The 131139-nt window shown below is 40.2% G+C and overlaps 2 protein-coding genes and 1 long non-coding RNA gene across 6 annotated transcripts; 2 read left to right on the forward strand and 1 right to left on the reverse strand.

Annotated features, from left to right (window-relative positions):
• Positions 1–10962: 10962 nt before the first annotated feature.
• LOC311078093 (uncharacterized protein) lies at positions 10963–19920 on the reverse strand. Its single transcript, XM_084106778.1, has 3 exons — positions 19883–19920; positions 17818–17898; positions 10963–12552 (listed from the first exon to the last, which is right to left on the reverse strand). The coding sequence occupies exon 3, from the start codon at positions 12545–12547 to the stop codon at positions 11426–11428; it is 1122 nt and encodes a 373-aa protein (XP_083962904.1). The 5' UTR covers positions 12548–12552; positions 17818–17898; positions 19883–19920; the 3' UTR covers positions 10963–11425.
• A 101-nt stretch (positions 19921–20021) lies between these two features.
• Positions 20022–25079, forward strand: LOC311078234. 3 transcript variants are annotated; one of them, XR_014605082.1, is made up of 6 exons: positions 20022–20221; positions 20373–20429; positions 20711–20802; positions 21487–21583; positions 22470–22589; positions 24979–25079. It is a non-coding gene; the product is annotated as an uncharacterized lncRNA (long non-coding RNA). The 3 variants fall into 3 exon arrangements; XR_014605081.1 differs by having other exon boundaries at positions 20022–20429; XR_014605083.1 differs by lacking the exon at positions 20373–20429.
• Positions 25080–46587: 21508 nt separating this feature from the next.
• LOC311077832 (sucrase-isomaltase, intestinal-like) lies at positions 46588–114855 on the forward strand. Of its 2 annotated transcripts, none has more exons than XM_084106470.1 (48): positions 46588–46622; positions 46707–46788; positions 51313–51392; positions 51473–51593; positions 51727–51836; positions 51918–52069; positions 53464–53635; positions 54389–54488; positions 54676–54788; positions 55544–55669; positions 56289–56420; positions 56564–56680; positions 56895–57008; positions 57172–57256; positions 57351–57468; positions 59892–60063; positions 60278–60394; positions 60604–60758; positions 60865–60949; positions 64537–64593; positions 69417–69541; positions 70260–70348; positions 70768–70817; positions 70954–71127; positions 73256–73405; positions 73513–73716; positions 74345–74499; positions 75230–75398; positions 75731–75827; positions 77718–77830; positions 77968–78093; positions 78178–78309; positions 78492–78611; positions 79138–79200; positions 79762–79878; positions 80246–80336; positions 81123–81261; positions 81351–81484; positions 81605–81639; positions 81814–81930; positions 82181–82329; positions 83358–83442; positions 83711–83767; positions 83870–83994; positions 84915–85003; positions 85119–85168; positions 85760–85921; positions 114691–114855. In XM_084106470.1, exons 2-48 carry the CDS (start codon positions 46731–46733, stop codon positions 114769–114771), a joined length of 5382 nt encoding a protein of 1793 aa, XP_083962596.1. In that variant the 5' UTR covers positions 46588–46622; positions 46707–46730; the 3' UTR covers positions 114772–114855. The 2 variants fall into 2 exon arrangements, with proteins under 2 accessions (XP_083962596.1, XP_083962597.1); XM_084106471.1 differs by lacking the exon at positions 114691–114855 and adding an exon at positions 86786–86953.
• The last annotated feature ends 16284 nt before the right edge of the window (positions 114856–131139 follow it).

A 131139-nucleotide genomic window follows, 5' to 3' on the forward strand; every position in this document is an offset into this window, starting at 1 on the left:
AGGCTCGTGTTGTTTGGGTTCACCCAGTTTTTGGTGGTGTCACAGGTATGTAGAGGTCTTTTGAAAATGTTGTACTGTTGCTGGTTTGCTTGGGGTTTATGTGGGATTCTGATTTTCCATAGAATTCCTTGCTTTGTTGTAGCTACCCCGTTTTCCATCGGATTGAATGGAATAACGTGTTACTTTTGACTCGCGCACTGCGCATTGCCTGCAAGATTCGTGTGTCAGCGCGCTGTTGCTCAGGTAAGCTGTTTTCCAATTGGGCTATGTGGTTGCCTTAATTGGGTGGTAGCTTAATAGAACTATTATTATGTGTTTTATGCTACCATAGCAAGGAAGCGTTTGCGGCCTGCCTAGGGGCAACTGCTGCTTTGCTTTGTGCTGTTAATGCACTCCCCTATGTGCTGAACTTTGTTTCGCCGAGTCCAAGTTAATGGACTGAGTTAATCTTTTAAAGAAACTGCATCATAGGCCACTTGTGTGGCCGACTGAGTATCTGTCCTCAGATTCAGTTATCCACGGATGAATGTGTTTGTTACGTGATTCAATTGTGATCGTTTGAGTGGGATGTGCGTCTTTGTTTCTTAAAGTTATTTCATTTGCCTTTTTGTTTATTTCATTTACTAGTATTGTTGTTTTGCAACGTTATTTCATTTGTTTCGTTTGTTTGTTTATTTCATTTATCAGAATTACTGTTGTTTTGTAAAGTTATTTCATTTGCCTTTTTGTTTATTTCATTTACCAGTAGTATGGTTGTTGTGCAACGTTATTTCATTTGCCTTTTTGTTTATTTAATTTATTAGCATTATTGTTGTTTTGCAATGTTATTTTATTGTCCTTTTGTCTATTTCATTGATTAGCATTACTGTTGTTTTGTAACATTATTTCATTAGGGACCAAGTACCGAAGGTGCGGAGGCACCTATTGTATCTGTCCCCGTCTTATTATTATTCTTCCGCCATGGGAGTCTATGGCAGCTCATAGAACCGGTTGCGGGAAAGTTGTAATGGTTTGACATTCTGATAGAGGACAGTCCCAACATTAAATACACCAATTTTGGTGTGTCTAAGTCATTCCCTCTAGCGCCACCACCTGTCCAAAGTTTCACTCATATTTTGCTAATAACTTTTGAACCGTAAGGCCAATCAACAAAATATTTTTTTCCTCTGATTCCTGAGCTCATGATGATTCGATTGCACCCTATGTCGTCATTTTCCGTCATAAAAATATGGCCGCCATTGTAACGACTGGGCTATTGAATCATTCGTTCGTTTGGTCTGAATTAACAAATTCGGACTCTGTGTTTTCTAAGCACATCTCTTCCAAACACATTCTCTGCAAAGCTTACTAAAGCTTTTAACCTCCTGACTCCCAAATATAAATCACACGCCGGCTCCAGCTAGTCTGCAACAAATGGTCTTTCGCGACACTTTATGGGCCATGTACTGTCAAATCTTGGACGAGAACCTCCTTCCCTCAGCCAGAACACTGAAGATGGGTCGTGGATGGGTCTTCCAGCATGACAATGACCCAAAACACACAGCTAAGGCAACAAAGGAGTGGCTCAAGAAGAAGCACATTAAGGTCTTGGAGTGGCCTAGCCAGTCTCCTGAGACCCGCAGTGACGGATTAATTGACAGCTGCTCTCTACGAATCGCTTGAATATTCAAAGGCAGGTGTGCTGAAGCAGGTTTGAACTAAACTCTGCAGGACAGTGGTCCTCCAGGAGCAGGATTGAAGACCTCTGCTCTACATACAGGGGGATGCAGTCATTCAAAGTACTGATCTCTGTTGCCCCGAATGGTGTCATTCATTTTTGCAGTCAACTCTTTCCAGGCTCTGCGTCTGACAAGTTCATTGTGCAGCAGTCTGGCATTCTGGCGCACCTAGTTGCTGGTGATCTCATACTGGCAGATAAGGGGTTCCTGATCTCTGACATTTTGCCTGCAGGTGTCATACCACCCTTCCTCAATAAGGAAATGTTCACAGAGAGTGAAGTGAAGGCAACAAAGGACATTGCCAAGAACCACATCCATGTCGAGAGGGCGAATGCCAGGCTGAAGGAGTTCAGGATTCTGGACCTGATTCCTGCGCACTTCCGGAACTCTGCCAATGTGCTGGTGCAACTCTGTTTTGCCTTGGTAAATTTGCAAAATCCACTCATTAAGGAAATTGCCAGCACCCTTGTTGTTGATTAGCCGATCTGTTCTTGTTCTAATTCCAATCATCAGTAAAATGTATAATAACTAAAAAATCATCTGTGCAATGTCTACTTTGTATGTATGATTTTCTTTCATAAATGTTGTAATTCATAATTGTTGTGTTCATAATGTTCTGTTTAAAAATGAGTAAGTTTATTAAAATCCTAATATGGTTAAGGCAAAGATTTGAAATTTGTAATAGATCATTAGCTTCCCTGTTTTTTAACAGGTACTGACAGGAAACGCGACAGGAACTCTGATCCAGTGTCTCCTAAAGAACTTGGAACTTGTTAAAAAAAAACTGATTCTATAAAAAATCTACTATTTACACATTTACATATTTACATGTCCTCCTCTCTACTGGCCAACACTGGGAGCATGTATTGGGTGTAGAAGTTCTCCAGGAGGGGGAGATTTCCACACCAGGCAGGGTCTTTGAGGATGGACAGGATGATTGCTTCCTTTGTGGTCCATACCACAAAGTAACATAACTCACAGCCAGTGATGTAGAGCTGTCCTTGGACCTGGTGCCAGTATGGGTGGTCCTCTTTCAAGACGTATGATCCACCCTCCATACGTAGACAGAAAGATGATGACTGGACTGCCTCTGTGATGGTCATTTTCTTCTGGCTGTGTGGACATTTAACTTCCAGCAGGGTAGATGGCTCCACAAGTCCATCAGGTGATGCTCCCAGGATACCTGACTCATTCACAAAGAGACCAGACTCGAGCACCTCCAGCTGACAGGCCTGCTCAAAACCTCTCACCCTTTCAGCCTCGTTCACTACACCCCAGTTGACAGCCATCACTCCATCCAGGTTGTTCCCCCCCAAAGCACCCTTTTCATGAGGGATGGGCATGGAGTCGATGAGCGCCGTGACAACAGCACAGCACCAAAATTGCTGGCTGTCAGTCTACCCTGCCTGTGCAACTGCCACTGGGGATTTCGCCAATATCCCACGGTGGCTGTCTGGATGGCAGCTTGCTGGTCCTTTGTCAGTCGCATTGAAGCAAGAATTGCCTCAAGCCCCCGACCCCCATGCTCCTTCACCAGCTCCGCACAGTGAGATTGACCTGATATTGAGTCCGTGGCTCTGGCTCAGGTGACAACAACCATGCCATGCCACACTGTGTGCCCCTCAATGCAGTCCTGAACCAGTCCACATCCTCAGAGGTGATGTCTCTGGCCAGGGGGTTGTATGTTGCCTCACGCTGTGGGTAAAGCTCAGACACCGGCTGGATGATTTTGGAAGATCGAGGCTTCTTCCACTGGCACTCCACATTGGTTGAACTGATCTCCCACATGACGAAAATGACCAATGCTGCAGCATGGCTACATTTTAAACTCTCCCCGTGCACAATCACAGGCAGAGCTAATAATAGTGCCGTCATCTCCCATACAGACCTGTAAAAATAAAATAGCATACCATTTCTTAGAATGCTGTAATATATTTAATTAGCAGCAAAACAAGAATGGGCAGGATACTGTATATGTACCAATTAGTGTTAGTGATGTTTGTGTATCAGCTGTCTCTGAACAGCAAATGATACACCATTTAACATTAACCCTCTGGGGTTGGCAATCAAATAAGTTTTTGTTTGCTCATATGTTAAATATATAGTATGGGATGTTTTGTCAAAAATAAAGTAGGTATATTGAATTATCAACTAAGATGTTATTATAGTGTTTGTTCCAATACTCAAACTAATGAATCCTTACCTTTGAAATACGATGATAAAATGTATACTTTTTACAAAGAAAGATTACACTTGAAATATTGTTAAAATTGTAATTGTTGTTGTAAATGTAACCTTTTTAATAAAATAGAAAAAATATATTTACAAGATAGATGTAAACAAAATCTTAATATGTCAATATACGCCTTCTCATTAAATTATTTTGATTGTGTTTTATTAGTGACAAATTTCGGGAGAGGATATATTCCAAAACTTTCTGAAAATACAGTATGGAAATTAACTTCACAATTACTAGAATGATTAGGCATGATGATTTTCACAACATTTTGAAGCAAAACGCCTTGTGGACATATATTTAGTATGTGTTTTGTGGCCTTATTTCAGAATCTTTAGTTAAGCGTTTTAGTTTTTTCAATAACCATGCATAAACAATATTCTCTCAAAAATACAAACATGTACATACATGTTACTCACATATTATGGTAGCCCTGTTTGTGCTAAATAGAGTGTAATGACAACTTTGTCATTAATATGTTTATAAGCAACTGAAAAAAGCAAAAATGTCAGGGCATGTCAAAACATCTCAAGGAAACCAGAAACATCTCCCTTAACTCATAATTTGAGCATTAGCCTATCACTTAGCGTTAGCGTTATAGCTGACATTAACGTTACACCCGTTTAACACTCACCGAAACCTTGTACCGCCGGTCCCGCATACTGGCTCTTACGAAACCGACTAAGTCTCCTTTTGCATAGCTGCAGCTCTCAACATGACCCGACTTGTAGTGATTTTCACCCCTTTTAATTATTTTTTCCTCGTTCTGGAAGAACAAGATGAAACACGTTAAGGTGACAGCCATGTTGGTGACGTACATAGTGCGAGACGAGAGATGTAGTTCATTGAGTGATTTTCACATAAAACTAAATGTTACTCTTCTGTTTTATGACAAACTGCGACTTTCTTGACTTTCATAATTCTATTCTAAATATCTTTTAAATTGACAAACATCATATGTGTAATTCAGGGCACAGTTCAGACGGAATAAAAAGATAAGTTGTCTCTCGCCATTGACTACCATTTTTTTTATGAAATAAGGTCCCATGAGCCGTAAGCGGAGGGGAGGGACTTAGGCTCTCTATAATGGGCAAATGTCCCATTGACCCCCACTGACCTCTCATGTGATCATAAAACCTTTAGAGTGAAAAGAGTAGAAATAAAAATGCAGCACAAGTATCGCTGTGCCCAATGAAAACAATAAAGAAATGAGTCGGCCGCTTAATCAAATTATATAAAGTGTGTTTGATGGTTGTGTAAATATAAGAAATACCGTGAACTGCTCACCTCAAGACTCTGCGAGCGAGCGGTGATGTCAATGGTAGATGATCAAGGCAAGACAAGTTTATTTATATAGCACATTTCATACACAATGGCAATTCAAAGTGCTTTACATAGAAGAAATTAAAATAATACAAAGAAATAAGAATAATTAAAACAGTTTAGAAAAATAAAATAAAATACAGTACAGTACAAACAGTCGGACGAACAGTGGCACAGTGCTCATTCATTAAATGCATAGCTAAACAGAAGTGTTTTGAGTCTGGATTTGAATGTGACTACTGTAGGAGCACATCTGATCTCCTCTGGAAGCTGGTTCCAGCTGTGGCTGGCATAATAGCTAAAAGCGGACTCGCCATGCTTAGAGTGAACCCTTGGTATTTCTAGCTGATATGATCCTAGTGATCTGAGTGATCTGTTGGGTTTATATTCAGTGAGCATATCTGCAATGTATTGAGGTCCTAGGCCATTGAATGATTTATATACCAGTAATAATACTTTAAAATCAATCCTAAATTTAACTGGGAGCCAGTGTAAAGACCTGAGGACTGGTGTGATATGTTCATATTTTCTGGTTCTGCTCAGAATCCTGGCGGCAGCGTTCTGTATGAGCTGCAACTGTCTTATGGTCTTTTTGGGAAGGCCAGTGAGGAGTCCATTACAATAATCCACCCTGCTGGTGATGAAAGCATGATCAAGTTTCTCTAAGTCTTGTCTGGAAACAAAGCATCTAATTCTTGCAATATTTTTCAGATGATAGTATGCTGATTTAGTTATTGCTTTGACATGACTACTGAAACTAAGGTCTGACTCTAGTGTCACACCAAGATTCCTGACTTGATGTTTAGTTGTTTGACCCCTAGAGTGAAGGTATGCGTTCACCTTGAGAACTTCATCTTTGTTTCCAAATGTAATGACTTCAGTTTTGTCTTTGTTTAACTGAAAAAAGTTTTGACACATCCAACTGTTGACTTCATCAATGCATTGGCACAGGGAGTCAATGGGGCTGTACCAGTGTTAATTTTGGCAGCCATTTTTGATTTAGTCTTAGTCTTCATCTTCAGACGAAAATGCATTTTACACATGCACACATTTTAGTCATTTTGTCTTTTATAGTTTTAGTCTGGTTTTAGTTGACGAAAAGTCATTGCATTTTTTGTCAAGTTTTAGTCAAACTGCAGTTACCGACATTAATTTTGGTAGCTATTTATATGTAGTCTTTAGACAAAAAATGTCATAATTTTTCTCTCTAGGCCAATTCAATTAAGCTTATGAGAAAATTAAATTAAGGTACCAGGCTGTATTGACTTTTTTTTTTTAAGTTTATTTTAATAGGGATTGTATGTAATTGTATGTAATGTTACATAAACTCATGTTACATACTACAACATTTTAGCCGAAGCTAATTCTCAATGTTCGTCCCTAATGGGCCTTTACATAAAATTAAACAATACATTGGCAAAATAAACATAACATTGCACTCTTTAGCAGTAGCACTTGTGCATTTCTACCCATTTTCCTTAGTTCAGTAGTTTTTAGAGTGCCGTACCCCTCTCTTCCACTTAGAAGTCACACCTTTTCCATTAAGGGACAGTATTTGCCCCCTTTAATCGATTTTTCCAGTTCAATTTTTACCTTTATAAGTACCTTTATGAAATAAATAATGCTTTAAATTAAACAATGTTCAATAAATATGCAATGATGGTAAAAACGAAGGGATCCTTTTATGGAGTTATTCATTCATTCAGTAACAAAGCAAGTTGCTATTGTAGAAGAAAATACAAGGCACTCTTCTTCAGAAATGTATAAAAAGCCTTTATTTGATTGGCTATTTCATGATAGAAAATTTAAAAAACATGGGGGAAAAACAACCCCATTTTTTCCCCCATGTTTTTTAAATTTTCTATCATGAAATAGTCAATCAAATAAAGGCTTTTTATACATTTCTGAAGAAGAGTGCCTTGGATTTTCTTCTACAGTGAGGAAAATAAGTATTTGAACACCCTGCTATTTTGCAAGTTCTCCCACTTAGAAATCATGGAGGGGTCTGAAATTGTCATCGTAGGTGCATGTCCACTGTGAGAGACAATCAAAAAAAAATTATAATACAGAAATCACAATGTATGATTTTTTAACTATTTATTTGTATGATACAGCTGCAAGTATTTGAACACCTGAGAAAATCAATGTTAATATTTGGTACAGTAGCCTTTGTTTGCAATTACAGAGGTCAAACGTTTCCTGTAGTTTTTCACCAGGTTTGCACACACTGCAGGAGGGATTTTGGCCCACTCCTCCACACAGATCTTCTCTAGATCAGTCAGGTTTCTGGGCTGTCGCTGAGAAACACAGAGTTTGAGCTCCCTCCAAAGATTCTCTATTGGGTTTAGGTCTGGGGACTGGCTAGGCCACGCCAGAACCTTGATATGCTTCTTACAGAGCCACTCCTTGGTTATCCTGGCTGTGTGCTTCGGGTCATTGTCATGTTGGAAGACCCAGCCTCGACCCATCTTCAATGCTCTAACTGAGGGAAGGAGGTTGTTTCCCAAAATCTCGCAATACATGGCCCCGGTCATCCTCTCCTTAATACTGTGCAGTCGCCCTGTCCCATGTACAGAACCCCCCCCCCCCAAAGCATGATGCTACCACCCCCATGCTTCACAGTAGGGATGGTGTTCTTGGGATGGTACTCATCATTCTTCTTCCTCCAAACACGTTTAGTGGAATTATGACCAAAAAGTTCTATTTTGGTCTCATCTGACCACATGACTTTCTCCCATGACTCCTCTGGATCATCCAAATGGTCATTGGCAAACTTAAGACGGGCCTTGACATGTGTTGGTTTAAGCAGGGGAACCTTCCGTGCCATGCATGATTTCAAACCATGACGTCTTAGTGTATTACCAACAGTAACCTTGGAAACGGTGGTCCCAGCTCTTTTCAGGTCATTGACCAGCTCCTCCCGTGTAGTTCTGGGCTGATTTCTCACCTTTCTTAGGATCATTGAGACCCCACGAGGTGAGATCTTGCATGGAGCCCCAGTCCGAGGGAGATTGACAGTCATGTTTAGCTTCTTCCATTTTCTAATGATTGCTCCAACAGTGGACCTTTTTTCACCAAGCTGCTTGGCAATTTCCCCGTAGCCCTTTCCAGCCTTGTGGAGGTGTACAATTTTGTCTCTAGTGTCTTTGGACAGCTCTTTGGTCTTGGCCATGTTAGTAGTTGGATTCTTACTGATTGTATGGGGTGGACAGGTGTCTTTATGCAGCTAACGACCTCAAACAGGTGCATCTAATTTAGGTTAATAAATGGAGTGGAGGTGGACATTTTAAAGGCAGACTAACAGGTCTTTGAGGGTCAGAATTCTAGCTGATAGACAGGTGTTCAAATACTTATTTGCAGCTGTATCATACAAATAAATAGTTAAAAAATTATATATTGTGATTTCTGGATTTTTTTTTTTTTAGATTATGTCTCTCACAGTGGACATGCACCTATGATGACAATTTCAGACCCCTCCATGATTTCCAAGTGGGAGAACTTGCAAAATAGCAGGGTGTTCAAATACTTATTTTCCTCACTGTATATTTCATTGAATTCCCGACCCCAAAGAGCACCTTCAAAAAACTTTTTTGAACTCCCTGAACACCCTGGACATTTTTCTCTTTCTAAGCAAGTTGCTATATTTATGAACGGGTCATTGAATCTCACGATTCGTTCAAAGCCACAGATTCGTTCATGAATCACCGCCGTGTGCTACAGTTCTTTTATGGCTTTCGTTGTAAAATAGAGCAATAAGCCTACTGACAGTAGGCTATACTGTTTTAAATGTAGGCTACATCACTTAATACCCTTTTGTTTGTTGAACTGTTGTATAAAATCTTCAGCAGTGAGTGTAGATGGAGAGCGCGCGAGCGCATGGTTGCCAGGTACTATTGAAAAGACCGGGTAGAAAACGTGTTCTTTTAACAGAAAAGCTCTGACTGGGGATTTAAATGATTAAAATCTGGCAACCATATGCCTAAACGCTCGTAAAAACAGTCAATGTGTTGTCGTCTCCTTTATTTGACTCAAACAAGTGGTTTTGGTCAAGTTTAAAATTGTTTTAAACACATTTCAGTCTCGTCTTTTTTCGTCAATGATAATGCATGTGTTGATATAGTCACAGTTATCGTTTAATGACGTGGGTGTCGTCTCTCATCGTCTCGTCTTAGTCAGGGAAAAAAGGTTGTCAACGAACATTTTTCGTCATAGTTTTCGTTAACGAAATTAACACTGGGCTGTAATCGTTAGGCGATAGGGCTATGCAAATCTGTGTGTCGTCTGCATTAGCTGTGGTAAGCAATTTGGTTCTTTCTCATTATTTGGCTGATTGGGAGCATATACAGGTTGAACAGGAGTGGCACAAAAATTGAGCCTTGAGGGACTCACTATCAGAGTCCTGGGCTCGGCTGCGCTCTGAGCTGAGTGCCGCTGTCTGCTCGACCTTGAGCGCCAGTTAGCATCAGTGTTAGCTACTGGCCCATTCAGTCTGTATTCGATCACATTCATCACATTTGGGGATTCCTCATTTACATTCATTAGTACTTCAAATCTGTTCTCAAGATGTATAGGCGGTGGTAGGAGACCAGTGTTTGCAATCCTTGTCAGAGCTGTATCTGGGGTAGAGGATGCTACTGCGGCAATATGTGATGCTCGTGACAATCTGATGTCTCGAGTGCCTTTGGGTCTCGCTCCCTGTTTGTGCCATCGATTTGTAAGTCGATCGGCTTGTTTCTCTACCTGTCGAGGAGCACTAGTTTCATGGGACTCACCGGCTGTATGCTGAGGCTGTCCATGACGAAGCTCAGTTGTGTGCTCCGTCTGGTTTGGTAGTCCAGTAAGTAACTTTGTTTCAAGAACTGCAATCCTTTGTAAAAGTCTGTGGCAGTTGGTGCAGCAAGTAGATTCTTGAACCAGAATAGGCATTTTCTCTCTTATCCTTATGAGTGTAGGCAGTTGTGTTTTCCTTTCCCGGAATGTAAGCTGGTCAGGTAAAATAATTCTGAATAATCCAAACTTTGTCATTTGAGCACTGTGCTGATTTACTGAAGTTAAAATTAGGTGATAAAATATAAAAATATAGGAGATAAAATGTAAAAGCGATAGAGCAAAGGGTGGAGCAGTAAGCAAGAGCGTCCGAACAGTAGCTGAGCAGGAAGTGTATCAAAGACGCTCCAAATACTGTTCATAACAACAAAAACATCTTTAAACATCAACATAATCACACAAAAATAAAAAATAACTTCTCTTTATTCGAGCTGCTCTCTTTTCTGCTGGTTGTGTAAAGCTGTGGTGAGATGATGATCATTTCAGTTTATTTTGTAAAAACTGTGTTGTTTAAAGTTCATAGCAATTGTTTTGGCTTCATGAAGCCTCATGATGTCTCATGATGTGAATGAAACATCAAACTGACTAGAACAAACTCTTTGAAATGTATATATGATACTGGATATCAAGGGTGAAAATGTTAATAATGTAGACAGACAGCAATCTCAATCAATGTCAGTCATGTGTGCAGTGAAATATAATTTATTAGGCATTTAAAAGCATATTGAGAAAATTAAAACATTGAAAGCAAAATAAGCAAAAAATGCTTCATGGCTTTCAGAACTAAAATTATTCTTGATTCAAACAGTATCAGCAGAAAATAAAAATGGACAATACAATTTTGATAAAATGAGTAAACATTTTATTCAATAATTACATGAAGCAATTACAAACATTAAGTAAAAGTGAAGGAGAATGAGACAAATCTCTCTCTTTACTGACTTATAAGAGCCAAAGCACTCAAGAGAAGAAGAGAAGAAAAGAGTCCAGTTTCAAAGATACATAAAAGCATATATTGAGTTTGCATTGAAGAGTAGAAGTGGAAGAGAAACTAGATGTTCTGATGAAAAACAATGAAGAACAAGTTAAAAATTAATATCAGATTCCTGTTTCTCTTAAAAGTGTTATGGCCTTTTCTCCAGTGTGAATTTTCTGGCACTCTTTCAGTTCATCATCTGTAGTAAAGGACTTCTGCACTGAAACTCACACAGCCGTGTCTTTTCTGCTGTAATATTACTAATGAATCTTCTCGTTTGTGTGAATCTTCAGGTGTTTCTTCAGGACTGACACCCAATGAAACTGTTTACCGCACTGATCACAGTTAAATGGTCTTTCTTCCAGTGTGAACTCTCATGTGAAGCTTAAGAGATGATTTGTGTCTGAAACTAGTTCTGCAGTGAACACACATGTGTGGCTTTTCTCCAGTGTGGATCCTCTCATGTCTTTTCAGATTTGCTGACTGATTGAATCTCTTGTCACAGTGTGAACACTTGTAAGGCTTTTCTCCAGTGTGGGTCCTCTCATGTGTTTTCAGATCTGTTGACCGACTGAATCTCTTGTCACAGTGTGAACACTTGTAAGGCTTTTCTCCTGTGTGGATTCTCTCATGTGTTTTCAGATGTTCTGATTGACTGAATCTCTTGTCGCAGTGTGAACACTTGTAAGGTTTTTCTCCAGTGTGAATTCTCTGGTGCAGTTTTAAACAGTTTGCTGTAGTAAAAGTCTTCTCACACTCAAAGCACACGTACTCTCTCACACCAGTATGTATTTTCTGATGTGCATGTAAATATGGCAGCACTGAAAAACTCTTTCCACACACAGAACATGAATGTGGCTTCTCCTTCATATGAACTATCAGGTGTTTCTTCAGGAGTGATGCACTAAAAAAAGTTTTGCGGCATTGATCACATGTGAACGGCTTCTCTCCGGTGTGGATCATCATATGACGCAAAAGACTATGTTTGGTTGTGAAACTGTTTCCACACTGAACACACATATGTGACTTTTCTCCAGTGTGGATCCTCTTGTGTTTGGTCAGATGTTGTTTTCCTGTCAAACTCGTCCCGCATTGATCACATGTGAACGGCTTCTCTCCAGTGTGAACTCTCATGTGAATATCAAGACTTCGTTTGGTTGTGAAACTCTTCCCACACTGATCACATGTGAACGGTTTCTCTCCAGTGTGAACTCTCATGTGAATGTCAAGATTATGTTTGGCTGTGTAACTCTTTCCACACTGAGTGCAGGTGAAAGATTTCTTGGCTCTTCTTTTCTTTAAAAATGTCTTTTTAGTCTTTGAGCGACTCAAAGGTTTTCCTCCAGGTTTGACATGATGTTCCTCCTCCACTTCACTCAGTTCTTCACTCTCCTCCTTCACTTCACTCAGTTCTTCACTCTCCTCCTCCACTTCACTCAGTTCTTCTCTCTCCTCCTTCACTTCCATCAGGTCTGAAATCAAAGAGAAAGGTTTAATTTAATTTTCAGCAAAATAATTTGAAGAGAGAAATATGAAAGTGAGCCCTGATGTAATAGCAGAAAGTACTAGTAGACAACTGCTATAAAATATCATAATGCTGGTGTTTTCATAAATTAATTGCATGAATGAGGTACATTGATCTTTCAATTATTATTTTCAAGGCATTATAAGCACAAATCACGTTTCCGAAGTGAGAACTATGAAATATTTGATTAATGACATAAATATCTAATGTAATATTAACATTTATACAATAGTGCCTAGGGGTTAGGGCTGGGCAAAAAAAAATATATTTTTCGATTAATCGTTTTTTAAAATGTGGTTGATTCAAAATCGATTCTCAAACGCCACGAATCGATTTTTTTTTTTTTTCATATTTATTTATCTATTACCCAAAAGCCAGTATTAGTTTTCCTCCACTGTTCATGGGCTTGCAAACTCCATTTTATAGCTAATGATTTTTTTGTTTTAAAAAGATTTGTTTGTTTTATCTTAATCATAAAATAACCTCAACTAGTGCTGCATGATGAATCATATCGCAATCGCGCTGTCAAGCCTACGCAATTATATGACGCAAAGTGCTGCGTTTTTTTATGAAATAAACAAATTTGGGCTTTTAACGCACTGCAGCATAGTTAATTTTTGTCATCCTTTGGCTAGTGTTACATAATCCCACTCTTATTCATGCAAATGTTTTTAAACCATTCATGCACGACAAGACAAAAAAAGAGCTCGCTGCCTGTGAATGTCGTGACTGTGACACACAAAGACTCACGCTGATATCGTGCGTGTGCACAAAACAGCCCAGAATAGAGTTGTCTTTCGCGCTTGAACGAACAATAACACACAATTATGCCAAAATGTCTTTTCGTCGAGTATCTTCATAACATAAGAGCAGTCTTATGATGAATGTGAAGAGCTGTGAGTGTGACTCGTGAGAGAATGAGGCGCGTGTGAGATCCGCGTCTCTGACAGCAGCGGCTGGTCTTAAAGGGACAGTACACCATAGCCACTAATTATATCTGTCGTTACAGTTAATCAAAGAAAAAAGAGAACAGAGAAAAACACTCACTGCTCTTGACTAAATAACTTTTGTAACTTTAATAAGGAGTAGTCTATATATAATTTATAATTAATGCAGCGCAGACTGTTTGATAACTTTATTCAATTTCTGAATATGTCCTACCTGTTAGACAGGAAGGGCACAGGTAAATATGATTCTGTTTTAATGTACCCAAGTGTACCTAAAATAAAAAGTTTAATATACAGGTTTGTAGCTCTTCATTTCTTTTTATTAATTAACCACTTGTAAACTTGTGTTCACTTTTCTTTTCTTTCTTTCTTTTTAATAAATCTAGGATTTGTGTTAAATATATATTCATTGAGTCGAATCAAAATCGAATTTAGAATCAAAAATCGAATCGAGAATCGAAATCGAATCGAGAATCGAAATCGAATTTAGAATCGAAATCGAAAATCAAATCGAGAATCAAAATCGAATCGAAAGTTTGCGAATCGGAATCGAAAATCAAATCGAGAATCAAAATCGAATCGAAAGTTTGCGAATCGAAATCGAATTGTAACATCTGAATCGATACCCAGCCCTACTAGGGGTGTGCAATATTGACAAAAAAAATATATTGTTATTTGTTAGATAACAAAAATTAAACAATATTTAGCTGAGTCTGTTTTGTTTGGTACCGGCCTGTCATGGATAAATAAATATGAAAATAAAACCACCAGTAGGTGGCAGCAAGTCCATGTCTAAATGAGTGATTAATTGAATCATTCATTCAAATGATATGTTCATAATGACTGATTCATTTAGAAATGAAGCAAGTGGAATATGGAGGCAAATCAATCTCATTAATTATTCACGCAGCAAACATGATTCATACATGCATAGACAATTTCACATGCATGAAACCTAATTTACATACCCCCCCAAAAAAATGCACATGCGCAAAATAAAATTATATATTCGTAAAATATATTTCACAAAGGCAAAAAACACAATTCATAGAAATACAACTGTGCACAAAAACCTTTGAATGTTTAAAATGTACGAGTTGATCCTTCAATGTGAATGTGCAAATCGTCATTCACGTGTGTGAATCGCCTTGGGTGTGTGTGTGTTTTTTTTAGACTTTCCTGGCAGCACAATCCTCCTTGACAGGTGAGTCATACTCTTTAGCCAATCAGATTTAAGCTTATCAATCGACCAATCAGTATCACGTGAGGGTGGGCCTACCTCCATGTTGCGTCATTAGCTTTCGACCAGTTCATGGCTAAGCAGAGGTATGTGCAGTTGAACGGTTCATTTCTGTGTTTACTGAAGTTAAAGAAGTTAGAGATCAGTTTATGCAATAGTTTATGAACTATTTACTGATATAAGCAAGTGTTGTGGTAATCAGAAATCCCATATCGTATCAAAAATGAAGAATGATACTTGTTTTGTTGCATTTTAGCTGCAGGTACAGACAGCTCTCACATCTACAACAATCACGCTAATGAGTGCAAAACAATCATCTGTGGTCAATACCCACCCTAGCTCTCTTAGCACAGGCCAAGAGCCGATCAGCCCTATACACACACTACGCAAGCTGCGTAGGGCCCCACAAATTTCTCAAGGCCCCGCCTCCCCCTTGTGTCAAAGCGCGTCAATCAAAGTTTACAACATCGATGAGAAGATTAAGTGGAACTATCCTTCTGGTCACAAAGAGAGAAAGAGAAAAAAAACACCATGAGAGTGAATTGTGGGAACAGCAATCAGGCAGACTTGTGTTCTCTCCTCTCCAAGTTTGATGTTAGCAAAGAACAGTAAATTTAAGTTGATGTGCATCTGTCTGTCTGTCTTGTTAACCTGGGCAGTGCGTCTTTTGGTCTGTTTCGCCCAACAACAACAAAAGTGAGAGTGAAATACAACTATTTATTACATTTGATAAACGACAAAGGGCAACGAACGGTCTCTGTTTATAAATTTCAGCTCGGAAAAGATAACCGCGTCGCGCGTTGACATGCGTTCATATGCGTGTACACGAAATGAAACGCACACTTTCCATTATAGGCGCATATTTAAAACAAGACAATGAGTCTCCAAGTCAGTTTAGTCATAACTCTGCAATAAAGCAAGATGGAAAGCAATGTATTGACATTGGCTATTGATTTATAAGCTATATTGCATTTAAAATGTTGATTGGCTGGACATATTCAATTCAATTCAAATTTATTTGTATAGCGCTTTTCACAATACATATTGTCTCAAAGCAGCTTTACAGAAAGTGCATTTCAGAAATGTACATAGACAAATACAGTTAGTTAATCATGTATTAATTTAGGGCATAACATATCACCAGCGTTGAGTCGTCTCTTCACGGGTGTTGGGGCATCTGAAGGTTCCATGTGAGGCTGGATACAAACTGGAACTGACGACATACTGGTCAATATGAATACACGTCCCTCAGTAAATAATATCAAGTATTGCTTTTATCATTTAAAACACAGTGACATGCTATGACAAGCCATTTTAGCTTTTATGCATTCACAGGATGCATTTTTGATATCAATAATTAAATTTGTACTATTTAAAATGTGAAGCCTTGATATCAAGAATGTACTTTTTCTAGCACCAATGTCTATTTCTGATATCCGGAATTACATTTTCATTAGTACTAGTTGAAAGAGGGAGGATTGTAGTGGGACTGGGAGCACTGGGGTGTCAGGTGTGGCAATGGCAAATGGTTTCCATGGCTCATGGGTCAGGTAGGAGGGCCTGCACTGGTCTCATCGAGATTGTTCTTTAAATAGTGAATAGACCTATTTTAATGAGCACCCAGTGTTAATTTGCCATTTGTGTATGTTGTTAAAATTATTAAACACTTGTTGTTTCCCTGCATTTTTCAGGATTACTCACCTTTGGCATGACATCTGGATAGCAGTCACAAACATCTTAATTCATGTTGTTTCTTTATTCTCTTTTATACTATACTTACACTTTACAATAACATTTCATTAGTTAACATGAACTAATAATGAACTGCATGTATACATTATTTATTATTTTTTGTTAATGTTAATTTCAATACTTCAATTTACTAATTTATTAATACTTCATTAGCATCTTGTTAACATTAGTTAATGCACTGTGAACTAACAATGAACATGGTTATGAAACCCATACTGATTATTCATTCACAAGACTTTTGAAAATTGTATCACATAGCCTAGAATATTTGCTCCAAAACTATGTGAAAATCACCCTGACTGCTCATTCAGATAAAACAATATATTGATTTAAAATTTGTAAGACATGTTTTGTGTGTGAGAAAGCTTTATGCGAGGAAGCGTGAACATCCTGAATATTTATGTATTTCACACCTGAGAAAGACAAAGACCCTCCCCTAACGGCCTTATTAGGAGCTATCAGGCCCTGTCATTCTGAGCAACCTTGCACAAAGAATGAGGAGATTTAAAAAAGAATGGCTGTTTGATTGTTTGGATTTATTTACAACACAACATAATCCAAAGATACACAACAAATGACAAAAAAGCACATTATTTAACACGCTGATCTAAAGACAAAGACTTGAACAGTCACACACCTTTGTGCCAAATATATCCAAATAGAAAACAATTATTTTAAATTTTACAAATATTTCACAATATTACTGTTTCTACGAAATTGTATCCACGGTACAATTATCACATTAACGATAATGATATTTTGCTGAGCCAGGAGAAACTGTACATCTCTTTAGTTTCATACAGATTACATATTACGAGAATATTTGTTTTAATTTCCAAAAAATATAAATATAAACTAAATTGATAAATGTCCAACATTTTGGTAACATTTACAATCATCTGATTTTGACAATCAATATGAAAGTTTCTCAAACCCTTTACTGACCATTTGTTGAAAACAAAAAATTAATAACAATAATAATAATAAAAACTATAACCATTTTAAAAAAGTGATGAAGTTCTTGAATGTGTCTAACATGAATTTTCTTCAGCATCATGAATGAATGAAGAATAAACACCAACCTCTTTGGGATCTTCAGTGTGTTTCATTCTGCAGGGTTCTGGATCACTCATGTTCTCTCTGTCCTCTTTAATAAACTCAGTCTTTGCAGATTTCAGCTCTTCCTGATGCTCATCTTCACTTGTAGCTGATGGGAATTTACAGCATTTATTGGAGAATTGCTGTGGGAGGAGCTTTACTGATGATGACTTACAGTGGGAGGAGCTTCGCTGATGATGAATTACAGTGGGAGGAGCTTCACTGATGATGTAACTAGTGGGAGGAGCTGATCTGCCTAAATAAAAAAATGATCAGTTACTGAGTTTGGTTTTATACCAATTGATAACAGAACATAAAAAATGTAAATTCTTCCAATTATAAATAATGGTAAAAAATAAATAAATAACAGAAACATTGGGGGGGAGCGGGGCACAACCTAATGAGGGGCTAGTTGAAACACCCTTGTTTTAAATACTTCCACACATGCTAACATTTTGAAACTTAGTGTATTTACTAGTTGCTATTTCAACACGAGAAAAAAATTGCGCCAAAATTCAGAAATCCTTGGAAGATTTCACTGAACATTTATTAAACCATAGCTAAAATAAATTTCTTATGTTATTTTTTCACCTCTATTTTTGGTGTTTATTTTAAATTAGACAAATCTGATATTATTTTAATCCCCAATATGTTATTTAATATTTGATAAGGTTATTTAATGCTTTGCTAACTCAGTTGTGCAGGCGGGGCATGTTATATAAGTGAACACAGGGCTACAAACTCTCACGCATTCACCCTGAGACTCACCGTGAGACCGCAATTGACACTTTTCACACGCTCTCACGCCACACATCCATTTTCTCACGCACAGAAAAATCACGAAGCAAAGAGGACACGGAGACCGACAGACTGGACAGAGCAGGTTACTTTTGATATAAAAAAAAATCTCAGCTCTCAGATTCTCTCAATTTTATTACGAAATTCAAACAATAAATACCGTTTTGGCGCTTGTAAATGTGACGTGACAGATCCCTAGCGCGCGTGAACACATCATCTCTACTAGCTAATAGTAAATAAACACGAATGAACAATGTTGAAAGATACAGTACAACTTACTGAAATGTATATTCCTCATACATAATATCTTATATTATTAGAATTAATGACCATAATATAGGCTATAGCACGTTAGTTGGCTAGAAAAAAAGAGCTATAGAGAGTATTTTGCTAAACATGTATTATATTTTTTACTTAAATCATTAAATAAAGTTGTTATTATAAAAAAAAAAAAATGCATCATATTTAATTTGAGTTATTTTTAACCTTAAATAATACTACCAGCTGATAGGGCTCTCTGTATGTTTACAGCATTAGGTGAGATTTTAAGAATATTTTATTATTATTATTATTTTCAATAAAAAAACCATTATTTAATGTCATTCACCATTATTTTGAGGCTCTCTTTTTTAAAGTATCGGTTCAGGCACCGTTTAGGCAACGGCACCGTTTTAAAAGTATTGATTTGGCACCAGTATTGGAAAAAACCCAAACGATACCCAACCCTACTGCTGTGTTCATCTGATAAACCTTGAACCGCTCTTTAACAGACATCTTGGAGATGTTACGCTATCTGTGATATTAATTGCAATAAAGTAATTAGATCAATAACATATTTTAGTTTTGTATGTTCAGAAACTGAAGATCACCATAAAACTTAAAAAAGAGGGAAGCAACATTAGTTAACATGTCCAGTTTCAAGCTTATAATATTCAACCTTATGATATTTCAAACTTATGATATTGTATTATAATTATATATATATCTCATGATATATATATATATATATATATATATATATATATATATATATATATATAATACAATTGTATTATATTTAACTGTTTATCATTTATATATAGATTTGTACTTTCCCATGTTCATTACTATATATTTAAATTTTAGTAATATAATCAGCAAAAAAATAAATGTCAACAAAGAAATATAAAGGTAGGCAACAGGCAACAGCAAACTTGAGATCGTTTCCCATCAATTCCTCTCACAGATTTCAAACTTTAACTCTTGACTTGACATTCAGTAACAGTTCTCACACAAACATCGAGACAATCACACAAACGAACACAAAAACGCTCAGGTCTGAATGAACTCAACATATTCTCGCACAAGTATCGCTGTGATCGATGAAAACAATACAGAAATGAGTCTGTCCTTAATCAAACTGTATAAAGTGTGTGTGATGGTTGTGTAAAGATGAGAAATACCTTGAACTGCTCTCTCCTTACCTTCTTCTTCTTCTCCTTCTTCTTCTTCTGATATTTGCGGCAGACTATACCCAGATAGCACACGTACGTCGGGCCGACGTTGGCCCAACATCGAGCGTCGGCCTTCCTCCCTAACATCGCAAAGGCGTCGGCCTGGTGTAGACAGATCTCTTGTCAGTCAGTGCTCTATTTCCCAGCTCCGTTACGTCGGCTTTAGGTCGGCCCACTATACGGGAGGCCGATGTCGCGTTGTGCGCGTGAACTTTCAAGTCCCTTTCAAACACTGGAGCGGCCGCGGCGCAGAGTTGCCATGGAAACGCCGCGGGACCACTGCGACTGGTAAGCAGGAAATCTCCCTCTCTCTCGCTGTTGTTTTCACTGCTTTCAGGTGATATTAATCTCTAATATCACACGGATAATACACACAACTGTTCTTGACACTTCTCTTACTTGTAATTGATACGCTTATGTTGAATAATTACTTTTATAGACATGGTTTTGTGTCTTCGGAAAAAGTCCGTTAGCATCTCAACCGTTTTCAGAAGAGGTAAGTTAGCAGCTACGTTAAGTTAAGCTAAGTTAAGCTAAGTTAATGTTAACTCGGTTGAGCTTTTGTTTATGAAAGTTTGGGCTTTTAATCGCCTATTATGTGTATATGAGAGGTTTTTGTAAAGGTTTTACCTGGAAGTGAGCTAATTTATTTTACACAAACGTAAACATAAACGTATAGGCCTAATCGGTGACGTCACTTACATGGAGTGAGGAAATTGGTTGAAACTAGCTCAATGGTAAACAAATATTGATAAAAAAAATGTTCTGTGATTTCAGCAGCAACAAAATAACCTATAACAGAGGGAATTAAAGCTCCACGACTTCAACATTTCTGAAGAAAGCTGCTGCCGGAGAAGTAGGAAATACAGGTAGGAAATCCAAAACTAAAGAATTAATTATTGATTTTAGGAAACAGAGCCCCCCTTTTCCCCTCACTATCATTGATGGCCAACCTATTGAGATACAAGAATACAAGTACCTTGGCACAATAATTGATAGTAAGCTATGTTTTGAATCACACACTGATGCTGTTTGTGCCAAAGCCCAGCAGCAAATGCATTTTTACCGTAGACAGGAATTTTAACATTGACCCCACTTTGATGAGAATGTTTTATTCTTGTTTTATTGAGTCTGTTTTAACCTTCTGTTTTATCTGCTGGTTTGGTTCCTTGTCTACAAAAAAACAAAAAATCGATTAGAGAGTATTGTTAGGACGTGTAGCAAGATTGCAGGCAATCTTTCCCCCTCTCTCACACATTTACTCCAACAGAGTGGCAAAGAGGGCAGCTGACCCTAGTCATCCTTTGTCCTGCCAGTTCAAGCTACTTCCCTCAGGCCATAGGTACTCCATGCCCAGATGCAGGTCAAATAGATTCAGAAACTCATCTCAGAAAAGCATTTCACTTCTGCTGTAGCTTATATATAATATAGCTTAATATAATATAATATAATATATAATAATATAGCTTAGCTATAGCTTCTTACTTGTAATAAACCTGGCATTATATAATAATATTGTTGGCTCTGTGACAAATGGTTTGTTGTGTTTCTAGATCCTTCAATGTTGATGCCCTGGCCTCCACCGTAGCAGAGTTGGGCGGATCATCATCTCGGATCATCATCTCTAAGGCGCTATGAACCATATGATTAGTAAGTAAAACTTCAAACATACACTAATGTCAAACATACACTAATTGTGTTGGTAAAAAAAAATTTGTTTTGAAAGAAGTCTCTTATGTTCACCAAGACAGCATTCAAAACAATAATTTTGTGAAATAATATAACAAATTTTAAATAACTGTTTTCTATGTGAATATATTGTAAAATGTAATTAATTCCTGTGATCAAAACTGAATTTTCAGTATCACAGCTTCATATGATCCTTCAGAAATCATTCTAATATGATGATTTGACGCTCAAGAAACATTTATGATTATTACCGGCTTTCATTTTCTCAAAGGCGTAGCAGGATACCCAGGGCTTGGTTTACACCTATCACAATTTCTAGCCACTGGGGGACCATAGGCAGGCTAGGGGAACTCATATTAATGTTAAAAAACCTCATAAAGTGGTTTTCTACCAGTTTTCTATGTGAGGAAAACGCTTAACTGTACATAGTAGTCTATTTTTAATTATTATGGTTTTACAGAATTATCATTTATTTATTTTAATATCACTGTCTATGCGTTAAGTCACGTTCTGCGAGTGCAAATCTCTAAATTCAACTTTGGACTTGTATTTTACAGGGGACAAGTTCTCAAATTCACATCTTTATGCTCTCGAGTTTTGCTACTCTTTTACTTTCATAAATAACCTTCCTGATAATGTTCGGGGCTCAGACACACTCTCCCAATTTAAATCTAGACTAAAGACACAACTCTTTAGCCAAGCATTCAATTAACACATCTCATAATCTTGTTTTACAGTTAATATGTGATGAAATAGTAAAAAGTGCACATGATCATCTTTTGCCTGAAATAATATGAACTGCAGCTATGCTAATCTTTCTCCTGTTGCTTCCCTGTTTCTATCTCAGGATGCTCAGCAAGTTCACTAGAGATTACAGCGAGATCCAGTGTGGATCCAGCCTCACTTGTGAAGACTTCAGATGATGGCAACTATAGATGGACACAAAACTGCCAGATATTAAGATGGGGTAAGCGATATTTCAAAAACGCTGTTGGACATAGTTGATATTTGGAATGAACCCAAACAAACACACCCCTCTCTTCAATGCTCCACCTCCAAAACTCACCAGATTGCCCAGCATCCGCATTACATTATTGGTGTAAATAACTAATTTGTTATTGCATGACCTGCTCAATAAAAGCGCAACACTAAGAACGTTTCAGGAAACACGTTATTAATTATGATAATGGCTGGATTTCCCGAAACCCTCATAACGCTACGTCGTTCCTAAGTTATACCTTAAGCTGTACCTTATCGTTAATACGTGTTTCCCGAAACGTTCTTAGTTAATTGTACCTTCTGTAAGTCATACGTTCGGATATTTCCCCACCAGGTAGTCAAAGTGTGACAACACCGGTAATACCATAATAGAAGTGACGCGCATGCGATGCAGCGTGCTCGTTTTTCCACAGCGAGATGAAAACATCTCAACTTTTCAGAATGCCACAAGCGCACCGCAGGTCATGTGACAAAAACTAACCGATCAGCTTTGGCCTTTCCGTAACAACATGGAAAACTCGGCTGAACAGCTGATCATAGCTGTACAGGGCGAGTTTTTATTTCCCATCTCCATAAATATATCTAGTAGTATATTTAGTAGTAGTAGTAAGCTAATGCAAGGGCTAGAAATCAATTAATCCTTTGCTGATACTTCCTCGTCATCATGGAGAGCGCAGTTCATGGTTGCATAGCAACGACAGACGCCACGGGAGCGCAAGTGCTTGTAGAAAGGAGAGAGCACTTTCCACACATTTTTAGACGCGATATGTGAACGGCCCCTAATTCAGGATAAACAGAATCTATTTGGTTTAAAATCGTTTTTGTTTTGTTTAAAATGGAGATCACGATAACATACATCAGAATAACATGTTCCAGTCTATTAAAAAAAAATATACTCAATTGAATCATTAATTTAAACACTTTTAAAACCAATTAATTCAGTGTCTCATTCATAAACACCTGGGCTGGGTTTCCCGATAACGTTGTCTCTTAGCGTGCTACGAAGACTCTTAAAGGGATAGTTCACTTTGAAATTAAATTTTGGTATGTTTTAGCTTACCTGAAGGGCATCCAAGATGTAGGTGTCTTTTTTTCCGCAGTAGTTTTAATTTTGATATTTTTAGGTCCAACCGTTCTTGTCTGTCAGTCATTTCATGCAGGTTTATGGATCTTTTCTCAAAGAGCATCCACAAAGTCCAAATTAAAACAATTCCCCATCGTCCAAATTAAACAATTCCCCATCGTAAGTACACTTTGATGGCCTAAGACACGAAACGAGCGGTTTGTGTGAGAAAACGAACAGTATTTATATTGTTGTTACCTCTTGAACAAAGCCGCGTCCAACTGATCTGACGGCGCGGGCGGGTATAGATATATACACTGATGTCGCCTTGGCTACGGTTTCGTTCCAATGAACTGCAATAGCGAAGGCAACATCTAGTGTATAGATACCGCTCGTTTCGTGTCTTAGGCCATCAGAGTGTACTTACGATGGGGAATTGTTTCATTTGGACGATGGGGAATTGTTTTAATTTGGACTTTGTGCATGCTCTTTGAGAAAGGATCCATAAACCTGCATGAAATGACTGACAGACAAGAACGGTTGGACCTAAAAATATCAAAATTAAAACTACTGCGGAAAAAAAGACACCTACATCTTGGATGCCCTTCAGGTAAGCTAAAACATACCAAAATTTAATTTCAAAGTGAACTATCCCTTTAAGGTATAACTTAACTAAAGGTATAACATTTATAGGCGTGTTCCCCGAACCATACCTTAGAAAGCTGCTAAAGATATTCCTTCTTACGTGTGACGTTACCCAGTGCTGCCCGTGGCGATGCTGCTGAATCTGCTGATATCGATGGCTCGAGAATCAATTATTCACTCGTGCAGGGGCTGCTTCACTGCGTTATGTGAGAAAGAGGTGTTCTTTATAAAAGAAATGAAGAAATGTATGCGGGTTGGGTGAGAAAAAACACTGACATTATGGATTCGGATGGCAATAAAATCACAGACTTACCCCTGTAAATGTTTAAAATACCATACGAACCCATGAGAAACAGTTAGCATCTACTTACAACTTAACTGAAAGTATGCTTTCACTGGCCTTTGAAAGCACTCCGCGGACGGCGCCGTCTTTTAGAACAACTATTCGCTGTATCGCTGCCATAGTTTGAGCAAACTCCCCACCACAATCATTCCCTTTAAATAGACTATTAAACCTATTAAACTATTAAATGGTTTGCCAGCTGATGTACCTTTGATTGTTAGATTTTTAATTATATTATCCAGTGTAATGACAATTCTTAGCTTTAGTCCTAACTGCTTTTTCTCAATATTTTTCACTCTGTTACAGGTTGCCAGGAAGAATCCTTCTCTACATTGTTGCTGAGGAACCCTTTTGATCCCTTTTCTCCTGGAGTTCTTTCTGGTGTCATTAAAATGTCTTAACTTGAATTGTGTCTGTTCATTATACTAGAGACAGTTATTGATATTTTTCAATGTCAGTAGAGCCTACTTTTTTCATATTGGATAGTCAAGTAACTCCAGGGCTGTATATATGTTCATAGACATTGAGGGGGACAAGTCCTACACTGCAAAAAAATGCTTTTCTTACTTAGTATTTTTGTGTTGTTTCCAGTCCAAATATCTAAAAATTCTTAAATCAAGAAGCATTTACTAGAGAAGTAAAATGACATAAGAAATTCTATTTTGTTTTCAGATAAACAGAAAGTAATTTAAGTAATTTTTGCTTAAAACAATCTAAATTATTTGCCAGTGGGGTATGAAAAATAATCTATATTCTATTGGAAAACAAGATTATTTTTCTTACCCCACTGGCAGATAATTTAGCTTTAGAAACAACACAAAAATACTAAGTAAGAAAAACATTTTTTGCAGTGTATAATTATACGTCAATAATAACAATAGTATGTCAATAGTTAGAAATGGCCAAACTGGAAATTCAATATTGGAAATTCTTGCTCTGCTCTGTTTTTAGGATGGCAAAAAGGTTTAAAAGTTACATTTTAGGCTGGTCTACCTTACAGCGACCATCCAAATAGATAGCCAATCAAATCATAGAAGGCGGTGTTTACTGTTCACAGAAGCAGAGCATGTATTCCAGCAGTTTAACGTTGAAAGAGTGCGAGGTAAGATGGAAGTGTAAAACTACTCCACTTTTTTTCTTGAATATGGCCATTAAGAGGGATGAAAGTTGCATGTTCAGTATCAAAGCTATTTTATCAATTTAAGTCTCGGGGCAATGTTGACTACAGTTTATGTGCTGCTGAGTGAGTGTTGCAGAGCGATCTCCGCTCTGTATGTGTGTGTGTCCGTGTGCATGCATGCGTGTGTTCGTAAGTGTGTGCGTCAATGAAAGCAGCGCATGGTGTCTAATGTAAGGAGTAGCCCGAAAGGTCCGACCTATATAAATAAAGGTCCTATAAAACCCATGCAGAGCTGGCAAAAGATTTACAGCTTTGCATCGTTCAAACATCGGCCGGAGATCATTTGCGATCAAAGGCCGACGTCGAGGCGACATATTGCCGATGAGCAAACGATCTCTGAGCGACATCGTGCCGATGGAACTTTGTGCATCGGGCCAACGTCGGCCCGACGTACGTGTGCTATCTGGGTAGTCGCTACAATGGCGTATTGGTGCCCTCCTCAGTTCATTTGAGGAATTAATAGATTTAACAGATTATGGTCCAGTCCGGTGCAAAAAAGTTGAGAACAAGTTTTTTTTTTTTTTTTTTGTCTCATAGTCCTTAGTACAAAGTAATGATTTTAGTAAATAACTTAAAATTATATACAGCTCTGAGTTCATGAGATTTCTTTCTGTACGATGAGATAAACAGTCCATTAGTTCAGGCTCACAGTTTCTACTTCTTCACATATGCTTGTTTTCCAACCATCCTTCCTAATAATAATATGGCTTTGAGGTTTTCTGTGCACTGAAATTATGCATGTTAGGTGATCACATGTGCTGATTTAATGTATTTAGCTTCGTAGAATAAGTTTCAAGGCAATTTAGAGAGCAGACGGCTCTCTTTTAAATTACTCTCAGCGCTGCTTCAAGTCGAACAAGCCCTATCAGTTACTGTGTTCGTTTTTATACTAAATATCACATCTAAGCTTTAATGTCTGTCTACTAGTAACTGATGCCCATACACAACTTATTTTATTGCTAATGTAACAGAGTTAGAATTGTATTTAGTTTTATTGTGAATCCTCCTGAATTCAACAGTAGTTATTCATTTCATGTTAAAGTAGTGCCCTCATGTGGTTTGTTTGGGAGCTGCAGACAAAAATGCGTGGTTTGACGGAATATAGCGTAACACAGCAGTTGCTACGGGGAATGCGTGCTGTTGGTGCGTATGGTCATGCTCTGTCTCATTTTGGCAATATTTGTGTGATTATAACGCAAAATGACTAGCAATTTCAAGTATTTTGTGTTTGTGATTTGGTTTAGCCAATGTTTAAACCATTTAATCCGAGCAGTAACATATATTTGATTAGTTATGGCCTTTTGTAAACTTCCGTCTGATAGTGCTCTCGTTAGAAAGGCCACGAGGTTGCTAATTATATCATATATTTTATTTAGATGTGTAATGTCTGCAGCAAAACACCACTGAGAGGATGTTTTATTTCACTTTTCAGGTATGTTTTTATGTATATTTTTGTGTTTATTATTGCTTTTGCTTTTATTATTGCGTCATGTTTCATACGAAATGTGGTCATGTGTCGTGTGTTCTATTATTGGTTATATACTGTTGTAGCGTAACACAGCAGTTGCTACGGGGAATGCGTGCTGTTGATGTGTAATGTCTGCAGCAAAACACCACTGAGAGGATGTTTTATTTCACTTTTCAGTAAATACAGATCAACAGAAATGATGTGTCCTTGCATTTATTGGGGAATTGAGCCCACTGACTCCTGTGTATCAGAGTGCACGAAGGACGTGTGAACGAATCACAACGCAGAATACGGGGAAAGAGACCAGATCCAGTTACAAAAGCGACGAGATCCGTCACATTGGTGCCGTGACCTGTTGGATCACCTGATCATCTCGAAGAGGATCGCCGTGAGGTTGCTGTTGCTATCTGTGGTCAATGTGGTATGATGTTGATTTTTCAACAAAACATTTTTTTTGTTTTTTTTTTAATAGACTCTTTTTGTATTAAAACTTCTTTTTGACTGCCAAATGTTTTTTTGTTTTGTTTTTGAATGGACTCTTTTTGGATGAAGTCTTTTTGGATGCAGACTTTTTGAATGTAGACTTTTTCCAAACAGACCTTTTGGTTGAAGACATCTTGTATTGGTCCGTCACTTCTATTTTGGGACTGTTAGAGATAACAAGTTATGTACTGCTGAGTGACTTTTGTAGTCATATTGTTTCATTACTTTCATTCATGGGTGAAAAATTTGTTCAACGATTTGATGTTAGCAGTCCTGTGAGCCCTTTTATTCCACGTGGAAGGGGTGTCATGACCAACAGCCTTTATGCTGGCGAACCTACACCTAATGTCAGGAGGGAAAGTCCTTTATGCATGGCGTTCGATAATACACAGGGTGTTGGACGTGGTCTGCTTTTTCGAGACCCGCCTGTGGAGCACCATGTTGGAAATACGTCTACCCCACATAGTGCGAATTGTGATAATCAAATATTGGATTGTCTAGCTGATATGTTTGGACGGCTGGGTGAACAAATTAGTGATGCTGTCGCTGCCAAAATAATTGAAAATGGAACAATGACTGCAAGCCGCGAGTCTCATGTCAGCGGAGGGGTAAATTCTGACAGTTGCGCCAAACAAGATGTTTCTCAAGTGACCGTACATGTCACTACCGACAGAGAACCTGTGATTTTCAGAGGTGACGGTAGAGATAAATTTCCGGTACACGAATGGATTGAGATGACCAGGACTCTTCTGTCAAAACAGAAGTGTGCTGTTGAAAATCAAGCAGATGAGATAATGTCGCGATTGATGGGCAAAGCGGGGGATATTGTGAGAATTAGTCTAAGAAGTGACTCGTCTCTTGATGTCAAGAATGACCCTGACATAATTTACTCTATTCTCCTGAAATATTTCAGTGTTGCACCATCGTGCCTTCCGTTGGCTGACTTTTATTCAACTCTGCCTAAGCCCAGTGAGGCCGCAGTAGATTACTGGATCAGAATCAATAAGGCAGCAGATCTAGCAGATGAAGGCCTGCGTAGACAAGGGCGGGCCATGGCTAATATCAGTGAAGAGGTGGCTCACATGTTTGTAAAATATTGCCCTGATCCTGTTCTGTCTGGTCTCTTTAAGCACAAGCCGATCAGTGAATGGACTGCTAGAGAAGTCCAGGGGAGGTTGGATGAGTATCAGAGAGAGCGACGCTCCTCTCTGGCTTCTGCCAGCTCTCTCGGTGTGAGAAATGTTGATGTGGCACGTAGTGATAACCATTTGCCAATATCTCACTTTCAGGGAACTGGTGCTAGCTTTGCAAACTATGTGAATCCCACTCCTGCGCCCGGTGGCGTACACGACCCTTTGCGCAATGCTTGCTGTTCTGATCAAACTGTTCCTAAGTCCCAGGATATTGGAAAATCAGATGAGAATGTCCTGAACCGTATGATGGGCATGTTGGAGCAGGTGATGGAAAGAGTACAGCAGGGTAACAATAGCCAGCCTGAGAAGAATGTGAATTTCAGATACAGAGGCAGAGCAAGAGGCTGCGGCGTTTGTGGTAATACTGCACATTCCACTAAGACTCACTGTCTTAAGGACAGGTTGTGTTTTGGTTGTTTTTCTCCGGGACATGCTCATTCAGCCTGTCCACAGCCTCAGTCGGGAAACTAACCGACCTGTATATGGTGGGAGGTTGTACAGGTTTGGATAGCAACTCCCAAACTGATGTCGATATTGCAAATGCTGAAAACATGTTCATGTCTGCTAAACAATCTTGTTGTGGTGAGAATGTTGTGTTCCAGAACACGAGTGTCGTCTGCAGAAATGACAGTCTGTTCTACACTCCCGTCATGGTGGCTAATAAAGTGGTCCTGGATGGAATGCTCGACAGTGGATCCATGGCATGTACCATGAGTGAGAGTGCAGAACAGAAATTGTTAGATGCTGGAATAATCAGCGATCAGTGTAGAGGCAGCCCAGATGTTACGCTAATTGGCTGCGGAGGCAGCCGGGTAAAACCAAAATGTACTGTCACACTTGAGCTGGAGGTTTATGGATGCAAAATGTTGGTACCTACATTGATTGTCAGTGGGCAGCATGATGAATTCATTGTTGGTACGAATGTTATCAAACACATCATAAGATGTTCTAAGCAATGTGATTTGTTTTGGAAGACAGTTTCGACTCCTAATGTGTGTAATGATCCTATGTCTGAGGCTTTCCTGTCTATGCTTGCAGGCTTGAATCGCTGGAGGGGTGATGGGGTGCCTGACAAAATTGGCACCGTGAGATGTAATTCTGCAATCTGTCTGGAGCCTGGTTGTGAATACCTTGTGTGGGGTAGATTGCCTAAACATACGGAGGTGTCTCCAGGTAGTGCTGTGCTGACAGAGCCAACAAATTCTCGGTCAGCGCCTAAAGGCATTCTTGTGGCCAGGCTCGTTACTCACCTATGGGGGGACAGGTGGGTTCCATTGAAGTTAATCAATACCTGGAACAAACCTGTTATGCTGAAGCGTAATGCCAAGATAGCTGATTTGTTTCCAGGTATTGCGCTTGAAGACATGGATGATGGGAACCAGATTTCTCAGATGCAGCAAAATCAGGAAGGGGGTACTAATTCAACTGATCTGAGGTCCGTTGCTGAGAAGCTAAAGTCAGTTGGTCTGGAAGGGCTTGATCTGGATTCCTGTGATGCGTCTGAGCATTGTAGACAGAAATTGGCCGATACAATCATGCAGTACAATGATGTCTTTTCACGCCATCATTTGGATTGTGGCAATGCTACTGAATTTGTCCATAGGATCCATCTTTCAGACACAAAACCGTTCCGACTTCCGTACCGACGTGTGGCGCCCAGTCAGTATCAAGTGTTGCGTCGTGTTTTGAATGAAATGGAGGAAAAGGAGATTATTCGCAAATCGACTAGCGAGTTTGCGTCTCCTTTGGTCCTTGTTTGGAAAAAGAATGGTGATTTACGCGTGTGTACAGATTTCCGGTGGTTAAACAAAAGGACGTTTAAAGATGCTCATCCGTTGCCTCACCAGGCCGATTGTTTGGCTGCGTTAGGCGGAAATTCACTATTCAGCACAATGGACTTGACCTCCGGCTTTTACAATATGCCTTTACATGAGGATGACCGAAAGTACTCAGCCTTTACAACGCCTATGGGCCTATATGAGTACAATCGGCTTCCTCAAGGGCTTTGTAATAGTCCGGGCAGTTTTATGCGCATGATGACAAGTATTTTTGGGGACCAAAACTTCCTAAGTTTGTTGTGCTATTTAGATGACTTGATTGTTTTTGGACCCGACGAGACGACAGCATTGAGACGTCTTGAGATGGTATTCGGTCGGTTGAGAACGCACAATCTGAAACTTGCCCCCAAGAAATGTCATTTCCTTAGGAAATCTGTGCAATTTCTTGGACATGTGATTGATGAGTCTGGTGTATCCACAGATCCAAGTAAGGTTGAGAGTATATCCAAAATGACCAGCTTGGATCTGATGGAGGCTGATGGAATTACACCGTCCCAGAAGCGCATAAGATCTTTCCTTGGTATGGTTAACTATTATCAGCATTTTGTACCCAACTACTCAACCGTGGCCAAACCCCTTTTCGATCTATTGAAAGGTCAGATAAAAAGAGCCAAAAGGGGTCGCGCAAATAAAAGGAACTGTGCATTAAGGAAATTGAGTGTAGCTGATTGGACACCTGAGGCGCAGCTGACATTTGAGAATCTTAAGACGGCCATGGTAGAAGCAGTTGTCTTGGCCCATCCGGATTTTAGCCGCCCTTTTGTCCTTTCGACCGATGCTTCTTTAGACGGCATTGGAGCTGTGCTGTCTCAAGTTCAGGCAGGTGACACTAGAGCTAGACCTATAGCATTTGCCAGTAAGTCGCTTTCTCCATCTCAGCGAAATTACCCGGCACATCGCTTAGAGTTTTTAGCGTTAAAATGGGCAGTTTGCGAGAAGTTCAGCCACTGGCTGAAAGGTCACGTATTTACGGTGTGGACCGATAACAACCCGCTCACCCACATTTTGTCCAAACCTAAGCTTGATTGTTGTGAGCAGCGGTGGGTGGCCAAACTTGCGGCGTACAATTTTGACATCAAGTATGTACCGGGTGCGCAGAATGTTGTGGCTGACGCTTTGAGTAGGGTTCCATTCGTGAATACTAGCATCGGCTCTAGACTGTTATGTGAGAAATATGACAAACTTTTGTCTGGAGTAAAGGAGGTTTCTGCCGGCTCAGTTCAGGATGCTTTTCGGTGGTCTTGTGGGTCTGAGGGAAAGCAGGGTGTTTCTAGCAGCGGTCCTTTGCACAGTAATTCGGTGAATGTTGCACGAACTTCCTTGGATAAGGAGGATGTAGTGGCCATGCTTGACTCACAAATGGCATGGGAAGACGGTGCAAGACTTCGTGCTTTGTCTGTTTTGGATCATCTTCCTCAGATGGTTCCCGACTCAGAGATGCAGCCTACATATTCCGAACGTGACCTGCGTGAAAAGCAGCTTTCTGATAGTGTGCTGTCAAGGGTTATTCATTATGTGGAAAGACATCGCAGACCTAGCAGGCGTGAAAGAGCAAAGGAATCTGTTGGGGTCCTTAGATACATTAAGCATTGGGAGAAATTTGTTGTGAGAAATGGGATTCTCTACCGGATCTCCCATGATCGTTTGTCTAAGGGTAAGCGTTTCCAGTATGTTGTCCCTGAGTCACTTCAGTTGGAGGTTTTGAGGGGTATTCACGATCATGCGGGTCATCAGGGACAGTCCAGGAGTTTGGGACTGGTGAGACGTCGTTTCTTTTGGCTGAGCCTTGACAGAGACGTTAGAGAGTATGTACGACACTGTCAAAGGTGTGTTATCGGTAAAACTGCTGAGCCTGAGGGTCGAGCACCCCTAGAAAATATTGTGACCAGTAGACCATTGCAGTTGGTATGCATTGATTTTTGGTCCGCTGAAGATCATAAAAACAAGTCGGTCGATGTCTTAGTGATCACCGATCACTTTACCAGGTTGGCACATGCGTTTCAATGCAAAGATCAGTCTGCTAAACAGGTGGCACGGGTCTTGTGGGACAAATACTTTTGTGTGTTTGGGTTTCCTGAACGCATTCACAGTGACCAGGGGGCGAGCTTCGAGGGCCAGTTGATTTGTGAGCTTCTTCGGGTGTCTGGGGTACAAAAATCACATACAACTCCCTACCATCCTATGGGGAATGGTAGTGTGGAGCGATTTAATAGGACCCTGGGGAGCATGATCCGTACATTGGCTCCTGATGCAAAGCGTAATTGGCCGAGACAACTGCAATCTTTGACTTTCTTGTACAACTGTACTGTTCATGAGACGACGGGCTATGCTCCATTTTATCTCATGTTCGGTAGAGTTCCTCGCCTTCCGGTAGACATCATTTTCCGTTCTGTATTGGAGGATCACACTGTGACTTGCTACGACAAGTATGTGGCTTCTCTTTTGAAAGATTTGGAGGAGGCCTTGTCATTAGCTCAGGCGCATGCTTCAAAGGAACAGAGTAGGCACGCAGTGCTCTACAACAGGAGAGTCAAAGGTCAGGACATTGATGTTGGTGATCGTGTTCTTCTAGCGAACAAGGCTGGAAGAGGTAAGCGAAAGCTAGCTGACAGGTGGATGTCTGCCGTCTTTGTTGTGGTGGATAGAAATGTCGACACTCACATTTTCAAGATTAGGGATGCAAGCACTGGTCAGGAAAAGGTTGTGCATCGCAACCTTTTGCTACCTGTGAACTTTTTGCCGTTAGACAAAGCAGAGTGTACAGTATCCGACACAGTTCCATCTTCGTCTGTGCCTGATTCATGCGACAAAAACAATGTTTCTGAGTCTTTGGCAAGTATGGGTGTTGACAGTTTGAAATCTGGGACGAGTGTCAGAGATGGTGGGTTGGCAAAGATGCATGAGGATTCAGTGTCTGTTAAACCTGATGATGGTTTGTCTCTTGATGCTAATGTCTCATGTGCTACAACTGACAGTCATGCCAGAACATCTGACTGGGTTTCTGGGTTGCCTGATGAATGTTCACAGCTGGGATCAGTTGTGTCTTTGAGCAATATGTCAGTGAGTGCACAAAACGAACAGTTTGATAGTTCGAGTGTCACTAGGAGTTTGAATTCTGAGGTGGAATCTGTGAGTATTGCATGTTCTGTGATTGCAAATCTTTCAGCAGATGTTTCCAAAGTTGATGCTGAAGATGTGGCAGTTTCTGACACTGGGACTTTTATCGTGGCCAGGTCTCGTTTTGGGCGTTTCCTCAAGCCTGTGAATAGACTGTTGTACACTATGTCTAGGCAAGATGTTGTGTCACTGCCTGGTTGCAGAATTCAGACTGTTTGAATGTTTATTTGTTTTAGTACTGAGTTGTTCAACATGTTTGTAAACAAATATGATTTAGGATGTACAAATGAGAAGACACAAGTTATAACATTTTTATTTTGTTTTTATTCAATGTTTTTTTTCTTTTTGTGACATACCTTGATATGTGTGTTACATTTGCTTACATTTGCTTACTATATACCTTGACATAGAGTTTTGTGAGATGTATATGGGCATCTTACTGCCAGATGTTGGTCTGAGAGTTTTGCGCTCCTCTCTTTCCACTTCATCTTTTCAGATAACCTAGAGTTTGGCTTACCAGTAGGTATCTCTGTGTGTGTACGGCAATGTGAATGTATTGAAGGGTGTTTTATTTTTGTACTACTGCTGCCTTAATTCAGTAGAATTCAGTGGGGGTGAATGTAACAGAGTTAGAATTGTATTTAGTTTTATTGTGAATCCTCCTGAATTCAACAGTAGTTATTCATTTCATGTTAAAGTAGTGCCCTCATGTGGTTTGTTTGGGAGCTGCAGACAAAAATGCGTGGTTTGACGGAATATAGCGTAACACAGCAGTTGCTACGGGGAATGCGTGCTGTTGGTGCGTATGGTCATGCTCTGTCTCATTTTGGCAATATTTGTGTGATTATAACGCAAAATGACTAGCAATTTCAAGTATTTTGTGTTTGTGATTTGGTTTAGCCAATGTTTAAACCATTTAATCCGAGCAGTAACATATATTTGATTAGTTATGGCCTTTTGTAAACTTCCGTCTGATAGTGCTCTCGTTAGAAAGGCCACGAGGTTGCTAATTATATCATATATTTTATTTAGATGTGTAATGTCTGCAGCAAAACACCACTGAGAGGATGTTTTATTTCACTTTTCAGGTATGTTTTTATGTATATTTTTGTGTTTATTATTGCTTTTGCTTTTATTATTGCGTCATGTTTCATACGAAATGTGGTCATGTGTCGTGTGTTCTATTATTGGTTATATACTGTTGTAGCGTAACACAGCAGTTGCTACGGGGAATGCGTGCTGTTGATGTGTAATGTCTGCAGCAAAACACCACTGAGAGGATGTTTTATTTCACTTTTCAGTAAATACAGATCAACAGAAATGATGTGTCCTTGCATTTATTGGGGAATTGAGCCCACTGACTCCTGTTTATCTGAGTGCACGAAGGACGTGTGAACGAATCACAACGCAGAATACGGGGAAAGAGACCAGATCCAGTTACAAAAGCGACGAGATCCGTCACACTAACCTGAACATTATCTTGCCTCTTCATTAAAATATAGGCAAAAGGAATGTAATGTAAAAAAAAATAACAAAAAGAATGTAATTGTAATTTAATGTAAATTCTCCCAAATATTAATAATGGTAAGAAAAACAGTTGGAAGCATAAAAACATAAATAAATGTACATATTTGTAGCCAAAAAAATACCCTCAGTCTGCTGACACCAATGAAATTAGCTTAAAGTGTCAATTTACAGGAGATCTGAAGACATCAGCATAATAAATGAGGTGAAAACAGGCACTATTGACGTGAAATATGGGTATAACTAGCCTATTTACTGCCCTAGTACAGCCGTTGTCACTTTAAAAGTACGCATGTGAATTAAATGAGGGTCAACGGCCTCATCATCACAGTATGCTAATGCTGTGAATCTGATGCGAGGGATCGTCATTTTGCAGATTGAGGACTGATGTGTCTCTTACACCTCTAACACGCATCTGTGCCATTTGCTTCACAGGACAAACACACTTCTTCCCACTACAAACTATTGATCTACTAATGTGTCCTAACATGTTTGGTCTCATCTGACAGCTTATAAGCTGAACAGAATTGTGTTAATAGAGATATTAAAGTATCGTAATGTACAGTCTAGGCACAGCTGCTGAAACATGCACTGAGGAGAATATGTTAATGTACTTCTTCTCTTGATCACCAGATCACTTCAGGTTGATAGTCTTTAGGTTTTGGTGTTGATGTTACGATCATGTTTGACAATCCCCTGTCTCTGATTTTGGTGGCTCTGTTAAGGCAGCGTGACATATTTAGTTTCTTTATAGATGGGAGGGATGTTCTGATGATTTTATCTGCTGTCCTCACCACACCAAACATGAAACAAATATGTGTTGGACTGAAGGAAAAGCAAATTCATGCCTGTACAATAGAGGGCGCTACATGCACTGCACATCATTAAAGAAATAAATAAAATGAAGAAAGTTCCATATCACTTTTTTTTCTTGACCTGCAACTGTGTAAATCAGCATGATCTTCAGAGTCATGAATGAATGAATGAATGAGGAATCAAGAATAAACACCAACCTCTTTATTCTTCATGATGTTTCATTCTGCAGGTTCTGGATCACTGGCATTCTCTCCATCCTTCCAGATGCTTTCTGCTAGTTCTGCTAAAAACGTGTCACTTCTAATAGGCATGATGTGAGATTTCAGTTTATCACAGCTTTCCCCAGACACTGTCCAGATGCTGTGTTGTTTACTCTGGCTTGAGATGTGTTTTCCCATTGCATAACTTACATTTAAAGGCTATATTCTTATCTGTAAAGAAAGTCATATGATGTTAGTTTTTCCATTTTGCTTAAATGCTTGAATGTCCTGAGAGTGAAACTTATCAACACTTGTATAACTTCCTTTAATGACTGGCTATAAACACGAGCAGCTTCAAACATTTTCCATCCCGCTAAAAATAAGTGGATAACATCAAAAGCCTATTTAACAAACACTTCACCCATTTGCATCAAGCCTTGTATCTTTAGAAACCCAGTCATATTTTTGAATGGTCGTGCATTATTCCCTCATTTTCCCCTTAGACGGGGAGAAATATGGATTTCATTGTTGCAGTTCCTGCTTATAATGATGTAAAAATCCCATATATTTGTAGAGGGGTTGAGACTAAAAAACACTTGTTCCTCATTTTCCCAGGGGGTGGGACCCGCTCACGCTACAGAACTATTACAGATCAGTGGGTGGGACTTCACTTGCTGAAACTAAAAGCAATATCCGCCATCAGGCGCTGTGGATGTGAAGTTACGAACGCTGTCCTGGTTTAGTGGGACTGGCTTGCGGAGCTGTGCAATGTGGTGCATTGTGGGAGTTGTTGTCTTTCATACTAATGTGCCCTAAAGTTACTTACTGTCTTTTTTCGGTCAAGAAGGCACCAAATTCGAAATTTATTTTATATTTCGACTACATATATGACCCACTTTCAATAAATTGCTCCTTTAACAAACACTCTCTCAACTGTTCATGAGCTCCAGTCCCTAAAATATGTATGCAACGTGTAGCGGACAGTGACACTCGTGAAAATCTCGTGTTCTTTACAAAAATAATATGATTTCCTGAATGTACATATATGCACATTAACCTTATGAGAAAGCTGTTTTTCTTAACATTATTATTCTTCTTTCAGGAGTTTTCACGAGAATGAGAGTTGTGAAGCTTAGGGGGTGTTGATGGACTCGATCTACTCCATCTGTGTTTTGATCATCGTTCTGAATCCAGGAACATAGTAGTATACTTAAAGTGCCAAAAAAATAAATACATAAATAGTAAACTATAAGTATGATGTTATGTTCACTTAAAGAAAACTTACAGTATTTTTGCAGGATAAAACTTCTAAACTAGTTTACTGAGAGTATACTTCAAAGTGCACTTTCATAAACTAAAATAATGTATTACTTGTATTAAAGGTGCTGTATGTAACTTCTTCATAGTAAATATTAAAGCATTAATTGTTGGAGATTTTAACATACACGTAGATAACACAAATGATGCGTTAGGGGCTGCATTTACAGATTTATTAAACTCCTTTGGGGTCAAGCAAAATGTCACTGGTCCCACTCATCGTCTTAATCATACGCTAAATTTAATTATATCACATGGAACCAATCCAACCGATATAGATATTATACCGCAAAGTGATGAAGTCACTGATCATTACATGGTCACTTGCATACTACGTACTGCTGAAATTTGTCACGTTGCGCCAAGGTATCGACCAGGCAGAACAATCATTCAAACTACTATAGATTCTCAAATAGCTTACCTGATCTAACTCAGCTGATTAGTGAACCCAAACAAACAGATGAACTAGAGGAAATGACTAGCACTATGAGCACCATTTTCTCTAGAACATTAAACATTGTTGCACCAATTAGATTAAAAAAGGTTAGAGAGAAAACTAAAGCACCATGGTATAACAATACTACGCAGGTTATCAAGAGAGAAACTCGTAATTTAGAGCGTAAATGGAAACAAACTAATTTAGAGGTCTTTAGAATCGTGAGCAAAGACAGTATGTCACGTTATAAAAAGGCCCTAAAAGCAGCCAGGGCTGAGCATCTCCGCAAACTAATAGAAAATAACCAAAATAATCCAAGGTTTTTATTTAACTCCGTGGCTAGACTAACAAATAAACAGACGTCACCTGAGCAAAATATTCCGTTACAGTTTAGCAGTAATGATTTTATGAATTTCTTCACTGAGAAAATAGAAAGCATCAGAAACACAATTGTAAATGTACAATCTTTAATGGTGTCTTATGATTCAGCCTCAATTATCGCCCCTCAAGAAAAACTACAGTGCTTTACAACTATAGGACAGGAAGAGCTAAATAAACTTATCATTGCATCTAAACCAACAACATGTTTATTAGATCCAATACCAACTAAACTACTGAAAGAAGTGTTACCTGTAGTGGAAGAGCCTCTCCTCAATATTATTAACTCATCTTTATCTTTAGGTCATGTTCCAAGAATATTCAAGTTGGCAGTTATAAAACCTCTTATTAAGAAACCACAATTAGATCATAATAATCTAGCAAATTACAGACCCATTTCAAATCTACCATTTATGTCTAAAATACTAGAAAAAGTTGTGTCCGCTCAATTGTGCTCTTTCTTGCAAGAAAATGATATCTATGAACAATTTCAGTCAGGATTCAGGCCACATCATAGCACTGAAACTGCGCTCGTTAAAATCACAAATGATTTACTTTTAGCTTCTGACCAAGGCTGTATCTCAATACTAGTTTTACTTGATCTTAGTGCTGCGTTCGACACTATAGATCACAAAATACTCTTAGATAGACTACAAAACTACACTGGTGTTCATGGACAGGCATTAAGCTGGTTTAGATCGTACGTCAGTAAACTATGGAGTGCCGCAAGAATCTGTGTTAGGCCCTCTGCTATTCTCAATATATATGCTGCCACTTGGTAATATTATAAGAAAACATGGAATTAATTTCCACTGTTATGCTGATGACACTCAATTATATATTTCATCACGACCAGATGAAAACAATAAATTATCTAAATTGACAGAGTGTGTTAAAGATATAAAATACTGGATGACGTGTAATTTTCTGCTATTAAATTCAGATAAAACGGAGCTATTACTTATTGGTCAAAAAAACCGCCCACAAAACCTCTTACAATACAACTGTCAGGATTCCATCTCCACCACCACGCTCGTCTTCACCTCCGCCCACTCTTTCACTCTCTCCACCCAGTCATCAAGTCACCCGTTCACTATCCCCTGATTATTGATCATCGTCACCTGTGTCCCATCACCAGCACTCCCCATATAAACCGCAGTCACCCTTCACTCAGTGTCTGGTCTCGTCATTACTTGACCCACAGACTCCAGAACACTTACCTGATCACCTACCTGCTGACTATCCTCTCCAGTCCGTTCTGCCTGCATTCATGTTCTGCCTTCAACCTATCTTCACCTGCAAAGAGAACGAAAGAGAAAGACTTTACAAACCAGCTAAGCATTCACTGTTATTCTGTGTTGCTATTACTCACCATCTGTCTGCATCTCTGCTTTACCTGCAAATAAACCAATAACCTTACCATCTTGTCTGAATCCTCTGTGATCCCTGACAAAAACTTTAATTTAGAAGGATGTCCTGTTACCTTATCCACTACAGTAAAAGACCTGGGTGTTATATTAGACCGCAACTTGTCTTTTGAAAATCATATTTCATATGTTACAAGAACAGCCTTTTTCCACCTTAGAAACATTGCTAAGCTACGTAACATGCTATCTGTTTCTGATGCAGAAAAGTTAGTTCATGCATTCATGACCTCGAGACTAGATTACTGTAATGCTTTATTAGCTGGTTGTCCTGCATCCTCAATAAACAAGCTACAGTTAGTCCAAAATGCAGCTGCTAGAGTTCTTACTAGGTCAAGGAAATATGATCATATAACACCAATTCTATCATCTCTACATTGGTTACCTATAAAGTTCCGTATCAATTACAAAGTATTACTAATGACCTATAAAGCCCTAAATGGTTTAGCTCCTGGGTATTTAACGGAACTTCTATCGCCCTACAATCCATTGCGCTCTTTAAGATCACTAAATTCGAGGCTTCTGGTCATTCCTAGGATATCTAAGTCCACTAAAGGAGGGAGGGCGTTTTCACATTTAGCTCCTAAACTCTGGAATGGCCTTCCTGATATTGTTCGAGGCTCAGACTCGCTGTCCCAGTTTAAAACTAGATTAAAGACGCATCTCTTTAGCCAAGCATTCACGTAATACTTACCTTTTATACTACAGTTGAATCAGATTGAATGCATTATTGTTATGAACAGCAGCTACGCTAATTATTTCCCATCTGCTTTTCTGTTGTTATATCGGGACGCTAGTCCCGAGGTAAATACAGATTGTCAGCTCCAGTTTGTTTCCAGCCTCCCATGGAAACTACAGATGCCCCAACACCCATGCAGAGACGACTCGACGCCTGTGAAGAGACGACTCGACGCTGGCGATATGTTTATGCCCTAAATCAATACATGATTAACTAACTGTATTTTTCTATGTACATTTCTGAAATGCACTTTCTGTAAAGTTGCTTTGAAACAATATGTATTGTGAAAAGCTCTATACAAATAAATTTGAATTGAATTGAATTGAATTAAATCATAGAAATATCATAATATGCTTGCAGATATTTAGGAAACATGCTGAGTTCACACACTCGTTTCTCTGAAAAATACTTCTACTGCCAGTTATTTACTTATTATTAATATTCAGTCTGTTTTTGTTTTGGTCTGTGTGACTCCGCCCACTGTCAGTTCAGCCAATAGTATTCCCACACCCGGGGATGCCAGATATCAGGAAAACACAGCGTATCGCAGCCATCAAACAAACTGGGTCAGAGATCGCAGATTCTACACAACCTAAAAAGCCTCGGTATCCATCTAAACATCTCTATGAACAAGAGCTTATTAAAACACGGATAAATCAACTCATCAACTTACACTGTGTAAGTCTCCTTGACTTTCATCGCTCGTTCTGTTGCGTGTCCTGGCGACTGAGTGTCGAGTCTGAGGAGGCGGGGAAACAACGATTTCCAATATTTTGAATTTGGACTGCAGTGCCTATTCCCACGACTAGATGTTATTCTTACAGACTGCACCTTTCAAATAGTAAATTACTTGTATACTGGTGTTAACTTGTAGTACAGATGCAGTACAAATGAGAAACATAGTTGTGAACAAGTTGTGCACTTAAAGTTTACTATTGTTAACAGTGCAGTACTACACTTAAACATGTACTTTTTATATAGTAAAAATGGGTCAGTTTAGTCCCAAGCAGTATTTAAATAGTACACTTACAAGTTTACTACTAGTAGATTGACATTAGTATACTTAAAATATACTTGAACATTACTTCATAAAATGAACTATAGTCCTTATAAGTATAAAAAACATATTTTTCGTTAGTGATGCTGTCGGAGCAGTCCAGTGCGCTTCACTAAACGACAGACTCGCAAGCAGTGAACGCATGCAAAAACACAGAGCAAACAGAAAAGAATCGCGTGCAGACAAAGATAAGAAAAGTCACAGATGCAGGTTTGCCACGCACCATTCAAATGAAGGCAAAGGAAAGACAGAAAAATGGCTGTATTTTAAAAACAAAACAAAAATCTTACACTTTGCAATGACTTGTAGAAAAAAAAGAAGCAGATCAGAAAATGGATTGGAGAGACAAGCCATGATTTAAAGAGAAACTCATAGGAACTGTGCATGAGTCCGATTCGGATGATTCAGAGGAGTTTGTGTACTCCATAGACTGATTAAGAGACTGTAAGACTGCAAAGCCATATAATCAAAATGATAGTGGATACAGGCAGCAGAAAAAATGTCATCAGTGAGCAACGGTACGAGACTATCTTCCCACAGAAAGGCATCACTCTGTGCTAGACGAACATAAGATTTTTTGCAGATACTCCCTTTAAATACATAGTTTCCTTTGATGCTAGTTTAAAAAACAAAGACAGAACCATATAATACACCATCTATGTGATTAAAGTACAGTAAAACCACTGCTGGGGAGGAATGCATGTCTTAAGCTGGGAGTTTAACAGGTGTTGTCTGTCAACAAAGTGGAAAATTCCCCAGGCCGGTTCAGCAAACTGGCCAAAGAGTCACTGCTGTTCAAAACACTGCAACAAGTGTCAGGATATTTTCACTGAGTCACTGTCGATGAGAAAATATCAGCTGTGGCACAAGGACTAAGATGAGTCCCATATCACATGACTGTAGCTGTCAATCAAGAGCTTGATAAGAGGACTGAAGAAGGAACTATTGAGGAGGTCAATGAAGGTGTATAATGGACCTCTAACCTCTTACTGATACCAAAGAAAGACACGACAGAGGTGAGACTGTGTGTTGATTTAAGAGAGGTCAATAAAGCAGTCAATCGTGAAAGACATCCAGTCCCTACAGGTATTGGTATCCTTCAAGTGATGCAAGATTCAAAAGTATTTGCTAAATTGGATGCCAGGAAAGGATTTTGACAGGTTGATTCAGCAGATTAGTCAAGAAATCAGACAAACTTCATCACACACAGAGGGTGCTACCGTTTCCAAAAAGTTAATTTTGGCCTTTCTAGTGCACCAGAGGTGTATCAAAGAGCAACAGACTCCATACTTTGTGGATCACCAGGGGTAGATTGGTACAAGGATGATGCAGTAGTGTGTGTTGACACTGACAGTAAGCTGGAGGAAAGATTGAGAGCAGTGTTTTAAAGATTCAAAGAAAGAGTGAACAAAGATAAGTGTTCCTTCACACTAGCTAAACCTGATCCCAGGAAAGTGGAGGCTGTGTGTGGAGAACCCAGGACACAAAATATAAGTCAGTTGAGATCGTATCTGGGTACATCTGGATATCTAATGACATTTATTCCTAAATTGGCAAGCATACAGTCACCCAACAGCATGGAAGAAGCTCGGACAAGTGAACCTTGTCTTGCCTATTTTCAACTTAATGCACCAACACATGTGATGAGCGATGCTAGCCCTGTTGGCCTCGGGGCTTTACTGCCTTAAAGGCAAGAAGATGGACACAACAAACCAGTCGCTTATGCAAGTCATTCCCTAACTCCCACAGAGAGACGATATCCCCAAAAGAGTGTGAAGCTCTCGGCTGTGTTTGGGCTGTTGAACATTTCAGAACAAATCTGAGGGGAGGAAAATTTACATTACAGACTGATCATAAACCTCTCATTCACACGTTCAGTCCTGAAAAGGCAACACTCCTCTTCCATCACGTTGTTGCTGATTCTCTATCCAGGCTTCCCTTGCCAAAGACTGAAACGACTGAAGATGTGGAGGATTACTGAAGAAAGTATTGCTGGTGCAGACACATGACTTACAGGCACAAACAATTGATGTGATTAAACTACTTCTTCAGCATCTGATTCAAGCAGTTCACACAAACCAGTGGCCAAGTCCAGTTCCAGAAGTGTCAGTTCTGTATCAGCGTTGTGCAAATGAATTGTCACTATATGATGGACTTGTAGAAGGTAGAACTGTGCTTCCCTGTTCTTTAGTTGGGACTCGCTCATGAGACACACCATGGCGTAGTAAGAAGAAAGCAGTTCCTGAAGTGTAAGCTTTACTGGCCCAACATGGACTTGGGTGTTGAAAGAATAGTCAAGTCAAGTCAAGTCATCTTCATTTATGGCGCTTTTAACAATATAATTAGTTTCAAAGCAGCTTCACAGTGATAATCGTAAATTAAAGTAACAGAGATTGTTTTGACTTTACAGCAGCTCTAGAATAAAGTCATTGTCCAGCTAAAGTTAGTCTTGATTGATTCACTTCGGTTGCAACGATCATTAGTTATTAACTTAGGAACCGCTAACACGACACCGCTCTAACAGAAAACCCTTAACTCGCTCCGGCCTGCTCATCCGCACAACAGCAGTGTCTGGTGCTCGAGAACGCAAACCTTGAAATAGGTTTAAAGGAGAACTCCAGTCAATTTTAACATTGAGCTCATTTTTTTGTAAATTTGGAGTGCTGTCAATACAGAGAACAACGACAAAAATCGGTGTTGCCTACACCATGTTATCCTCTTTTTAAAATTTGCACCCTGTTGACTTCAGTGGGGCAAGTTTTAAACCTGCTTTTAGCCTCTTAACATCCTTGATGTGTCATTACAAGTGCACAGCCAATGTGAGTGATTCCTTCAGAGTGAACATGGGTGAATCTGACTGCAGTAGATGTGAAAGATATGAATAAAAATGATGTTATTTCAGCCAGCGCACATACCTGTATTTACATCCTGTTTTCGGTCGAAGTCCATAGTAATCGATTGTCGAGTTCACGCGCGTGATCATAGGTAACTAAACCTCATCAGACATATAAGGAGAAAATTAAAGACTATAAAGATAAAACAAACAGAGCAAAGGATCATTCCTTCAAAGAGGAAGATGTAGTCTATGTCGCAAATATAGAGCAAGGAAAGTTAGACTCAGGGTTTAAAAGTGCTAGGTGAGTCCTTCTGAGCAAAACGTCAGACAGCTCATTTGAACTTGTGAATGCAGAAGATGGATCTTTGATCAAAAGTAATGTCAAACACATGAGACATGCAAACTTGTCTGTGGATTCAGCTATACCTGAGCTTGAGAAGGAGAGCATAAGCTCACATCTGCAAAGAGACCAAGTGCAATGTGAGCAAGAAAGACGTGTCTACAAACGAAGAGAAGTTGCCAGAGAATGTTCCTGTAGAGAAACCATTCACAATTAGAAGTGGTTGTTTTGTGAAGAAACCAGCTAAGTTCAAAGATAGCCATACAAGATAGGGGCTCAAAAATAGCTATATAATAGTAAAATATATTTACATAAAGAAACTATTTATAATTTAAAAATGATATAATATTGTATAGATATTGTATAGATTTTTATGTCCTGTAACTGAAAGGTACAACGGAAGCTTTGCATATGGCAAATAAATTATCAATTTAAAAAAAAAAAAAATCTGTTTTTACATAATTTATAAAGATCTGTAAATGAAAGAAAAAGAAAAGAAAAATCAAAAATGAAATCTCTTTAACATCTCAGATGTCTTTCCTAAACAAAAATGAAGTTGCTTTAACATCAAATGGAGACTTTAACTTAAAAATCTCTAACACTCACATTTGTCTCATTTAAAGTTTAGAAGACATGTTGGACTCTTTTCTCTGTGTCTCAGTTGTGTCTACTTTTATCTCTCCTAAGGAATCTTAGGAGAAACATCTGATACACTGTTACTAAAATGATATATATTTGAGAATTACAGTGTCCTGAGCTTTAAAAGAGCAACCTCCGAGCAATAAAATATGAATATAATGAAGACTTGAAAGAGATTACAGCCAGACAAAATGTTATATGTTCCTTCCACCACATTCTCAGCTATGACTCGTTTTCTGATTTATGAGAATCACAACTAAGTCTCTTGAGCTTAGGAAAAATAAATAAAATAAATATAAGTTTCCTCTGAATCCTCCATGTGACTCTCATATTCAAGGTAATGTTGATTACCCTGCTCGCATGCTGTTTACACAATGCTATCACATTTGTAAAAATGCTTATACAGCAGGTTAGTGTCACAGAAATTTAAACTTTAAACGTTTAAACGCTTTAAACGTAACAGTTGTGTTTATTTAATTACAATTAAATTACAATTAAGTTGTAATAAATTCTTTCAAATTTAATACAACATTTTCATTGCGATATTATATTATCCACATAAAACTGACTGAAAATAAAATAGAAAAATCATGGCTGGGTCAAATGGGTTTTCCCACTTTTCTTGCAATGACAGCAAAGTGCGTGAACTCCAGAAGTTTGTATAAAACTGATGATCATGTTCTCCAGCATGATTTGAGATGATCCGAAGAGCATCTTATGAAGAGTGTGAGAAATATATGAACCATGCACATAAAACATGTACACTGACGCAATTACAAAATTACACTACTGAATAGATTAAAAATATCTTTACACACCGAGAACACACATAAAACAGGATTAATTCACATGTGAGATGTGAGAACATGAGCAGGTGCTGATAAACAAACTCCCCTCCAGTATATAAAGATAAACCAGAGCTCCACAGCGCAATATCCAGACATTCACATTGATCTACTGAACTGGTTCGTGTCACAAAATTACATAATTGAACCATGTAAACCTTGAAACAATTATCTATGTATAATTATGTCTTAAATTCTATGCAGAGTTTCAGTGTTCATTGAGAAACAATGGCGGTCTGGACTGTCTACCTGTCTCTCTGTCTTCTCATAGCTTTGAGTGCTTCAGGTAAGAGCATTATTCCATATTTCACATCATAACTGTTATTTTATGATGATGTGATGGTCTAATACACTAATGATCTAATACACTATGTGCACTAAAGTAAACCTGAGTTTGTCTCTTAGTTATTATGATAATATTAAGACAACAACAATTATATCATTATATCAGCTAAAGTTATTGATTCTTATGAATGTATTATATTATTATTTTACAACAAAATACATCAACAAATATGCGTTTTAATCTGTAGTATACATTTATTATTAGTAGTAGTAGTAGTAGTATGTATGTATGTATGTATGTATGTATGTATGAACATTTGAGGCTGATGTTAGTTCTTCAGAATTTGTTGTGTACCATATGTACATTACCTATGCAAATGTGATTTATGCAAAGCTGACCAATATGACTATATCTATAATAATAAAAAACTCCACTTCAGTGATGACGAGCAGAAGTTCACGTAAATTTGGCTCGGGATTTATCTTTTGTGCTGCGCGTCCTCTTTATTCACTTATTTAGTTGACATGAATAGTTACCCGGAAATACCCATTATACTACTTTCAGGGTGTCATACGATGGTGTCCATCGCTTTTACATTGCCGGATTCCTTCGGGAAGAAAAAGTGGTTTGCAATGAGCAATTCGATAATGAGTTCCAGATGGTGGTTCAACGCACCAAAAAGAAAGGTTACACCATCCTATACATGATGTTGTAGGTCTCCAGCATGTCCAGCACCATCTGGTGGCTCATCCTAGCATTCACTTGGTTCCTCGAGGCTGGGGTGAAATGGGGTTACGAGGTCATTGATGCAAATTCGCAATATTTATCAAAGAATTTGTACTGGTACTGGTTGTTGATAAAGTCCTAATTGTTAGTGATTTTAATATACATGTAGATAATGAAAAAGATGCATTGGGATTGGCATTTAAAGACATTCTGAACTGGAGTTAGACAACACGTGTCAGGATCTACTCATTGTCGTAATCATACTCTAGATCTAATATTATCACACGGATTTCAAAATTCTGCAGCAGAGCGAAGACATCTCAGATCATTATCTAGGCTCATGTAAATTACATTTAGCCAAGGCTGCAAAGCCGACTCCGTGTTATAAATATGTCTATGAAAAAAAGAAGCGTGAAGTCCACACACTGAAAATAGCTGCTTCAAATGAATTTATTAATAGCACAACGTTTCGACCATCAGGTCTTCATCAGGCACAATGAACCATAACTTCTGCCACTAAATATTGCTTTATAAATAATATACCTGATCAGTTTCATCTGCTCAGCATCCCAGATAGCTTAGAAGAACTATTTATAACTCTCTTTTCCAGCACTTTAGACACAGTTGCTCCTTTGCACTTAAAGAAGATGAAAGAAAATAGTCCAACGCTGTGGTACAATGAGCACACTCGGGCCCTTAAGAGAGCAGCCAGAAAAATGGAGTATAGCTGGAAGAAAACAAAACTAGCCATACTTGCATACAGAAAGGCTTTAAAAAGCTGCTAGATCTGCTTATTTCTCGACTCTCTTAGAAGAAAACAAACACAACCCTAGGTATTTATTTGGTACATTGGCAAAATTAACAAGAAGTAAAGTTTCTACTTCTGAAGTTTCCAAAGAACATAGCAGTAATGACTTTATGAACTACTTCACTTATAAGATTGATAATATTAGGGAGAAAATTATAACTATGCAACCGTCTACTACAGTATCAGGCAGTGCATTGTAGTCTCCCTGAGGAAAAATTTGATTCATTTATTGCTATAGGAGAGGAAGAATTTACTAAACTCGTTAAATCATCTAAATCGACAACATGTATGTTAGACCCTATACCGACTAAGCTACTGAAAGAGATGCTTCCAGAGGTCACAGACCCTCTTCTTAATATCATTAATTCATCTTTGTCACTAGGATATGTACCGAAAACTTTTAACCTGGCTATGATTAAACCGCTTGATTATTAAAATCGCAACTTGATCCTACAGGATTAGTCAATTACAGGCCGATTTCGAATCTACCATTTTGTCAAGGAAAAGGCAGTATCCTCACAAGTCACAACTGTGTTCCTTTTTAGAAAGAAATGATATCTGCGAGGATTTCCAGTCAGGATTTAGACCGTACCATAGTACTGAGACAGCTCTCATTAGAGTTACAAATGATTTGCTCTTATCATCCGATCTCTATTAGTGTTACTCGATCTTAATGCTGCATTTGATACTATTGACCACAACATTCTTTTAAATAGACTCAAAAATTATGTTGGCATTAGTGGAATTGCACTAGCATGGTTTAAATCATACTTATCTGACCGTTATCAGTTTGTAGAAGTAAACGAAGAGATCTCAAATAAAGTATGTATGGTGCCCTGGTGGCCTGTATACAGTAGCCAGCACAAATGCCAAACGGGATTTATCATTTATATTAGATAGTGTTACATTAAGCACCATTTTTCACCAGAATTATATTTGAAACTAGACTTCTCTAGCCTGGGTTTCCCCAAGCTGCCTTGAGCGCAGCGCGATTTTATTCCTCACTGCTAGGCAGCCTGGATACCATGGACCAGATTTTCCCCTCAAAAAGGGAACCAATCACAGAACGGCGAGGGAGCAGCAAGACGATGACGACGTCTATGTGACACACCGAAGCAGTTTGTTTATATCTATGGATTCAACATGGCATCAGACGCAAAGTTACCTTTCGATGCAGCCTTAGATAGTGTTCTAAGTAGTTTAGAACGCAAGTTTATTTCGTCTTCTTCCTCGACGAATTTCTGTCGCTCTACATACGTCATCTGGTATAATTGAAAGGACTGGCTATGAGCTACATACAGGCGCATTTGACAGACATTCGTAGAGCCCAATAAACCACGCCTCAAATACGAGAAAATGAACGTGGTTCCCAGACCATGTCTCAATGAGAAGAGGTCTGACGTTAGCCAGGCTAAGACTTCTCAGTAATTCTGAAAATATTACTATAAACTACAGCAACACCTCCCCCTTTGCCTTTCAGACGAGGCTCATGTTTATAACAGTAATCTTGGGGGGTGGACTCATTTAAAGTAATATAATTGTCTGGTTTTAGCCAGGTTTCTGTCAAACACAGCACATCTAGGTTATAGTCTGTAATCATATCATTAACAATAAGTGCTTTTGAAGTAAGGGATCTAATATTCAGCTACCCAAGCTTTAGCATTTGCTCATCTGTATTATATCTGTTTTTTATTTGTTGAACATCAATTAAATTTTTTCCCTTAAATGGGTTTGGGAGTTTTTTATATATCCTGGTTTGGGGAACAGACACAGTCCCTATATGATGATAGCTAGGTGAAAGAGGCTCTGTGTGATGGGATTTATCTGACCTTGGTGACGTGAGACAGCTAGCAGACGGTCGGTTTATCCAGTCTGTCTGCTTCCTGACCTGAGGTCCAGATTGTCATGTTTGAGCTCTAAGACTATGAACCAAATTACTAGAGAGAAGAGCAGCACCATCCCAGGAGGGATGAATACCTTCTCTTTTCAACAGGTCAGGTCTGCCCCAAAAAGTTTTCCAATTGTCTATGAACCCATTAGCCAGCAGTTTTAAATTTGCTTTGATGTCTGGCGCTCTGGCTCCCGGCAAACATGTGACTATGGTGTCTGGTGTCTCTTTTTTCACGTTCTGTGTAATGAATCGCCAATAACTAGGGCACAATCAACAGGATTCTCAGTGGGTGTTTCACTGAGTGGGGAGAATCTGTTTAATGTTTTAATCGGAACGGAAGAGCGCCTCACCGTCACCCAGTTGCCCTGCTGCACGGGCTCTACATCAGCCCTAAAGCCCTTGCACTCTTACTATCCTCGATTAAAGTTTGGATGCGTGTCTCTAGTTCTGAAATCTCCCTGCATTTATCACATGTGAAGCCCTCAGTGCTGACAGAGAAGGCTATATAAGTGACAATAACAGGACAAGATGACAAGACCCACTGTGTTTGTTGACTGATCCTACTCACCACAGTTGTTTGATGGACTCATAAAAGGCGCGAGTGCGCGCGAGAAAAAAAGATGGCAGGCACGGATGGCGCGTTAATAGGCTAGCGAAATACTAGCGGGTTGTGCTAGTGATAACAATTTAGATAAAAGCTAGTGATGTCAGAGTAATGTGTGGTGATGAGTAATTTAATGTGTGGTGATAAGTAAGTTATATTTAGCAATATAAACAACAAGGAATGATAGTAAATCTAGATTCAAAACAGAAAGCTATACGGGGCTTAAAGATGCAAACCACTCAGGAGCAAGCAGACAGGAGCAATCGATCCGAAAGCGAAGAGATTGTGAGTTTAATATTGTATACAATATATTAGGAATGACCTGTTTAATGTTTAACAGAGATAGTAGACACAAATTATTAACTAAAAAAAAATGTAATTGGTTAACCAAGGGCAAACATATTGTCCTGTGGGGCAGCAGTTCTCGAGGAATAGTTCATTTTACAGCGATAAATGTGAATCTTTGATCTTCCACTAAAGTGCCTCGATCCACAGATCGAAACATTGTTCCAGAATGTCCCAACATCCCACAGGGCGAGAGAGTGGACTGTTTCCCAGAACCCGACGCTTCCGAGGTAAACTGCAAATGGATATGGCCTACATTCCACACAAACTCCCAGCATGCTTTGCAAAATTTTTACTGTGTGTCCTACAGCAAAAGTGTTTGGAAAGAGCTTGCTGTTGGAGCCCCGCGAGTGAGGCTAACGTCCCCTGGTGCTTCTTTTCCAAAAACCACGGCTACAGCGTGGTCAGCGAAAGCAGGCCTGACAGCACACGTGAGTTCAACTTGAAACAAGATGTTGTGCAAATCTGCTTTCCATTTAGCTTTGAAAAGTTTGTGTTTGAACATGCAGCAAGTAGAGTAAACGATTTGCCAAGACCTGATGGAAAATGTTTGTTTTGCTGTAGATATTGAGGCCCAGCTGACTCGAATGGATGCTCCGTCTCTATTTGGAGCTGATATTAAAGAGTTGACCTTCTACGCTGAAATGCAGACAGAAAACCGTCTTCGATTTAAGGTCTGTTTAAAAACTGACGTAAGGCACTGTGTCAATGTAAAGACGTCTATAATGGCGTGCACTGTTCTCTTTGTCTACCAGATCACTGATGCAAAGCAAGCCAGGTTTGAGGTTCCTCACGAGCATGTTCAAGCGCCTTCCACCCCTCCCACCGGACCCCTAAAATATAGACTGGAGCTGATCCAGAAGCCCTTTGGACTGAAAGTTTGGAGAACATCTCCTGAGAAACTCCTGTGAGTAGGGAGCTTTTCACCTTTTCACACACAGATCAGACACTCTGGGAGGTTTAGGCATTGCTAAGAATCCAGCACAGAATCATTTTAGAGTGTTTCTTTGACTAAACGAGGGGCAATCACAGCACCAAAAAGACAGAAAGACAGGGAATCCAGCCTGAAGCAATGCAATCAAGCTTTTTGCCTCGATATTGATATTGATGGAAACTGCTTTGTTTCATTTTGTTATTGTCTGCCGTCATGTCACAGGCAGGTAAAAAATAAGTCCTGATTCCTAGTTCTTAGACGAGTTCAAATCTAGTTTGATCATGTTTAAGTCACAATCACTATCAGGCCTGCTTCATGCATGTTGCATCTGTCACATAAGCAATGCGGTGGCCTTTTTAAAGAGATATTAAAGAGAGCAGTGCACCGCTGCATATTAGAAGCATATGCAACAGTTTGCATCAATCTTTCTCTAACAAAATTATGTTCAACCAACAAACTACCGCCCAAAAAAAAGACCTAAAGTAACTTTTAATTTTAACATTTATTCTTCTTATCCAGTCCTATGTAAAGCATACTGGGAACGAGAAATCCACAGACCAATATTCAAAAAGTTTAAGTTACTAAAACTCAATTTAAAAAATCCATTTACGCAAAATTTTGAGTTTAAATTACACACAATAAATGATCAATATTATTACATCAACAGAAACCCAGTGTTTTAAACAAAGACATCTATGTAAACGTTTATGACTATTAAGTAAATTAATTACCATTTATAATGTGTTATTCTTTATCAACAAACTGTTAACCTTTTAATAATTTATGGCCATTATCAAAATAAATACCCAATATAGGAAGCTATAAACCTAGAGTGACCTGTGTACCTGTGTGATGTCTGTTGCAATGCTCAAGATGTGTGAAACAGACCTTACACTGTACGTACATCAAAGATACAGATAATAATCTGAATTTGACGTTGATTTCTCATGAATGTTGTTTGTATTAAAACAGCTTTTAATAGCAGGATTACCCAGTGAGAAATAGGCCTTATTTCCAAAGAATACAACGGTTTGCCATATTTTTATGAAAATGCTGTTTTTACTGTTTTAGAGTTTTAGATAAGAGGATGGAGATGTTACAGAATGATTCTTAGCTATCAGTTTAGCTGTGGTTTCAAGAATAGGAAGTTGTTTTCTTTTGGTTACAGAAGATTATCTTTTTGATGACCTATCTATCAGTATTTGTCATTTATTCTAGTGTTTTCATGTGGCATGGGTGTGCATGTGTTCATGTGGTATCAATGGTGAATCGTTTGGTCAATGGATATGTTCTTGACATCTTTCATGACATTTACCCACAAACTGAACTGTGATTAAACTTCCTCTCTTCCCCTCTTGCTCTGTCAGGTTTGACACAACCATTGGGCCGCTGGTTTTTGATGATCAGTACCTTCAGCTCTCTGCTAAACTCCCTTCTCACAACATCTATGGACTCGGAGAGCATGTCCATCAGACCTTCCGCCATGACACAAACTGGAGGACCTGGCCTATCTTCACAAGAGATGCTTTTCCCAACGGCGTGAGTCAGAACATTTAGATCATTCGCACAAACATTTTCACTATTCCAAACCAGTACGTCTTAGATTCTTCAGTGAAATACAAAGTTTTAGGTACGTTTTTGGAGAATCTCCTGGCCAATCTGAAGGACTGAGGATGTCAAGCTTCAAAAAAGGATACAAAAGCATCATAAAAGAAGTTCATACAACTCATGCACCGTATTCCAAACCTCCTGAAGTCATTTGATTGATATTAAAATCAAAAGTCAGTCAAGAACTGGATCAGTCTAATTAATGAAGTAATCATTTAGAACAACTCACTACTTAGCACTAATTATTAGAGAAGGTCTAGGGTGGATTTCAAGATTTTCAGTGAATAACTTAAAATTTAAATTATACAGTATATATATATATATATATATATATATATATATATATATATATATATATATTTATTTATATGACAGAGTTGTCATTTTTGGTGAACGTTTCCTTTCATTCTAACTAATCTTTTTTGTTGTTGTTGGTATAACCATATGTAATCAGGTTGATTTAGTCATATTAACTAGTTTTCAATATGATTTAACCAATTAATTTAAACATTTCACATGAAGAGCAAAACATTTTTTTACAGTGCAGAGCAGTTACTTCTTGTGTAGGATTACCCTGCAATTTGTGTTTGAAGATCATGACACATAAATGTCCTAAACTGTCAAATTAACTGATTAGAAGTCTGAAATTTGCCATTACAAACTTTAATGTCTTTCATCCTCCAGGACACACACAACCTGTATGGCCACTACCCCTATTTCACGTGTCTGGAAGATGCCAGCGGCCAATCCATGGGTGTTTTCCTCATGAACAGCAATGCTATGGGTAAACCAAGTCTCTCTCCAGTAGTTTTATTGTGTCATTGTGATGGTTTTACCATGGACTAAAGTCATAATTGTTAATAACATGATTTGAGGTGATATAGTGCATGTATAGTGCGTTTGGATGTGTTTGAGTGTTTGGAATGAGGTTGGTAAATGAGTTTCAGTTGTTTATGTCTGTCTGTATGCAGAGGTGACAATCCAGCCGGCTCCGGCCGTAACCTACCGGACTATTGGAGGGGTTTTGGACTTTTACATCCTGCTTGGAGACACACCAGAGGCACTGGTGGACGAGTTCACACAGGTAAGTGTAGATGAGAACACCAGTGACCAGTGTAAACACCAGTGTAAAGACACAGCGTGCTGGATGGTGGCAAGAATAAATAGAGTGATTTCCTGGTTATTTCTCCAGTTTCCAATCGGATTAAAAGCAAAAAGAGATTGATAGTTTGTATCAGATTGATAGTTTGTATATTAATAAATTGTACAGATTGTTTATTCTTTCACATTTTTATGTTTCGGTACATATTTTGCTCTGGAAATATTTTTAACTAAATATTAGAATATATTGTAGACTACAAAAATACTTGGTTCTTATTGGTCAGTCATAGTATTCTGCAGTTAAATAATTTTATGTATATATTAACTGCTAAAAATATTCTATTGTGAATTATAGACATTTATAATATGAGCAACCACCCATCTGACATTTCCAGTTATTTTCATTTTAGTAGGTTTTTTTACGTCTAAATAGTTAGAAATTTTTTTTTTAGCTGAAATAAAAAATATTTTTACATTTTTAAATGTTAATAAAAACTCAAATAATATATCAGTGATACTAAAATAACACTGGTCCATTGATGTATTTATTTATTTATTTATTGGCAAATAGCACTAATAAGCAGTCAGATGGTCATTATTGTAAAATAAACCCTGATTGGATCACGCCATGAACCTCTTACCAAAATTTGCCAAATGACTTTAGCTCGTGACGAGAGTTGATACGTGACGCCCCACACTGATGTTCAAAGTGTTTAACATGGCTTTATGTCTCTCTAGCTGATCGGCAGGCCTTTCATCCCTCCGTACTGGTCTCTGGGCTTCCAGCTCTCTCGCTGGGACTACGGCAGCCTGGACGAGATCAAGAGAGTCGTGGAGAGAAATCGACAGGCCGGCCTTCCGTATGTAAGTGCCAGGAAACAGAAGGAGGCTCCTCGCTTTCTTCTGCAAAACTTGATTCCACCCAGTACCTCAAAGCCACAATCGAGAGAACGGATTCATAATAATGTGCTTTTCACCTGAAAACATGCATTTAGAAGCATTTAGCACCTGATGGTGGGGCTCTGATTTTGGGGCTCGAAAGATGCACTGCACTCAATGTTTGATGTCATTCGAACAAAGAAGACACCGAATATTCGCAATATTAGAAAATTACCTGCAGGAGAATCTCACCATCAGCTGAAGGAAGTCAAGCCTTCCAGAAAAATCCAAACAGACAACAGTGAATCTACAAATTTTGCCTTGCACCATTTCTGGTTCCCCAAAGAACCTTGTTAAAAGAAACATTTGTTTCTTAGTGTAAAGAACATTTTAATAGTCTAAAGAACCTTTTCCACAATAAAGACTCTTTTGTGCGATGGAAAGATTGCATGTATTCTTCACGGAATAATCAATGCCAATAAAAAACTTTTATGTTTAAGAGTGCAACTTCCACAGGTAGACGTTGAAGTGAAACAGGATATTCAGTGAGAGAAGGAAACTCTACTGAGACTCAAAGCTGAATCATCATTATTTTGTGTTCTAGGACGTCCAGTACACTGATATTGACTACATGGAGGACAAAAAGATCTTCACTTATGATACGGTGAAGTTTGCGGAGCTGCCTCAGTTTGCTGACTACATGCATGAGAAAGGGCAGAAATACATCATCATATTGGTGAGCCATATATTTTATAGGTTGGCACGTTAGTTCTGGGTTTTGGACAGTGGGCAAAAACAAGTTTAGAGTTATACATTTCAACATCTGACTGAATTGGATTATGTCCAGTTGAACACCTCAGAACATGTTCTTCTTGGTAGGATCCTGCCGTGTCCACCAGTCAAAGGATAAACGGAGCTTATGAAGCCCTTGACAGGGGTCATGTAGCTAAAGCTTGGGTCACTGAAGCGGACGGGCAAACGCCTCTACTGGGAGAGGTATGATTCTCCAAACATACTCCTGGTTGGATAATCCTTAGTAGGGTTTGGGATTGAGAACTGGTTCTTTATAAAAATATCTGAACTTCAATGATTTCCATGATGTTTGGTTTTAGTAATTGTTGTTGTTCATCTGCATTCATTCATTCATTCATTCCAACATTATTTATATTTATATGAATCCCATTCTCCTCCCCTCTCTCTCCCGTCACAGGTCTGGCCAGGGGAAACCTTGTTCCCTGACTACACCAACCCGTCCTGCATTGATTGGTGGGTTGATGAAATTTCACGTTTCCACAAAGAAGTCAAGCATGACGCTCTCTGGATTGTAAGTAACCTGCCCGAAGAGATCCTTACCTGTCACCAAATATTGAACCTGATCATTTTACAACCTGGTGGAAAGGTCATGACAAATGTTCTGATTCCTATCTCCAACTGAGTTGCCTGAATTAGGAATGGCTGAACTAATTGCTGTTTTTTTTTTTTCTAAGGACATGAATGAGGTGGCCAATTTCGTAAAGGGAAGCATCAAAGGCTGCGCTGAAAACAAACTCAACTATCCTCCATTCACCCCACGTGAGTCTGAAATGCATCTACCGCTAGATTTCATATCAGCATTTCCTCACCATCTGTAAACCTCCATCCTCTTGATTTCCATTGGATTCTGAAGGTATCCTTGATAACCTGATGTTCAGTAAGACCTTATGTATGGATGCTAAACACAACTGGGGGAATCACTATGATGTCCACAGTCTCTATGGATACTCTATGGTCCTGGCCACTGAGAAGTAAGTGCTGGTTTTTTACACACTGTATGCAAATAATCTCTGTTATGATTGACTGATGCTGCTTTACAGTCTTGTCAGAATGATTAATACAGATTGTGGTTAGCTACAGTATATATTAATGTGCTCATGGTTGTGACATCACAACCTTGACAATTTCTGAATTATGTTTATGAATCATTTCATAAATGGTTTGGGTGTTCGTAGGAGGGAGAATAATGTTTTCAGTCTTCTGAAAACATTATTCATTATTCAGTCTTCTTTTCAGTCCTCTTCAGTCTTCATGTCTTCTTTCGTTCCTCTACACCCCCTCCATTATTCAGCCTAGCTCCTGCCTGCGTGTTTGTCATATGCTTTCCTAGGCCATCCTACTTGGCATTGTGTCTTTCCGATACCCTCCTTGATGTCATTTGACTGTGGTACCAGCGCTCCCTATACCTCCAATCAGTGCCGGTCATCCTTTACACAAAGTGCGATAGATGCGTGTGGCCCCCGAACCACCAGGGATATCTTGCTATCAAAGATGATTTAATGACTAGGGCTGACTAATAGAATTTCAGTTTCGTTTTTTTAATTTTGGCTGCCAACTACAGCAAAAACACAATGCTGAATTCCATTCCTTTCCTTTAAAGGGGTGGTATAATGCCATTTTCACAAGATCTCTGAGTCTCTGATGTCCCCAGAGTGTGTATGTGAAGTTTTAGATCAAAATACTCCACAGATATTTTTATATAACATCATGTTAAAATTGTCACTTTTTTGAGGGTGGGAAAAAACACAACGTTTTGTGTCTGTTCCTTTAAATGCAAATGAGCTGCTGCTCCCAGCACAGGGGGCGGAGCTTCAACAGCTTGAGTGGTTTTACCTCACACACACATGCACTGAAAATTTCAAAAACCTTTAGCCTTTTATGTTCAAACCGGAGTCAGAAAGATGGAGAGACTCTAGAAGAAGTGACAACATGCTGAAGCAACAGGACATTTCTGAATGGTTAGCTGATGAATTTATTAGCATTGTGTAGTTATCTTCTAGTCATTGATTAGCATATTCTGTCTTGATCATCTATAAATCGTGTTCCAGGGGCGGGATTTATGTAAATTTTAGGGTTGGTGATGTCACTAACCCGGGAGGAATGTTGTGTAGTCCCTACCAGCCATTTGTTGTAGTCCTTAAAGGGATAGTTCACCCAAAAATGAAAATTCTGTCATCATTTACTCACCCTCAAGTTGTTCCAAACCTGTATGAGTTTCTTTGTTCTGCTGAACACAAAGGAAGATATTTGGAAGAATGTTTGTAACCAAACAGATCTCGGTCCCCATTGACTACCATAGTATATATTTTTTCCTACTATGGAAGTCAATGGGGACCGAGATCTGTTTGATTCTGTCATTCTTCCAAATATCTTCCTTTGTGTTCAGCAGAACAAAGAAACTCATACAGGTTTGGAACAACTTGAGGGTGAGTAAATGATGACAGAATTTTCATTTTTGGGTGAACTATCCCTTTAAGAAGTGATTTCTTTAAAAGCAAATATCTCACTTTGCTTGTAGCATTGTAACTTTTGCAGATGTTGTTTATGCTCAAACAGCAACATTACACACTAACTAAAGTTAGAAAAGTGAAATGATAATCAACCACCCCTTTAAAGCGGAGCGCTGTCACCCTTCCTACGTAACATCCAAATCAGTCAAATCATGTAACGTGTCAGTCATAATATACAGTCTCCTGCTGGACATGTTTAAGCGCATGTTTAAGCGCATTGAGCTGCACAAGATACGCTGTTGCCCAGGTGTCTTTCTGTGTGTGCGTTCCGAGACGGAGGGAAGTATTGGCTTCTTTGGGCTTCAAGTGTGCGCTTAAACAGGCAAATACACACAAAAATATGTCAAAGTTCAAGTTTCACTTACACGCAGTCAGTTATGTCTAAAGTGAACATATACAGTTGGGAAAGTAATCAAATGCTTGTTAGTGTATAAGAGCTGTGCATTTGGTCTTAAAGTGACAGCAGCCTAATAAACCTGCTGCTGTCTGACATTTAATATTAATCAAAAACAAAATCATCCACTTCTCTTTGCTGAATAACTTTGGTAACTATAATGAGAATCAATGTAGACCTATATTTAATTAATACGGTAAAGAATATGCAGTGTTTTCCTTTAACGCTATTAGTAGTAGGTATTTTTTTATTTCATTTGTATCTTTTTTTTCTATTGTATTTGTACTTTTGTTTGTAATTTTATTCTTTTTTATTGTATATTTTAACTCAATGTTGTTTGTTGACAGTGAAATTGCTCTGAAAGAATAGATTAAGGGGTTGTGGGTCATTTTGGAGGTTTTATGAGCAGCGGCCCCTGGACAAAGTTTCGCTTAGGGCCCCCAGAAGTCTAGGATCGGCACTGACTCTAATATTGTGTTTCTGCTTCCAGGGCAGCGAGAGCAGTGTTTGGGAATAACCGTTCCATGGTTTTCACCCGCTCCTCCTTCCCTGGGGTGGGCAAGTACGCTGGGCACTGGTTGGGTGACAATGCCGCCACCTGGAATGACATTAAGTGGGCGAATACCGGCATGCTGGAGTTTAACCTCTTTGGAATCCCTTACGTAAGTGGTTTGACTCCAAATGAAACGTTTTTTCCAAGACATTTTTGATCTCCTCTGATACTCTACGCAGACATTTGTCAGATTGCTGGTGTCTTTTTCATATATAAAACACTGGAATCTCCATTTGAGCTCCATTTAATTGCATAGTTTTTTGGAGAAACACTTGAGATAATAAATAGTGATTTTTCCTGAATCTAATGATGTTCTTCTGCAGGTCGGTGCAGACATCTGTGGGTTCTTCGATGACTCGTCGGAAGAGCTTTGCAGACGCTGGATGCAAGTCGGCGCATTTTACCCCTTCAGCCGTAACCACAACGCTCAAGGGTTCAAAGTGTGTGCTGCTCTTTAAACTAACCAGAAACATTCAATCTCATCCTCTGGAGTGAGAGTTTGAGAGGGCAAATGAGGATGAATGTAAAATGATATTCTTGGTGAAATTAGATGAATAAGATTTCACCTTTTAGTCAGAGAATTATCAGGATCCACATGTCCATTTCTCTCTTGGCTCTTCTTGACTAGTTTTCTGTCCCTTTCTAACAGGACCAAGACCCTGCATCATACGGCGCTGACTCTCTCTTGGTGAACACCTCTAGGCATTACCTGGAGATCCGCTACACCCTCCTGCCATACCTCTACACTCTGTTCTACAAGGCCCACGTCAGTGGAGAGACTGTAGTGCGGCCCATGATGCATGAGTGAGTTTATAAGCATGTGCAAACAGCAGAACAGTTCCAGTGTTGCTTTTGTGTATATGAATATGCATATGAATTTGTGTATGAATATGCTTTTGTGTATCTGCAGGTTCTATTCCGACAGTGAAACCTGGGCAGTGCACAAACAGTTCATGTGGGGAGCACATCTTCTCATCACACCTGTGCTGGATCCTGTGAGTGAACACACACACACACGTTTCACAAACACAGAAATTATTCACAGCGCTTCACTCTTTCCACATTTTGTTGTTACAGCCTTATTCCAAAATGGATTCAATTAATTATTTTCCTCAAAATTCCACAAACAATACCTTATAATGACAACGTGAAAGAACTTTGTTCGAAATCTATTCAATAAAAAACAAAACAAAAATCACATGTAAATAAGTATTCACAGCCTTTGCTCAATACTTTGTTGCACCTTTGGCACCAATCACAGCCTCAAGTCTTTTTGAGTTTGATGCTACATTCTTGTAGCCTGGTAATACCAAACTCTGCTACTTCGCTTTGCTTTGTAGACAGAGTCTGGCTTGGCACAATTGAAAAGCGTTTTCTTTCTCGCAGGGGGGGGGGGCGCTTGTCTGAAGTTTAAAATCATTGGTTACCCGTAAGCCAATCACATGACATTTGGTTATAGCGTGTGTTATGCGCATGCTCAGCCGCATCTAACTTCCACTGTAAACACATGTATGATGCGAAAACAAAACCATCGAGCGAAATACCGGAGTAAACATGGCTGTGAACGACTTTTGCAGATTATGTGAAGTAAATCCACGCATCCACGGTACAATCAGCATCTACGTCACGGCTCTCAGCCCGCCCTCTGTTCGTTGATTGGCCCGGCCGTCCGAAGGCCGCTGGAAAACTGAAAGATAGGCTGCTATCTCAGACTGACTACAGAAGCGAAATGAAATTGAGCGGAAGTAGGAAGTCTGACGTAGTCAGGCTAACATTCTTGGCTATTTTTGGGCAGTTTCTCCCATTCTTCTTTGCTGAACCTCTCAATCTCCATGAGGTTGGATGGTTTCTTGGTAACAGACCTGCGAGTTGATAACCGAAGTCGATGGAGGGGTTTAAGATTTCCTAACTACAGATAAGATGAGATTTTGTAGTTTGATTTTGTCGGTGCACAGCCATTTTCAGATCTCTCCAGAGATGTTCAATCTGGGGTCTGGCTGGGCCACTCAAGGACATTCACGGAGTTGTCCCGTAGCCACTCCTTTGTTATCTTGGCTGTGTGCTTAGGGTTGTTGTCCTGTTGGAAGATGAACCGTTGCCCCAGTCTGAGGTCCAGAGCGCTCTGGAGCAGGTTTTCATCACGGATGTCTCTGTACATTGCTGCATTCATCTTTCCCTCGACCCTGAATAGTCTCCCAGTTCCTCCCGCTGAAAAACATCCCCACAGTTGATGCTGCCACCACCATGCTTCACTGTAGGTATGGTATTGGCCAGGGGCCTCATTTATAACCGTTGCGTACGCACAAAACAGGCCCTGAAAGAGGCGTACGCCACTTCCGACGCATAAGTTGTGATTTATAAAAACAAACTTGACGAGAAAATTTGCGCACCTGCACGCAAACTCTGACCCATGCGTACGAACGTTTTCGAGACGGAGCAGTTTGGCGACACCGATGGTGAGCTGGAGTTAAGTGTCTTTTTGGTCTCTTTTAGACAGAAAATCTAAAGAAAATGAAACATCTACAGAAAGATAATACAAATATAATTTCACTCACCAAGCCTGTCACTTGAAGCAAATATCCATGCCTTCTTAAATGTCCGCGCCAGCGAGCGCGTTGGGCCATTTAGTGCAAAAATAAATAAAATAATGATTTAAACTGTTTTACTTCTGAAACTTCTGTTTTACTTTTCCTGTAGCGTGCTGTGTTTTAATGTTTTAACCACAGAGAATTGCTTATCATGATAATACCAGATTGTCTGAGAAAATAGTTTAGTGCAAATAATGCCCAAGGTATATCCGTTTCCATTAAAAATAGAAATCAATTAAAAATACAATTCGGCAAGTGGAAAAGATTGAGAAAAAACTTTCTCTGAAATGTATTTTACACTATTTGATTTATGTATTCAAAAACAAGGCAAGGATAGGCAACTACTTGATTTTTATAAATGTAATGTGTCTCGTACCGTTAAACGTTATCACGTGGATGAATAATTATATGCAAATGACATGCAGATGAGGATATGCATAGTAAAACTAGGCGTTGTAAGCTCCATATATGGTTATTTCGGGGTGGAGAAGCATGTGCGCACAATCTTCCGCTGACTGGGATTTATAAAGTGAATTCTGCGCAGGTTCTGCCGTATGAACGGTTTTATAAGTCTCAATATTTTTTTGCGTACGCCATTTTTGGCTTTCGGGCGCACGTACACTTTTAGTAAGGATCCTACGCACAGTTTTATAAATGAGGCCCCAGGTGATGATTTCATTCAGACATGATGCTTGCCATTCAGGCCAAAGAGTTCAATCTTTGTTGCATCAGACCAGAGAATTTAGCTTCTTATGGTCTGAGAGTGCTTTAGGTCCCTTTTGGCAAACTCTAGGCGGGCTGTCATGTGCCTTTTACTGAGGAGCAGTGTTGGGGAAAGTTACTTTGAAAAGTAATGCATTACAATTTCACTTGGGCTGGGCTTTTTTTTTTTTTTTTAAGGGTCTTTTAAAAAAAAGACCCTTTCACACCAAATGTGAAATAATTAGCCTCAGGCTGAAGGAAATGCAAATTCACACGTGTACAGTAGAGGGCACCGCTCAAACAAACCTGAGGAGAAAGACTGAGGCCCTTCTCCTCCGATCGCTCAGTTTGGCCAGGCTTAGCATTAGGAAGAGTCCTGGTGGTTCCCAACTTCTTCCATTGACGGATGATGGAGGCCACTGTGCTCATTGGGACCTTCAATGCTGCAGACATTTTTCTGTACCCTTCCCCAGATCTGTGCCTCACTACAATCCTGTCTTGGAGGTCTACAGACAATCCCTTGGACTTCATGGCTTGGTTTGTGCTCTGACATGCACTAACTGTGGGACCTTCTATAGACAGTTGTGTGCCTTACCAAATCATGTCCAATCAACTGAATTTACCACAGGTGGACTCCAATCAAGTTGTAGAAATATCTCAAGGATAATCAGTGGAAACAGGAGGCACCTGAGCTCAATTTTGAGTGTCATGGCAAAGGCTGTGAACACTTATGTACATGCAATTTTTCCCCCCCGTTTTTTATTTGTAATAAATTTGCAAAAATTTCAAACAAACTTTTCACGTTGTCATTATGGGGTTTTAATGCAGTCCGTTGTTATGGGAAGGAGGCGAGAACCGGCGAATGTTAACACACATTTTAATAAATAAATAAACAAATACAAAACAAAAGTTAAAGACAGCAGCCCCTCGCGATGATTTTGTAATAAGGCTGTAACATAAAATGTGGAAAAAAGTGAAGCCCTGTGAATACTTTCTGGATGCACTGTATGAATATGACATTTGAGTCGCACAGTCTGAAGTGTACCGTATTTTCCCTAATCTTTTCTTTCGGTTTGTTGCTGCTTCTCTTTCTGTCATCACCTCTCCAAAATCTCACTCATCTTCTCTCTTTCTGAATCTTGAAAAGCCAAGACAGGAGGAATATATCTGTCTTCAAAAAATGACCACCAGTTTAATGAATAATGGTCAATTTTAAACTATCAAAATAATGTTTGTCATTGTTTAGCTGATTTTCCTGTTTGTTTGTTTGTTTGTTTGTTTGTTTGTTTTAGGGTGTTGAAACTGTTGAGGCCTATATCCCAGATGCCATCTGGTATGACTTTGAGACGGTGAGACCATCCTCTAGCACCACAAACCTATATATATATATACTGTATATATACAGTGTAGAAAATAATTTGATCCCCTGCAGATTTTGTAAGTTTGCCCACTTACAAAGAAATGAAGGGTCTATCATTTTTATGGTAGGTTTTAGTGCTGGGCAACGATTAAATTTTTTAATCGCGATTAATCGCATGATTTTCTTGCGATTAATCGCATTGTTACGAGCAAAATTTAATAATGAATTCTAAAGTATAGTGTATAGCAGATCTAAATGTACTGATACAAAAAAGTGCAATAACATGTGGTTTGCAAAAAACTTTAAACAAATAGCCTAATGTGCTTTTTACCAGCAGTATTCCCTTTACACAGTAGCAATAAAATATTTCTTGTAAATCTCAACTTAAACATTAATGTAATCAAATCAAATATTAAACCAAAGCTATTTGCCACTGCCAGCTGGCATTACTTTTTATCTAGCTTGTTAAAACAAGTTACCATCAGAGTCCTGTTTTCTTTTCTTTTTTTCTGAACAGGTATCAACAGGTATCTTTCATCAGGGAGCAGCAGAAACAGTCTGTGTTCAGTAGCAAGTTTCCCTGTTACTGTGCGTTCACAGTTCAAACCAAACGCGAATAGCGCGTCAAATTCACGTCTACCGCGTTGAACATTTTGAATCCATTCGCACGTCCAGAGCGAAATTGACGCGCGTAAAGAGCAAAGGTATTATGGCAAGCCAAAGTATTCATAAACGCCTGGTCAGGCGTCTGATTTATGGCAAGCCAAAGTATTCATAAACGCCTGGTCAGGCGTCTGATTGCACACTGACACGTCAAAGGCGTGCGTTTTGACAGACAAACGCGTGTCCCTGACGCGCGATTTGCCATAAAAGCGCGCGTTCTTAACGTGCGCTTTGTGGTCACTGAAAACGGGGCATGAGCAAAGAAAAACAAGGCAATTTTATTTTTATCTAAATTTTGATAAAACTGCAATTTAAATATATTATTTCTATAAGTTCTACAAAAAAGGAAAAAATAGATAGGCTGAACCTGATCTATGACATTTTAAATGGTGGTAGCCTAGTCTATGAACAGTAGCTAAACCCCCCTAAGCCCACAGAAATGGTTAGACCCAAGCCTTCAGCAGCCAATGACACTGACCCGTTCAAACTGATTTTAACTCGTATTTCACGGGTCCTTTTCGCCTGGTTGGAAACTTCACACACGTTTGTACTGCCTGTTTGGGTTAACTGTTTAAGCCTTGTTTATACTTTCGCCTGGCTCCGCAGCGCGAGTCTCCACAGACTGCGCGCGCACCTCCCCAAACGGACGAGGCGTTTATACTCGACGCGCTCGCCGTTGTACTATTCTTTGAAACGATAGGGGGCGACTCGAGTAATTGTCCTCTAACCATCAGGAATCAGCGGTGAGAAGAAGAAAGCTATACACACGTGACAATGTTTATTTTAGTACATCACCACCAATACCACACTACAAAAAGAATCGTGTAAAACCCAGTGAACCCTGAGATTATTACTCGTGACAATAAAACAAAATATATGGATATGAGAATGTGTATACAATATAACTAAATTAACAATCTCTTACATATTTTCTAATTTCACTAACATTTCATTAAGTTTCGTGAACATTTTTTATTAAACATGGACCTTTATGTTCATTAAAAATACTTTTTATGCTATTGTATGCTCATTTTTTAAATGTAAGCAACTCATTTAGACGTGCAAACTGGGTGCCAGTGTTGTGAGAAGTTCGAGCTCGGCCATATTCGGCTCTAAGTCGTTTATCTTCGGATGCAGAGCCGCGCGCGTTGTTACAAAAAATGTCGTGCACACCGCCAGGCGAAATTGGGTCTTGCGAACCCAACGCGCGCGACCGCCCACACCGCAGTGACGTCATTTTTGCCGCACCTTCGCGCTCATGCGGACGCGTCGAGTATAAACCTAGCTTTACACGTCAAAAGCGTGTGTTTTGTCCTAGTCAAAACACACGTTTTCAACGGCCATTTTTGTTATTATAAACGCGCGTCAAAAAGGCGCGTTTTCGGTGACCCCAAAGCGCACGTTGCAAACGTGCATTTTAAATAGCAGATCACACGTCGAGGACGCGCGTTTTGATGCAAAAACCGCGCGTTCCTGACCATAGTGGTTCAGTGACCACAAAGCGCACGTTAAGAACGCGCGCTTTTATGGCAAATCAAAACGCACGCTTTTGACGTGTCAGTGTGCAATCAGACGCCTGACCAGGCGTTTATGAATACTTTGGCTTGCCATAGACGCGAAATGGACGCGTGCGCCGCGCTAAGCGCCTCATTCGCGCCGCAGGACCTCCAGACGCGCATAAATGCGTCTTTGCATTGACGCCAGACGCTCTATTCGCGTTTGGTAGAGTGAGGTGAAGTGGTCAAGCACAAGGCGCAGCGACAAGCGGGTGCGTTCCCGTGAAACTGTCACGGTTGTGCGCACACGCCCGCCCGCTGCCGAAGTTGAATTGTCTTGAACTTTTTGTAAATGACGCGAGACTGAAGAGAGATGATCCTCGCTGTTTATGAGTTTCCTGAATCTAAATAGTTATCAGGACATCAACAGGAGGGATTACACATGGCAGAGCATCCCCGCTAAACTAAGCCGGTGAGCAACGGACTTTCAAAATAATAATTAAAAAAACTGCGTTAACATGCGATAAAAAAATGGTCGGCGTTAATTAATAAATGCGTTAACGCGATAATAACGCGTTAACTTGCCCAGCCCTAGTAGGTTTATTTTAACGGATAGACACATAAAACCACATTATATAAAGGTTATAAATTGATTGATTGATTGATTGATTGATTGAGCATTTGATTGAGTGAAATAAGTATTTGATCCCCTACCAACCAGCAAGAATTCTGCCTCCCACAGATTATGTACTCATGTGGAACACAGATTAGTCCTGTCACTTTAAAAAAGTACTCCAGGGCCCGGTTTTTCAAAAGGTTTAATCCGGATAAAATTGATCCGGATTTAGTAATCCTTTTTTTGCGATCCGTGATCACATAATCCAGCTTACTTTTGAGCCAGTTTTTCAAAGCAACATCGGATTGGATCAATCTGATCCGGATAGGAACTTTTCAGGATCACCAAATCCTGTTTACTAGAGCCTTAAATGGAACCAACAGTGTAGCCTACAGGCTTAGCAAAGAACAACAGCTGGCAAAATACCGGTGGCCACAAATAACCATTGTTTATTTTAATTTTAAGAAACAGAAACACTGTAATAAACAGAAACATTTTACTTTCCTTCAGGAAAACAGGATCAGGATAATCCTGTTTTATTGGATCAAATAGATCCCAAACCGAGTTCAAAGTTCTGAAAAACCCAAAGAGCAGGTTTGATCCAGATCAAATTTAAGATCGGATTACATGATCTGATCTTAGTTCAGAATCCCTCTTTTGCTTTTGAAAAACCCATTTCCAAGATTTGATCCAATCCGTGATCCGAAATCCCACTGGATTACTTTTGAAAAACTGGGCCCTAATGTCAGTGGACACCTGTCCACAGAATCTGTATCTTCTATTCCAACCTCTCCACCATCATGGGCAAGACCAAAGAGCTGTCAAACGCCAGGGAACAGATTGTAGACCTGCACAAAGCTGGAATGGGCAACAAGATCATCGGCAAGAAGCTTAGAGAGAAGGAGACTTGTTGGTGTGATTATTCGGAAATGGAAGAAATAAAAAATAACCATCAATCGCCCTCGGTCTATAGCGACCGAGGAGCATCCGTACCCTCATGGGGTATGGATGATCCTGAGAAAGGTGAGGTATCAGCCCAGAACTGCACGGGAGGAGCTTGTTAATGATCTCAAAGCAGTTGGGACCACAGTCACCAGGCAAACCAGTGGTAACACACTACGCCGCAATGGGTGAAATCCTTCAGCGCCCGCAAGGTCCCCCTGCTCAAGAAGACACATGTACAGGCCTGTCTGAAATTTGCATATGAACATCTGATTCAGAGAAGGATTGGGAGAAAGTGATGTGGTCAGATGAGATTAAAATCAAAGCTCTTTGGCATCAAATCAGCTTGTCGTGTTTGGAGGAAGATAAATGCTGACTATGACCCCAAGAACACCCTCCCTACAGTCAAGCATGGAGGTGGAAACATTATGCTTTGGGACCGTTTCTCTGCTAAGTGCACAGGACTACTTCACTGTATTGAGGGGCTAATGGACGGGGCCATATACTGTCAAATCTTGGATGAGAACCTCCTTCCCTCAGCCAGAACACTGAAGATGGGTCGTGGATGGGTCTTCCAGCATGACAATGACCCAAAACACAAGGCCAAGGCAACAAAGGAGTGGCTCAAGAAGAAGCACATTTAAGGTCTTGGAGTGGCCTAGCAGGTCTCCAGACCTTAATCATACTGAAAATATGTGGAGAGAGCCGAAACTTTGAGTTGCCAAGCGACAGCCATGAAACCTTAAGGATTTAGAGGATCTGAAAAGAGAAGTGAACCAAAATCCCTCCTGAGATGTGTGCAAACCTGTTGACCAACTACAAGAAACGTCTTACATCTGTGCTTGCCAACAAGGGTTTCTCCACCAAGTACTAAATTATGTTTTGCTTGGGGATCAAATACTTATTTTACTCACTGAAATGCATATCAATTTATAACCTATATATAATATGTTTTTTCTGGATTTTTTGGTTGATATTCTGTCTCTCTCCCTTAAAATAAACCTACCATAAAATTATTGACCTTTCATTTCTTTGTAAGTGGGCAAACTTACAAAATCAGCATCAAATAATTATTTTCCCCACTTTGTTTTCTAGGAGATAAGGATTCCAGATCGTAAAGCAAAGGTTTCCTTGAACCTGCCCGCTGATAAACTTGGTTTACACCTGAGAGGAGGAGCCATTCTGCCGGTACAGAGACCGGACGTCACCACTACATACAGGTAATGATGGGAAACCTGGAGATTTACCCTAAAAATACACCATCTCATATTAAACCATGTACTGTCACTAAACTCCATCCATGAGAACACAATCAATCCGCTCTTAGCGAGTCTTTCAGCTCTGTCCACTTACATAAAACACATCTAACACCCAAGTGTCTGCTATTTTTTGGAGAGTGTGTTATAGTCTTCTTTGAATTACCATAGTATATTAATGACAACTATTCAGAGCAGTTGTAACGTGATTCACAGCATCACTATAACATGGTTAATATTGCAATGTGAGTTTAGGATGACAAATATTTAGATGTGTGGGTTTTTATTTGCTTGGAACGTTTCTCTTTTGTTGATTGTTCCTCTGTGTTTTCATTCATCTCGTTCCTGTTCATCTGCATGAGGCCTGAGTTTCTATTTTATACTAGGGAAAATTGTTTGAAATGTGTCTGTGTTCAATAGCTGTTTATTTGGTAGTTTGATTTTATTACCCTCTGAATATATCAGCACCTTCATCACACCACCTAGTAATGAAAATGTACCGTATCTCAGCGTATCTTTTGGGCTGATACGCAAATACATCACATATACATATTTAAAATCCACCCGGCTCTGCTGTACAGTTTCTGTGAGTTTATTCACAAACAACAATCCCATCTGAACTTCAGAGGATCTGTTTTCTGTCTGCTCTTGAGTTTCTGGTGAAAGTTGTGTGTTTCCTCAGCCGCCGTCTTCCCATGGGATTGATCGTCGCTCTCGATGACAACGAGGCTGCGTCAGGCGAGCTGTTCTGGGATGACGGAGACTCTCGAGGTATTTTACTGGGACTTGCTTTTGATTCAAAGTTGTTCAGTTCACTGTCAGAAAAAATCAACCTTATACAGGGCTCAATAACAAGAATGTCTGAACTTCAGATTACATCACCTATGTTAGCAAGGTAGAGAAATTTACCTTTAAAACGAGAATCAGAATTTGCAACATCAAAATGTTCAATAAATTAACAGTGCAAAGAAAAACAAATGTTTGCATCTGCAAGGCATAACTCATAAACGAGATGTAGTGAAAAAACAATGGCCTGAAACTTTTTCTAATTGATCACAGGTTCATCCTTATTATTGAGCCATATTATAGAGACTAAATTGTTAGATTTATCCAAATGTTTCTTGAAAAAATCAGGTTCTCATATATAAAGTTGATTTGTCTCTCATAACTTCTTTCTCTCTTTTTCTTAGATACTGTTTCATCCGGCTCCCACATTCATTACCAGTTTTCTGTGGCTAATGTACATAATCCTAAAGTCACATTTCTATTTTTGTTTGTTTTTAGATGCCATTACATTGTAGTGATTTAAGTATTTTTGTAAATGGCATCTATTACAGTAATCTGTAGTAATATGTGATATTTTTCTGCTGCATCAGGATGTCTTGACAATGCACGTTGCCCACAATGGCTACACGGATCCGAACAGCTTGAAGTTTGAGAACATCACAGTGATGGGAGTGAGCGCGGCTCCCGCCTCTGTGCTCGTGTCGGACGGCATCACTACTGACGCTCTGTCCGAGTCCCAGGTTCACTACGATTCCACCAAGAAGGTAGTCATAGTCTTAAAGAGTTTTCTATTCACCACCAAAGTCAACATGAAACTGTGTTTGTGGCCAATTTTACTGATTTTGGTTGAAATGGGTTATTTAACATCCTACAGAAATAGGTATAATGCACATTGAGACCAGGAATATAAAGTAAATGGGGTCAATTTTTATTTAATGTTCACGTTAACATCCCTTTGGAGGATGTTATTGCATCTTCAGATTTTATTGTATTATAAGTCAAAAGTAAAAGCTAACAGGCAGATAAATTGACAAAAAACTTCAGGGCCTGTTAGTATAGTTTAAAGCTACTCAATTAAAATCAGAAATCGCTGTGACGGTTTGCCTCAAACATCAAAAGAAAGAAATTATAAAAAGAAATATTGTTTACAGAAAGATGAATGAAGCCTATTTTAGGGTCATTAAGTTTTTGTTACATTTTATTTATTTGTTGCAATTAAGAAATTAAATGAAAAAAGTAAAAAAAAAAAAATCTAAAGAATTTAAATATAGCGCGACAAATACTACCATGAACTATGCTTATAGTTGTATTTTACACTCTTTTCTAATGAAAATAATGTTTGAAATGTTTTTGCATTGTAATAAAAAATTCACACCGTAATGAGAATGTTTTCGCATTTAAGCATTCTAAATAATACAGCATAATGCAAACATACGTCATGCATTGCAACTAAAGTCAAAAACAGAAGCTAAAACTTATATCTATTACTTCCATTAAAAGCCAGGGTTTTCTTTACAATAAGCCATCTGAAAATGTACATCCTTCAAGTGGCTTTACAGAATTCTCCGAAATGTATTTGCTAACTTGACATTCGGAGAACGTCTCTAAAGAAAACAGCCGACATAACGTAATTTGTACTGTGACCCAGTCCGACGAACCATGTCCCCAAAATGGAGATTGACTTGTGTTTGAAGGTGACATGCCCTTTTCACAAGATGTAATATAAATCTATGGTGTCCCCAGAATGTTTCTGTGCAATTTCAGCCCCAGATTATTTATTATAGCTGCTATAAGATAGCATGTCAAAGTTGCCCCTTTTTGGGTGTGAGCAAAATGAGCCAGGAACTCACCGCCTTCAAACTAAGTCCACATGAGGTGCGTAGACAAAATAATCCAATGATATATGCACTTCAAAAGAGTCCGCATACTCTACAAAAGACGAAGAAATGTCAAAAAGTGAGATAATTTCAAGTGCTTTTACTGAGAAAAAAGGAAAAAAGAGCAAATGTTTCGGTCACATGCGACCTTTCTCAATGCCAAACATGAAATGATCTTGCTTTTTGACGTTTCTTTGTCTTTTGTATAGTGTGCGGACTCTTTTGAAGTGCATATGTCCCTTTAAATGCAAATGAGCTTCTGCTCCGCCTCCGTTCAGAAGAGGGACAATCCTTTACACCAGCTTCAGATACTCCGGCAATAACAAAACAGGCCAATCTCACTCATCCAGAATCTCAGAAATAACCTGTAGCGAGTGCAGCCTTACGGAGAGACTCAGGAAAAGTTCAACTTTTAGACGCACCTGGACATTTCTGCATGGTTAGTGGAGACATGTATGTAGTTGTTGTGGAGATACATTGATTCATCTCATCTATGTCTATAGATGTCATCTGTGTATCTCATCCCAAATATCGGCTGATGGGTGTAAACGTGCAGATTAAGGGCTGGTAATATTATAATAAGATCCCCTTTATACGTCAGAAGGGGAGCAAAATCTGATTGGCTTGTTTTTTGACATGCTTGCAGAGAAAGGCTTAACAAAACTGGGTTTCACTTGTCACATTTTTTCAGTTGTTAGATGCACCGGGGGCACAGTTATAGCACTTAAACACGGAAAAAGTCAGATTTTCATTACATGTCCCCTTTAACACATAGCAGGTTTCCCTCGGGTCCCAGGAGAGATGCTGTCATTCCAAGAGAGTGTCCAGGGATGCTTTCAAAAGCACACACACAAGGGCATTGTTTCCTCCCAGAGCTCAAGCCCTTGGAATGACAGCATGACTTTGGTTGTATACCAGACGTGACACTTTCATTTATTGAAACGCATCGGTATTTGTCATTTTTGTTAATCACATACATACTGTCTTTTGCATTATATAAATCATCATCTGCTAGGTGATGTATCTGAGAAATCTGGAGCTGGAACTGGGGAAGGACTACACAGTCAACTGGGAGGCCAAACACCCAAAAACTCTGCGCTTCGACTGTTACCCTGAAGCGGGTTCCGATCAGGCCAAATGTGAAGCCCGCGGCTGCATCTGGGAGGTCAGAGAGCGAAGACACTCAGTATTCAAAGACACTGTTTGAGCTGAAGTGTGTCTGTTAGAATGTGATTCAACATCTGCTCCAAATTTTTGTATCATCTTTTATAGCCTTCAAGTATTCCCAACGAGCCCTGGTGTTATTACGCCGAGACCCACGGCTACATCACCAGCAACATTGTTGAAACAGCAAGCGGCATCATTGTAGATATAGAGCGCAATACCGATTTCCCAATTCAACGCTCTCAATCTCGAGACATCAACAAGCTCCGTGTGGAAATCACATTCCTGAGTGGAAAAAGCCTGCGCTGGAAGGTATGCTTTTCTAAATGTAGGATTTAGACCAATACAATTCATATATTAATAGTTAATATACCATTCATATTCATGCATTTGACAGATATGTTGATCCCACTTTATATTAAGTGGCTTTCAGTACTATGTGCAATGTACTTATTGTTTTCATGTTGTATTGTAAAACACTATTGAGATGGGATACAGGTAAGGTTAGGGACAGGTGTGTGTGGTATGAGTATATTTAAGGGTGGTTTAAGGTGTAAGGGAAGGGTCAAAACAGTGTAATTATAATACATCAATTACAGCTGAAAGCAGGTATTTTCAAAATATAAGTACAATGTAAAAACATGTATGTACACAATAAGTAAGTAAAATGTATGTACACATTGTATCAAATTATTAATTTCAGTGCAAGTACATAGTACTTAAAGCTGCTTAATATAAACTGGAACCGTTGCTTTTATCCAAGCGACTTATATTGCATTTAAGGTATACTTTGTTAATGCGTTCTCTTGGGAACCCATAACCTTGGTGTTACTAGCACCATTCTCTAATGATGATTTTAAGAATCAGGAATTAAGTAAGTAGATTAATATATTTAGGCCTGAAATTCAGACTACGACTGATTTTGGTCCTATTGATCTAGATCTTTGACCCAGCCAACGCTCGCTTCGAGGTCCCCGTTCCCCTCGAGCTGCCGGCCACCCCAGAGACTGAGGAAAACAACAGACTGTACAGGGTTCAGATCCAGAACAAGCCATTCGGGATCCAAGTCATCAGAAAGAGCTCAGAAGAAATCATGTGAGTAATACACCTCAATTACTCTGATAACAGAGTGCTCTTTAAATAACAAAAATAAATAAATACTGCGCCATTGACTTTAGAGTAGGTTTCAGTTGGTCAATGGCTCAGTCTATTTCAATTCCTCAACTTAGCAATGCGTCATCAATGCGCCTGAACACACACCTTGTTTTCAGACCAGCAGCCCATGGGTGAACAAATGGGCACAAATGCATTTGCTATTTAAACAACTTGGCGCAGGACATGAAAAATGAAAACTGCGTCGGGCTGAAACTAGCAAAACACACTTGCGTCGCGCCTGGGGCTGCATTGCACCGTGTTTATGATAGGGCCCTATAACTTAAATATGAGACAAATGAGGGTATCTAACGACAATGTGATTAATTAATGAATCTCCATGACAACTCATTAGTGGCAAAGGAAAACAGGAACTACTGTAGAAACTAATACAACCTAAAAGTCCATGAAAGTGAACAAAGATAACTAAAAAAATGTCTGAGATGGACATGTGGCATTTACATTCATGCATTTTGCAGACGCATTACATTCAAAGTATACTTTTCATCAACTGAATCTATTTTTTTGGCTAAAACAAATGAGTGTTTTTATATTTTAAATAAAATGCATTAAATATAAATAAATATATAGGACTATAAAGCACAGTTTGCCTTCTTTATATAAGGAACTTATTCATCTGTTTCCTTAAAGTTCTAAATCTCTTCTCCTCTAGATGGGACTCTGCTGTGCCAGGGTTCACATTCTCCGATCAGTTCCTTCAGATCTCCACACGCCTCCCCTCAAACTATGTCTATGGTGTTGGTGAAACCGAGCACCCCAGCTACAGTCATGACCTCAACTTTCACACATACGGCCTGTTTGCCAAAGACCAGCCTCCAGGGGTAAGTGTCCGAACCAGTGCTGATGTTTTACAAGCCTGATAGATAATGTCATCTGCACTTCACAAATGGCTGATTCATTCAGGATTGAAGTAAATGATATTGCGTCTCACATTGCGCTTATTGCTTGTTATTTTATTGCTTATACTGGGGTATTTTTTCCCTGATATCTTCAATTTTAGGGTCATACTGCTTTCTGTAGGAAATGGGATTTGAATTGTTCTTAAGCCAAAAAAGTTCTAAAAATCTCTCATTGACACTACATTGTCTGAAGCAGAACTGAAATCACATCACATCACAAACTCAAACTCTGATCTCTTTCTGCCCATCTGTAGTATAAACTGAACAGTTATGGAGTCCATCCCTTCTACATGGGTCTGGAGAAATCAAAAAACGCTCACGGCGTCCTCCTGCTCAACAGCAATGCCATGGGTGAGTACAAACACACACTAAACATGTGTGACCCACCAGACACAACCTGTGCTGAATGCTGTAAGAGTAACCCAAAACTTAAAACTTTTGATATGTTTTGGCCGATCGTTTACACGACAACTGTGCTTTGGGTGTCTGAAAACACGAAGTTCTTAAAACAGGTTTCAAAAGTGAAAGTTTTTGAAACCGGCATCGTTGTAGACAACAAAAACTTGAATCTCTGAATGCTTAGACACACTGTCTCGGCGACTTTATTTTCTTGTTAAATTTATTTGTTTTGGAATCTCTTGACTCATCTTAATCTTTGGACTTTTAGTATTGTGACAGAATAACCAACCTCAAAATGTAAATGTCAGCTCAGTTGGCTGCCATTGCCCAAAAGGGACTTACTTTTTTGGATTTTACTGGGGATTTCTGCCGCCACTAAGTACGATGATTAGACACTAAAATCCCTGTTTTGGAACGGGGTGAATTACCACTAGCCTGTAGACCTCCCAGACATCAAAGTACCTAGCTGGAAGGAGACCATTATCAAATGTCTGAAGAGAGGCTACTCTCGATCCAATCCATCCTTCCACACAACCCAGTGCCTAGCTCGCAACGACCCTCTGCGCGGAGCGACAGACAATAATGGAGCTGCCAGCGCTACAAAATGCACCCAAGCCTAACATCGACTTGGAGCACCACAAGTCTGGCCTGGGGGGTTCCCTGTCCACACCCTCAACGGAGTGAGTGAGTGCACTCTGAACTCTGTGGATAAAATTCGGGAAATTGGAGAGTACTGTTCTCTGCCCCGTTAATCCCTTCCTTCTAAGCAGTACCGTCTTTAGATTGGCTGATCCCGCCCAGTCACCCTCTCCCGCCTCCTCTTCCAGATCCATATCCAGCCCAGTCTCCGTCATTTCCAGTCAGTTTTGTATTCATCCTCTATCCTCTATGCCTACTATCTGCGCCATGGATTCACCAACTGGACTGGGGGATCCCCTGGCTCCGGTGATCCCGTATCTCAACCTTGGCCCGTCGCCCCATTGTTCTGACTCCTCTGCCTCCACTCCTTCCTCTCAGGGCATCACTGGAGACCATTAGGCTCACGACTCCACGGGGTCCTTTTGGCCTACCGGCTCCACATAGGTCAGACATGGTCATGTGAACTGTCCGCTGCGCTCCGATCCTTCACCCCTTCGGCTCAGTCTGCCTCCGCCTTCCCTCAGGCTCAGCGTCAGTCTTCAGTCGCACCGGTTCCATTGCAGCCCTCACTGTACCCCAGTTCCACCTCAGGGGTTAGGGTTGCAGCTCAGTCGCACAAAAGCAGTCTGCCTCCAAAGCCTGAGATGTCGCCTGGTTCCAGCAAAGCACCGCCTGCACCCAGGTCTCCAGCTCAATCGGCTCCGCCACAGTCGTTCGTCCCTGTTCACTCCCGTTTGCCTGCCTGCCTGCTCCCATTCCTTCACCAACTCCTCGTGCACCTCCTGAACCTCCTCCTCTGCCGTACTACGGTGTGAGGACATGCCTTCTCGGAGGGGGGCGTAAAGTCACACTTATTTAGTTATCTTGTCTTGCTTTCATTTTCATGGACTTTTAGTTTGCTCAGCATTGTTTCTTGTTTCCTCTTGTTTGTTACTATGGTTACTGATTAATTTGAGCACACCTGTTATTTTTCTGTTCATTATCTGTGTAGATTTAAGTTCTTCTGAATTCTCAGTTCACTGTCAGTTATTGTTTCTGTTAGCGCTTATGCTTAGATGCATTGTCTCATGGACTTGGATTATCTGAGTTTATTTTCTTTTTACATTCATTTGTTTTCTTTTAGTATTGTGACTTTTAGTATCGTGACAGAGTCACATGGATGATGTCATCCTTTTCTAACTTTTTTGCTTGTTTTGCTCTTAGATGTGACCACCCTGCCGACTCCAGCTCTGACCTACCGCACCATCGGAGGAATCTTGGACTTCTACATGGTGATGGGACCCACTCCAGAAGTTGTGGTTCAACAGTACACTGAGGTGTGTGTGTGTGTGTGTGTGCATTGCTGGGGGGCCTTCAGGAATGTGGTTGGAAACCACCATCTTAAGCCACTTATATGTTCGACAATGTAAGTACATCAAATGTAAAATATTTATCTCTTGGTTTTGTTTGTCAGATGATCGGCCGCCCGGTTCTTCCAGCCTATTGGTCGCTTGGATTCCAGCTTTGTCGCTATGGCTACGCCAATGATGCGGAGATCGCAGATCTTTACAACGACATGAAAGCTGCTAAAATTCCTTATGTAAGTGACCTCATCTTTTAAACTTCTGATGTCTTTGGTCATTAAACGAAACAATCAGAATATTTGACCTTTGATCCCTCATAGGATGTTCAATATTCAGACATTGACTACATGGAGAGGCAGATGGACTTTACGCTGGACAAGGAGAACTTCAAGGGACTGCCTGCTCTGGTGGACCGCATGAGGGCTGAGGGCATGCGCTATATCTTCATTTTGGTACCAACAATTCTTAATAGCTAGAAATTAACTGTTGTTTCCATTAAAGGGTAAAAGATGTCAGAATGAGAACAGAGCTTATAAATATAGATGGATGTAGTCTGACATTAGAATGGCCAGAAACATGCAGTGAAATGTATTCTGTAGTAAAACTACATGCTTTATTTGTTTGTGTGCTTCAGGACCCGGCTATAGCAGCCAATGAGACTAAAGGCTCCTACCCTGCATTTGATACCGGGATTGAAAAAGACGTTTTCATCAAATGGCCTCCTAAGCTCAGCGATGACATTGTGTGGGGAAAGGTATGACAAACGCAAAGAGAAAGAGCAGCATACAGTATATTGATGTATACTGAGTCAATAACTCATAGTTTTGTTGACAGTCTAGTTTTCTCTGCTTTGTGGCTCAAGTTTGGGGTTCATTATCCTGAGATGTCATTATTATGTTTTGTTATGCTGCATTCTCCAGGCCCTAAAATGGAATTTTCCCAACTCCTACTTGGGAATAACCACTGAAAGGCAAATTAATCAACCCATACTTCAGTCAGAAGTTTCATTTGATGATGAATGAAGCAAAATTCTGTTGATTATTTTCAAATGTGGCGGAAGAATTCAGATTCAGAGTTTCGGGTTAAATGAGGTTAAAGTGGGAAACTTCATCTGGAACGCAACATTAGTTGAAGAGATTTTTTTTTTATTTGTTTGGAGCATTTTGATTAGAGAACCTGTTCATCTGATGTTTTTAGTCATATACAGTATGACGTGGACATGTACTGAAAGCAGGAATGATCCTGAACCCCTGATTTTAGCAGTTGATTCCCTCTCATAGGTGTGGCCTGATTATCCCGATGTGGATGTGGACAATTCTTTGGACTGGGATACTCAAGTAAAGGTAACTGCCTCTTTCTCTCTTGTTCCATTTTTATTATTTTTCTATATACATGTATATATCGCTTTCTTTCTATTTCTATCACTCTTTAATCAGAGAACCGGACACCTTTTCTTTTGCTCCCATATTCAAGTTTATTCATACTGAAATCATCAGTACAATGGGGAGTCAAGTGATATGAGTGTGATATCATAGATACTATCAACCAGTCAGCATGTAGAAGACACAACATCAGCCAATGAGCACATACTGGTGCTATGCTGTGGTAAACAAACTTAAACTCAGCCAATCAGAACAGATAAGAAGTACATTACTGTTTAAACAAATGAGCAAACGTCCAATCTGCATGTAGAAATGGTTAAAGCATTGTGTCAAGTCAAGTCAAGTCAAGTATATTTGTATAGCGCTTTTCACAATACAGATTGTATCAAAGCAGCTTCACAGTATTAAATTAAAATAATACAACAAGGTTTGTTTCTAGTGAATTTATTGATTGATAAAATTAAATTAAATATTCCCAAAATATCGTGTCCAACCTAATGTGTCTTTCATTTAAACTTTCAGCTGTTCCGAGCGTTCGTGGCGTTCCCTGATTTCTTCAAGAAAAGTACAGCAGAGTGGTGGGGACAGCAGATTAAAGACTATTACAACAATGTCATGAAGTTTGATGGACTTTGGATCGTGAGCGCTTTGTTTTTGTCATTTTTCATGGAGTGAAAAGTAAAGCAAATTCATGCCTTAAAATTGAACAAGATGTTCTTTGAGGACATCTGTGCAATTACACACCATTGTTGCTCTTAAAACAACATGTCCTTAATATTTAAATACCTCCAAAATTGAGGAAAATAATAATGATGTTGTTGAAATCTTAACAAGGATGTTGATTCATGAACACATCTTACTTGTCAGATTCATGTTGATCTGTGCAGGAACAAGTGAAGGTTTAGCATAGCCACGCCCCATTTCTACACTCATTTGCATATCATCACAGTTATCCTCTTTGGATTGATTGGATGATAATACTGTCATTGTGTTTTGCTTTTTGAAGGACATGAATGAGCCGGCCAGTTTTGTTCATGGCACCGTCGGAGAGAAGTGTTTAGGGGATCAAACTTTGGAAAATCCTCCATACATGCCCCGTAAGTTCTTATGAGCGCATCCTGGCATGAATACTTGGCTCCAGAGATTTTACAACCCCATAGTCAACATTTACTAGGCCTGCTCCTGACTGAAGGTTTTTCTAGTCGACCGGTAGTCGTTCATTTAAAACATTAGTTGACTAAGCGCATGCCTATAATAATTTAATTACTTTAATATACTCTGGGAGTGAACTAAACCACAATGAGCCTTTAATATTTTCCGCGCTCTAGCGCACACATAAAGCTTAAAGCAAAGCACTGGCAAAAATCATGACTGTGAATGTCAGAAAAAAATAGCAAGAATATATTTTGATTACCTGTTTTTTCTGAGTCAGTGTCGGTGCAAAGATGAAGTTGACAATGCTGACACGTCATCCCTGCAGTATAGCTCATTAATTTAGAGAGGAAACTGAGACGGCAGAAAGCACGCTGAAAAGCGATTATGTGTGTTGATAACACGCCAAAAATGGAAATACGAATTGTCGTGTCATACATACGCCATTTCATGAGAACAGTCTGTGATAAGCCATATTTGAGGTTGATGGATGATAGGCGAACATTTGGATTTCCTGACGACATACTGTAATTACCACAAGCTGTTAATGATCTCTGTGTGACTTCACCACTTTCTTTAGAGTTTTTTTCTGCAACTAACCAACGCATAACATTTTGGTTGACTAAGCCTCTTCTGGTCGACTAATGTTTAGTCGACTATTCCCAACATTTACACTAATATTTAGCACTTTCTGTCCAAAATGAATCTGCATGTGTGTGATCTTTTCCCAGCACTGGAGTCCATGCATAGAGGTCCGAACCATAAGACTATGTGCATGAACAGCGAGCAGATCCTCGATGATGGCACACGCGTCAGGCATTATGATGTCCACAACTTGTACGGATGGTCTCACACCAAACCCACTTATGAGTGAGTTTTCTCTTCCTCCATATCCACTACTATATTTATTTCTTGGTTGTTCTGATACGAGTTTTAATTGCTTTGTGTGTTTATCACAGTGCTTTGCTTAGTACCACTGGAAAGAGAGGAGTGGTTATTACCCGCTCAACATACCCGTCTAGTGGGCGCTGGGCAGGACATTGGCTGGGAGACAACTACTCCAGCTGGGACCAGCTTCTGAAGTCCATCATAGGTATGATGATGATGCTTATTATTTGGTGCTTCTTGGTCTCTACTGTACAGTTCAGTGTATAAACCTAATATCTGTATGCATGAAATCCAAAACCTCCCTCCCTCTGTTTCTATCTTTCAGGCATGATGGAGTTCAGCATATTTGGCATCCCTTACGTAAGTGCCTCTCTCGTCCTATTGATCTATCATTTGTGCTTTTTTTCCTATCAAATATTGTTAATTTGGGTTACACTAGCATGCAGCCACTACACTGACTCTAGAGTTTATTTATGAATGCTCTGTTTTTACAGAGAACTATATTTGTGTTTCTCTCTATCACTCTCGTTCCAGACCGGCGCTGATATCTGTGGCTTCTTTAACCATGCCGAATACGAGATGTGCCTGCGCTGGATGCAGCTCGGAGCTTTCTACCCGTTCTCCAGAAACCACAACACCATTAACATGCCAGTAAGAACACACACTCACAGCACCTGTTTATGGTCAGATTGAGGATTTCTGGACCAAAAACTTGATTATCTTATTATAAGCCTATAGGTATGACATTAGTATGAATGTATTGTGTCAGAGGCAGAGGCCTCTGCTTTTGGATCTAAAAATGTTTTGTTTTTAGATCCTTCATCACTATGCTAAGTTTGTGTGAGAATCCATTCTTGTTTTCTTCAGAATTACTGAATGATGATGATCTGATCTTTGACAGAGGCAGGATCCCGTGGCCTGGGGATCGGAGTTTGCTGCTGTGTCTCGTGACGTGCTGAATATTCGCTACACCCTCCTGCCATACCTGTACACACTGATGTATGAAGCTCACGCTCATGGAAACACTGTGGTCAGACCCCTTCTGCACGAGTGAGTGTTTCTCAAGAGTTCACTCACACACACACATGAAAATCACCCAAAACCATGAGCCAGATGTTCAGCAGAAAATCACATCAACTATCCCTTTAAGACCTTCACGCTTCTCTGACTGGCAATCTGATGGACGGCAAGTCTGGGTTTGGCGGTTTTCAGGAGAACGGTACTTGCCTGACTGCATTGTGCCAAGTGTAAAGTTTGGTGGAGGGGGGATTATTACCCCATTGGTGTGGGGTTGTTTTTCAGGGGTTGGCCCCTTAGTTCCAGTGAAAGGAACTCTTAATGCTGCAGCACACCAAGACATTTCGGACACTTTCATGCTCCCAACTTTGTGGGAACAGTTTGGCGATGTTCCTGTTCCAACATGACTGCACACCAGTGCACAAAGCAAGGTCCATAAAGACATGGATGAGCGAGTTTGGTGTGGAGGAACTGGACTGTCCTGCACAGAGTCCTGACCTCAACCTGATAGAGCACCTTTGGGATGAACTAGAGCGGAGACTGAGAGCCAGGCCTTCTCGTCCACCATCAGTGCCTTATCTCACTAATGCGCTTCCAGAAGAATGGTCAAAAATTCCCATAAACACACTCCTAAACCTTGTGGAAAGTGTTCCCAGTAGAGTTGAAACTGTTATAGCTGCAAAGGGTGGGCCAAATCCATATTAAACCCTATGGATTAAGAATGGGATGTTATTAAAGTTCATGTGCATGTAAAGGCAGTCGTCCCAAAACTTTTGCCAATATTGTGTATCTTCATCACATTATCTTCAGTCCACCCTCTTGTTTCAATTACAATCTCCCCCAAAGCATCATGGGAATGACTAATCAGAACTTGGGCCAGATTCTCTGTCTGTGTATTGCTCTTAACCTTAAAAATGATGAGATCATCATGTTCAAATGCAAAAATCATTTTCTTAAAAAGTGTTCCAGTGTTGATGAGATCATGTCCAGTGTTGATGAGATCATGTCCAGTGTTGATGAGATCATGTCCAGTGTTGATGAGATCATGTTCTGTATTGCAGGTTTGTCACAGATGAAAACACATGGAAGATCGACAGACAGTTCCTCTGGGGTCCCGCTCTTCTGATCACTCCTGCACTGGACCCGGTACTGAACAAAAACAAACAGACACACACAAACACAACTGTGCTCATGCTACACAAACACAACTCAATTGTGTTCACACACACAAACAAACTCCACTGTGTTGACATAAACACAACTCCACTGTGTTCATGCTACACGTCAGAGTCTCCATTAGTCATTTATGAGTTTTGAGGTTTCTCGAATAAACTTAAATGATGCCCCTGTACTGACACACATGTGTTGTTTGTGTAGTTGTTAATTGCTGTCTCATTGGTTTTGTTTTGTGAAGGGTGTTACTGTGGTCAGGGGCTACGTGCCAAACGCTCGCTGGTACGATTACCACACGGTAAGCATTTCATCAGCAAGCATGCCAGATTTCTGTAACATGTCAATGAAAGATCAGTCATAAGGCACTCTCTTTTCTGCTGGTGTGTGATTGATCCACCAGGGTGAAGTTGTTGGAGTGCGAGGACAGTTTGTGGATATGGAAACACCATTATGGAAAATTAATCTGCACGTGAGAGGAGGACACATCCTGCCCTGGCAGAAAGCAGAGAGCAACACACACTACAGGTCAAGAAGCTGCCCGCCATCTTTATTAAGACTTCTGACATTTCTCTAGAGTTGCATAGGAGTTTATTTTCCACTTTCAAAAGGTTTCTTGCTAGACAAACAGTCCATTTTCTTTTACATATCCATATTCCACTCTCTCTGTGTGTCTTTAAGAGTTCATATTGTTGTTCATCAAGATGACCAAGTTTTTGATCACTGAATAAGTATTAAAGAACCCATATTATGCTTTTTCAGATATTCCCTCTCATGCAGTGTGTAATAGAGCTGTTTGTGAATGTAAAATGTCTGCAGAGTTTAAAGATCAAAGTGTAGATAAAAGGAGTTTTTGTCTCCTGAAAGAAAGAAGCGATTCTGAACTGCATGAAGCGAGTCGTCAGTAATTCCAGTCATACTTCCAACTCATTTGCATAATGCCGTCTGTGATCTTCATTGGCTGAACAGCGCCTTTTTGCCCTGCCCTCAAACACTGTAGTTTATAAACACTGGAAGAGTTTGGTTCGTTCATGTCGAGCTGTTTTCTGCTGAGAAAGCAAATCCACTTTGATGAGACTGATACAGTAAAACCCACGCCATCATTTTTGTTCATATCGCTGAGTATCAAGAGCTGAGATTCAGATATGATAATGAGCATTTGGTTTCTGACCAATCACAGCAGACTGGGCCATCTGACAAATCAGAGCAGAGCAGCTGTCAGAGAGGCGGGGTTTAGAGAGACTGAATCCTTGATTGAAGCGTTTCAGACACTGAGATGTTGCTTGTGAACCTGTTATAGGAGACTCTAATACAACACTAGGAACCTTTAAAATATCATAATAGAGACAGTTTAATATGTAAATGTAGGTGTTAATATGTTTATTATTGTGATGTCACAACACTAATGAAATGTTCATTGTTTTGTTTTGTGTTTTTTCTTCTTGTAGTCGTCTGAATCCTCTGGGTCTTCTTGTTGCTCTTGATGATGGAGGTTCAGCACATGGATCCTTGTTCTGGGATGACGGAGAGGGAATTGGTGAGTTATATTTGTGAGTGAGTGAGAGAGTGTGTGTGTGTGTGTGTGGGGGGGGGGGGGTATTTTAGTTTGTACATCATCCTAAAACCCTTTTTTTCCTTCTTTCTCCTTACAGATACTGTTCAGAACAAGCGTTTCCTCTTGACAACTTTCACTGCGTCTTCGGTACGTTCATTTGTTTTGAAGAAAGCCATGTGTGATTGTGTTCATTAAATCCAATAGGGAATCCAAGTGTGTAACATGTGTAATAGTTGTCCTGTGTGTTTATGTGTGTAACCGCTGTCCTGTGTGTAACGTGTGTAACAGCTGTCCTGTGTGTTTATATGTGTGTAACAGCGGTCCAGTGTGTTTATGTGTGTAACGTCTGTGTTTATATATGTGTGTGTAACATCTGTGTTTATATGTGTGTAACATCTGTGTGTTATGTGTGTAACATCTGTGTTTATGTGTGTGTAACATCTGTGTGTTTATATATGTGTAACATCTGTGTGTTTATATGTGTGTGTAACATCTGTGTTTATATTTGTGTGTAACATCTGTGTTTATATATGTGTAACATCTGTGTTTATATGTGTGTAACATCTGTGTGTTTATATGTGTGTAACATCTGTGTGTTTATATGTGTGTAACATCTGTGTGTTTATATATGTGTGTGACATCTGTGTGTTTATATGTGTGTAACATCTGTGTGTTTATATGTGTGTAACATCTCTGTGTGTTGATATGTGTGTAACATCTGTGTGTTGATCTGTATAGGGTGTTCTGACCAGCATGGTTCCCACAGACGGTCTGGCCGAGGACGACAGGTTGACTCTGGGTCTGGTGAAGGTGTGGGGTTTAACAGCGCCCGTCACTCGTGTTACCATGAGCGTGACTGGACAGCCTGACGTCGACCTGCCATTCACATATAACGCTCAGGTCAGACTCTTCATGCAAACATATACTTCAGTTTCATACTGTCAGAAACAAATGACATGTAGCATTACATCACTCGCTCAGCAATGAATCCTGTGCGGTGAATCTGCTGATTAAACACATCACAATAATCCACACGTGATCCACACCACTCCAGTCCATTAGTGTCTTGTGGAGAGAAAAGATTAAACAAATCCATCATTAAGACATTTTAACTTTAAACCCTTACTTCTGGTTAAAATACGAGTCCATAGTCCATAATAACACTTCTCCCAATGAAAAAGTCGTCTGGTCTGAATCAGGAGAGGAATACTCAATAATTGGATAACTCAATAACAGGAGAGGAATAATCAAGTACCATTTACAAGCCAGAACAGTACAAAACAAATATGTGTGTGGATGTTGATGTGAGAGGAAAACACGTGATGGACTTTTTCACTGGAGGAAGCGTTATTATAGATTATGGACTCATATTTTAGCCAGACTCAGTGGTTTGAGGTTAAAATGTCTTGATGGATTTGTTTAATCTTTTCTCTTCACACGAGGTTAACTGATGGACTGGAGTGGTGTGGATCACTCATGGATTATTGTGATGTGTTTTATCAGCAGTTTGGAGTGTCATTCACTGCACATGATTCATTGCTGAGCAATTAATGTAATGCTACATTTCTCCAAATCTGTTCCCATGAAGAAACAAACTCATCTACATTTCAGACATCTCTGTATATTTCCAGCACATTTTCATTTTGTGGTGAAATATTCCTTTAAAGCAGATTTGTGTAGTAACTGCTGACCATGAGTGTGTAGATTAGCTTTCATTCTGTCTGATAAACTTCATCATAAACTCTATCTATTCCTCTCCCTCAGATTCAGGAGTTGCAGTTTGATGCAACATCACAATCTCACACCATTGAAAAGCCTTTCACAATCACCTGGAACTAGGCTTAGACTCGGACACCAGTCTACGGAAAGAGCAATCGCATGATTATTCACCTTTATTTACCAATGTAGTAATAAAGCGGTAAATCTAAAGTCAAGAGAATGTGGTTTGTCTTTATTTCTGGTTTAGAATACAATAGTTGAGCTAACAAAAAAAACAAAAAACAAGGCAACCTATCGCATTCAACTTTTTAAGTTAACTCAACTAATCCACTCCAGTTAATATCAACTTAAATACTTTAGTTCATCTAATGAGTACCAGGTAATCTTTTGAACTTAACTTCTTGTCAAGACAAATAAAAAATAAAAACAAGTTGAGCCAACTTGAAAAAATAAGACACCATATTGATTTTTAACGAGAATGAAAGCAATGCTGTGAAGGATAGACATGCAGCTCTACAATGGCTTGTACTGATATATAATTTTAGTTTTTTTAAATTCAATATTCCGTTTTGCTTAAAAGAGGTATTTAGAAAATGTATAGTTATGATTGTGATATTTGATAACAGAAAAATACGGTTTCTAAAAAAATATATAATTTTTCTTCTCACATTCATGAAAGCCAAAAATTGTATTTCTATATGTAAATTAAAAATGATAGGATTCACATAACATTTAATAAAATAAATCACAAATGTGACGAAAATGTCACTGTGTGAGATGTTATCGACACAAGCTTCGAAGCCTTGCTATCAGGCGTAAAAAGAACAAAATTGTCTAAAATATTTAGAAATGTCAGAACTGACTGTATATTTTATGTACAATTTTTAAATGTATTTCAATGTATTTTAAATGCCTTATTGGAAATACAATATTACCCAGGTAAAACCCAGCCCCTTGTTTGTCATACTCAAAAAAATGTTATTTTTAATTATTCAAAAAAAATGTCATTATTGTATATGAAAAAGTAAATAATTGTATTTTATTGACAAAATTAAAATGTAGTTTTCTTGCATATTTTTTTATTAGGTCAGATACATTTTAATCAATATGGTCATGTTACGATGTGCCCCGCACATGTTACATCCTATGGGGCATGTTGTCACACTCCACTTCCATTCTTTTGGGGTAAATCAAGAAATAAATATCCATCCATCTTCTTCCGCTTGACCGGGTCGCGGGGGCAGCAGTCTAAGCAGGGATGCCCAGACTTCCCTCTCCCTAGACACTTCCTCCAGCTCTTCCGGGGGGAGACCAAGGCATTCCCAGGCCAGCCGGGAGACATAGTCCCTCCAGCGTGTCCTAGGTCTTCCCCGGGGTCTCCTCCCGGTGGGACATGCCCGGAACACCTTCCCGGGAAGGCGTCCAGGAGGCATCCGGAAAAGATGCCCGAGCCACCTCAACTGGCCCCTCTCGATGTGGAGGAGCAGTGGCTCTACTCTGAGCTCCTCCCGAGTGACCGAGCTTCTCACCCTATCTCTAAGGGATCACCCAGCCACCCTGCGGAGTGAAAACATTTGAATCACAAAAAAAACATTTTGACTTTCAATAAACATCACATTTTAACTGACTGTTTTTTTTCCCTATTCAGTATAACATATATACAATTCTGATCGTTAATCAGTTAAAGCACATCAACTAAACATTTCTTTAAACACAGAAACTCACCAGAGTTCGCAGAAAATTCTCAATAGAATCAAATGGAATTCCTTTTGGACTCACGAACATACTTCACAAGACTTATGGAAAGTTTAAACTCTTTTTGTTCAGAAAAATACACTCTTTTCAGTAATTCAAAAGCAGCGCTTGATCACCTCGTGCTCATCAGCTATTCTGCAGTCTTCTCCTCTCTATATTTTCTTCTCAGTCAACTCATTTGTATAGCGGCCCCTACAGGGAAACTACGGTACTGCATACAACTAAACAGAAATTAAAACAGTGTTAAACTCTAGGGGGTTACAGTAGGAACGTAGATTGACCGGTAAATCGAGAGCTTTGCCTTGCGGCTCAGCTCCTTCTTCACCACGACAGACCGGTACAGCGACTGCATTACTGCAGAAGCTGCACCGATCCGTCTGTCAATCTCCCGTTCCATCCTTCCCTCACTCGTGAACAAGACCCCAAGATACTTGAACTCCTCCACTTGAGGCAGGAACTCTCCACCAACCTGAAGTGGGCAAACCACCCTTTTCCGACTGAGAACCATGGCCTCGGATTTGGAGGTGCTAATTCTCATCCCAGCCACTTCACACTCGGCTGCAAACCGTCCCAGTGCATGCTGAAGGTCCTGGTCTGATGGGGCCAGCATGACAACATCATCTGCAAAGAGCAGAGAAGAAATCGCTTGGTCCCCAAACCTGACCCCCTTCCAGCCCCTGGCTGCGCCTAGAAATTCTGTCCATAAAAATTATGAACAGAACCGGCGACAAAGGGCAGCCCTGCCGGAGTCCAACATGCACCGGGAACAAGTCTGACTTACTGCCGGCAATGCGAACCAAGCTCCTGCTCCGGTCGTACAGGGATCGGATAGCCCTTAGCAACGGCCCTGAACCCCATACTCCCAGAGCACCCTCCACAAGATGCCACGGGGGACACAGTCGAATGCCTTCTCCAAATCCACAAAGCACATGTGGATTGGTTGGGCAAACTCCCATGAACCCTCCAGCACCCTGTAGAGGGTATAGAGCTGGTCCAGTGGTCCACGACCGGGACGAAAACCACACTGTTCCTCCTGAATCCGAGGTTCTACTATCGGCCGGATTCTCCTCTCCAGTACCCTGGCATAGACTTTCCCGGGGAGGCTGAGAAGTGTGATCCCCCTATAGTTGGAGCACACCCTCCGGTCCCCCTTCTTAAAAAGAGGGACCACCACCCCAGTCTGCCAGTCCAAAGGCACTGTCCCCGACCGCCACATGATGCTGCAGAGGCGTGTCAGCCAAGACAGCCCCACAACATCCAGAGACTTGAGGTACTCAGGGCGGATCTCATCCACCCCCGGTGCCTTGCCACCGAGGAGTTTCTTGACTACCTCAGTGACTTCAGCTTGGGTGATGGACGAGTCCGCCTCTGAGCCCTCAGCCTTTGCTTCCTCAATGGAAGACGTGACGGCGGGATTCAGGAGATCCTCGAAGTATTCCTTCCACCGTCCGGCGATATTCCCAGTCGAGGTCAAGGGTTTTTATTTCTAACCCCTCCTTGAACTGCCACCTTACCTTGGTGGAGGGATTTGAGTACCCGAACGACCCTAGGAGCTATGTTGTCTGGGGCTATATGCCCCTGGTAGGGTCTCCCAAGGCAAACAGGTCCTAGGTGACGGGTCAGACTAAGAGCGGTTAAAAAAAAAACGTATGATGCCTATAAATTCGAGGACCGTGACGTCGCCCGGCTACGTATACGTGCGCCTGGTGGTCGGGCCTCCCCCCATGGGGTCCGGCCGGGCTCAACCCGAAGGAGCGACGTGGGGCCACCATCCCGTGGACCCACCACCTGCAGGAGGGACCGTAAGGGGCTGGTGCTAAGTGGATCGGGGGGCAGTCGAAGGCAGGGGCCTAGACAACCCGATCCCTGGAAGCGGAATCTAGCTCTAGGGACATGGAACGTCACCTCTCTGGCGGGGAAGGAGCCTGAGATTGTGCGTAAGGTTCAGAGATTCCGACTAGAGATAGTTGGGATCACCTCTACGCACGGCTTGAGCTCTGAAACCACACTCCTTGAGAGAGGATGGACTCTTCACCACTCTGGAGTTGCCCATGGTGAGAGGCGGCGGGCTGGTGTGGGTTTGCTTATAGCAAGGGTTGCTTCCCTGCGCCTTCGGGTCAGGGGATAGGTCAAGTCAAGTTTATTTATATAGCGCTTTTCACAACATAGATTGTATCAAAGCAGCTTCACAGTATTAAATTAAAACAATACATCAATGTTTGTTTCTAGTGGAACGTCCACGTTTGGTAATGCTGATCAATAGTATTGTTGATTGATTAATTAAATTAAATATCCCCATATATCCCCAACTGAGCAAGCCAAAGGCAACAGTGGCAAGGAACCGAAAAACTCCATCAGGTGACCTAATGGAGAAAAAAAAAACTTGGGAGAACCCAGACTCAGTCGGGGGCCAGTTCTCCTCTGGCGTTTATGAACTAGAGGTCGGATTTAACTGTAAGATTAAAAGTATTATATGAATGCCTGGCTGAAGAGATGCGTCTTTAATCTAGTTTTAAACTGGGAGAGCGAGTCTAAGCAACGAACAGTGTCATGCCGCTTGAAATGTGTTTTTACTTTGTTTCAGTAGTTCAGTGTGGTTTGTTTATATTTGTAACCATAGTAACGCAGTACCCGTGCACGTAGGGAAACAGGAAGTGAAACCGTCATGCGATAATCAGCTACAGTAAAGCGTGAGCTCTATCGTCCGTTTCTGAGTCGATCGCTTTTCCTTCTCCCTTTTTGCTAAGGCAACGTCTGTGAGTATTTATCATTGTTAAACATTAGGTTACTGCTTATTTTAATTTTGTAAGATTATTGAGTAGGCTAAGTTAGCTTTGTTTATTGCTGTTGGTTTTTTACTAGCTCGATTGCGTTTATCATTTAGGCTACAGTGCTATATTAGCTAAGCTGTGCTATTTACACTGTTACTGTGTATCTGGGTTTGATTAATAATATTGACATCTCATTGTACTGTATTGCAGTTTCACAAAATTCCCAGTAAACTTCATGGAAATGAATCAGCTGTGTCCTGGAGTTTCTTGGGAGTGTTTAAGCTGAATGGAACATAGCCCATGACAAACAGTATCAGGAAGACTATTCCAGAGTTTTGGAGCTAAATGTGAAAATGGTCTCCCTCCTTTGGTGGATCTGGATATCTTAGGTATGACCAAAAGCCTCGAATTTAGTGATCTTAAAGAGCGCGATAGATTATAGGGCGATAGAAGATCGGTTAAATAGACTGGAGCTAAGCCGTTTAGGGCTTTATAAGTCAGTAGCAGTACCTTGTAATTAATATGGAACTTTATAGGTAACCAATGTAGCGATGATAAAATTGGTGTTATATGATCATATTTTCTTGATCTAGTTAGAACTCTAGCGGCGGCATTTTGGACTAACTGTAGCTTGTTTATTGAGGTTGCAGATTGAGGTTGTTTATTGAAGTCTAAGGGGCCGATCACACCTGACGCGTTTTTCTGGTTCGAAAACGCGAGGTGCACAGCACTTTACATTACACAGAATGAGCAGTGCGCTGCGTTTTTTATGTTGCTAGGCAACTAATGATACAGCTGTCCTGTCAGTCAAGTAAACGTCAAATCAGCCTTTTATAACCTTTATTTACTTTCTGTTAACATTGTGGTAGTTACGGTTCGTGAAGTCGTTAAGCTCCTGGTAACCCGCGAGAGCACCACAAGTTTATCCTCTATCATCGCACTCTACTGGCGTTAAAACAACTGTCGCTTTCATCACTTAAACGGAAGGCCCGCCTCTCACTTCATTCGATTGGACAGTGGAAAAAAACGCGATTTTTTCAACTTCAAAAACGCAAGGCGCAGCGGGCGGTAAAACGCGAGGCGCAGCAGGCGCATAAACAGCGCGCAGAACGCTCGCTGCCATAGGAAACCAATTGAAAATAGGCGCCTCTCACTGCAAAAAACGCGTCAGGTGTGATCGGCCCCTTAGACTGTTCATTACTGTGTGGGTTTTTTACAGCTGATTTTTGTTTAGCCCTTTGCTCCCTGACTCTGCTTTGCTGGTCTGGAGTCATTTTGTCCCAGCCATCTTTAGAGACATATGCTGAGCTAGTCGGTTTATTGTCATTTTTTATGAATGCTGGCCTTTGTAGTGAGTTAGGTTTTCTCTGCCTTCCTCGGCTCTGAGATCTGCCTCTTTTCTGATAGCCAGCTGTTCTGACTTGTTCCCTTTGTTCTCTGGGGCCTTTGGGCTTTTCAAAATATCTGGGCTTTTGTTGGGCATCACGGCTTTGAGCTCCTCTGAGCCTCTCTGATCGTCTTAGACCTTGCTGCCTGTAACTCGCTAGGTTATTTGGCTCTTGATTTCCCTTCCTCTCAGCTTCCTGTTTGGACCGCCTATCGTACCTTACTGCAAAAGTTTGTAACTCATCCCAGTCAGTCTCTTTTCCCCAAGTTTTTAACGGGGTCAGACCTGGAAGATCTTTTTCAAACTTCAGCAGTTCTTTTACTATCTGTATTGGTTCTCTGCCCTTATGGGCTCTATTCTTGCAGAATATTAGTACCCCTGTGCTCTTTATTTCTCTCAGTCCTTTTTCATATTTTTCTTTTGCAGTTACCCCAGAAATGATTTTCTGGTGAAGGGAAATATCATCAATTTTTAGATTTAATCCTACTAGTTGATTAATCATCAGCTCTATATCTTCATCATGGATATTAAGTCTCTTTCCTAGCTCCACAATTTTTTGGCAGCTTCTCATGTTATCTTTCAAATCTAGTTTCATCCCATTAAACATCCCCCTTTCTGTGGCTGTTATATTATGTTTAGGTCTCACCCTAGTTGTCCTTGCTGGCCTAGGGTCATATTCTTCTTCCGAGGAAGAGGACTCACATGATTCAGATTCTTCATAGTAGTCACATTGTTCCCTATAGGCCCCCCTGAACTGAGGACTATTTCCTTTTAGATTCTTTGTCTTTACAGAGGAGGCTGCTACTTCAGCAAGTTTATGCCTAAACCCCCTCTGGGCTTTCGTCCTTCATTTTTTTCCTCAGACCACCTCAGTCATCTTCTCTACCTACTTCATTTTCTGGTGAAGTTTCTGGTAAAGGTCTCCTATTATATATAGGGTTATTTGACTCCTTTAATACTTCTTTTCTGAGTTCAAATATATCACCCATAACAGGGTCCCTACCACTCTGTCCTCTATTTTCCGACAGGGTCAAACTGAGTAATAACGATAGAGCCTTTTGACAAGAGTCCTTTTGTTCTGCAAGCATATCATGCTTAGCCTTTCTGCTAGTGTTAGGCATATCCAAAATTTCATCAGCAGCTGGCCCTGTGGCCGCTAGGAAAATCCTCTGCATGTACTCAGGCTCCTCTCTTCTGATTCTCTCTTTCAGATTATGCCCTGGTTTTGTTCGAGTTTTTCTCCCTGCTAGATCTATATGTTCCCTAGCATAGCTACTACTTTTTCTTTCTCGAGATAATAGTCTCGAATTTTTGTAATTAACTCTATTTCTTTGTGGGATGGGTTCGTCCCACTGGAACACTACACTTTCTTCACCATCCCATTCAGTTTCTTCACCCTCGGTGACTGTATCCTCACCTCTATTTTTTTGTGTGGACTGACTTATTTATAATATTTATAGTATGCACTAATTAATTTGCCAGTGGTATGTACTGAAATTCAGGACTTGTTTCCTGAAAGTCTAATTTTCTCTGAGTGCTAGGACCAGGTCTTTCTATATCAGAAGAATAAATTTCTGTATCATGGGAATCCCTGCGCTTTCTCTGAGGCATCGCAGTACCATCATACATCACTCTCGTTTTACCATAGTATACTTCTATACTAGAATCTGTGGTTGGTTTGTATGTTACTTCCATCCCTGGATCAAAATGAACTTTAATTTTGTCCCCTTTCATTCTATTGTCATCTATTCGTCCTATAATGGCCCTTACATCTGCTGCTGAAGTGCAGATGAATTCTCGTCCATTATTTATTTCGTAATCTCCTATATACCATCCTTCATCCTTTTCCTTAGCAGTTTTCTGCTTCTTAAAATTATCACGTTTTGTTATAGTGATTCGGTAAATGGATTCCGGCTGAGGACCTGGACATATATTTAAATCTGGTGGTAGTTGAGCCATTTGAGTCATTTAGTTGGAAATGCAGACTAGGAAACTGTTTCCCTATACTAAGGGATTCTTTTTAGGTTTTACAGAGACTCTCTGGTTCTGCCGCCCGGTTTCGCTTTTTTTTCATCAATAGAGCTTCCTCTATTAAATTTTGCGAAGTTTTCTGGGTCATCCAATTTGATTGATTAAATTCTCTTTTTGCTCCGGGTCTTACAAATTAAGACAGACAAGCCCACATGTGAAGTATTATCACGATTAATACCCTTCCAAATTATCCTACATCCTATCCAGGACATATGGATAATCCCGCGGTAACTAAAGAGCCTATCTTTAGTCGTGCCCTCAAGAGTTAGGCAATCAGTCTCTACAAATTTGTATTCTATTATATGGATAATAAAGATTATAAAGATAATATATTTTCCCTTCATAGTATAAGTCTACCTTTTTAGGTACTCTTCAACCGTGTTCGCTATACAACAATAACCCTGTCGTAAGCTGGCTCTTTGGCTAGGCTTTTTAATCAATCAACTCTCACAGTGATTATTCTTATATCAAAAGAATGCTCACCCTCTTGTCGTTTCCTCCAGTTAGGATCTTCCTGATCCAGATAGAAGAATGTGACACGTACTCAAGAATCCAAGGTCCAGTCAGATGATTTATAATAAATGTTTAACAATATTTATTAAAGAATCAAATGAAAAGAATACTTGTTACAGATTCAAAATGAGTACTTAACTTAACAGAGAAATACCAGCTAGGCTTAAAGGGAGGGTGAAATGCTCATTTTCACTCAATCTTCTGTTAATCTTGAGTACCTATAGAGTAGTATTGCATCCTTCATATCTCCAAAAAGTCTTTAGTTTATTATATTTATAAAAGAAAGATAGGCTGTACCGAGTCTTTCCGGAAAAAAACGAGCGTCTGGAGGCGGGCCGTGTGGGCGGTGTGCTCAAGCTGTGCTAACCGAGCTAACAACACACAGAGACATTTGAACCGTTTTACTCACCGCCTGCGACCGCGAACCTTTATCATTGTGACTGCTCGATCCTTAAGCATTAGACGATCTGCAAATCCGTCGATCTGGGCTTTGTTTATAAAACAATCATCGTCGAAATGCAGGGAACAAACAGTCTTGCACAAAAACAAACAGTCTCTGAAAAAACAAACTCCATCCACTGGTCCCTTAACGCTGGGTTATTTAGGAATCTGTGCAGGGTTGTCTTGCCCTGGCAACCAAAAACCCACTTCTTTGGTGACATTGACTTCCAAAAGCTGAGCAGAGCGCTTTGATGAGGTAACGTACTGCGCTATTATGGCGAACTGCTTTCGCTCTCTCGCTCTGTTCTACGAGTGCGCGCGCGCCCGCGTTCTTCCGGGAGAAGTGCCCTTAGGACCCATATAAGGAAATTCCGCCCCATCTTACGTGACACAGACCCATACTCGAAAAAAAATTTCTGAAACTTGTGGCAAACCGGAAGGACAATTTTTGGCACAGAAATACTCCTTCAAACGTACAATTTAATTTTTGAAACTTTGTCCATGTTTAGCATAGGAATCCAACTCTTTAACAGTGTAAAAAACTCAGTATGCATGAAATAGCATTTCACCCCCCCTTTAAAGCTTCTTGCATCCGATAACTGCTGGCGTATCGGACTGGAGATTGCAAGGAAGAGCGAAGAGTCCTGTCCAGGTCTCTTCTTTTATAGTCAAACGTCTTCATCATAGTTAATATAAGGCACATGACTGCTATTTCAATATCACGTGTACAACTGCTGGTCCCAGCAAGTGTAGTCCTGCTATTCCTGTACAAGCATGACTATGCCTAGTCAGCGGCTTGTTCTCTGAAGATACAATAGTTCCTTTGTATTTGTGGACAACGACCCTTGTCACTGCTCTCTCATGTGATTTGAGAGAGACAGAGATGAACAGCAACCTCTTTATTCAGAACAAAATTTTTAGATGGTTTTACTTTTTAGTAACCGAGACAGCTCGTCGGCTGCATCTTTAGTTACAGATTTCTTATTGTGACCCTTTCTGCGTTGACGTCGAGTTGGAGGTGCAGATGAAGCGAAGGAAGTGCCACTCTCAGGTGGACCTCCCTCAACGCCCAAAACAACTGCGCATGCGTAAAACCCCACAAAAGATCACTGATATGATACAGATGGAAAAATAAATAATTAAGTTATCGCGCAATTCTTCTGACAGGATACATATATTTAGTAAAACATCTCACCATTCACTGATGCGGTCCAGGTCGCACGCAGTCACCATGTGTTTGGTCTAAAACTGCTCTCATGTATTGCCGCAGGACGGCAAATGTGAGTAAATTCTGCCATCTTTGCAGGACTGTGATATGAAGAGTGTGCAGTGTAGAATATTTTTAGCAGCAACTCAGTGTGAAAGTGAATAGCACATAACAGGCACAATACTGGAACCTGCAAGTGGTTTGCGCTATTTTTGAATCTGTCTGAACACTAAGCAGTCACGTGACTGTGTGTGGAAACGAAGCTTCGGGCATCACAGATCACGTGGTTATGAATCAAGCTCCGATACAGTGCTTCACATCACTACATATTCATGCTAATTTCGACGGACCATCGCAAATAGGGCTCGGGGGATTACTTTTCACAAGTAAGATTTAACTTTACCGTACTTTTGGTCTTATTTTGTGAATGGAATATTACCAGAGAGTTGATAAGGAGCAAGGATCTTTGATATTACTGAAATCGTAGCCAGCTAACTTAGCTAAGCTATGTTTACTTTACCGGCTGTGTTCACCCGGCTTTCCTTACAAAAATAACCTACAGGAATCCTGCTGGACATTTATGCAGATTTCCTATAGGATTTTCAGCTCATTTTCCTGAAGAAATGTCTGCTGGAATTTTATGAAGGAAAATATGCAGGAATTATTTTTTTATTAATCAGGTTTTAAAATATAATATTCAAAGTTCCTGCAGGACTGTTGCAATTATGCAATTATACAGGACTTTGCAAGTTGTCTTCTGCAGGAATCATGCAGGGGGAATAACTTCACAACAAACAATGTATTTTCACATATTATTTATTTTATTAATTGAAACTGTCAGAGCAGAGCGAAGCAGAGTCCAATTCACAGCCAATTGTTTCTCTATCCGTTAAATGAAGCCTCTACACAGTTTTCCTGAAAAACAAGAAAAAATATATATTTTTAAAAAATGTGTGTGTGTGTGTGTGTGTGTGTGTGTGAGAGAGAGAGAGAGAGGGAGAGAGAGAAAGCAAGAGCGCATGAGCGTGTGTTTGTGTGTGTGTGAGAGAGAGAGAAAGAGAGCATTAACGTGTGAGAGAGGGAGAGCATGAATATGTGTTTGTGTGTGAGAGAGCATGAGGGTTTGTGTGTGTTTGTGAGAGAGAGAGAGAGAGAGAGAGAGAGAGAGTGTGTGTGTGTGTGTGTGTGTGTGTGTGTGAGAGAGAGAGAGGGAGAGCATGAGTATGTGTTTGTGTGTGAGAGCATGAGGGTGTGTGTGTGTGAGAGAGAGAGCATGAGCGTGTGTGTGTGTAAGTGCCATTTAGTATAAAAACAAACTCAGTAACTGATATATTTTAGATTTTGGGCAGATCAGTGAAGCTCCTCCCACACCAATTGTATCATCAGTGAAGCCCCTCCCACATCCATCACATGGTCAGTGAAGCTCCTCCCTCTGTAATTCTCCAATAAATGCTGTAAATTCCCATCAGCTACAAGTGAAGACGAGCATCAGAGCATCAGGAAGAGCTGAAATCTGCAAAGACTGAGTTTATTAAAGAGGACAGTGAGAACATGAGTGATCCAGAACCCTGCAGAATGAAACACACTGAAGATCCTGAAGAACAAAGAGGTTGGTGTTTATTCTTCATTCATTCATGATGCTGAAGAACATTCATGTTAGAAACATTCAAGCACTTCATCACATTTAGATAAACAGTTCAACTATGAAATGGTCAGAATGTTCTGGGTTTTTTCTTCAACAAATGGTCAGTAAAGGGAGGTTTGAGACATTTTTATATTGATTGTCAACATCAGATCAAGCTAAATACTATTTTATCTGTTTTATTTTACATTTATTTTATATCTGGTTCAATAGTCATTTTCAACATAGTTTACAAAATTATTTTTTAGGAATAAACATAGTAAACACCAAGTTACTGATAAAGTTGTATTTGTCAAATATCATCATTCTTCTTACAGTAACGTTGACACTCTACACTTTGAGCTTTGAAATTTCTACAGACATTAAAGAAACATGGGATTTGTGTCAATGTTTTAAAAATAATAATTGGAAGATAAATTTACCTCATTCATGGAAAGTTTTCAAGGACAAATACATTTATAAAAAGGCATCAAATTATCATAATATTTTATAGCAATTGTCTACTTTCTACCATTACATCAGGGCTCACTTTTCTGTCCTTTCACTTTATATTTCTCTCTTTAAATTATTTATATGTACCGAAAATTTAATTTAATACATTTTTCTTTCATGTCAGACCTGATGGAAGTGGAGGAGGAACATCATGTCAAACCTGGAGAAAAACCTTTGAGTCGGTCAAAGATTAAAAATAATTTTTTAAAGAAAAGAAGAGCCAAGAAATCTTTCACCTGCACTCAGTGTGGAAAGAGTTACACAGCCAAACAAAGTCTTCAGCTTCACATGAGAGTTCACACTGGAGAGAAGCCGTTCACATGTGATCACTGTGAAAAGAGATTCTCATGTAAACAAAATCTTACATGTCACATGATGATTCACACCGGAGAGAAGTCGTTCACATGTGATCAGTGCGGCAAAACATTTCTTAGGTCATCAGAGCTGAAGAAACACCTGACAGTTCATACGAAGGAGAAGCCGCATTCATGTTCTGTGTGTGGGAAGAGTTTTTCACAGCGCTGTAGTTTACATAAACATCAGAAAATCCACACTGGTGTAAGAGAGTTCATGTGCTTTGAGTGTGAGAAGACTTTTACTAGAGCGTTTAAAACAGCACCAGAGAATTCACACTGGAGAAAAACCTTACAAGTGTTCACACTGTGACAAGAGATTCAGTCTGTCATCAAATCTGAAAACACATGAGAGGATCCACACTGGAGAGAAGCTGCACACGTGTGATCAGTGTGGAAAGAGTTTCTCAAGCAAAGATACTCTTGATGTTCACATGAGGATCCACACTGGAGAGAAGCCGTTTAAGTGTGATCAATGTGGGAAAAGTTTCAGTCGATCTTCAAACCTTAATGTTCACATGAAGATCCACACTGGAGAGAAGCCGTTCCCATGTGATCAATGCGGGAAAACATTTATCTGTTCATCAGACCTGAAGAAACACCTGAGAGTTCATACGAAGGAGAAGCCGCATTCATGTTCTGTGTGTGGAAAGAGTTTTTCACAGCGCTGTAGTTTACATAAACATGAGAAAATTCACACTGGTGTGAGAGAGTACATGTGCTTTGAGTGTGAGAAGACTTTTATTACAGCTGCACATTTAAAACAGCACCAGAGAATCCACACTGGAGAAAAACCTTACAAGTGTTCACACTGTGACAAGAGATTCAGTCTCTCATCATCTCTGAAAATACATGAGAGGATCCACAGCGGAGAGCAGCCACACACGTGTGATCAGTGTGGAAAGAGTTTCTCTTTTAAAACTCGCCTGAAGCTACACATGAAGATCCATGCAGTGGAGAAACCACATCACCTTAGTCTGAGATCACAGTAAGTAGTTTATGTTCATGTGCTGAGCAACAAAGTCTCTTCTGTGTAAGTTAGACACACATCTCCCTATAACCAAATCTCTCCTCTCCACCTATAGCCGGTGTGTGGTGATCACAGGACACTTTATTGATTGATTGGTATCGATTAACTCGTGTTCAACCAACAGGAATATCTCATTTGTCTATTAGTTTAGATTAATGCAAAAAACACAAATTCGCTCTCTGACAGTAGGTGGCGCTCATGTAAAGCAGAAATAAAGCACTATACAGGGCTCTAGACTGCAATGGTCACATTTTGCAACCTTTTTTAAAGGGGTGGTAAAACCTTTTTTTGAAGGCTTGATTGTGTTTGTGAGGGGTAGGAAAACTTATACTTGGCAAACCAACATATTTATTTAACATTTTTAAATCAGCACTAGATTGAAGATTTAAAACTACAGTTTTAAAATATTTATGTGTTATACTTAACCCATTTGTGCCCAATTTTTTCTGAATGGTTTCATGCATATAATCGTGTTAATAGTGTCCTATGTGAACATGTTCAACATTTATTTTACCCAGGTTTTTGTTTTATTTATTGAAAATCATATTTGAATGTGCGGCAACTATAGTTGACGGTGGGCAAATATGTTGTATACACCCCCTCAATGTAAAATATGAATAGGAGGAGAACATTTGCCATTTATCTCAAAATAACTGCTTTCAACAGATCAATCTTTATTCATAAATACATTTATTATGTATAAAAGTCGAAGAACATTTGATGCAAACCCAAAAAAACTGCATCTAGCTTATAATCTCTTGAATATGATAACACAACAAACAACAAATCCATTTGCCTTAACCATTGTGCGCTGTTCAGGGTCTTTTTGACCCACATTTCTAACTTTCATTGATGGGGATAACATGGATAATTTGACATGGTTTAGTGTAAGATTTTTGCCCATCTTTTGGAAAATGCTGTTTTAAAAGTAACAAATTATCACTTTAACCAGTAGATGGCTGCAGAACTATTTGCTATTTGACTAACTGAACGACATCTTTTCACAAGTTTTTCCAGTTGTATTCATATCTACATATTATGAAATCCCAATTATAATAATAAAAGTTACTTATTGTCAAAGTTTAGGCACTTTTTGTACTGAATCTGTTTTTCAGTAATGTTATATTATGATTAGAATCAAATGAATTTTATCAATGGACAAAATTCATCCTCAAAATCAGAAACAACACAGAACACAGAGACAGAAATGAAGTGGCACACTTTCAATTTGTAGAATTTCTCAGAATTACAAGATATAAAGTCAGAATTGCGTGAAATAATGTCGCAATAGCATGTTATAAAGTCAGAATTGTGAGATATAAAGTAAGAATTGCGTGAAATAAAGTCGCAATTGTGTTATAAAGTCAGAATTCTGACTTTTTTTTTAGCACTTGCGACTTTATATCACGCAATTCTGACTTTATAACACATAATTGCAAGTTTACATCTCGCAATTCTGACATCTTTTCTCAGAATTGTGATATATAAACTTACAATTGTGAGATGAAGTCCAATTCTAAGGAAAAACATTTTTTTATTTTATTTTTTACCTCAGAATAGTTTATATCTCACAATTCTGACTTTATAACATGCAATTGCGACTTTATATCATGCAATTCTGACTTTATATCTCCCAATTGCGACTTTATTTCTCAGAATTGCGACTTTATATCTCGCAATTGCAACTTCATTTCTCAGAATTGCGACTTTATTTCTCAAAATTCTGACTTCATATCTCGCAATTCTGAGAAAAAAAGTCACAATTCTGACTTGATATATCGCAATTGTGAGAAAAAAAGTCAGAATTGTGAGAAATAAAGTCGCAATTGCGTGAAATAAAGTCGCAATTGCGTGTTATAAAGTCAGAATTGCAAGATATAAAGTCAGAATTGCGTGAAATAAAGTCGCAATTGCGTGTTATAAAGTCAGAATTGCGAGATATAAAGTCAGAATTGCGTGAAATAAAGTCGCAATTGTGTCTTATAAAGTCAGAATTCTGACTTTTTTTCTCGCAATTGCGACTTTATATCACGCAAATCTGACTTTATAACACATAATTGCGAGTTATCTCGCAATTCTGACATCTTTTCTCAGAATTGTGAGATATAAACTCACAATTGCGTGTTATAAAGTTAGAATTGCAAAATATAAAGTCAGAATTGCGTGAAATAAAGTCGCAATTGCGTGTTATAAAGTCAGAATTGTGAGATATAAAGTCAGAATTGCGTGAAATAAAGTCACAATTGCGTGTTATAAAGTCAGAATTGCGAGATATAAAGTCGCAATTGTGTGTTATAAAGTCAGAATTGTGAGATATAAAGTCAGAATTGCGTGAAATAAAGTCGCAATTGTGTCTTATAAAGTCAGAATTCTGACTTTTTTTCTCGCAATTGCGACTTTATATCACGCAAATCTGACTTTATAACACATAATTGCGAGTTATCTCGCAATTCTGACATCTTTTCTCAGAATTGTGAGATATAAACTCACAATTGCGTGTTATAAAGTTAGAATTGCAAAATATAAAGTCAGAATTGCGTGAAATAAAGTCGCAATTGCATGTTATAATGTCAGAATTGTGAGATATAAAGTCAGAATTGCGTGAAATAAAGTCGCAATTGCGTGTTATAAAGTCAGAATTGCGAGATATAAAGTCGCAATTGTGTGTTATAAAGTCAGAATTGTGACTTTTTTTCTCGCAATTGCGACTTTATATCACACAATTCTGACTTTATAACACATTGTGAGTTGATATCTCGCAATTCTGACATCTTTTCTTTTCCAATTCTAAGGAAAAAAAAGACTTTTTTTACGTCTGAATAGTTTATATCTCACAATTCTGACTTTATAACACACAATTGCGACTTTATATCATGCAATTCTGACTTTATATCTCCCAATTGCGACTTTATTTCTCAGAATTGCGACTTTATATCTCGCAATTGCGACATTATACAGGTGCTGGTCATATAATTAGAATATCATCAAAAAGTTGATTTATTTCAGTAATTCCGTTAAAAAAGTGAAACTTGTATATTATATAGACACATTACATGCAAAGTGAGATATCTCAAGCCTTTATTTGTTATAATTTTGATGATTATGGCTTACAGCTTGTGAAAACCACAAAATCAAAATCTCAGAAAATTAGAATATTACATGAAATCACACAGTAATTACACAGTAATCCCATGGTCATTGAACCAGGTTTTGGTTATTTTGGCAGTGTGGGCAGGTGCAAATGCTGCTGGAAAATGAAGGAAGCATGACGTGCTCTGAAAATGTCCTGGTAGACGGCTGCGTTGACTCTGGATTTAATAAAGCACAGTGGACCAAAGTCCTCTTTTCTGATGAGAGCAAATTTTGCATCTCATTTGGAAACCAAGGTCCCAGAGTCTGGAGGAAGAATGGAGAGGCACACAATCCAAGATGCTTGAAGTCCAGTGTGAAGTTTCCACAGTCTGTGTTGGTTTGGGGAGCCATGTCATCGGCTGGTGTTGGTCCACTGTGCTGTCCACTCAACACAGCCATCTACCAGGACATTTTCAGAGCACTTCATGCTTCCTTCAGCAGACAAGCTTTATGGAGATACTGACTTCATTTTCCAGCAGGATTTGCACCTGCCCACACTGCCAAAATAACCAAAACCTGGTTCAATGACCATGGGATTACTGTGTAATTACTGTGTGATTTCATGTAATATTCTAATTTTCTGAGATTTTGATTTTGTGGTTTTCACAAGCTGTAAGCCATAATCATCAAAATTATAACAAATAAAGGCTTGAGATATCTCACTTTGCATGTAATGAATCTATATAATATACAAGTTTCACTTTTTTAATGGAATTACTGAAATAACTCAACTTTTTGATGATATTCTAATTATATGACCAGCACCTGTATATCGCAATTGTGACTTTATATCTCAGAATTGCGACTTTATTTCTCACAATTCCGACTTCATATCTCGCAATTCTGAGAAAAAAAGTCACAATTCTGACTTGATATATCGCAATTATTATTATTTATTTATCATTCAGTGGCGGAAACAAGCTTCCATAGGTTTGATTCTAATCATACTGTAACATTATTGCATTTTTTTTTTTTCAGTACAAAAACTGCTAAACTTTGACAAAAAGTAACTTTAAAAGTTACAAATAACAAAAATAACAGTACATACAGACAATTTATGAACAGTAGAGATGTCATTTTAAGTTATTTTTATGCACTAAACAAGAACAATAACCTTGATTTATTAACCTATTAACACAGTATATCCCATTTTCCCATGATATATGTACTTACAAGGCATTTGCCCACCGGCAACTATAGTTGCCGCTTGGACTTTTGACCAAGTATACAAAAAACTATAGATCTCTTGTAAGATTTGTTTTGTTTGGATGATTCTAGAGACCTTCATGATTATGTAGATATATATATGTCAACAAAAAATACTTATTAGTAACATGAAAATGACCTTTCTTTGGGAGGGTTTGCCTTCGCCATGCTTCCTGGAAGTAGGGGTAGGAATTTAACAGCCTCATGTGACAGGAAGGAAGTAAATACCTTTTTTTTTTCTTGAAATCCTTTATTTGGTTGTTTGCTTGCATGTCATTGAGAATTAAAATATGGACAACATCTAGAAAAATATTTACAAAAGGAAAATGACAACTATACACTGCGGCAACTATAGTTGCCGGTGGGCTTAAGAGTAAAGAGAATGGAATATGCTGGAATATTCGCTGGAATATATGTATTTTCAGAAAAGTAAACAAAACTATGAATACATCATCGCAATTACCAAGTCCATCTCATCTGGCATGTTATTAGAATTATTGATAATGTTTTAGAACTCATCTCTGTTTATATGACACATTAGTTACAGTTTCTGTTTTCATAGACGTTAAATGTAGGTTTTAAACCCTTCATGTTAATCTTCTATGAACAATGTAGATTAATGTAGAATAAACAAATGTATATTTTAGTCAGAATTATTGCTCTTCATCAACTTGAGGTCCTGGAGCTCGTTCTGTAAAGTTGAACAGAGACTCACTCGCTCTCGGGACAAGCATTGAAGGAAAATGGAAATACACACATGACTTTCTAACATTTACTGATAAGGATATAACCATTAAATATAAGAATGTGCTACAAAAGTCATTGAAATTACAATCATTTATTTCAATCTCTGCATTTAATAAACTACTAGTGAGTGTTTTTATCACAGCTTGTAAATGTTTTAAATGAATGTGTATGTGTGTGTTTTGTAATGTATGATTTTATTTCTGTCAAGCTGTTGGTGAAAATAAGAGCTTGTCCTACAGTGGTTTGCCTGGTTAAATAAAGGTTAATAAGTTACACAAAAGGGAACACCACATCAGAGTAAACAGCACATGCATCTGTATGATGTGTTGTATGTTTAAGAGTTTATTTTGAAGCGCTGAATATGAAGCACTTTTCCTGCAGCAATTTCATCAATTAGTTGTTGCATTACTAGGTATTTTAAATTTGTTTTGTTTGTTGTGTTGTTGTGGCTTTGACAAAACCTGACAATCTTTAGTTACATGATCACAGTCACTATTTTTTTTTTCAACATGTGATTAGCCTTAGAACTTAGTTCAGTGTCTGAAATATTAATTATTCCTCTCTCATCATGTCTGTAAGAAATTAAACTTGGTTGTTTTTAGCAGAACGTCCAGAAAGCATCTGGAAGGTGAGGACGGAGAGAACGCCAGTGATCCAGAACCTGCTGAATGAAACATCATGATCGCTTCTGTCTTCTCATTCAGAAGAAGAGCACCAGAAAAGTTACACTGGAAAAAACACTTTCATGTTCAGAAGCTGAAGAAGAGGCTGTAACACTTTCAACAGAGACATGAATCTGATATTAATTGTAACTCGTTCAGTGATTTTCAGAGATCTGTCTCATTATTTTTTAATTTTTATGAATTTTTATACTTCAAGTTATGATGGATTAAACTCATTATAATTTTATCAACAGCTTGTTGTTTTTGTCCAATTTTATTGTCTGCTGATTCTTCTTGCTTCAGGAATAATTCAATAATTTTCAGTTCTGAAAGCCAAGTATTACGTTTGCTTCTGGGGCTTCCCAGCAAACACAGAACGTTCCCCTAACGTTAGTTTTTGGTTCCTGTCTTTTTATTGTTTTGGGAACTAAATAATAATGCTCTAGGAATGCTCTTTTTATTTTTTTGCAACAATAAAATAATGTTCCCAAAACGTTTTAATATTAACATAGAAATAGTTACCAACTATAGAACGCTCCCCAATGGTTATTGCTTATATAAATATGTAAACTAACTTTCCAATTAAAACGCTGCACAATCAATTCTAAATAGAGCTTAGATTCTCTGCCCGATATTTCCCACCACTGTCCTCAGGGCCGGGTCGGGTCAGGCCCTTGATAAAGCACGTCACGTGTCATGCGCAGCGTCTCGTCCACTCGCACTCGCAGTCTCTGTGCGTGCTGTACTATTTTGTAGCTTAAGTGCTTGAAGAAGCAAAGAAAAAATTTAAACAGGAGAATTAACTTTGAGCAAGTCTGGAGTAAAATCGGAGGTATGGAAACTTTTTAAACTAGTCGTGGGGAGTGACAACATATGTGTTGACTTTGTCTCGTGCATTAAATGCGGCACGCTGCTCGCCTATGACAGCAAAAAAACGGGGACTTCGACGATGAACAGACACATGAAGCAGTCTTGCCATGACAGAAATTATGATAGTAGTCAGCCTCAGCCCTCGATGTCCTCTTTTGTTACTTTTCCGATCCATTCAATTATTTCTGAATAAACATGCTTCTTCCTTGTCGCATTATTCATTGAGATAATAATTAAGTGTGCTTGCTGAAAGCAGCACACTTACTGTTCTTCTTAAGTTTTCTTCTTATTATTATTATTATTATTCCCAGGAGAAAAATTTTGGCCAGCTCCTGCGCCTAGGCCCTTTGAGACAGAGACACCGTTCCAACTTTAAAATGTACGGTCAGTACCAGTGTAAGTTGCTCGCGAAGATGACATCACGAGTCCATGTCGTTTGTCCGCCACACTGGATTGAACAGAAAGCGAAACTAAATTTTCACAGGTCACAAATTTAGTCCAAACTTCACGAAACTGGACGTACATGATCCTTGGACCAAGCCTCACAAAAGTTACTAGAAGGATTTTTGATTTTCGAAAGCGTTTGCCCGTCACAGCCAAACGAAATCGGCGGCGTAGTCGCCAAAACAGGAAGTAGTTCATATTTCAGGAACGCTGTCACGTATCGAAACCAAACTTTGTACATTAACTCAAGACTCCAATGTGAGGATGTACAAGATACATTTTTTTTTTTAAAAATCCAAAATTTTACATCATTTGGCAACCCCCCCCCAGCTATTTGGTCAGCTCCTGCGCCTAGGCCCTTTGAGACAGAGACACCGTTCCAACTTTAAAACATCCGGTCAGTACCGGTGTAAGTTGCTCGCGAAGATGACATCACAAGTCCATGTCGTTTGTCCGCCATAGTGGATTGAACAGAAAGCCAAACTAAAGTTTCACAGGTCACAAATTTGGTCCGAACTTCACGAAACTGGACGTACATGATCCTTGGACCAAGCCTCACAAAAGTTACTAGAAGGATTTTTGATTTTCGGAAGCGTTTGCCCGTCACAGCCAAACGAAATCAGCGGCGTAGTCGCCAAACAGGAAGTCGTCCATATCTCAGGAACTCTGTCACGTATCGAAACCAAACTTTATACATGAACTCGGGACTCCAATGTGAGGAAGCACAAGATCTGAATTTAAAAAAAAAAAAAAATTATTTCAGGCTAATAGACAAACCCATTTACCTATGTCTATGCAAGAGTTTCCTCACACTTTTAATGTTAATGCATTTAGACAGTAGGTGGCACTGTTGTATTACATTTCACAGAGCAGCCAAGTCAGTGTATAGACTGTATTCGTTTTTACTAGGTTTGTCTTAATAAATGCAGGCATGAATTTCGTTTTTTGCATTGGTCTAATTTAATCATCATCTGTATTTATTAATATATACAGATTTGTATGCATGAATTGTGCATTTCCAGTTCTCAAAGCAGTTAATAACAAAAAAACAAAACAACACTTTATACAAAATACATCATGCTCTTCTTCGCTAACCGAACAAACAATTCATTGTCTGTGGCTGTGTTTGTGCGCACGGGAAATATGCTGCGCATAACAATAGAAAACAAGGAGAAACGCGCAGTCACATGCTCAAACAATCAACAACGTCGCTCTAGAGGTGCGTTGTGGACTGCAAAGTGGACTTCACAGGGTATTCCGCCATCTTAAGTGAGATTCTAATCCAAAGGGAGCGAACATGTTCAGTTCGAAGGGCACTGCGCACGGCATAGGGAATAAGGGAACATCGATACATCACTTCACAGGAAGTGGAGAGCGATGATCACGCAACTGTCATTTCGCGCATCACGTCATCACCAGTCAGAACGGTCATAACTAACGATGGAGGAGTTTACGTATTTGTGTAAGTATTCATACATTTCGCCATTGTTATACAAATGACAGTATTTTAACGGTTATTGTTGTGAATATTACATATACTATTTTTGATGATTATAATTTACCTCAGTGAATGCAGCCAGCTTAGCTAGTTTGTGAAGTAAAGTGATTTTATTTTAGGTAGTTGTAAAATAGTGCAATATAATTGTAAATATATAATATAATAATAAAAATTAAAATATGAATGTAGTCCTATATATATTTATGTTATTTCATAATCTGCGCGACTCCGTCGTTGACTTTCTTTGATGACATTTGCAGGGCGTTTCAAATGAGCGGGTATTGTCAGTGAAGTCTACTTCAACTGATATACCGTGCTCGGGGAGTAGGGGAGCAGTGAACACTGCGTATGGACCCTGTCGAATGGAACGCACATTAGATGTGTAAAAACAAGTGGAAAGCGTGAGCGCGCCGCTGTCTCCTTTCCACAAGCTCTTGTTCTCCTGTGGCGTCTGTCGTTGCTATGCAACCGTGAACCGCGCTCTCCATGATGACAAAAGCTGTGTCTGAAATTGCTCCCTATCCACTATATAGTGCACTATTTAGGGTGTCGGCCATTTTGTAGTGGTGTCCGAATTCTGAGTGAACGACATCATTCCCTACATTCTTCACTACTTTTACCCACAATCCTCTCTGAATTCGAGTGTACATGTACACTTGCTAAGACACTATTTCCCACAATCCAACATGATAAGGCGATAGAGCGCGAATGAAAAATAAACAAAAATGTCACCATGGCAACGGTGCACGCGAGTTAGAAAACAATCATTTATAAGACCAGATGCCTGGTTATTTATTTATATATACCGTTATATCTATATTTGAATAAAAAAATGTGTTGTGTAGTGTTTTGTTCTCTTTTATTTTCACATATAAATGTAAAAAGTAAATAAATATGACAAGCAAGTGTTTTTATTATCTTTTTTAAAAATCAAATAACGCAATAAACGTGAAAAATACATGCATACAATTTACATCTTTTTTCTCGCATTCTCGCATTTTTTCTCGCATCTCGCATCTATCCACTACCTAACGTTAGTGCACTGCACCCGAGCAAGCACACTTTGCAGTTCCTCCGGAAATGCATTTTTCTAGTTAATAAATGCACGCACAATTATGAACGTGATAAATGTTACAGATATGTTTTACTATGCACAAACAAATGCCTTTCAACTTACATGTGCAATTTGTTCAAAAAGAGAGTCTAGCATACCTGTTTTAGCCATTGAATAAGCACATTTAAGTTTCAAGTTTGTTAAGTTTTGTTTTGAAGAAAGCTTTTCTTTAAAGTGAATTTCGTTTAGTATAAATTGTATTTTAATTTGAATACATTTTTCATCAACCAATTGGCTAAAGCAATTTAGCAGACAAATAATCATTAGTCGCCGGTGCGCCGCGGTCACCTACACCATTTGAAACTCGCGCTGTCACAGAATTTACAAATGCACATCTTGCTTGTTGCTCACATACATATTATGTTGAAATAACAATATGTTGAAGTAACATTATTAATAATAATTAATCTTTAAGAATATTTGATTGAATGCTGAATGTTGTGCTTGTTCAATTTAATAAAATTAAAACTTTAATTGTGATAATTAAAATAATTGAATATTTAATATTGAGTAGCCAATTTTTGCTCATTTATCCTATTAATAGTATTTATATAATATGTATAACTGCGCAGCTCCCCCCTGTAGCCTAAATGATCTAGCACAGCAGCACCTGCGTTAAAAAAAATTCTGGCGCTGCCCCTGGTTACAACGGCCCACATATTAAAAATGGTCGGGTTTAAATCGGGCTCGGGCTCATAATTACAGTGAACTATGTCGGGCCGGGCCGGGCTCGGACACAACGGGGCTCGGGTAGGGACGGGCTTGATTTGTTGGGCCCCATCTAAGCTCTAATTCTAAATAAAGCGCAGCTTTTGCGGCTTCATGTCACGCCCATAGTTGCCCATAAATAGTCCGTGAAACGCCCACAAGTTAATATTCATCGATTGCGAAATCATGGCAAACAGAGAGGAAAACTTAGGGCCAATCTCATTTCTCTGTTTTACCCCTTCCCCTTCCCCTACCCCTTTGTCTGCATCTTCCCCTTGCCCTTCGATACCGAGTGAAGGGGGGTAGGGGGAAGAACGTTTCTCTAAGAAATGAGACACCACTCGATTACCGTTTGCGTCATCTTCCCTTTCCGCTAGCTGGCTGCTAACGTTACGTCAACAGAGGCGATACACGTTGACATAAACAAACGAAGATGCCGTCGTCTCGGGTTGTGATATCGATTGCCTGGTCTCTCTTTATCTTTGCACGCTTGTGTGCCATCAGTCAAAGACATTGTTTCATTGTATTTAACGGCGGCGCCGGCGACACCATAAGCAAAACATTAGCAAACGGCAAATAGCGCATAGCTGCTAGCTAGCGGTTAACTAGTGATTCAAAACAAAAACATTACAATTAAAACCGCTTGAACATTTTATTAAAGGTATCATAAAACACGAGTGTCATTAAACTGCTGAAAATACATACATTTGTGCGACTCACTTCTGAGAAATTCCTACCCCTCTCTTTCAAGTGTGGTCCTCCGCAGACTTCGTTTCAAGGGCTATGTAGCCCTACGCCTTGGCCCTAGCCCTTAATCAAAATAAGAATTGGGACGCCACTTCCCCTCACATGAACGCGCAAAACCGAGGGGAAGGGGTAAGAGTAAGGGGTAAGACAGAGAAATGAGACGCAGCCTTAGCCTAGAAATCTAGACGCACCCTAGCGGCAGCAAAATGTATTTCGCAGCCAGGTGGGTCTAGCAACTCTCAATAGACCTTCTAGCTGCAAAAACCTAAATTGGGTCAGGCCAATCACGTCTTGTATAGAGTAGGCGGGGGCGGGCTTAACATATGACGACAGAGTTGCGACGGCTGCCACTTGAAAACAAATGACGGCTGCTGGAGAACAACGGTCTTTCGAATCGGCTTTGGTCGCGACTCTGGAGGACTTGGAGTTAAGTTTTTCTTCGAGAAAAGAGCATTGAACGGCACTTAAGTCATTCTTAAAAAAAGGAAGATGTGTTCGTCGTTTTGCCGGCCAGATATGGCAAAAGTTGAATCTATCAACTAGGCTCCGCTGTTGGGAAAACGCTCTGGTTGGTTTAAGCGCTGTCCTATTGCGTGCAGAGGGAATTTGAAAGACAGCCGTTTATCCCGCCCCTCGGATTAAACCACGTCTATGGTGAGTTTCCAGACCTAACATCTTGATGTAGGTCTGGCTTGCCAAGCTAAGGAAAACTAAGAAACGTAACTTCACTCACGTCATTACACATTGTGATGGCATCATGGCATTTTATTACCATCCATTTGTTTGCATCTGACAAGCTACAGATGTGTTATGAGGATGAATTGCATAACATGCCAATATTATTGCAGAACATATTTCACTTTTCTTTTTGCAAATATGTGTTAATTTGCATTTCTGTTGTAATCTTCGTTTGATTTTGTTTGTTTTACACTGCAGATCGATCAAACAGGTGTTAGTGTAGGCTGTTAATTGTAAGACTTGCTTTGTGAAGTCTTCATGTTATTTATGAGAGGCAGTATTGCCATTTCTTTTACACAACGATCTACAGTTTCACACACTTTCACACACTTTCACAACTGCTGACAACGTTACAAAGTTACGTCGTGGCAACGGATCCAGGAATTTTACTTTTCCGATTACGACGAAAGTTTGGTCACCAGATTACGTTGCAGTTACGTAATAGTCACGTATTTGTGTTAGCTGGTAGTAAGGATAACTAAAAGAAGCACCAAAGAGGAAAATATTTTAACAAGATTAAGGGTTGGGCATACTATGCTGAATAAAACCTTACAAATAATAAATAAACATCCAACAGGATTATGTGAGTATTGTGGATTAGAGGAATCAGTAGAACATGTTATTTGTATTTGTCAAAAGTATAATATAATGAATAATGAACTTAGAAAGTGTTTTGGGAGTTGAGGGAGGTCCACCTGAGAGTGGCACTTCCTTCGCTTCATTTGCACCTCCAACTCGACGTCAACCCAGAAAGGGTCACAATAAGAAATCTGTAACTCGAGATGCAGCCGACGAGCTGACTTGGTTACTAACAAATTTAACCATCTAAAAATATTTTGCTGAATAAAGAGGTTGCTGTTCATCTCTGTCTTTCTCAAATCACATGAGAGAGCAGGGACAAGGGTCGTTGTCCACAAATACAAAGGAACTGTTGTATCTTCGGAGAACAAGCCGCTGACTAGGCATAGTCATGCTTGTACAGGAATAGCAGGACTACACTTGCTGGGACCAGCAGTTGTACACGTGATATTGAAATAGCAGTCATGTGCCTTATATTAACTATGATGAAGACGTCTAAAATTCAGATTATAAAAGAAGAGATCTGGACTGGACCTCGCCAGAAAATCGAAGAAGAAAAAAGCAGGGGGGCTGGGCGTCAGCGCCCTGTTCTAAGATTGCTCTCACTGTGACGTAGAATTGCGCTAAGCTCCACCGATGCGGTTTGATTGACAATCTGGTTTTGGCATAGACCCCGCCCTCGGTGATCTGTACACCATCCTCCATTGTTTCAACGACAGCCGGTAATGTCTCCTAAGAAGAGTAACGTTTGTTCTGTTGTGGGATGTAAGAATGGACATACTAGTCTTCACTGACATCAGAGCCACTGAAAACGCAGCGGATGGATTTTATTTATGAAGAAAAGGCGCCACTTAAACTTCCTAAATACGTTTATGTTTGCGTGAATCATTTTCTGACTGACTGTTTAGTGAACGAGGGTTAAAGTTAATCCTCAAGTGTGGATCGTTGCCTACTGTTCGCGCTCCAACGTCACCTCCAGAAGAAGTAAGTGTATTTTATGATTTTTGAGCAAATAGTAATTTCAATCAATGTCAGCTAGTTTAACAACAAATGCGTCTAAAGCTATTTATTAACAACAAACAACGTCAGACAGTTTTATGTCACGTATCATTTTTTGCAGCAATTACAAATGTAAATAAATTAAGGTCAGCTCTATCTCCATAGACAGTAGCGTACGTCTATCTCCCTGCAGCATATGTTTTCTGGTTCTGTAGCCATCTTCTCACATTTGCCACATAAGCACCTGTACGACAAGTAATGTCAACATGACGCAACAGCACCATTCTAGTTAGTCCATAATTGCAAAGGGGTCGCGATTAAAACTTTGTAAGTACATAAATGTATCAAATAACCATTCCGAGACGTTTAGTCCATTCTCTTTCGTGTTTATTCTGTGCCGGACTCTCTTCATCATCTGGGTCCAGCAGGGCGGGGATATGCAGCTCATTTACATTTAAGGTGGTACACACCAAAACAGCTCTTTTTAAAACAGGCCCCAAAAATGACATTTTCAAATGGTTATAATAAATGAACTGTGGGGTATTTTGTGCTGAAACTTCACAAATACATTCTGGGGACACCCAAGACCAATATTACATCTTGTAAAAAGGGGCATAATAGGTGCCCTTTAAATAAAAATAAATAAAACAGGATTCATTGCTGAGCAAGTAATGTAATGCTACATTTCTCCAAATCTGTTCCCATGAAGAAACAAACTCATTTACATCTTAGAAGACCTGTTCATTTCCAGTACATTTTCATTTTGGGGTGAAATATTCATTTAAAGCAGATTTGTGTAGTAACTGTTGACCATAAGTGTGTAGATTAGCTTTCATTCTGTCTGGTAAACTTCATCATAAACTCTGTCTCTTCCTCTCCCTCAGGTTCAGGAGTTGCAGTTTGATGCAACATCACAATCTCACACCATTGAAAAGCCTTTCACAAACACCTGGAACTCGGCTTAGACTCGGACACCAGTCTACGGAAAGAGCAATCACATGATTGTTTACCTTAATTTACCAATGTAGTAATAAAGCGGTAAATCTAAAGTCAAGAGGATGTGGTTTGTCTTTATTTCTGGTTGTCACACTCCACTTCCATTCTTTTGGGGTAAATCAAGAAATAAATATCCATCCATCCATCCATCCATCCATCTTCTTCCGCTTATCCGGGACCGGGTCGCGGGGGCAGCAGTCTAAGCAGGGATGCCCAGACTTCCCTCTCCCTAGACACTTCCTCCAGCTCCTCCGGGGGGACACCGAGGCGTTCCCAGGCCAGCCGGGAGACATAGTCCCTCCAGCATGTCCTAGGTCTTCCCCGGGGTCTCCTCCCGGTGGGACATGCCCGGAACACCTTCCCAGGAAGGCGTCCAGGAGGCATCCGGAAAAGATGCCCGAGCCACCTCAACTGGCCCTTCTCGATGTGGAGGAGCAGTGGCTCTACTCTGAGCTCCTCCCGAGTGACCGAGCTTCTCACCCTATCTCTAAGGGATCGCCCAGCCACCCTACAGAGAAAGCTCATTTCGGCCGCCTGTATCCGGGATCTTGTCCTTTCAGTCATGACCCACAGCTCATGACCATAGGTGAGAGTAGGAACGTAGATTGACCGGTAAATCGAGAGCTTTGCCTTGCGGCTCAGCTCCTTCTTCACTACGACAGACCGGTACAGCGACTGCATTACTGCAGAAGCTGCACCGATCCGTCTGTCAATCTCCCGTTCCATCCTTCCCTCACTCGTGAACAAGACCCCAAGATACTTGAACTCCTCCACTTGAGGCAGGAACTCTCCACCAACCTGAAGCGGGCAAACCACCCTTTTCCTACTGAGAACCATGGCCTCGGATTTGGAGGTGCTGATTCTCATCCCAGCCGCTTCACACTCGGCTGCAAACCGTCCCAGCGCATGCTGAAGGTCCTGGTCTGATGGGGCCAGCACGACAACATCATCCGCAAAGAGCAGAGAAGAAATCGTTTGGTCCCCAAACCTGGTCTCCGGTAAGGTCTCCGGTGCCTGTCTAGGCGGCAATCCCCGAACCCTGTGGTGGACACCAGAAGTAAGTGATGCTGTCAAGCTGAAGAAGGAGTCCTATCGGGCCTGGTTGGCTTATGGGACTCCTGAGGCAGCCTGGGTAGTTGTGGAGGCAAAAACTCGGGCCTGGGAGGAGTTCGGTGAGGCCATGGAGAAGGACTATCGGTCGGCCTCGAAGAGATTCTGGCAAACCGTCCGGTGCCTCAGGAGGGGGAAGCAGTGCCCTACCAACGCTGTTCACAGTGCAGGTGGGCAGCTGTTGAACTAACGAAATAAATATACACTGTATTAATAAAACAAAACCACATAATTGTACTAGACGTGTAAAATTAATGTGGGGAAAAAATATCTCACAGATATTTACATAAAAGATCTCACATTTTAAGATATTTACCCTAACCCAAACGTAATTAATCACAAGAAAACTGATTAGTTAAATTGAAAGCTTTTGACACATGGTTTTCATCTTTTAAGAACCAGAGCCATATAGAAATGTGGCCGCCATCTTAAACAGGTCATACTCCTGGTTTTGTTGTGTGGCAGCAGTTAAGATGCCGAGCACTGTTCAGTAGTGATGGTGAAATTAAGCTTTGTGAAGCACTGGGGCTTTACCCCTTGAATGTAATGTAAAATGGTTTATTACTCGAAGCTTTTCAACACGTTGCACACTAACAACATCTTGTAGTCAAAAGGTGGAAAAGCTGCCTTTCTGTCCCAGAAGGAGCTGTATGTAAGAAATGTATTTCAATTAATCATAAAATGGCCCTGATATGTCACTAGACATTAAGAAATCATGTTTATTTCAAATACTTATATCACTGACAACAGTTGTACGGCCAGGATATTGTCATTTAAAAAGTGAAGTTGCAGCCCTCAACTGATGTTGATGTTGTCATTTTGTGTTTTGGCCTGATGCCCCACCCTCCACCTATCTAGCAATAGCAATAGCAATAGCAACTTTATTTATATAGCACAGTTAAAACAACACAAGTTGACCAAAGTGCTTTGTGCTCACATAGCACAAAAAGAGGAGAAAAACTACTCTACAAAGACAACATCATATAGGCAACACATGTAGTAAAAAAGTCACTGATTAAAAGCTATTGAAAACAGATATGTTTTAAGTTGTCCTTTGAAAACCTGCACCGTATCGGCGTCTCTAATATGTATAGGCAAGCTATTCTAAAGTTTACGGCACGATCTACTTTTTTCTTTTGGAGTGTCCTGGGTATTATGAGTAATTTCTGACTCTCTGATCTCAGACTTCGTCCAGTCTGATTTTCAGTTAAGAGATCTGACAGATAGGCCGGTGCCAGTCCATGAAGGGATTTGTACACCAGTAACAAAAGTTTAAAATTAATCCTAAAATAAACTGGAAGCCAGTGCAAGGAGATCAAAGAAGGAGTAATGTGTTCGCGTTTTTTTATCCCAATTAAAAGTCTAGCAGCTGAATTTTTAACTTTTTGTAAACGAGAAATAGATGACTGACTAATTCCCGAATATAAGGCATTACAATAGTCAAGTCTGGATGTTATCAAAGCGTGGATCGCGGTTTCAAGGCCTTTAAACGTCAAGCATGATTTCATCTTTGCTAAATTGCGTAAATGAAAGAAACTTGACTTGACAACCGAATTTATGTGTTTATCTAGTTTTAAAGAGCTGTCAATATTTACACCTAAATTATGAATACATGTTTTAACATGAGGTGACAAAGGGCCGAAGTCCAATTGAGTTGTACTCCTGGCTTTACTCGAGCTGCAAACTAAAATCTCTAAAGTCTTACTTTCATTTAGATGTAAAAAAATCACAGTTAACCATGTTTTAAGATCTAAAAGACAGGCCATAAGAGGTTCTAAACCATTTTCCATGGTTTAGAATGTACCATCCCAGTGGCAGGTACATTTGTACATCGTCAGCGTAACAGTGAAACTTTATATTATATTTCCTGAAGATATTTCCCAAAGGAATCATATATGGCGAGAATAAAATAGGAGCAAGAATGGAACCTTGCGGCACTCCACACATGATTGGTGTTGATCTGGATAAGCATGTCCTAATCTTCACTACCATACTTCTATCAGTCAGATAGGATTTAAACCACTCCAGGACAATTTCCTTGAACCCCCACATACTCCTCCAGACGTGAGATCATCACTGAGTGATCAATTGTGTCAAAAGCGGCGGTTAAATCTAATAAAAGTAACACAGCAGATTTTCCAGCATCAACAGTCATCAACAAATCATTAAAAACTTTAACAAGAGTTGTCTCAGTCGAGCGATATTTCTTGAAACCAGACTGGTACACTTCACCGATCTTGTGTTCTTCTAAAAAAATATTTAATTGATAAAAAAACATTTTTTTCCAGAATTTTAGATAAAAATGAAAGATGAGATACTGGTCTGAAATTAGCCAAAACCGTCGGGTCCAGATTTGGTTTCTTTAATAGAGGCTGCACAAATGCCTGTTTCAACATGTTTGGGAATATCCCAGTAGCTAAACTTTTATTTATAATTTGCAGGGTAGCAGGTCCAATCACTTCAATATTTTCTTTAAAAAACCATGGTGGGACCATAACTCCTTCGGAGCCTGTAGGTTTTAATTTACTTAACACCTCTTGTAACCACTGAAATGTTGCCAATTCAAATTGATTAAAAACTGCAGTATGCCGAACTGGACTTGATTGTTTGTAAGTCATCGGTGAGAAATCCACTCTAATTACCTCAATCTTATAAATAAAGTAATCAAGAAAGTTCTCACATAAAGTCAGGGACGGATTTAAATTTACTTTAGCGAGAGGGTTTACTACGGTATTAATTGAGCGTCAGCGTCAGTTCTGGCAGGCCAGGAAGTCAAGACGCTGCTAATGCTGTTTGCTAACAACACTGTCCCGTCAGCTGATCTGCTCCAGCTGAGCTACATTAGCTCGTTAACTCCCCTCGCTGCTCAATGGCCAAAGCTCAAACAAGGCGCCCTATTTAAAGCACATTCAGTTGCTCATACATGCTTGCTGCTCGCTACTGCTGATCTGTACGCTGGTAAAAAGCTGTTTAATTCCTTCATCTAGCTTGTTTCTCAGAAGGTGGCTTAGTCATCTCTTCATAGCGCTTACACTGTAGACTGTCAAAACAGTTCAAAGACAGATAATTCTAGGTAACAGTAGTGATGGCCAGATCGAGGCCTCGTGAAGCAATGAAACAGTTGAACCAAATGTGCCATATTGTTTCGAGGCTTCGAATCAATCCGACACCCATCTCAACGGTGACACCTAGTGGTCACTTGCAGGTGTTGATCTGAAACAACCTTGACAACGAGCCATTAAAAAAATGTGTTGTTTTTTTATTATTATAATTTTCTAATATGTGAAGCTTGTAACCTATAGGCTCCTTACTGTGCATAATGTTATTTTGGTCATGAAAAATGAATATTAATAAAAGAAATCAAGCCACAATGTCTAACTTTTTTAGAGATTTTTATTCAAAAATATTAATTTCTCTGCTGTGGAAGGACTTAGCCTACTTCTTTTTTTACAGATAATTTCTCCAGCCTTTGAAAAAATCCTCTCACAAGGGACACTTGTTGCTGGCATACAAAGATATTTTTTAGCAAGGACATACAAGTGAGGAAAGATTACTGCTCTCTCTTTCCAGTAAGTTAGGGGATTATGAGTTCTGGGCAAAAACGCATCGTTGAGGTATTTTTTCACTTCCACTATGGCATCAGCTGTAGCATTGTGTATCATCTGGGTTTGATGGATGCGAGTATCAAAAAGTTCCCATAAACTGTCCTGTGTTTCTACTGGTGTTGATGGTGATGGTGATGATGATGATGATGATGATGATGATGATGATGATGGGTCTGATGTTGACATTTCTGGCTCTGAATAAAAATGAAAACAGCAATTAGTAACAAATCCTAAACTGACGGCATATATGAAGCATATATTACATGATTCAGATTACATAACACAGACTGAAACTGCTCACCAGGATTTGTGTTTGAACGCATCAGCGAAGCACACTCCAGTGTGATGTGCTTTTCAGCTTCCTGGGCTTTTTTGGGACATTAGGTTGTAGGGCATTGGGCTATGGACTTTATAAACAGTGTCCCAAAAGGTTGTAATTATATTTCAATTATAATTATATTTCAAACAATGCATACCTTGCTTAGATGGCCCAACAGTGTCAGTAGCAGGCCTTGGTACAGGGGGAATGCCATCCTCTGCACCCTGCAAAATGGCAGGATGAGTGCTCCTCAAATGGCGCATCATGGATGATGTATTGTTGCAGTAGGCTAGATACCGATCACAATACACCCATCTCACTTTATTTGGGGTTTCTAAATGGAAATGCTCCCACACCACAGATGTACGGCATCTCTTCTGTGGAGCCTCCATTTTATCTATCTATCCAAATCTATCTATCTATCTATATGAATCTATGTATCTATAATCTATGTATCTAGATATGTATCTATCTATAATATATGTATTTATATATGTATTTATAATCTATCTATGTATCTATCTATCTATAATATATGTATTTATATATGTATCTGTAATCTATCTATATATGTATCTATCTATTAATCTAGCTGTCTATATATATTTATATCTATGTATCTATTAATGTGTCACTATACTCTGTCTGTCTCTAGCCTATCAGTCAATGTGTTGTGTAAATTTAAATGTAAGCCTAAATTGCCTATAACTAATCAAATCGCACTATGTCACTATATCACCAAAAATCCGCTATCTCAAAGTCAAACTCCTCTTACAAAAAACCCACGAGGTCAAAATGCGTTTATTTCACTTTTATACAGATGTGCGATTGTGTGGTCTGTTCCCGACCGTGTCAATCAAACGCTGATTCGGCGGACCACACCTGATGAAACACTTAAGTGAAACACTTCGAGGCTTCGTTTGGTCATAGTCACGTGACATGGGTGTTTCGAATCACGCTTCGGATCAGTGTTTCGAAGCATCTGCGCTTCGGGATCTCGCAAAGCTTCGGAACGACTGTTTCGCGTCAGCCATCCTTAGGTAACAGCATGTTTTAGCTATTGTGGTCTTGAATAGTCATTTCAGTATTTAAATAATAATTTTTTACCATAATATAATTGCTAAATTAGGGTGGCTCAGACGACACCGTTCGAGACACTCAATTTCTGTTTTGGGGGGAATAGCTCATCTAGTCAAAATAATGTGAGAGCCCTTATGCTGCTGCTGCATCCCCTCATGCTGATAATGCTGTCCCTATATGCGGCTGCGGTCTCCTCATACTGCTGCTGTCCCCTGACTCTGCTAATTCATGAATGGTCAGGGGACTCATCTGATCAGAACATACTGCTGCTGCTGTTCCCTGATTCTGCTAACTCATGGGTGGTCAAGCTCATCTAATTATAACATATTGCAAATTATCCGTGTATATTTGATGATTACTAAGCATATAAATTGTTAAAATAAATCATCCTCTGTATCTCAGAGGATTGCCAGGTGTGGTTTTGTTTGGGGGGATATTTTAGCTCTCACAGTCCTAAACTGTGTGAGCGTTCCCTAATGCTGCTGCTGCTGCTGCTGCTGTCCTCCCTGAACAGAGCCATACCGCCAAATTTCAATTCAGGAACATCAACCTGTTTGCAATCTATTCAATATAAATTCTTTAATTATTTTTATTGTCTGTGTTCTTGACTTAATGGACCTGACAGAAATAATATTAAAAAGTGTTTTCGGATTATTCAATTTTTTTTCTATAAATTCTGAAAAATATCTAGATTTAGCTGATTTTACAGCTCTCTGAAATGCTCAACAAACAACTGTATGAATTAATTTATAAAAAAATAAAAAAATAAATGGGACTAATTCATTGCGCTTTTTTTAAATCTGAGGCTACATTTACATTAATCTGGATACATTTGAAAACGGCGTTTTTGTTTATAAACGCTTTCCGTTCACACTAGGACATATGGATAATCCCGCGGTAACTAAAGAGCCTATCTTTAGTCGTGCCCTCAAGAGTTAGGCGATCAGTCTCTACAAATTTGTATTCTATTATAAAGATAATAAAGATTATAAAGATAATAGATTTCCCCTTCGTAGTATAAGTGTACCTTTTTAGGTACTCTTCAACCGTGTTCGCTATACAACAATAACCCTGTCATAAGCTGCCTCTTTGGCTAGGCTTTTTAATCAATCAAGTCTCACAGTGATTATTCTTATATCAAAAGAATGCTCACCCTCTTGTCGTTTCCTCCAGTTAGGATCTTCCTGATCCAGATAGAAGAATGTGACACGTACTCAAGAATCCAAGGTCCAGTCAGATGATTTATAATAAAAGTTTAACAATATTTATTAAAGAATCAAAATGAAAAGAATACTTGTTACAGACTCAAAATGAGTACTTAACAGAGAAACACTAGCTAGGCTTAAAGCTTCTTGCATCCAATAACTGCTGGCGTATCGGACTGGAGATTGCAAGTGTAGCAGTGTGAGTTAACTCATAACGAGCTGGCGTTCTTTTGGCCAATCACTGCCACAGGCTCCCCCCATAAATACAGGTAGTAGTCCTTCTGACTGCCCTCTTGCTCGCTGGTGACAGAAGTGCGTCATACTTCCGGGTCACTCGCTTCGTGCGTTGCTCTGCTGTGCTACAGGTAAAGTAGCGGCTTTGTTGTCTTTGCCCTTATTCCATTGGTATCGGCTGCCATTATGTTTACTATGCATTGAATGCTTATAGATCTCCGGTTGGCGGGCCAGTCCTTTACTCCGTCGTTCAACCCATTTAAAAGCGGATGTTACTGAAAGCTGCCTGTACTGTTTGTACCCTTTGAGCTGCCTCCTCCTGGGTGATACAAAACGCTGCTTGATCGGTATGTAGGATACATGGTGTAGTATTTATTTGTTTGATTTGGGGTTAATTCACTTTTTTTTATAAATAACAGGAACCGGGCTGGTTCAACTGGAGATTGACGTCAGCCGCAGAGCATTTATTCACTAGCTGCTGTTTTGCCTGGATTGCTGTTTGTTTAACGTGCATTTTGAACATTGTATCAGCGACTTTACTCGATCGCGCTGCCTGCCCATCCTGGACGGCTGTTTCCTCGTGTGTTTTGAACATTATGTGCCAGCAACTCTAACGTTACTCGATCACTGTACAGCTGTCCGCCTAACGCAGATTTTGAACATTGTGTCACCAACTCTACTCGATCGCTGCATGCCCGCTTTGGACAGCTGTTAATGTGTACATTTTGAACATTTATACCAGCAACTCTACTTGATCATGCCCTCCCGTTTTGCCTTTACGGCCACTGGGCAATCACGGCCATACGGTTGAATGTGTGAGCCTTCAGTTTTACGTGGGCCAGTATTTTAAACTGTTTGAATGCAGTTAAGGGGGTTGGCTCTTTACAGTTATAATTTGGTTAAGAGGTTTATTTTCTTTTTCATTATTTTGTTTTTAATTTAGCTAAAATTTGCATTATGGTTTGTTTGTTTCTTTATCAGTGACTTTAGTTTCTCATGAGATAAACTAATCCAGTTAATGCATTTATATTTTGTCTTACTCTGTCTTATTTCTGAATTTGTTTTTGTTTTGTTTTTCTTGGCCAAGGTCTCATTGTACTTTACTCCATATTCATTATTTTGTTTTTCTTGGTTTGAGAAGTGTTTTAGAATTTATGCCTTATTATTCTAGTGTACTGCCTTCTGGAACCATTGCTGGTTCTGACAGTTTGGTTATTTTGTGATTAAGATTATTTCAGTTTGTTTCTTCATTTAAATATTATATTGATTTTCTTTCTGGTGAGTGAATCCCCTTTTGATCGTGTGTGTGTCCGTTTTAGTTGCTGAGAGCCAAGGTGGTGGTGTTGGTGTCCGGGTGGTGGTGTCCCCATCCTGCGTGCTGTGTTGTCTACCCCGTTTTCTTTGCTGTGTTCACTGTTGTGTTTTCAGTGTTTGTATGTGTTCACGTGGGTGACTTTTCCCGGGATTCCCTCCTGCCCTCGTGACTTCCTTCTCCTCCACTGGTAAGCCTCAGCAGCAAGTATGTCACGGAATGGATGAATGTGAGACGAGGATTCAAATGCAGAGGAAATTTATTAACCGGCAGACAAGGTACAAACTCAAAAACTCAGATTGCAAAACAGGAAGGAAACACCAGGAACAAGCAACTAGGACAAACGAACCAGCACAGGACTACAAACACAGGGAGGCTAAATAGGGGAACAAACAAAGGAGGGTAACAAGAAGGACAGGTGGGACAAATAAACCAATAATCGGATAACAAGATGGGAGGGGCTAGACAATAGACAGGAGAGCACATGGCACAAGGAAATAACATGACATCCATGTGCTCACAACAGACCAAACAACACAAACACATGACAAACCGGGAGTGTCACAGCTCTGTCACAAACCAAGAGAAAACCCAGAACAAGGGTGACAGAACTGTGACACTACCGGAGACAAATCAAGATGGCAGAGTGAGCGGTTTAGTCTCAAGCAGGCTCCGAAGAAAACTTCGTTTTTCTAGTCCAAACTTTGCTTAAAGGAAAATTCAACCAAACCAGATTGTGACAGAAGTGACTTTTATTCGTTTTTAACAAACTAGTAAGCGTTTGAAGAATAAATTGCACCGAAATTACTGACTATCGGAAATGATGGAAAAACTTGGTGAAGCTAACATCGTCGACCATGACCATGGCAACACTGTGATGAGAGATATGAGTGAATCGAGTGAAAATGAAATTCATGAAATGGAGCAATCGTCTGTTAATCTCGAGGACGACCAAACTCCTGTAAACAGTCCGCAACCGAAAAAGTTGAGAAAGAGAGGCGCGAAGGCAAGGGAGGAGAATGCAAATAGCTTTATGCTAGCTATTGAGTCAGTGATGAAAAGATTTGACGGTCTAGATGGGAAGCTGGAAAACATTGAAGCGAGGATGAATAATGTTCAAGAAGCTTTGAAAAAGTTTGATGCCCTAGAAGTCAAACTTCAGAACATCGAAGAACGCACTGACGACATTAAACGAGCCACGGAAAAAAATAAAGATAACATCGAGAAGACGCAAAGACAAGTTGAGTTCCTGGTTGCAGAAAACAAATCCCTGAAGGAGAAGGTTGTGGAAGCTGAGAGATACAAGAGGAGATGGAACCTCAGGCTTTTGGGGTTACCTGAGAAGGAAGATGAGAAGACCAGAGATGAAGTCATAGGTATCCTTACGAGAGTGGTCCCCATGGCTGTTGATGAGCTCCGCCGAAATGTTGACACCGTTCACCGTTTGGGGATAAAAGGTGCAATGTACAACAACATGCCAAGACCCATAATTATGCAGTTTCGAACGGTGAAGGAAGACGTGTGGAAGATGTCAAGGGAGGCCAGAGTATGCAAAGAAAAGAAGATCATCTTTAAACAGGACTTCTCCAAAGAAGATCGGGAGGCGAGGGTGAAGCTGTGGCCACAGGTGGATGAAGCATGGTACGTTTCACAACTTTGATTGAAAAATGAATCACGCGTTTTCCAAGTTGACGTTCGTCTGTTTTATGGGCTGTTGAATAGACTAAAAAATGACTCGTTGATATGAGTAAATAGCCCAAGTTTTTGACTGAAACATTTGGAGGTTTGGTTGAGCCCTAATATACTTTGGACAGAATTGCTCATTCCTGCTCTTTTGTTATTTCAAGAGCGTTTGCATTAGGCATTATGTCACAGGTCGGGGTGGGCCAAGCCAGACTGCACCCACCCCTGGAGACCGGGTACCACCTCGAGGAGCGTGTCAAGGAACCAAACAGCAGACAGAGGATAAAGGAATAACAATTTCTTTATTGAGTTAAAAGCAGATAATTTGAAAAGTCCTAATTAAAATCTTCCTTCTTGTCGCCAGAAGCAATTCGATGGGCCCCCTGGACCGGAGCGAGATGGACGTTCGTGAACACCCTGCGGCTCGTCGGAGAAGAATCAAAGGAGGACGCACACCATCCAGGTAGGTCACTGGGTAAGTACTCTTTACAGGGCTCACAAGGAAATCTTGGCTACCCGGACCCCATTCAAACTGGAACCAGGTAAGTACTCGCGGGCGGGGATGGAGCAAGTCTCGGATGCTGTCCACAGGTAAGTATCCAGGGAGCGGTGGCCTCAGACTCGGACGGAGCACAGGGACGCAGGTGGCGAGCGGGCCGGGCCAGGAGGGGAAACAGGTGAGTATCCCGGTAAGTGTCCTTGGTGCCAAACCAGTTAGAACGGGGCCTCCAGCCAAGACGTAGGGGATCCTTAGACCACTGGAAGACACTTCAATCAGAGCACGCGCCGCGGCTGATCCTCTTCCTTCTCAACAGGGACAGCGGCTTACAACATAGGCATGGAGGGCCACCAGGCCGAAGAACACTTTGAGCGAGACGCTCCCCTTCGGCTGTGTACTGCAACAACACAACAGAGTTCAATGGTTTCAGCGGTATACAAGCGCTCAACAGTAATACCTTCTCTCTTCTGAACAGGCGGAGGCCTTCAATGGAACGTGTGGAGACCACCAGGCGGAGAGGACACTTGAGCGAGACACTCCACTTCGGCTGTGCACTGTAACCAGGTAGCAGGGTTTAACTATTCAACAGCGCAATAAACATTCAGTTAAAAATACCTTCTCTCTTCCTGACCAGGGCAGGGGCTTTCGATGGGGCGTGTGAAGACCACCAGACGGGGAAGACACTTAGAACGAGACACTCCACTTCAGCGGTACACTGTATCAATGTAACAGGGTTCAACTGCTCAACCGCATATGAAACATTCAGTTAAATACCTTCTCTCTTACTGAACAGGACAGCAGCTTTCAATAGGAGCGTGTGGAGACCACCAAACGAAGAGGATGCTTTAAGCGAGACACTCCACTTCAGCGGTCCACTGTAACAATGCAACAGGGTTTAACCATTCAACAGTAGATGAACATTCAGCTGCAATACCTTCTCTCGTTCTGAGCAGGACAGCGGCTTTCGTTAGGAGCGTGTGAAGACCACCAGGCGGGGAGGATGCTTTAAGCGAGACACTCCACTTCAGTTGTACACTGTAACAATGTAGCAGGATTTAACCATTCGATAGTAGATGAAACATTCAGCTGCAATACCTTCTCTCGTTCTGAACAGGGCAGAGGCTTTCGTGAGGGGCGTGTGGAGACCACCAGGCGGGGAGGATGCTTTAAGCGAGACACTCCACTTCAGTTGCACACTGTAACAATGTAGCAGGATCTAGCAGTTCAACAGCATATAAAACATTCAGCATTAATAGAGCCAGGCTGTCTCAAAGTGGTAAGTTGGGCGTTCGATATATCAAAACCTTCCTTGGAGACAGCGGGTGAAAGACTGTAAGGAGAGAGTGCACAGCAGACTACTATTACCTCTCCACACGATGAACTTCACTCCATAACACAAACCGTGTGAATCGTCACTTCAGGCACTGCATTCCACTCGCACACCATGCATTCGGGCCAGCACTCACCCACCGGTCTTCCTCCCACCAGATCAACTCTCGTCTCTCACAAGGGCTCAACTTCCCTCCAGAGACAGCAGAAGACGGGTGCAGCGATCGTCACATTCAGCGAAGGAAGGACAAAAGTTGGAGACAGATCAATAATTCACTCGGTGTACTAGTTCACTCGTGCCACACGCTTTCCAAACTCTCTCCACACCACTTCAGTGTTAGTGCACATAAACAACGAATCCAATACTCATCACTTTGTGTCTTTCCCACTGCTGACGATAATCCCTTGGGTTTCCGTTGACAAATACTTCACTTTCTTCTTTCCACTTCTCAACTTCAATCTTCGCCCGCTTCACAGCCCAGCCTCAAATACAAGCAACCCGCCGACAAACACAGTATCTCACAGGAGGAGAACCACACGACAGTCTGTTTCCTCTCTCTTTTTAAAGCCCCATCTGAATCTGTGTTCCTCTCCCAATGCTCTCTGTTAATTTCTCCACACCTGCTGTCAATCGGGCAATTGGCCTCGCTGCCATAGCAACAGATTTGCGGTGTGATGAGACGGGTATCCACAGGAGGTCTCCAAATAACACTATTCACGAGGGTTTTTAATCTCTTTTCTAATTGTTTTTGTCACACCGTGACATACCCCCCTGCCAAACCGTTCTAGTCCCTAGAACGGGATCCGGACACCCAATCTCCATACCTGGATGGGGGTTGTCCCCGGTTCTCCCTTTGGGACCGTCTTGGCGGGGAATTAGGTTCCTCGGGCCTTGGCCCTATCCCCACTCTCCGAGGGACCACAGCCCATCCCACCACGGGAGGCATCCACACTGGTTCAGTAGGTGGTCTCTCTACAGCTGGTTTGGGGTAATTTGGACAAGGGCGCATCAGATTGCGGTGGAGCACCCGCTCTGGCCCTGCTCTCCCTTCGGGACGAATGGCATACACAGGCTGATCGGGATGCGGCTGTCGTTGGATCACATACGGCTGGGACTCCCACCGATCACTGAGCTTACCCTTTCCTTGTCGTCGGTTGTCTCGAACTAGAACTCTCTCGCCAGGCAGTAGCGGTGCACTTCGAGCCGTACGGTCATACAACCTCTTGTTCTTGGCTGCGGCTTGGTTGATTCGGTCCGAGACCCGTTCATAGGCCAGTTGAAGGCGTTGATGGTGTCTGGTCACCCACCCCGTTACGCTGCCTCCTTCTTCAGCCGCCGCAGTCCCCAGCAGTAGGTCCGCTGGTAGCCTCACATGCCTTCCGAACATCAGGTAAGTTGGTGCGTAGCCGGTCGTACTATGAATGCTGTTATTATATGCCTGTACCATCGCCGGGAGGTTATCCACCCAATGTCCCTGTTGGTCACCTTCCAAGGACCCCAAAACCAATCAGCGTCTGGTTAAACCTCTCACACCCTCCGTTCCCTTGAGGATGATAGGGCGTCGTATGGGTCTTCCTACATCCATACAATTGACACAACTCATGTACTACCCTGGATTCGAAATTGGGTCCTTGATCCGAATGGAACACTTCAGGGCACCCGAAGGGCTGAATGACATACCTCCACAGGGCATTAGCGGTAGTGATGGCGGTCTGATCCAGAGTTGGGATGGCCCAGGCATATTTAGTGAATAGGTCTGTGATCACTAAGATGTTTTGGATACGGTCGACCGGCCTACCCAACGTCAGATAGTCCATAGCGATGATATGCATCGGTGCTTTGGCTCGAATGGGGACCATTGGAGCTCGAGGCTCTTTCCTGGCTTTAAACAGGGTGCAGCGCGGACAGCCCCGCAGGTAGGCCCTCGTAGTTCCCTCCATCCCAGGCCAGTAGAAGTGGCGTCGCAAGAGTGCAGTCGTCCTCTCCTGCCCCTGATGACCAAGCCTGGTGTGGTAAGCCTCCAGCAGGGCATGACATCTCCCCTCGGGAACCACTACCTGACAGACCGGGTCACCCGAGTGAGAGTCCTGGAGGGACCGACAAATCACCCCCTCCTTCAGATGGAGCCTCTCCTTCTGGCCCAGCAGGTCTCTCACAATTTGATTTTGAGCCCGGCGTTCCGCACCCTCCGGCCAATTGCCCTGCTCCAACCAGGCCGGGACCATTAACAAGTCCTCGTCTTCGCCCTGCTCCATCCTCCAACGCTGTGGATCCCATCCCCAACTTGCAGGCGGCTCCTCCGGTGGCTGCCCCGGTGCCTCCACAATGCCCACCATCATTCCCTCGTCACGGTCGGCCTCCAGCGTGGGTCTCGGATCTTCCGACCCTCCTTCAGGCCACCTAGACAGCACGTCTGCGTTGGTATGTTCCCTTCCTGGCCGATACTGAAGCTGATAATCAAAGTTGGCCAATTGAGCCACCCACCTCTGTTCTACCGCCCCCAGCTTGGCGGTTTGCAGGTGTACCAGCGGATTGTTATCGGTCACCACGGTTACCTTTACTCCCCATAGGTAGTCCTTGAACTTCTCACTGAGCGCCCACTTCATGGCCAGTAACTCGAGCTTAAAGGAACTATAGTTGGCATCGTTTCTCTCCGCAGGGTGTAGACTCCGACTAGCATAAGCGATGACTCTCTCTTCCTCCTGTTGTTTCTGGGCCAAGACAGCCCCCAAGCCCAGATGGCTAGCGTCCGTGTAAAGAATGAAGGGCTGTGTGAAATCGGCATATGCCAGAATGGGTGCTTGTAACAACTCTTGCTTGAGCTTCTGAAAAGCAATCTCGCATGCCTGGTCCCACTCCACCACTGGGGACCCTCGGCCCCGGACATGTCCCGTTCCACCCAGCAACTGGTTCATGGGTTTGGCGATCTTGGAGAAATCCTTGATGAATCTCCTATAGTACCCCACGAAACCGAGGAAGGATCGAACCTGGCGCACAGTCTTTGGGGCCGCCCACCCCTGTACGGCCGACACTTTCTCTGGGTCCACAGCGATCCCTGCCGCACTCACAATATGGCCCAGGAACTTTACCTCCTTCCGGAAAAGCTGGCATTTATCCGGTTGGAACTTCAGCCCGTACTTCTCCAGAGAGCGGAACACCTGCTCCAGGTGCTGAAGGTGAGACTCAAAATCGGGGGAATAGATAATCACGTCATCCAGGTACACCAGGGTGGTATCCATCAGCTGGCTCCCTAAACAGCGCTGCATTAGTCGCTGGAACGTGGCAGGGGCGTTGCAGAGGCCGAAGGGCATCCGGTCCCACTCGTATAACCCAAAGGGGGTCGTGAAGGCCGTCTTCTCCCGGTCCCGCTCGTCCACCTGCACCTGTCAGTAGCCGCTCGCCAAGTCTAGTGTGGAATACCAGGCCGCCCGTGTGAGGCTAGTAAGGGAATCCTCGACTCGAGGCAATGGGAAAGCATCCCGCTTTGTCACTAGGTTCAACTTCCGATAATCCACACAGAATCTCCATGCGCCTGTCTTCTTCCTCACCAGTACGATCGGGGCCGCCCAAGGGCTGCTGCTCTCGCGGATGATCCCTCTATCCAGCATCCCTCGCAACAGAGCACGAACCTCAGAGTATAATGTCGGGGGCACCGGTCGGTAGCGCTCTCTACTGGGTGTGGCCCCTCCAGTGGGAATTTGATGCTTAACGATGTTAGTACACCCATAATCCTCATCGTGGGTGGAGAACAACTGTGGCCATTTTGATAGGAAAGCCTTAAGCCGCCTTGTCTGATCCTCCTCCAGCCCTTCTCCCCGTAGGGACTCACCTCCAAGGTGGGCCGGCAGTCCTTCTCCAGCCTCTCTGCTGTGCATCCCCGTCTGCGCCAAAGCAACCTCTACTACGGATGGGCCTACTTGGCTGAACTTGACTTCTCCTGGCTCTTGCACTTGCTGCGGT

This window comes from Abramis brama (assembly GCF_963993115.1).
Source record: "Abramis brama genome assembly, chromosome: 1".
Classification (NCBI taxonomy): Eukaryota; Metazoa; Chordata; class Actinopteri; order Cypriniformes; family Leuciscidae; genus Abramis; species Abramis brama.

Coding starts and splice junctions, on each gene's coding strand:
- LOC311078093 (XM_084106778.1), bottom strand. CDS start 12,547: ATGGAAGTGAAGGAGGAGAGAGAAGAACTGAGTGAAGTGGAGGAGGAG.
- LOC311077832 (XM_084106470.1), top strand. CDS start 46,731: ATGGCGGTCTGGACTGTCTACCTGTCTCTCTGTCTTCTCATAGCTTTG. Junction 53,636..54,388: donor GAGATGCTTTTCCCAACGGC/GTGAGTCAGAAC, acceptor TTCATCCTCCAG/GACACACACAACCTGTATGG. Junction 60,759..60,864: donor GTGCGGCCCATGATGCATGA/GTGAGTTTATAA, acceptor GTGTATCTGCAG/GTTCTATTCCGACAGTGAAA.